General features: G+C 47.2%; 1 protein-coding gene across 1 annotated transcript; it reads right to left on the bottom strand.

Moving 5' to 3' along the window:
- Positions 1-42,658: 42,658 nt before the first annotated feature.
- On the bottom strand, positions 42,659-113,875 carry LOC142492551 (thioredoxin-like). The gene is made up of 5 exons (XM_075595254.1): positions 113,718-113,875; positions 54,713-54,817; positions 49,621-49,680; positions 44,382-44,447; positions 42,659-42,993 (listed from the first exon to the last, which is right to left on the bottom strand). Exons 1-5 carry the CDS (start codon positions 113,826-113,828, stop codon positions 42,931-42,933), a joined length of 405 nt encoding a protein of 134 aa, XP_075451369.1. The 5' UTR covers positions 113,829-113,875; the 3' UTR covers positions 42,659-42,930.
- Between the last annotated feature and the right edge of the window lie 30,304 nt (positions 113,876-144,179).

The raw sequence follows: 144,179 nt of genomic DNA, 5'->3' as shown, positions 1-144,179 counted from the left end.
AAAACTGGAGACCCTACTAAATTGAACTCCACCTCCACCTTGCAACAGCCCTATTTTAGGGATCCAAATCTGTTCCTCGGATTTAAGATGAATTCTTTGCCGAATATTTTTAAATTCCATGTGGCCAAGACCCAACAGCAGATTTTTAAGAATTCAGACGGCTTAACAATGAAAATCCGACAGAAAAGTTCATTCCACAGATCGGATTTGGCCGATAAAGACCGGGAAAATCACTGGAACGAATTCTGAAGGGTTTGCCCATCTCTACAAATATGCACATAAGATTTTAACTGCTTTGTGTAGAAGTACACTTTAGCACAATCTGCAATTAAGGGTGAACGAGTGGCATGGGGTAAAATCAATCATGCAGATTACCTGATTCTGAAGGTCTGGATGTAGGTATTATTAATAGCAATAGTGGTAATATTTAGGGCTCGCAATGTTGCCATGCCTAGTAGGCCTCACAAACCTGGCAACCTTGCAGGCACCTCATGTTTTGTATTTTACCATAAATAGAAACTGTATGTGGTGTAGTAAGATGTAGTCTACTGCTTTTTGACCATTTTTAGATATTGAATGCATGTGGATTATTTTCCAGCAGAGAAGCAACAAGATCATGCAGCCATCTTGTCTGCCTTCCAGACAACGCCCCACTACTCCCTAGTTATGGCTCTGCTCTTTAGCGGCCACTAGTGTTTTAGAGCAGTTGCCACCTGCATTTGATGAGTATAACTATAGTCCTTCACTTTTCCCCGTCTGCCTTCCTCCTAGGCTCAACATATTTTATTTGCTCCTTGAAGTGAAGGTCTAAAAAAATGGCAAGAAAATATTCCTCTTTGGTTTAAATGGATATTGCACGGGGATAATTTATCAGGCAGTCAAACATGACATTCACCAACATCACCAATTCAACATTATCATTAGCTAGACGCTCATGCTGCATGTGAAAACGGTCCTATCTGGTAGGGATATAAGGGGGATGACTTGGCTGGTGCCAATATTGTCATTGCCTACCAGAACTGTAGCCTCAACAAATTATCTCAGGCCCACAGAGCTCCTCTATCAAATGCCACTGGCTAAGAAAGAAGTTTTGAGATTTTCTTGATGTAATCATTCACAATTCTGTGATGCTCATAAAGCCGCTATAGTATGTACAGGGTTGAGTTCCACTAAGTGAGTACCTCTGTTTTGAGCTTCATGCTTGGCAGGTTGTTAAAATTATGCAGATGACAGAGGGTAATACGAGCAGTGTAGGAGTGGCTAAAGTTGACACAGATATTTGGAGATGCTGATAATATTACCTGCACTTCACACTGCTCTATGTGAAATAGGTTGTCCTAGTGCCCTCAAAAAAATAGCACAACCTCCAGTACCCGGTAATCTAAAAAAAAATATCAGATGCTTTGTGGCCTTTCTAAAAAATACCCTATATGCATAGGGTATCATACCTCCAACAGTATAAGTGTTATGGCTGCTGATGGCTTCCTGACCCTGAGCATCAGAACTGCCACCGCTACAACCTCCAACATACATTTCTCTTTACCAAGAAAAAAAGCTCAATGGGTTGTAGCAGTCATATAGTTCCCACTGTCATGTCCATTAATGCACATATCTGTTGATAGTTCACACATTAAAATTGTGTACCTTACAACAGCCCGGCCCATTTCTTCAACAGTCTCTTGGTACAGGTGGGGAACAGCTCCTTGATGACATAGTGTAACCTGACACTATGTCATCAAGGAGTGACTAGCTCATGGCCTGAGCATGCCATGTTTTCAATTCAGGCTGCAAGTGGTATCTGTCCGTTTCTGTCAGTACATACAGTAGTAACGTTTTCCACCATCTGACGGAAGAGCTGCACCAGGAAAGCTGTGGATGTAGTCTGTTGTCGGTTCTTGATCATCTTGGCGGTGATATTTATCCACATATGCTCGTTTTTAACTTTTTTCTGTAAGAGTGCCTTAATCCCTTCTCCTCCTTTCCCCCTTTATTAAATTACTTAATACGCTACAAGCAGCTCTCTAGTTCTTTCCCTACACATCAGTGGTCCCTGTAGAGAATTTTGTTTTGCAGAATAAAATAGAGGCTGCAAAGTATTCAGTATCTTAGCTTAATGTAGACCATGCATTCAGTATATGCATTTTGCCACATACCCAATTCCTAAATCCACCTATAGTAGATTCCTGCTGTCACAATGCCCTATCAATATCTCTTTGATTCACATATGTACCTGTTTCCTATATATTGCCTGTCCAATCCTGATCTTCTTGAGCATCATCAAACTGTTTGGTCACATAAGTTTTTTTATTGAGTTCTTCTAAATGTCATTTAGATCTTCCAACAATCGATTACGGAGGTCACGTTTGGTTTAAACCACATACAATCTGGGACATAAAAATGTCAAGACGTATTTGACTCAGTTAGCTCTACAATTAATTTAGTAAGTGATATTGTACCTCTTAGTACAGTTCCACTTATTAAAATAATTAATCTTAAAAATGTATTTACATGCAGAGCATCTACAACATTCAAAAGTTTCTGGTATCATACAGCCAGAAAGCAAATTAGCCGAATTTGCATATTTTAATCTGAAATGACTGTGAACCAAACGATCTTCCAAAGTGGGTGCCCTTATTCCTGTCATCATAGGTGAATCCTTAAATACTTGTTTTAAATCAATATCTGCAAGTGGGATGTTCCAATATTTCCATAAAATAGCTCTTCATTTGTTCAAATGTGCTGCATAATCCCCTATAAAGCTAGTAACTTTTCCTCTTTTTTCTTTTCTTTTTGAGAAAAGAACTTGCTTACATTGCTTGACTTTGTTTAACCATTTCTGAATCAAAGTATGAGATTGTAATCAGTATTTACTATATGATATGCACATAATATGTTTCTGCTAGAACTAATATTTTGTATGGTATATTAATTTTACATTTTCTACCACTTTGAATAAAGAAATGCTTTTATTTGCCTAATTTGCTTTGTGATAACATCTCTTTTTCATGTTTTGTTTTTTCTATTTATATACACTTAATAATGCCAACTGGAGTGCTACTGGGAAGGTGACCTCAAATATAAAACAGTAATATAATAATAGCATGTTTTTGTATAGCGCTGCTAGTTTTACATAGCGCTTTACAGAGACATTTTGCAGGAACGGTCCCTGCCCTGTGGAGCTTACAATCTATGTTTTTGGTGCATGAGGCACAGGGAGATAAAGTGACTTGCCTAGGGTCACAAGGAGCCAACACCGAGAATTGAACCAGGCTCCCCTGCTTCAAACTCAGTGCCAGTCAGTGTCTTTACTCACTGAGCCGCTCCCAAACAAAGAAGCCCCAATGCACATCCAATGTGATTTGTCGTAACGGATGTGTTTTGGGCTTCTTGGACTTCTTTGTTTACTGTTAATAAAAAAAATACCACTTGCCCCCTCCATTTTGAGGCCCTACAAGGGTTTAAGGGTCGATGACCCCCAGCAACAACCCCAAAATGCAAATGTCCAACTATTAAAAAGCAAAGATAAATCCAATACTGTGTAAAAAATAATCCAGCCTTATTCTTTGCCTCTTTATGGTCAAGATAAAAAAGGAAATAAACTATGGTGCAAAAAAGAAATATCAGATGCCTCGGATAAACACCAATTTTCAACCTTGATTGAAGCCCACAATTCTTAAAGTTCCTTGAAGAACGACCCTTTTTAGAAATTATCTATCATTATCTTCAGTGGTCGACAAATCACCAAAAAATCTACTCGCCGAACAAAAAAATCTACTCGCCACCTAGTACCACACGTGTGCTGCTTGGGCCAATAGGAGCTCGCCACGATGTTAAATCCACTCGCCCGGGGCGTGCAAATGTATAGGTTTGTCGAACACTGATTATCTTCAATCTTCATCATTTACACCCATCCTCCCACGTTCTGAGGTGTTATGCGAGAGCGTGGCCATTATAACAAGTTGTAGGCGCCATGTGGTTAATAAACCAATCAAATTGTTTAATTTACCACGTAGTAATTGCACATCAATGACATCACGTTGATAAAAAAATATCACAGCGACCTCTGACATCATCGTTAACAATTACAGTATTAACCATTTAGTTACTATAGCAGAAATAAAAGCATGTATGCCTGTGATTACCAAGGATTTAATAATATTGTAATTTTACATGTGTATTCATTTGTTCTTTCAACTATTCAAACTATTCCAATTTCTAAATGGGCCAGTTCAATTGGGAGTAATGTCACGTTTAGGTATGATTTATTGTGAATAAAGTAACATTATTCCTCTGTGTTTACCTTAACAGAGCTTAATGTGTTATGCTTATGAAAATGTCTCATTTGCATACAATTTGCATCTTATTTTCACTAATGCTTTTAACGTGACATTAACTGGGGTGAATGTCGCATTACCTTTTTTTTTAACGAATACTACATTACCATTAACGTGATGTTAAATGAGGTTAGCATCCTAATGGAGTTTCATGAATCTGGGTCTTAAATTGGCCGCTAGATGCATAGCATTTCTTAGTAAATATGGCCCTAGGTTTCTTTAGTCTGGAAAAAAAGAAAACTGATGGGAGATATGATAGTTATACAAAATCTTAAATGGTCCAAGGAGAATAAATAGGGGACTATAATTCACAAACTCTCATAATACAAGCTTCAGAGGAGACCTCCTGGAATTATAATATAACATTTTTATAAAAAAAATTTTATAAAACAAATAAAATAAATCACTTTCCAGTCAGCATAGAAATCAGTTTATAGAACTTAGTACTACTGGGTATCGTGAAAGCAAATAGCATTAAATAGCTTTCCATAAAGGTATTGAATTATAGTTTTACTGATACATTCCGTTACAAGGGTAGGTCTGAGCTCACCTGATTCTGTTTTGTTAAATAGCTTTAAAAGTTTTCTTGAAGAGAGTCCATAGATGGTTACTAAAAAACAGCACAAATGTAACTTTGTAGCTAAATACACCTTTTAAATGCTGCAGGTAGGAAATGTGCGGGCCCTGCATTTCCCCAGCTTTTTCAGTACTTGTCACTATTAGAAACAGAATACTGCGCCTGATGTACAATTTGATGTGAACCAGTATCTGGCCCACCTAGATATTTACCAGGGCCTGGGACTCCAGCCATAGTAGTTGTTGAGCAGGGCTTGCATTGGGCCCGATTTGTTTGAGCAGTGGGCAAAGGGCCCGATTGGTTGAGAGGCTGGTTAGGGCGGCGGTGGAGTTTGGCTCATGCCTGTTCAGTTAAGCAGGGGATGGGGTGAGGGTTACATTAGGTAAGCCAATGGGGGTAGGGAGGGTGCAGCCTGCCCTGGAAGTTTAAGAACGTGGAAGGCCAGGCCCCTTTCTACACTGGGCCTGGCTCTCCCTTCTATCAGTACCCTGTCCAATATTAATAGTATTAACTGTATGTTCTAATAATAATTTCATATTGAAATATGTGAATCAGATGATGAGTTAATGTGTGCCTTATATAAGATCTAATTGCATTTTTAGCATAAAACTGATATAATCAATCTCATGTATCACCCGAGAGACATTTGGTGTGGGTATTCCACTGATCTCTTCTGTACTGTACAATACACAGATGGAAAGTACTAATTTGGTCACTGTTATAGTCTTGTCTTTCTTTTTACCCCGAAACATCTACCAGTCTCATTGAATAAATGGTCTGGGGACATTTTCCAAGTAAGAGTGGGGCTACCATTTCCTCTTCTACTTAATGTTTGCAACGGTGAAGGTTTGAAGGGAATCCCGCCACGAAGATCTACTGCACCCCTAAAAATTACATTTATTCTAAAACTGTTCAATAAAGGGAGTGCAAGGCGAGCACATTTTTCCTTGATATTTTTATTATTGCTGCATCAAAAAATATTTAACCATTTTTTTTTTCATTGTTTTTTTTTAAAGAAGTATTCATATTTCTATGATGATTTTTGGAATATTTACAATTTTACTTATTCTTAAACATTGTTCCTATTATTATTATTATTATTTGCATTTGACTTGCCAGTAGAAAGTTGTCTTGTGTTACCCTCAATAAGACGGGCTTTACATTTTTTAAACATGCAGTAATGTTATGCCATGCTGCAGTGGCAACCTGCTTTACTCTATTGGTATAACCTACTGCGAATTGTCTTGAGGAACCTTTGTTGCCAGGTGTCTGGTATTGAACCAAACAGCCTGGTATTTGGTTACTCGGTTCGGCAATAAATTAGAGATAATACCGGACGTATATGTGTCCGGTATTACCTCTCCGGACTCAGTAACCAATCGTGGATTTCCCCTGAGCAGGGAGAGAGCAGGGCTGCTGCTACTAGGGCGCTGAGTAGCTTCCTCCATTCTGAGTGGCTGCTGCTGTGTAATGCAGCCAATCAGGAAGAAGTGGCAGGAGCCTGCAGGTGGGGCCAAAGAGCAGAGGAAAAGCATGGAGCAGAGAGAGAGGTGAGGCTGTGTCCTGTGTGTCTTAAATGAGTTGTGTGTCCTGCTTGTGTCGTGTGTGTGTGTGTGTGTGTGTGTGTGTTTTCTCTGGATGTCCTGTGGGGGTGATAATAACAGGAAGGAGGGGTGAGAGGATGAAGGGAGGGGGTGAGAGGATGAAGGGAGGGGGTTGAGAGAATGAAGGGAGGGTGATGGGAGAGGATGAAGGGAAAGGGGGTGAGATAGGATGAAAGAAAATGGGTGAGAGAGGATGAAGGGAGGAGGGGGTGAGTGAGGATGAAGGGGGGGGGGTGAGAGGATGATGGGGGGGGGGTGAGAGAGTATGAAGGAAGGGGGGTGTGCAAGGATGAAGGGAGGGGTGAGCAAGGATGAAGGGAAGGGGTGATGAGAGAGGATAAAGGGAGAGGGGATGAGACAGGATGAAGGAGAGGGGCAATGAGAGAGGATAAAGGGAGGGGGGATGAGAGAGAGGATAAAGGGAGGGAGGATGAGAGAGGATTAAGGGAGGGAGGATGAGAGGATGAAGGGGAGTGAGAGGATGAAGGGGGTGACAGGATGAAGGGAGGGGGGATGAGAGAGGACGAGGGAGTGGAAGGGTGAGAGGATAAGGGGAGAGAGGAACAAGAGGGGTGCAACAATCTTGGAATGTGTGGGAGGAGCAGTAAGATCAGTATTGCTCGCCATGTACAGTATGACTGCAGGTCAGTTATTTATAAATGATCTGACCATTACGTCATTTGTTCTAAATTTCACTCCAAGCATGCACCAATTTGCACTATTTCCTATTCTATTTTCTAAAAAAATCCTTGGAAGGGCACTCACTCCCAAGACTCCTCCATGGATTTTTTACGAAACAGAATATACATTGGTGCCAATTGGTAAAAATACATAACAGTCAGGTCATTAATAAATAACATTCTCCCTCCCCAATAATTCTCGAGAGCATTGCACCTTTCACCATTTTGTTCAGTATTTTTGGACAAGCCACCTGGCAACCTTGACAGTACAGTATGTACACTCTTGAGTGTCTTGTGTATTTGTTTTAAAAAGGTAAGTGAGGCATACAGGATCATACTGTATGTTTTGTTATCATTTCTTCTTTTCTTTTTAAAAATCTGCTAAAGACATTTATGTAATTGGCCGTGATCCCACCAGCTCTAGCAAAAATAGTCAGAAATAAGAGAAAAAAGCAAATTAGCACCGTAACAGTATAATGAGCAGGGATATTTTACATGCTTACGCAGCAGTCGCTTCCAGCAATGTGTATTGCAGAACAAAGAGAATGATAGATGAGGACTTTTCATTAAAAAATTATTTTCCATGGAGGAATGCTGGTGGCATCATCGTGCCATAACTTTTAACATAACACACAAATATCAATTTCTTCTTGGCTGCCAAGGGAATTTAATCTTACTGAACATCATGTCCAATAAATATGATGGCCTACACAATCTTCACAGTCACTGACAAAAGAACATCACCCTTAACATCAGTGCTACTTTTTATAATTAAGAATGGATATTTGCAGAATGTATTTTTATCATTAATACAAACCCTTACAACTTGTGAGTTTTTTTCACATATAATTGCTCTATCTATACGCTGCATTATTTGATAATGCTGCAGTTGTATATTATATATAATAGTTCCTTAGGGAGGAGGCGTAGACAGATAATAGAAGCGCAATTTTTTAACTGGAAGATCCCAGTTTGAAAACGAGTATTAGCCAGGGTTAAAGGCCTAACTGCACTCAAGGTCTTATTAATAACGAAAAATGTTTACATAAAAGGTTTAATGTTTTAATAACATTTTGGTACAGAATTTGTAATGCCGCATAAGAAACCAGCCCCGGCTTATTATTCCTCACGTGGTCACGACCACCCCCCAGTGTTGTGAAATGAAGATGGCTCCAACTCCATTCTGATCACGTTCAATATTCTGGTAGAAGAGTGAACATGATCTACCCTTTACAAATGAGCAAAAGTGGTGAACCTATAACAGAAAAAGGACACCTAGTGCCATACCGGGTACATCATAAGGACAGCGAAAAGGTTAATAATTTAATTAATTGTGTTTATATGTCTTTTAAATGTCTAAATCAGGCTACCAAGAATGTTTAAATTGTAAACATGTATTTTTTTAACAAAAATTATTTGTGTCATTCAATGAAGAAGGGATCGTAGTGAGGTGTAAATTTAAACAACAGACGACAGAGAAGCCCAATGCTACATCCAATATGACAGAAATACACAGTAAAATACTTATATATTCTCTTGAAAAAGGGTCATTTAGTTTAACCCTTTGGCCAAAGCATTGTAAGCTTGCGAGCCACGTCAAGGCAGACACCTGTTCGCAAGACCTAACACTACCAGATAAAATACTAATATATCTCTATTAGGATTGAATATTAGTATTTTATCTGGTAGTGTTAGGACTTGCGAACAGGTGTCTGCCTTGACGTGGCTCGCAAGCTTACAACGCTTTGGCCAAAGGGTTAAACTAAATGACCCTATTTCAAGAGAATATATAAGTATTTTACTGTGTATTTCTGTCATGTTGGATGTAGCATTGGGCTTCTCTGTCGTCTGTTGTATAAATATGCCACGCTCAATAGCACTCCATTTTGACACATATACATATATATATATTTTGTGGGGGCTGAGGGGTTTCCAAAAAGAGCTTGCTGGGGTTCTGTGTTTTGTTAACCCTTTCTCAGCTGTTCCAGCTGGTGGAGGTTAGTGTCTCCTCCTTCCCAGGTTTTAAGCCCGCCCCTCCCCACTTCCCTAGTTTGCAAGTTCCTCATTCTGCTGGATATAGACCCACTGTGGTCTTTCTCCCTCCTAATAGAGGTAAATGAGAATTTTAATCCTAATAGAGGTATATTAGTATTTTATCTGGTAGTGTTAGGACTTGCGAACAGGGCCTGCCTTGTCATGGCTCGCAAGCTTACAACGCTTTGGCCAAAGGGTTAAGCTAAATGACTCTTTTTCAAGAGAATATATAACTATTTTACTGTGTATTTTTGTCATGTTGGATGTAGCATTGGGCTTCTTTTTCATCTGTTGTATACATATGCCACGCTCAATAGCACTCCATTTTGACACATATACATATATATATATATTTTGTGGGGGCTCTTTAGTAGAGATCTTTGTCTTACATTACATTTGATGCAACAACAATCAGAACATCACAGAACCCCAGCAAGCTCATTTTAGGAACCTGTAAGCCCCCACAAAATATATATGTATATAAAAGTGTCAAAAAGGAGAGCTATTGAGTGTGGCAAACAAGCAACAGAGAAGCCCAATGCTACATTCAATATGACAAAAATACACAGTGAAATACTTATACATTGTAAGCCTGTGAGCCACGACAAGGCAGACCCTGTTCACAGGTCCTAACACTACCAGATAAAATACTAATACAGTACACATCTATTAGGATTAAAATTCTCATTTACCTCTATTATGAGGGAGAAAGACCAATATTGGATCTATATCTAGTAAAATGAAAGGAACCTGCTGACTTGGGAAGTGGGGAGGGGTGGGATTAAAACCCTGGGAAGGAAGGGCCACTAACCTCCAACAGCTGAGACAGCTGAAAATAAGTTAACAAACAACACACAGAACCTGACCAGTGCCGGGGGTTGCGGGTAGTTGGAGGGGCGACCCGGTCGCCGGAGCTCCTCGGTGGGATTAGGATTAGCCACGCATGCGCATTGCTACACCTCGTGCATGCACAGCAGCCCTTGCAAGCGGCAGCCATTACACCCATCGCTCCACAGGGGAACTACAACTCCCATGGGAGTAGAGACACATGTTGCCAGGCAGCCAATATCGTTAGGAGAATCTCGGCAGTAGGAGATTGATACATTTGGCGAGCTCAGACCTCGCGCGTCAGTTGGAAGAGGGACCTCAACGGAGCAGGTAGTGTCCAGGGAGCAGTGCTCCCCTGGACTATGCCAGATCTACCCCTTAGGTCCCAGATAGACCCCGAATCACACCAGATTGTGGCTGCTATAGGGAAAGCCCATAGCTAGGGACATTTCCACAGTAGCTGCTTATAATCAGGGTATAGCACCGGTGAGACACCACGCGGTGATTGAGGCCTGTGGTCTGGGACCAGACCACCTACATACATAGACTCTTAAAGGTGAGACCCTCCTACCAGAGTTCACCCAACGCAGAGGCAGATGCCATCGCGGACGACGACGTCGCTGGATAAGCGGATCCCATTTGTAAATCTGCAGTACCTGGGTGCTGGAGCCCCGGGCAGGTACCTCAACCAGTTCCCCAACATTCCATGGGATAGTGCTATCTCCTACACTTTTGGATGTGCCCTGACATTGGAGGAAAAGGACATCAGTGTATTGGGGTCAAGCACCCTATGTACTTTGAGGGACACTTCACAGGTGTATTGGGGTTGCATGCAAGGGACTATATAATGTGGGGTACATGTTATTACCTTGAGTTCAGTAAAACCAGTTGTCATAAACCCTGTGTGTGGTTATTATTGGTATTATCCTGTGAAAGGCTTATCCCACCATGCTGTGATCCCTTGCAGGTGGAGGTGCTGCACTGACAAATGAGATAACACCCAAGGCTCCCACTGGCAGAGGCTCAGGCCTCCTGGTTGCAAAACAGGTAATAGCAGTACAGATAGTTCCGTTCCAGGTACGAGTGAAAGAGGGCTACATTTGGACGCACAGCTGAGATTGCAGACCTGGGGTGCCCAATCTAAATTTAAGACAGTCAGAACCAAAAAGGGAGCGTGTCCTTACCATCCCGCCACAGTGTTCACAAATGGGCCCACAACGCCAAGCATCCCCCAGCGACGTGGTCGCCATCAGCCAGGTTCCGGTATCCCTACCTATCCTGACCTGCGCGACACTCGGAGACAGAGACCGGGGTTCAGTAAAGCCAACATCATAGATGTAAAATGGGATGCATCCAATCTGTGGAGTACAGTGCTAGTTGACTGCCATGGTGATGTCCCAACGGACAATGCGCCACAATTTGTACCGCTCACTGAAGCTCCCCCCAGGGGGAAGTCCACTCATATACCCCAAATGCAGCGCAGAGACCCTTAGGGTCTTCCCCGGCGGGGCAGGTCAGGTGATGTCAGGTGTTCCCACCTGTCTCTCCACCAGCGAGCCCTAGCCGGAGCCAAGCTGACAAGGCCTGAACCAAGTCACCACAGTAACAGCAGTACAGATAGGACCCAGTTGCTCATAGGAGTCCAGCAGCAACTGACTGAAAATATAGGTCAGCTGGCCCCGGTGCAACCTTACCGCAAGTTGAAGGCCTTCTCTGGGCTATGGCCCACCTCACAGGTGGAAGAGGCTTTGAAGTGCACAGACGCGGTTAAGAAGCAAAGAATTGTGGAATGTCTACGGCCACCAGCCGCCAACCTTTTATAACTGTACCATAATTGCCATGAAGAGGCTGAAGCTAAAGACCTGGTCCAGGCCCTAACCAAGGCCTATGGCCGGAAGTATGACCTAATTGCATGTTGGCCCAGTTCCATGCCCTCAAACAGAAGGAGGGGGAAGACTTATCCGACTTCCTACATCGACTGCAGATGATGCTGTGGACCCTGACCAACAAGAAGGTCATTCGGCAGACCGACCTAGATGATTATAGAACCAGACAATTCTTGCGAGGAGCGTCACTCACACACCCCCTTGTGGCACGATCTCTAACACGAATCCTCCCAACTTTGAAGCAACCACCCGAGGGCCACCAGTTACCCACGGGGAACACCTGGAGGCCCACGGAAACTTGTGGGGACCACCCAAGGGCCCTTGGACAGCCGCAGGGACCACCTGAGACCCCTCAAACCCCCCAGGGCCCACAAACAACCGCAGGGGCCACTTGAGAACCCCCAGACACCAGTGGGGACACCTGCCTGGGGACACCCACCAGCCTGGGGCACCTGGAGACACCCTCCAGCCTGGGGACACCCGCCAACCTCTGGGATCAATCCTATGTTAAAATAAAAAAAATTATGGTTTTATGTGGAGGTACAGGGGTTGGGTGGGTTGTGTATTGTCGGTTATTACATTTTGTAATCTTTTTTGTGGGTAGCGGGGGTGGGTGAAGGAGGTATTTAGCCCTTGGTGAGTATTGGAAGGGTTTAACCCCTTCATTGTTTAGCGATTAGCCGCTAAGGTAATGAAGTTTACTGTAAGTGCATTTTTATTGCATGTGATACATGCCTGGGGTCTCTGATGCTGATATTAATGGGTATCAGCTCTGGAGACCCCCAACATCAATTCAATGTTTTTTTTTTTTTTCAAAGTCCCGTCTCACCGCTTCTAAGCAAGTTTACAATACCTTCACGGGAGGAACATTTTCCTGGCGTGATGATTTTGACAGAGACTCACCATTCTAGATCCACGATAGGTGGCGATAACCTAATCGCTGCTTCTAGAATTGCACAAGTTTATGAACCTGCCGAAAATCGGCAATAAGTGGCTTATCACCGCTCACTCTGCGATTTTTTTTTTTTTTTTTTTTCAACTTTCATTTTTTTTTATTTGTGGATATCAGGTATACAGAAACACACCTCCCATAGGCGTACATTACAGATAGTCCACTTTTAACAACCGTCAACAATGACAGCATCAGACGAACGACATAAAGGGAAGCAGGACAAGACATACTGGACTCACTGGGCTGGTGGGAGGGCACAGAGGGTAGGAGGGGGAGGGGGGGGGAGTGCTCTTGCCGGATTCTGGAGAAGGGTTCCTGCGATCCGATGCGACTGCTTCATGGCACTGCTGACCTTACTGCCTACTGTAACTGCTGGATGGCACTACCTAGTGTAACCCTACGTCAATGTCCTGTCTGTCCCATCCAAGGAGAACGCATTTTTGATTATTAATGCAAAATTGTAGCGGCGTCCACCCCTGGAAAGTTGGGTTGGTCTAGCCACGGGCTCCAGACTTTTAGAAATTTGGTGCCAGAGTCGTTGACCCAACTCGTCAACTGTTCCATCTGGCACACTTGCCACATTCGGTTCCTAATTTTGGGGATAGTTGGAATCTCATTCTGCTTCCACAGTGCTGCAATCTCACACCGGGTGGCGGTCGCGAAGTGCGTGACCAGTTTGTGTGTCATTCTAGACATTTCCTGAGGCCGCCTGCCCACCAGGAACAGCCACGGGTCCAGGGGGATCTCTAATTCGAGAATCCCTTGCAGCCAGTCTCGAATTGCTTCCCAAATCGGGGCCACTCTTGGGCAAGACCACAGCATGTGTTTAATGTCAGCCACTTCCCCGCACTGTTTTGGGCAGAGCGGCGAATAACCTCTGACAAATTTAGCTAATTTCACTGGGGTATGGTACCACCGCATTAGGACCTTATATGCGTTCTCCTTCAACGTGACACATATTGAGCTCTTTGCGGCAGCTTGCAATATGTGGTCCCATTCTTCGTCCTCTAAACTATCCCCTAGATCTGTCTCCCATTGTCGCATGTATCGCAGTCGGGGGCGGTCTATATGAGCCGGACAGACTACCTCCCTGTACATCCGAGATGTCAGTCCCCGTGTGTCCGTTGGTCTGGAACACAGCTGTTCGAAATTAGTTCGTGCAGGACGAACAGGAAATTTGTTATAAAATGCCCTGACCTGGAGGAATCTAAATAATTCTGAATTTGGGAAATTTGATACCTCTTTAAGCCAATCGAACGTCTTGATAGATCCCTTACCCCCCAGGTCCTTTAATCGGTTGTACCCTGCCTGCGTCCACTTTACAAATTTATCGCTCAACAGCCCCGGAGCAAAATCCGGATTGCCCCATAGGGGGGTCATTAATGTGTGGGGGGTGGTTAAGTTAGCTTTAAATTTAGATGTCTCCCAGACCGCTAAGGAGTTCGCCACTGCGCAGAGCGGCGTTCCAATGCCTTTTTTGCATCGTTTTGGTAGCCAGATCAAGTTATGAAGTGCAACTGGCGCACAACATTCTCCCTCCAATTCTGTCCATCTTCTAATTGTGGGGTCCGCATGCCACAAAATGATTTGGGTCAATTGTGCCGCTTTATAGTACGCCATCAAGCAAGGTACCGATAATCCTCCTTTTGTCACTGGTTTTGTCAGTAGACTTTTTGCAATTCGTGGGCGTTTTTTATTCCAAATGAATTGTATGATGTGAGTTTGAAGGGCTTGGATCTCTGATTTAATTACCGGGATTGGTAGGGTTTGAAACAGATTTAATAGCTTGTGCAACAGATTCATCTTTACACTGTTAATCCTGCCGAACCAAGATATCCCGTAACCCGCCCAAACCTTGAGATCCTCCTTTAACTTCTTCATCATCTTGGGGAAATTTGCCTTGTACAAGGTATTGTAATCCCTGGTGATATATACCCCTAAATATTTGATTGCGGAGGTTTGCCATTGAAAATTAAAGTTAAGTTCCAATAGTTTTTCAGTTGGTTTTGGCAAGTTGATATTGAGCGCCTCTGACTTAGCCTGGTTAATTTTGAACCCTGAGACCATGCCAAAGGTGCCCAGGATCTCAAAGACATTGGGCAGGGACGTCAACGATTTAGCGATAGTTAGGATCACGTCGTCTGCATATAACGCAGCCTTGTGATGTTGCTCTCCCACTTGGATTCCTGTTATATTGGGGCTTAGTCTGATGTGGGCTGCGAGGGGTTCAATACAGAGGGCGAAAAGTAATGGGGACAGCGGGCAGCCCTGACGGGTCCCACTGCGTATATTGAATAGTTCTGAAGGGAAACCCTGATGTCTTACCCTAGCAGTGGGTCCTGCGTAGAGTGCCATTATTGCCTCTAGAAGGCGGCCCCCGAACCCAAACACTCCAAGCGTCTCTCGTAGGTAGGACCAATCAATACGATCGAATGCCTTTTCGGCGTCCAGGCTCAACACCATCGACGGTATGCTTTTCTTTTCGCCAAATCTATCAGGTCAATTACCCGCCTGGTGTTATCTGCTGCCTGTCTGCCTGTGATAAAGCCTACTTGATCCGGGTGGATCAAGCCCGGAAGGACACTACCCACCCTGTTTGCTAGCAGTTTGGAGAAGATTTTTAGGTCCGAATTGATCAGGGAGATTGGCCGGTAGCTCTTGCAGTCTGCCGGGTCCTTACCGGGTTTGTGGATCACTGAGATAGACGCCTGGAGCATCTGGGCCGGGAAGGGCTCTCCCTCCAGGATCCCATTAAATAATTTCAATAGGTGTGGGGCTAGCGTTTTACAAAAAATTTTATAGTACAAATTGGAGTAGCCATCAGGGCCTGGAGCCTTAGCTGGTTTGAGGGACTTAATTACCTCCATTATCTCTTCCAGGGTGAAATCACCCTGTAGGGCCGCCCTTTCGACCCTGCCCAGGGTCGGGAGCTGTGCCTCAGCTAGAAACCTCTGTAATGTAGCTGATGTTTTTTGGTTGTGGGTGACCTTATCTCCATCGTATAGTGTAGCATAGTATTGTCGAAAAGCTTCCACTAAGGTCACCCCGCTGTGTTTTAATTGCCGCTATCCTGAAATTTGGAAGCTTGTTTCGGAGCTTATTGGCTAGTAAGGTATCTGGCTTGTTGGCTTTTTCATAAAATCTGCGCTTGGACCAGGCCAACTCCCTCTCGGCCTGGGATGATAACACTAGATTAAGGGCTGCCTTAGTATCCATCAATTCTTGCCACGTGTGCTGGTTTTTATCCGCGGAATGCTGTGCAGTGAGGAGTGTTAGTTTCGCCTGCAGCTCTTTTATTTTAATTGTTTTCTCCCGCTTCCGCTTACCAGCTATATTCATAAGAAATCCTCTGAGAGTAGCCTTATGGGCTTCCCAGAGCGTGGCTTGCGATTGTACGCTTCCTATGTTTTCTCTAAAGAAATATTTTATCCGGTCCCGTATCGCCCTTTCGGTAGCGGGGGCCTTGAGAAGAAGCTCGTTGAGCTTCCAGTTTGCTCCGGGTCTGTCTAGCCCTGTCAGTGTGCACCTCAGCTCAATAGGCGCGTGGTCGGACCACGAGATCTCGTGGATCTCTGTATGTCCCACCACTGGAACCACTCTGTTTGATACTAGGAAGTAGTCTATGCGGCTATATCTGTCGTGGGGGTGCGAGTAAAAAGTGTATTCCCTGGCAGCTGGATGTTGTTCCCTCCACATATCCGTCAACTGGCAAGCCTGGAGGCCGTCACGTATCGTTAGTAAGTCCTGTCTGTGGGCCGAGTTAGGTTGGGTGCATCTGTCCATGTCAGGGTCCAGTGTCTGATTTAGATCTCCCGCGAGGAAGATACTGCCTTTGGCCAATTTATGTAGTTTAGCAAAAAAGTGTTCAAAGAAAGCAGGGTCTTGCTCACAAGGAGCATAGACGGACGTTAATGTGATTTGCTGGCCTTGTATAGTGCCCGTCAAGATCAGGAATCTACCCTGTACGTCAGCATGTTGTTTCTCTATGGTAAAGGCGAGCCTATTATGTATAATAATTGCCACCCCTCTTTTTTTGACATCTGCGGATGCAAGATAATATGTTCTATAACTTTTATCAAGGAACTTTGGGTGGTTTAGACGGGAAAAATGCGTTTCTTGTAGGAAGATAATGTCGGCTTTCCGCCGATTATAGTCCCTGAAAGCAATTCTCCGTTTAGTAGGACTATTAAACCCCTTCACGTTATGGGAAATCATTGTGATATCATTACTCATCTGAGCTGTGTGTTGTGGGTGAGCTGTGTAACGGCCGATGTCCCTGGCGGGTTCTTTGTGCCTGCTGGTTCTGTCTCCGGGCATCTGCTCGCATCTTCCCTTCCAGTGTCGACGGAGCTGTATCGGTGGCTGAGGGGAGAGGGGGACTGACACACAAGGGGGGTGGGGAGGGGAACGTATACACACACAAAAAGACAGATATTAGAACAATGGTCACATGACTTAGGTAGCAGTACCGTAGTCCTGTGATCCTAGCCCTTGGGTAAAAGGCGGGGGAGCTCTTCTGCCCTCCCTCTTGGCATCCCTCCCATGCCGCCTCCCCCTCCCAAGGGGCTTCGTCGGTAACCACTAGCCTAATCCTGGCTAGTCCCGACTTGGAGTACATGCGGAGGTCAAGGCAGGTTTATAACCCCCTGCCCCTCTCCGGTTAGCTGACAGAAGCTATAGACAGAACGTGTAACTTCAACTAGAACTTTAACAGTACCCCTCAGTTGCATCTTGCCCCTAGTCTCGGGCACTGGCCCCTGCTTTTCTCCCCTGTTTCCTTTCCATATCTATTAGGGCTTCTTGCCACTCTTCAGCCACCGCCGCTCCCTCATCTCCTTCTTTCATGACCTTCGCTACAGATTTGCGCTACTCCCCTCCTTTTGACATCGTCCTTGCCTAGGGAAGGTCCCCAATGCCCGCTCCCCTTCGCCACCTACCTCCCTTCTTGTTGCTTCATTTCCCCGGCTACTTTTATCCTCTGCCGTCTGTGGGCTCCTCCTCTCTGTGCTCCTTTGCAACCCCCTTCCTTCCTTAACTTACCACTTCCTTCTACCTACTAAACTTTCTGCAATTTCCTTTCTCTCTTTTCTTATTAGCCCTTCTCGCCTACTACCCCTGCTCCTTCGCTCCCTCTGCATTTCTCCCATCCTCTACCTCGCTCTTGTCTTGCTCTGTGTACACTTCCCCCTTCTTTTCTCGCTACATGCTTTCGCCATTCTTGTCTTTATTCTCCGCTGCTAATCACATCCCCCTTCAATCGTATTACTTCCACCGATCCTGCTCCTACCTTTCCCCCCCCCCCCCATCTGATCCGTCTCCTACGCATCTATCAGCCCTTCTTCTGCCACTTACGCCTGGCCCTCGTAGCCCTCACCCATCTCCCTATATTGGTCGGCGCAGTCTGCAGCTGCTCCTTCCCTCCTTGCTGTCCCCATGTCTCCATGCCAGTCTCGCTCCCTATTCATGGGGCTATAGGCGGGCTGTCTCTCCGCATCTGTGCTGCATTCTCCTGACGTCTGCTGCGTCCGTGCGCCTGTGATCGCCGCTCTCGCGTGGCTGTCTCCTCAGGGGCTGTGATGGCATCCATGCGCCGTCACTCTGCATTGGCCTCGTAATTCCGCCCCTCGCAAGATGGCCGCCTCTGATCCCGCCCCTTCCGGTGACGGTGTTCCTCCTCCGCCATCTTGGATTGGGCTGACCCTCGAGGCAGACGCAGCCGAAGCCGCTCCTCCAGCTCGATCCGATTTCCCGCCTGGTGAGGGATTCCAGCCTTCTCCTCAACCGCCTTCTGCGTTTCACGCTGGGGGACCTTCCATCGCTGTTTTAGGCGCCATGACTGGACCACGAGGTGAGTAACAAGTCTTATTGATTTTTTCCTTTTCAGGGTGCCTTGCAACTTTGCTTTTACCCCGGGGGCGGTCCTTACGAGTTTCTCTAGCGCGGGGGGGCCCTGGCATACAGAGTTTTTCAGTGCCAACACTGGGGCTGATGCAGTTTAAACGGGGTAACAGAAAAAAAAACCCTTTTTTATTATAACTTTGCAACTTCGGGGTTTTGATGTAACCTGGTAGGGTGGTAGTGTCCGCCTCACGCGGTCTCTCCTCTGGGTGGGCTTCCCACTGTGGTCCACGCTGGGCCCATCACTGGGGGGTCTGGTTCTGCAGTTGTGGCATCGGGAGCAGGCCCCAGCCCCAGCTTCTGAAGAAATTAATTCCCCTCCTCAGGGGCTTTTAGATGGATAGGGCGGCCATTGCGGATCACCATGAGACCGAAGGGAAAGGTCCAACGGTATCTGACCGCCCTTTCCCGCAGTACTCTGGTGGTGGGCCACAGGTCTCTTCGGCGAGCCAGCGTGATGGGCGAAATGTCCTGAAACACCGCGATTTTAGCCCCTTCAAACTCCATGACAGGCGTATTTCTAGATTTCTGCAGGATCTCTTCCCGGGTGCGGTAATAGTGTAAACGCACTATGATGTCCCTTGCTAGCTCATTGGGTTGGGGTCTAGAACGCAGCGCCCGATGACACCGGTCCATTAGTAATTTATCCTTAGGGGCCTCCGGGCAAACGTGCGCCAACCACCGCTCCACGAACTCCTCGCAGTCCCCTATATCTTCTGGGATCCCGCGGAGACGCACATTATTCCGGCGATCCCTATTCTCCGCGTCCTCCTGCCGGTCGCGGAGTTCATTTATCTGAGACTGCAGATCTGCCGTTACTTTGGAGCTTTTTTGAATGGCCTTAGAGTTCTTGTCGACCCGCACTTCTAGTTCTTGTGTCCGGGTCCCCAGGCCTCCCACTTCTTTAGCTAAGGCTCTTATTTCGGCTTGTAATACGTCTTTTAGGTCCTGATATAGCCTTTCAATGTCGCATCGCCTGACCGGCAGGAGCCCCTGGTCGTCCGGGTTTCCCTCACCCTCCGACTCAGAGCCTGTTCTTGATGCGGGGGCCATTGCTGTCGCTGCCCTGCGGGTTCTCCCTTCGTTAAAATATTCTGGCAGCCCCCGTTTTCCGGGGGTCTTCGTCGACTTCTTCGACATCCTGGGGTCTCCTTGCAGCCTGTGAGGTATTTTCTTTCGAATTTGGTGCGTTTTTTTTGCGTTCTATCTGTTTATTTCTGTTGGAGAGGGGCACAGAGCTATAGGATTATGCATCCATGCTCTCCAACCTCGCGCATGCGCCACCCTGCGATTTTTTTTAACCAAATTTTTGGGGGCGATTCAGTCTCTTATTGCCCACTTATCGTGGCTTATAGAAATGCTGTAGGACTTTTGGGCAATAAGTGCTTGATAAGTGACTTATGAACGCTTAGTGCATAGGCCCCTTAATGTCTCTTGAGCCACCTCCAAAAAAGCTAAAATGTTTTATTCCGGAGACCATGTCTGCTGTAGTTGCGCTGCAGTGGGTCGTGCTTCTGGATTGGATCCCCTGCAGTGTTAATCTTCCAGCACCATGGTCACAGCTTGCCCCCCTGTCGATAGTCTTATTTTGCTACATCTGTATTTATTGTTCTGCTTCTGTTTACAGAAAACATTACTCTACATACAGTATACTCACTGTGTGTAGTATATAAATATTTACTGCGCACATGTATATTCAATCCATGCTGTATGTATAAATTGTTTATAAATGTATAAATTCAAAATGCAATACTCAACACTTTCATGTAGATCATAATTTCATTTCTGTGAGTTTTTTTTACTCGATCAGCAACTGCACTTGGTGTCCATGTCATAAATGTATTTATTGTTTCAGAAGGGCTGTGCTGCGAATGTGCATAAATATCAATAAACATTTCTGATCCTTGACATTAATTTTATTAATGGGAGAATTATTGCTCCTTTGACTTTGTGCCCTCTTACACAGAGATGCTTTTACATGCACTTTTAATTGGTACTTGGTGATTGTAGTAAGTAGTGTATCAATATGTAATCCCTTCATGTTATTATGTGACCTGACTAATAATAATCTCTCTTCTTTCCACAAAGAATTATAAAAAGTAAATACATTCATTTTGAACAGTATACAGAATGTATTATAAGGGTTTGAAACATGATACTATATATATCTGTAATAATAGATAAACATTAATATAAAACATTTACATGTTTTAAAAATCAGCACTGGTAACAGTAACTTCAAATATAATGTAGAATTATAAGTACAATAACGTACACATTTTCATCTCCAGCCTACAGAGTGCAGTATTCTTAATTCAATGTCACATTCTTTTATTTTGAGACTTTCTAAAAGTGTTTGTACTTTTTCTCTGTGACAGATATTATTTATTTAAATTCAGTGGTAGAGCTCTATATACCCTTGTACCATTGTAGTTAAAATTGTGAATCCAGGTCTTGCACAGCTCATAGAGGACATGTTGCTTGAAAAGAAGCTGGGCAAACTGATGCGCCTCCCCTTGGCTGTGCTACTGCAATCGATTTATTTGGATGTTTGCAAGTATATCCATGGTAAAGTCTTCCAATGCTTGCACCCAGGGACAGGAGGATTCTCACTTCCCGTGTGGTGCTGTATTCATCTCTTGTAACCTACTTGGCCTGTAACCTTGTAACCTGTAGCCTAACTTGGGCTATGGCCCAAGGGTTCCTCAGCAGGGGCAATAGAGGTGCAGTCAATGTTCCCGGTTTCGATGCGGAGGTGTCATGGGGACAAACTCGTCAAATACCAGTGGACTGTGGTCGTGCTGTGTTTACCCTGAGTTGGTGGTTCCTTGCCATGTTAGTGCCTCACTGAGCATAGATTTTAATACTTCGATTTCTGCCACAGGTTACAATCTGTAAATGTAACTTCGTTTTTATATGACTGCAAACATTGCATTTTGGCAATACCTTGTGTGACGGTAGGGGTCGCTGACTGACCTAGTGGGGAGAAATCCCAGCTATTTACCCCTAAATCCATGTAACTTGGCCAGCTATGTAAGGTTTATTTCAGCCAAATGTAATTTAATATCAGAGGGAGAACAGGGAATGTATAATGCACCATGTCTATAAGAATGCATTTCAAAGCATGTATTCTGTCTTCCCAGTAACAATCCTTTCCCCAATCAACATTGCTCTTTGATGGGATTTGGGCTAGCTGTGTGTCATGCCAAGTCCTGTCTTTTACATAATTACCTGATGTCTGCATTTATAAATGTGTTAGCAGTTCCTCCCATATTAGATACAGTAGTTGGTATTGTGTGGTGATGGAATTAACATGCAATAAAGAAAATTAGATATTCTACTGTTATTCTTATTTCTAGGGAGAAAGACTAAGTAATTCACTCAGTTGAAGCTCTCCATAGAAATATATCAGAACAAAGGTAGGGGACTAGTTAAATGAATCAGTTATCATGTCTGAGCCCCAGGCACTGGTTTCTCTTGGCTGGCTGCCTTTGTTCAATGGCCACCAAGGGGTGCTGTATATAAGGGGTGCTGCTGGGCAGTACATTAGGTTATCCCTCAGAGGGAGAGGACCATCTGAGTTACCTTCAGAGGGAGAGAGACTCTGGGAGGGAGTTTGGAGATTCTCTCAGTTATCCATCAGAAAGAAGTCCACCACTGGGAAAGAACGTAATATGGAGATACATTTCAGAGGGGCTGCTGTGTGCAGCACTTTGATATCCTGGAGCAGAGAAGAGGACAGGGAAAACCCATTTGAAGTGGGTCTTTGCACCTAGGAAAGGTAGATTTCATCCCCCAGACCCCTGTAAGTGTGTATATTTTTGTATTTTGTATTCTTGTGTGTTTCCGAGGATTTATTCAAATTAACCTCATTTTATTTCACTTACTGTGTTTTGCCCTGTGACTGATCCCTTGGGGAGAAGGAACGGCTCAGTGAGTAACAGCACAGACTGGCACTGTGTTTGAAGCAGGGGAGCCTGGTTCAATTCCCAGTGCTCCTTGTGGCCTTGGGCAAGTCACTTTATCTCCCTGTGCCTCTGGCACCAAAAACAAAGATTGTAAGCTCCAAGGGGCAGGGACCTGTGTCTGCAAAATGTCTATGTAAAGTGTTACGTAAAACTAGCAGCACTATACAATAACATGCTATTATAAATATAAATGGTGTTAAAAATCCTGGTCTACCGTGACACCTTGAAATCACTCAGTCTACAGCTACCACCTGCACTGAGGCTCCAGATCAAGATTAGGAGATACAAAAAAGCACTGGGCCTAAACAGACAGCTAAATTAACACAATTGACCAGGGAGGAGAGAGAAGAGAGAGAGAGAGAAAGAGAGGAGAGAGAAACATTATCACTGTGAATCCCCTGAGTACACCATTAATAGATACTGTATGCATAGGTTTACATAATATTTTGGGAAATTGAGGCCCTAAACTATTAATACTACATAATGCTCTTCATGTCTGAATCTTTCAGTGCTTCACCCAAAAAGGTGTGCACCATCATTGACAAGGCAAAACTATCCCATAGCAAAAAATACCCCTGTGAAAGTACATAGTTTCTGAAGGTACAGTACACATCACAAGGAATTTACACATGAGTAACATGTTTTCTAAAAGTGTAGCAGAGAATCTTTGTTGAAAACAGTCATCTTGATATTTTTTATAATACATTTAAAAGAACTTCAGATTTGTACATCCTTAGCAAGTAAAAACAACCCCATAGCAAAAAAATACTCCCACAAAACAACATCTTCAAAAAGTACACACAAAATGCAATGCTGACGTGGATAATTTGTCTTTTCCCACAACAATAGCTTTCCAGCTTTTAATTGCCAACCAAAGTTGTTGTCTAAAGAGTCAATGGAATTTTCACACTTTTACAATAACATTTTTAAACCATGAATTACCTGTCACTGTGTCAGTGTGCCAGTGTGTCAGTGTGTCACTGTGTCAGTCGTGTTCTAAAGCAAGCCATGCAATATATCAAAAGTTGAATTTTAAATTGGTGTTGGTCCTACAGTATGTGCATATTTGGTTATCAGACCTAGCCAATCTAATTAGTATTCCAGCAACAAGGAATCATTTTTCAAATTGCAATGAATGAAGTACTGTATATGATTTTTGTTTTCTACTTTTAGTCTGGAGAAGCCATAATACACACTACAAAGACTAAATGTTCTCTACTTTTACAAAATACTGTATAATATTTAATACATTTTCTTTTTGCTTAATGTTTTTCATGAAAAATGGGTGGTGGGTCCCGAAGCAGCAGTAGACAGATTTTGACACGCTGCTATTTCCTCATGTACTGATGTGCCAAGTATTATTACTCCAGTTATCGCACACTATCGCGTTACTGCCAGCTAGAGCTTTCATGTATGATTTGGTATACAAATATTTGGCATGGTTTGTGACCCCATGTGAAAGGTTTGCACATATTTTATTTTATTCTTTCAAATATGGGGGTTACACTGAAAATACAGCAGATACTACTAAAGTTCATCAAGACTGATTCCATATTTGTGAGGTACTGTATGTGAAATAGAAATGTTAAAATACATTGCAAGTGTATATCCCACGTGTTTTCTAGCTCAGGATCTCAGGAACAATTTTACTCCCTGACGCCTTTTTACACCTGTGGCTGACAGTCTGAGGGGGAATACTGATATACTGTAGGGAGACAGACACATGAAGTGTTCTGTCAGGAGAAAGCTCTGAAGTAAGGCAGACAGATCATGATTGATCTAGGCACCCTACCCTGAAGGTTGCCCATGGCTGACTGACAGCCATTTAGACTAATAAGGGATAATATAATAAAAAAAAAGTTTATACAAGTTTGTTTAAAGGACTTATATCATCTATTACAGGAACTCTTTTCCTGCAAGTCATACCTAAAGTTATTTCCCAATGTCAACCTTAATGAGCTAAGTGAAAATAGTATGCTAAGGGAAGGCACTAGTTTTGGTTGTACAAAAATGTCATAACTTAGTTTTGTTTTGGGGTTTTGTAAAATTATGAGAATTGTTTTTTTTTTAATCGTATTTTTATATAATTGTTTCGAACTTTGAATTTTTGGCAAAAACTACCAGATCTTTTGAAAAGTTCAATTATTTTTAAATATATTTTAAAAAAATGAAAACGACAGAAACAAACAAACAAATTGAATCTCAGGGTGAGCCTTTTTGACCCAAATTTGTCTAAAATTAAAAAATGCGTTACAAAGTTTACTAAATCAAATCTTAAATCCTCAAACTGCTTGGTTTGGGATTCGAATCAAATGTTGAATCTGCGAGGTTCAAATTTTGAATGAGCAGATGTGTCTATCCTTATGATATGCATTTCCTTTACACTCAATAGCATGTCATTTTCACTAGCGAAGGTTTTCTTTTTGCTGGGGTATTACCGGATACATACTACATTATTTGTTTAGTGCATACTGCATTGATAAGGTTAACAATACATTAAGTGGCAGCAGGGCCACCGACAGGGGTAAGAGAGCGGGCCTCTCCCTCACTGACTGTCCCACGCTGACTTCTGATGCTGGCGCCGGGCCTCTCTGATGTCGGTGTGCGCCGGAAGCAAGTTTGGCTCAGCTGCCGGCATGAGAGAGAGCCCCGGCGCATGCCGGTGTGAAAAGCTTGGCGTCGGTCATTCAGTGAGGGAGGCCAATAGCTGAGGGAGCGGCAATGAGAGAACTGGCAGCCAGGCCCGGCCAGAGGCCTGAGACCATCCCAAGGTAAGTCAGTATTTTATATGTATTTGGAGGGTTATATATATATATATATATATATATGTAGAGGTATCAGTACCGTGTTAGCCGAGCTTCAATAATCAAAAAATAAATAGATGATACCGTTCTGTGGCTAACGAAATGCTTTTATTTGTGCGAGCTTTCGAGATACACTGATCTCTTCTTCCGGCGATGTTACAATGAATGAAGCAAGCAAAAGCTATACTATAAACAGTGTCTATTGGAATGTTATCTGTGCTGATCCTTCCCCCGGTGTGGATGTGTTTTATGGCTGGAGGTGTCAAAAGGTTCCTGAAAGCAAGTGATGAAAGAGTGTGTATGTGTATCAGTGTGAATTAACATGAATGGAGAGCCCACAGTATATACAGTGCTTTACAAAAGGTGTGTGTGGAGTGGGAGCGGATATAAATGGTGTGGGTGGGTGTGGAAATGTGAGAGTTAGTAGCATAACTAAAAATGTGTGTGGATACTATGTGGTCCCTATTGGTGTATAGGGATGGAAAAACAAGGAGTATAAGTATGTGTGAGAGACAGCTGTGTGTGCATACATATGGCACAGTATGTACAGACATGGCCTATAGTGCTCATGGGAAGAGAGTTCACTTGCGTCAGTAATGACTCATAAAATTTCGATCTCTGTTTAGGCCACTGCTAAGTGTGCCGAACAGTTGCATAAATTTGTATTCATGCAACCGTCTCTCTTTCGGTGTTTTACGATTACCTTTGAGTATGGCAACCCTCAGATCGTTCATCTTATGGCCAGAGTCAGAGAAATGTTCGCCAACAGGACTGTCTCTTGTTCCGCCACAGCATCACACGCGGAACAAGAAGTTAGGGCTAAGTGAGTCTAGCCTAGGGGAGATATACCCTTTTCTGGTTTTGTACATAGGGACAGTGCCCTTATCAGCTAGTGTCCGTAGAAATAGTTCATCCCTGCTCATTTGGCTCACACATGGAAGCAGCCTATGCCCAGATGGGGTTCCCTGAAATATAACCGCAAAGCATAGTTGGGTCCAGCCAACCAGAGAGTCCTTACCTTACTGTAACCCAGAAAGCCATGACGTAGAATTAATTCCTGAGATGGGGTAATAGACTAGTATGAGAGGAGAGAGACTTAAGGCCCAGAAGGAGTCCCCAGGGGATGGAGCACTACACACTATTCAGGAAGAACAATTAAGTAACATGGGATGAGTAAAGGCCCAGCACATCCCTAGTGGGCCGAGATGGGGCCAGCTAGGGAAGAGAAAAGAACTGGTACAAAAAGTGTCGAGAGTTAAGGCTGTAAAGATTGTAAACTGTTTGTTGCGACTGATCACTTATCTACGGCAGTAAATAAAGCCCCTGTTTGTATGAATAAAGTTCCTAGTGCCCTTAATTTCATTGTCAACACGTAGACTGCATAAATCGAGCACCTTCACAAGGCAACAAAGACTGAGCACAGCCATGTAAAATAGATGCTCCTTAGGAGCCAGGCAAGGAGGGTTACAATTGTATTCATTTTATTTAATATTTTCAAAATTCAACATAAATCAAAAAAATCATAGAGTGCACAAATCAGTGAAAAATCATCTGTATGCTTGAATCATTGCCTAAGGCTGAGATTATACAGAAAAACACCCGCGGTGTCGCCCGTAGCAGCACAAAAACACATTTTGAAAACGCATCAACTGTCTCCCGCTTTGCAGTAGCAAGCGGGGAGACAGTTGAATTTGGTGTAGCCACTTATCACGTATGTATGCAACTTGTTTTTTGCGCCGTGCGATGTCACTACGAGCGACACCACAGACGGTTTTCTGTATAATCTCAGCCTAAGTACAGTTAGATAAAGCTGAAGTGATAGTGACATGAGGAATGCAATATAAACATTGGTCATGTAACCTGGCAATTTGTGTTGCTATTTTTTTCTTCAGCTCTGCAAACCTGGAAGAACAGTTCGTGCACAACGTACTCCAAATTTCATAACCGTATAAGTTAGCGTTAAACTCCTATAGCTAAACATTCTGGGATTTGTTGTACTTACTCTTTTGCTACACAAATCCATGAGTTGTCAATAGAAAAGAGATGACACTTTAGTAGCTTTTTAGATTTAGTCAATTAGTGTTTTATAAATTGCATGGTATCTAATATTTCCAAATATTTACTGTTATTTCCAATAATTGTAATTCTCTTTGAATACCAGTAGATGGCCTTGTTGTGCTAGAAATAAGTGTAAATTATTACATTAAATAGAAAGGACATTCACATGTTTGAACTGCCACACTCAGTTCATATAGAAATAACATGTTCTTACATTTTGTTTTAATTTATGATTTTACATGCTTTCACCAATCACTGTTTATGCTCTTTTTGTGTCTAATTGGGTCTATGTATATATTTCTATACTGTTCTATATCCATGTGTGTGGAGTGTTATATTCATGGATTATAGTTATAATTGCCATTATATAATTACTTTTACGATATGATGGTTTCTTAGTTTACAATTGCCATGTATTCTATATTCATCTCCACACACATTGATATTTGTCCTCTTTGAACTACAAGGTTTTTAATTGATTCCCCGATTATGTATACTATGTAGAAAAATTTAGGTTTACACATACTATATGTACCATATTATTATCAACTTATATTCATGCATATATAACATTAACTTAGATTCTTATTATGTGTAACTAATATGTGTTTATTTCATGTTATACCAACTCAGGGTCTTGCTTCTTAAGCAATAAGGTTTTCATTTTTAATTTGTCAATGTCCTTTGTTGTTTGTGACTAATAAAGTTTGTTTAAAGAAATAAACAGTACCAGCTGACCTCCTCGGCCTGTGGGGATGCACATTGCGTCAGCGCGACTATGCTTGTAGACGCGCAATGATGATGTCATCTCTGAGGGCGCGACAGACAGTTCAGGTGAGTATAAAGAAACAGCTAATGTTAAACTTTGTACACCTTGATAAAGTGCTGTTGCATGAAACGCGTAGGTGCATTCATGTAGTCCATTTTTATTGTTTATTAGCCTGCAATAAATCTGATCAATTGATTTACTTTTGGAGATTCTTTCCAAAAAGGACCAGAGGAGCGACTCTTGCAGCCATGAAAATAGAAAACATTACATAGTACAGCAATGTTTAAATAAGGGGTACAGTGATAGTGTAGGGCTCACAAAGGGCTACTCACAGTAAAGCAGCCAAAACTGAGCAGTCATCCAACTTATGGGGTGGATGATCCCTGTGATAGGTGCAGCAACTGTCCGCAGACAATCTCCAAAGAAAGAAAAGACCATATAGTGTAGATTGTAAAATATAATGACAAGGCAAAATGAAAATGGAGGCTTACACTTAGGTAGGAATAATACAGCGTGGTTGGCAACAGATACCAGGTACACAGGGGTCGCGATCTCTCCGTGTATCTTGTGGATCTCCACTGCCTCTATCCACTTCCGCACCTCTACCGGGGTTCGCGTCACTTCCGGCACGTCATGGAACTCCGGCGTTGGCTGGTACGTCACTTCTGGCACGTCGTGGAACTCCGGCACTGGCTGGATGATGCGGTCTCGATCTTTTCATCAGAACACTGGCTGGCAGGACACTCTACGCGATTCGTCGTTAACACATGACCTCAATCGCCGTTTACCATTTTATAAGTGTTATGATTATAATGTGCTATGAGTAGTAGTATTCAGTTAGGAAATTTTGTATTTTTCTTGTATTTTTCTCATTATATTTTTTTCATAAATTAGGAAACCTATTTTTAAATGTAAAATTGTTTTATTTTATTGTATATGTATAACTGTTGAATCTGTCACTGAATGATATACTAGACTTAGAGAAATTATTCAGATGATACTATGTTTTCAAATGTCCTATACCCCTTTAATTAGAGGGAGGTATTTAGTTAAAGAGTTTTAGACTGCCCCTGGTAGTCATTGGCAACGCCGCAAAGAGCCAATCATATGATTATTAAGTGCAGGGGCAGTGGGTACATAAACTCTAGAGATGAAGCCAATCATCACTCCTGATGAAGTCGTGTGTTAACAACGAAACGCGTGGAGTGTCCTGTCAGCCAGTCCTCTGAGGAAAAAATCGAGACCGCATCATCACTAACTAGCGCCGGAGTTCCATGACGCGCCGGAAGTGACGTACCAGCAAACGCCGGAGTTCCATGACGCGCCAGAAGTGACACGAACCCTGGTAGAGGTGCGGAAGTGGATAGAGGCAGCGGAGATCCACAAGATACACGGAGAGATCGCGACCCCTGTGTACCTGGTATCTGTTGCCAACCACGCTGTATTATTCCTACCTAAGTGTAAGCCTCCATTTTTATTTTGCCTTGTCATTATATTTTACAATCTACACTATGTGGTCTTTTCTTTCTTTGGAGATTGTCTACGGGCAGTTGCTGCATCTATCACAGGGATCATCCACCCCATAATTTGGGTGACTGCTCAGTTTTGGCTGCTTTACTGTGAGTAGCCCTTTGTGAGCCCTACACTATCACTGTACCCCTTATTTAAACATTGCTGTACTATGTAATGTTTTCTATTTCATGGCTGCAAGAGTCGCTCCTCTGGTCTTTTTTGGAAAGAATTGAACTTGCAAGACTTCTGAAACGGTCTCTCACCAAGGGTTGAGTGTGCTTGCTAAACCCCTTTATTGATTTGCACCTTATAGATCACTATAGATTGTCACTTACATTGTGTTATTTATGCACTGTCACTCATGTGAGTTTATTTGCACTTAATTATATGTATTAAGCTCTGGGTTTTTGTTAGAGCACTTTTGAGCACTTTTTTCTTTCGTTACTTTTGGAGAATGCCTGGATATTTTTTCCTTCTGAAATTAGAGGTTGGATTCCCTTGGCTGTGCTCTATCGACACCTGCTGCTCTCTGGATCATTCACCTGGATGGACTGCACGCCACAGATATCTGGATTGTCCCTGGGAGTATACAGGTAAAGGGCCACTGTGCCTTATTATATTTCCTGTATACACTGGACATTAATACATGTATTCATACTGGTTGGGTGTTCATTAATGTGTTAATTGGTGTGGTTGTCACGTGGACACCACAAGTCACATATCTCCCCAGTTTCATTGAAGAAATACTTTGTGGACACTCCATTTTTATCTGGAAATTATGCTGCATATATTGTTCAAATGGAACTTTGTCTGATTACTGAGCACCACAACTTACTTCATTCTCTCGTTTGACTGAACCACCTGTGCTGAAGCAGAGATATCCTTAAAACGTGGCCTGTTGGGGGTTCTTCAAGACTAGTATTGGGAACCACTGTTCCAGATTGCCTACTTAAGGTGGTGTGACTATCGCTGCTAAGTGAATCTTCTTCTCATCTCTTCCTTCTCTTATTTTCTGTACTCATAACCACATCTGTCAGCAGTTGCAAGATACTGGAAGGGATCTTGTGGCACCAAAAGACATGATTTGGATCATGTCTTGCAACTTCGTAAATGTCATCTTTTATTTCTTCCACGACTCCCGTTAATCCACACCTTTCTAGAAACACTTATAAAAGTTGATGCTCTGCACTTCCAGGTCTGGTGCCCAGATATTCACCCACAGAAAACGTGCGTCTCTCTCTGCTCCCTGGATACGATCGGACCGTTCGAGAGACCGAGAGGCAGTGAGAGTGGAGCTATCCCAAGATTTTATTCATATAATGTTTTAAAGACCTGACACCATGTGAATGTAATTCTTACTGAGTGTCATTTATATAAAGATTGTTTAATTTGTCTGCACTGTCGTCTATTTCTCTGCTTTTCCTGGTGGGTTCATCTGCTATCAGACTACAAGCACTAAGATTTGCCACAGTATTTTGGATAAGCTTCTGAAATTTGGGAATATGAGTCTTGTACAGTACTTTTTGGTTACTTCATTGTGCTCCCCTGTTTTGGACAAACAAACATACTGTTGGCATGTTGACAGGACTATAGTTCCCTCGGTCACCTTAAGAATATGTTTTGGACTAATATTTTTGATTCCCATGTAGGTCACGAACTCATGCATATTAATGTAATACGCAAATCGCAAATACTTTGTATATACTATAATTGTGAAATCAACAAAATAACCATAATTTTAAAACAGTCTCTATTTCTCAGATAAGGAGAACCACTTACTTTAATTGACAATATGTGCTGCATTTATAGCTCCTTCAATTACTCAGCTAATTAGGCACTGAACTATAATCCCTTCAGTTTCAGCACTGTTTAGTAAGTAGCTGTCTGTACCGCTCTCCACAAGAATTGTGATATTAAATTATTCTTCCATCCTCAATACAAATGCACTACTACAAAAGACTTTTGTATCTTTGGGCAGCATAATATTATATTGCTTGTGAAAGTTGATGAATCTATTTTTGCTATCCACTTTGTACACCCCGTTCACATTTGGTGAGGTTGAAAGTCATTATGTACAACATAATTGGAGTATCTTTAGAGATTCATTTAAAAAGTTATAATGTTACAAGAATTATAAACAAAGTTTACAGTACACAACTTTAGCCCTTCATAGAAAAAATTACAGCACATTAACAATGTCTTCATCAGGCAAATTTGTGTACTAATATTAGGGTGAATATAAGGGGCATTAGATTTCTGCTGCTAAGAATACAAGGTGGGGATTTCAGCCCTAGGGGCCTATGCAGGAAACAGCGCTAATGGCCATTCGCCAGCGGTTCAAACTCGGCATGTTTTGGCGTGTTGACCTTGCAGTTGGCAGGAATGGCAGAATCCCTGTGAGAGCAACACGCCAAATTGCCAGTGGCGAGATAGTCTGCCTGGCGATAACCTAGCGAGATCAGCCTGCAGCAGAGAGAGATCCGCCACTCTCTCTGCACAAATATCGGCAATTTTTTTTATTTTTAATACATTTTTATTCATAGTGTAGATGTGCAGGGGGTCTCCGGAGCTGAACCGCATAACCTCATCAATATGAAGCCCCTTCGCCAGCAAAATCCCTCTGTCCTAAGTTGCCAACTAAATACATAGCCAATACATTGCAAATACATTCTGATATCAATTAACCCCTTAATCACCTTATCGGTTAATAACCGCAAAGGTAATTTAGGGGTCAAGCCACCCTGGCCCGATACCCACCCTTCACCCATTCATTTGTGCAGTGGCTTCATCATGCATTATATATATATATATATATATATATATATATATATATATATATATATATATATATATATATATATATATATATATATATATATATAGTGTTCAACAAATAATAATAACCACACGCCCGTGGCGAGTGGATTTAGGCCGCTGGCGAGCCGTGCTGCGGCTCTATTAATTATTTTTAACAAATAAATACTTCCTCTCCCTGATTGGTCTGACGTGGGGAAGAGGGCCGGCTGGCAGCTCTGGGTCAGCCTCTCTCTCCCCCCTCCCCAATCCCTGCATGCTGCCAGGGGCTCTGACTTCCGTCCCCATGGATGCAGCCGGGGGGTGGAAGGTCGCGCGCGCAAGCAAAGTTGGCTGCTGGATCCAGTGCGTCCCCGTCCGGTCACGTTTCCCATCAGGGAGGTTGGTGTGGCTGTGCGGATGTCCCCCGCATGCCCCCATATACACTGAATTTCCCCCAATGTCCCCCGCATGCCCCCACATACATTGAATTTCCCCCGATGTCCCCCGCATGCCCCCACATACACTGAATTTCCCCCGCAGGCCCCCCGATGTCCCCTGCATGCCCCCACATACGCTGAATTTCCCCCGCAGGCCCCACGATGTCACCCGATGTCCCCCGCAGGCCCCCCAATGTCACCCGCAGACCTCGATGTCGCCCGCAGGCCCCAGATACCCACATACATCTGGTGAGTGGGACTCCTGGCTCCATTTCTTGTAGTGTGTGTGTGTGTGTGTGTGTGTGTGTGTGTGTGTGTGTGTGTGTGTGTGTGTGTGTGTGTGTGTGTGTGTGTGTGTGTGTGTGTGTGTGTGAGAGAGTGTGTGTGAGTAAGAGTGTGTGTGAGTGTGTGTGAGTGTGAATGAGCATGTGAGTGCGAGTGTGTGAGAGTGTGTGAGAGTGTGTTAGTGAGAGTGTGTGTGAGTGAGAGAGTGTGAGAGGGTGTGTGTGAGTGACAGTGTGTGTGAGTGAGAATGTGTGTGAGTGAGAGAGTGTGAGAGGGTGTGTGTGTGAGAGGGTGTGTGTGTGTGTGTGTGTGTGTGTGTGAGAGAGGGTGTGTGTGAGTGAGAGGGTGTGTGTGAGTGAGAGTGTGAGGGTGTGTGTGTGTGTGAGTGAGAGTGTGTGTGTGTGATTGTGTGTGTGTCAGTCAGAGTGTGTCAGTCAGAGTGTGTCACCCTCTCTCCCTCTCCCTGTGTCACCCTCTCCATGTCACCCTCACCCTCTCTGTGTCACCCTTTCCCTGTCGCCCTCTCCCTTTCACCCTCACCCTTTCCCTGTCGCCCTCTCCCTCTCTCTGTCGCCCTCTCCCTGTTGCCCTCTCCCTCTCTCCGTCTCTCTGTCGCCCTCCCCCTCTCTCTGTCGCCCTGACCCTCTCTCTGTCGCCCACTCCCTCTCTCTGTCACTCTCTCTCTGTCTTTGTCTCTCATTCTCTGTGTGTGTTCTCTCTCATTCTCTCTCTTTGTCTGTGTCTCTCTGTGTATGTGTGTCTCTCTCTCCCTCTCACCCTCCCTCCCATCCACACTCTGTCTCCCTCACCCACACTCTGTCTCCCTCACCCACACTCTCTGTCTCCCTCACCCACACTCTCTGTCTCCCTCACCCACACTGTCTCCCTCACCCACGCTCTCTCTGTCTCCCTCACCCACGCTCTCTCTGTCTTTCTCACCCACACTGTCTAACTCACCCACACTCTCTCTGTCTCTCTCACCCACACTCTCTCTGTCTCTCTCATCCACACTCTCTCTGTCTCTCTCACCCACGCTCTCTCTGTCTCTCACCCACGCTCTCTCTGTCTCTCTCACCCACACACTCTCTTTCTCTCTCACCCACACTCTCTATGTCTCTCACCCACACTCTCTCTCTGTCTCTCACCCACACTCTCTCTGTCTCTCACACACACTCTCTCTGTCTCTCACCCACACTCTCTCTGTCTCTCACCCACACTCTTTCTGTCTCACACTCTGGATCTGGATATCTTATTTACCCTATATATTTTAACTGTCCTATACTACACCGAAATAACCTATACTGCCTTTTTCCAGATCTGACTCAAGCTTCACACGGAAGACATAGGAATCCCCCTAACCCAGAAGACAGGTAGGGAACACCTCCCCTCCAATGTATAACATTGCGGGAATGAGGGTACCTGGACATTGAGGGACTGCGGATCAGGTAAGGTCCCAGGCGGGATTGCTGCTTTAGATATTGTGAAGCGGGGACGTCCAGACACTGGTTAAGGGGTTCAGGAAACTAGTCAAGGGTTAACAAAAACATGCACAAATAAAAATACCACTTCTCCAAATCAATACATCACCTTGCATATGAAAATCACAATATTATATAGCCACAATAAAAAAAAAATACTATTTCAAAATAAAATAATTCTCATCTTCCAATCAATATCTAACAAATGCCAATCAAAACATTGAATTTACAGTGTATACATGATGCAAAAAATCTGTGCATTATGTACACTATGCCAATCAATGTGAACAATAAACTATTCCAAAAAATATACACATCCATACAAACATGTATATTATTTAAACCAAACAAGTAAACATAAATAAATTACCATTAATCAATCAAATCCCAAAACAATTAAAATACCATCCAAATCAATTACACAATTAACTATTTAAATCCTTCAACAAAACCATTCACAAAATAGTTTCCATCAGAAAAAATATAACTACCAAAAATAATCCACTATAAAAAAAGCCTCACCCTGACCTAAAGTACAGCAAAGAAAACCAAAAATTACATCTATCTAAATAAAAAATTACATTACACACACATTAAAGCATAGCAAAATACATTTTAAATACTGCAAAACAAGCATTTCCAACAAAATCATTTCTTACCCTGTATGTATATATCGATCTAGACATACATACATACATTTATTTATAAAATATTTTACCAGGAAGTAATACATTGACAGTTACCTCTCGTTTTCAAGTATGTCCTGGGCACAAAGTTAAGACAAATAATACATGGTTACAAATACAGTTACATAAATGAACAGGGTATGCATTATATACAAGACATTGCATGCACAGTTAAAGATAATATATATTTTAGCGTATGAAACAGTTACAGACCAGATTAAAATGTGTGACAGCCTTAGATTTGAAAGAACTTAAACTGGTGGTGGATGTGAGAGTCTCTGGTAGGTTGTTCCAGTTTTGGGGTGCACGGTAAGAAAAGGAGGAACGTCCAGGTACTTTGTTGAGCTTTGGGACCATGAACAGTTTTTTGTTAACCCTTAAACATTTCTTTGTATACCCGTGGGCCTGGGGTATTAACCCTGTATATAAAAGAATAAATCATGTATTTATGGGGGGGCACAGGAGGTGGGTGGGTTATGTATTGTTTATTAATTATTGTTATGTTTATTGTGGGTCTGTGTATTGTTTTGAATGTGGGTATTGGGGGTAGGGGGTATTGTCCCCAAGGGAGGGAGGGTAGGCCTCCCGGTGGGTAGGGTTGAGGGTGGTTAGGCCTCACGGGGGTGGGTAGTGGGGGGGCGGGTGGTTAGGCCTCCCCAGTGGTGGGTGAGGGTGGGTTAACCCCTTAATGACAGTTGTGGTTGCAAATGCAGATACTGAGCAGCTCGCATTTGACTGTCTGGCTATCAGTATCTGCATTTGCCTTTCATTGGTCTGCTGGCCAGAGTAGGCGGTGCTCACACAGTTGTAGTTAATTTCATTGATTGTTTTTCATTTGGTGCAGGTGTGTTTTTAGTCACTGGTGGGGGTATATTAAGGGGTCTGGATTATTCACTGGTTGCACTGCCCTGAGGAAGGTCCCACTCTGAGGACCGAAACGTTGGCTGCCGTGTTGTTAATACACTTTATTTACTTCATTATATTGCGGAATGCTGTCTCTTTGTTACCTGGATTTCCCTGGTTACCCTGTATATATATATATATATATATATATATATATATATATATATATATATAATATATATATTGTGGGTAGCGGGGGTGGGTGCAGTGGGTATTAGCCCCAAAGGTGGGTGTTTAGGTCTTGCGGGTGGGTAGCGGGAAGTGTTAACCCATTCAGTACCGCAGTGGTATTAACTGCTACGCTAATGAAGGGGTTATGTCCAGCCGTAAACCCCCCGCAAGCCCTTAACATCCACCAAGGGCCAAATACACCCTTCACCCACCCCCACTCCCCACAATAGGGCTGATACTGGTGGCTAACCCCTTCATTTCCTTAGCAGTTAGCCGCTAAGGTAATGAAGTGGCCTGTAAATGGCTTTTTCCTGCATCGGATGCATGCCGGGTGCTCCGGTGCTGGTATTAATGTGTATCAGCTCGGGAGACCCTCCGCATCAATCCCAGGCAGGAAAAAGGGACACATTTTTTCGCCGTGCTATATTGGCAGATTCACTCATACCCAGCTTCTTGACAGCTTTTTGTGGCGCGGCTATTTGGAGGTAAATTCACCATTCTAGAGCCCCGATCAGCTGCGAGATGCTGATCGGGGCTCCTAGAAAACCCTGAGTTTGAGAAGCTGGCGATGAGCTGCAAAAAAGTGCTTCTCGCCAAGCGATCGGCGGATTTTTTAATCCGCCCAAAAAAAACGGTGAATTAGCAGGCTATCGCCAGGTTCTCGCTACTTCCTGAATAGCTAGAGGCACTTTTGGCGAAAACCTGGCGAGAACTGACTTATCGGAGCTCTCTGCATAGGCCCCCTAATCTCTTAAATAGTGTGCAATTCTTTTGCACTGGTTTTGTCCCAATTTTGCAGCAAGAAGACTTTAATACATAACACTTTAATTTCAAGTCAATGGCAGTTGAATGGACTATTAAGGCACCCGATTACTGTGGGCTGGAGTAATTTGTGACTGAAAATGACAAAAACCCATGAAATACTAAAGCAATATATTTTATAAAATTATTTGTAGGGTTATCCTCTTTAGTGAAGAACTAGAGTCGTTTGGGTATGTAATGATCTTTTCCTGCTTTAATATACGGATATCATTGTTTTTATCCTCGTTTTGTAGGTTCTCTGCTTGTACACCTTCATATAGTAACCAGTGAAACAGAACATTATTATTGTATCATTAAGGTAACAAATGTCTTTTCTATATGACCGTGTTGTATATTCTGCACAAATGCGCAATAATTAGATTCAGTAGGCATAGAGCAGGTATGCTCAATAATTCAATAGAACGCATACGCAGTCCATTCAATAGGCATAGAGCACGCAAGCACAGCAGAGTTCATACAGAACATCCACAGTCTTTAATTATTGCATCTATTTGTTGATTATCTTATAAGTGAAGGTTCACAAGAGAGACAGCCAGGGCATGTTGGTGGAAGATGGATTTTTTTTTTTCATTTTTGTTATTTATGTTATTGTATAAAGTCATATATATATTGTAATAAAACATTCACCGATGTTTCTGTAATTTACTGTAAAAATGTCAATTTTTAAAGACCATCTGGTGTCTTTAGTTTTCTAGCACTAAAGAATGTATGAGAAGATGTATGGGTGTCTAAAAAAAAAAAAATCAATGGACACTTTTCATAGACGGTACTACACATAACATGAATGACTGTAGCAATAGCCTCAGAGTAGTGTACATTGAATTTAGCTTAAATACACATTAACATTACCTATCATTTATTGAAAACTACAGAAGGCACAAAACACCTCTGGCTGCGGCCAGGACATACAATGAAGTGGCGTTGCATTTCACTTATTTCTCTGTGCTCACGAGAACAGGATGTATTGCTACATATGTACATATCACCCGTGTGTTACAGGTGTCAGCCCTGGGTGGTACTCACTACAAAACATGACACACAATTGGAGTTCTGTTTTTATTTTATATTAAGATTTTGCACACAGCTTGTTTTTCTATCTTTCACCTACAGCACATAATACATACCGTATGATCATACTAAAATAATTTTAAGTCAGAACACAATTTAGCTACTATTAAATGTCTAAGAAGCTCCTTGCATTTCAATAATGTTTCTGATTGTACATTATATACAGTATATGGATTCTTCTACCCAACCCCATTTAATGGAAAAACATGTTAGAAAAGCTCTGTAAACAGCATTCAAAGATGCAATTATAATTAGTGATTAAAAAAAATACATTTGTAACAATATTTTTATTTTTATGAAGATCCTTGAAATTCATGTTTTTTAGATACAGATGTAGCCAGACTTGCCTTTCCCCCAAAGCCATGGCAAAAAAAGCAAAATGCTCTCCCTTTCTCTCTCCTCACCTCTCATGCACCCCGTCTCAATCCTCTCATGCACCCCTCCTCTCAATCATCCCCTCCTCATCAACCGCCCTACCTGTGGAGTGGGGAAAAAAGGCTCAGTGGGTCCATCTGGGCGGCAGAGCCCACCCATGTGCGGCTGACACAGGAAGTTGTGGTGAGGCCTGACTTTTGGGAATGGACAGCTGGGGTGGGCCCCCTTTGCCACTGGCCCTGGACAGATGTCCCCACTCTCTCCTCCCCCCCCCCCCCACGCCCCTCCTGTTGGCTGGCCTGGATACAGTTGGTTTTAAAGCTTATCAAATGACCAAGAATGGTCACAAAAAGGTTCCCACTAATTTGCACACAGCCTAAATTACCAAGGGCAGTATTTAAGGGAACTAATTAGTCTCAGCATACATATAATGCAGAAACCAGGAGGAACAGAAATTCAAAAATAATAAAATTTTATTAATTACTAATAACTCTTCTAAGTGAAAAAAAAATATATATATATATATATATATGTATATATACACTAATAAAATGATTTAAAAACCACTGAAGTATGCCTGTTTTATGGATCATTCATATAAATATATGCATGTATATGTCCTTGTTGTAGTGAACGCATAATCTCGTATTCAAATACCCTATAGTCTGTGAAGGTAAGGTGTCACTGATATCAAAATGATGACATCTACAAATATATATGGATAAGGTAAGTATATGCTTGTTCACAACACATATGAGCAAGAACAAACCAGTATAGAGTCTGTAATTGATGACCCCTCACAGTAGGTTAAATGTGGTCAGATGATCTGTAATATACACACAAATACTCCCTATAAATAAAATAGGATGTAAACATACAAATGGAGGTATCATATACATAGTAGTTTCTTCAAAGTGTGTGTCTACCCAAATGTATCCATGAGTTACAGATCATACAACATTATGTTCCCAAACTGTGACCAATAGTAGCGAAGCAGACGCGATTGTAACCATCACATACCATATTTGCACTTTCATTTGTGCAGGCAGTGATATGTTGTTATATGAATGGTCCATTAAACAGGCATACTTCAGTGGTTTTTAAATCATTTTATTAGTGTATATATACATATATATTTTTTCACTTAGAAGAGTTATTAGTAATTAATAAAATTTTATTATTTTTGAATTTCTATTCCTCCTGGTTTCTGCATTATATGTATGCTGGGACTAATTAGTTCCCTTAAATACTGCCCTTGGTAATTTAGGCTGTGTGCAAATTAGTGGGAACCTTTTTGTGATCATTCTTGGTCATTTGATAAACATATTTGTTATTCCCCATGCACCGCCATCTCTTATATATACTATTGAATATTAAGGTTGAGCTGTGATAACTATTTCCTATTCTATTGGTTTTAAAGCTTAGCAAGAATATGCAATGGATTTTTAATTTTAGACATTGTACTGCAGTATTTTTAGCTACTATAGCATCAACTGTACTGGTACCAATACAAGTGACCAAGAACGTACACCAGAAACAGCACTTATGGCAGTATAACAAAAGAGGGGAAAAAAACATATGTAGCGCTACCTGTGGCTCACAGGAGGCCTGAACCTCCGCTGCTAGGAGTCTGGGGTGTACCTTATCTGTCTGGTGACAGCGCCTCCACCAGTGTGGGATCCAAACTATGTTGGATAACCCCGTCACAGGACCCAATGCAATAATACACATACTGATAAAGATAAAAGTTTACTGCATGCATATGAAAATGGAATAACAATACAACACCCACACCAAATAGGCCACGCACGACCGTAATCCCACAGTGCCCTCCAAGGCAGTGTTCATACCCTGATGGGATATTCCCCAAAGTACTGAGGTGACCCATGGCACCCAACCACCCTGGTGTCCACAGGAGTCAACCTGCCCAAAGTTTGTGTGACTGCGCTGCCCACAACCGCATGTTAACGTTGGTGAACTTGTAGGTGCGATACCTGCTGGGTAATCCAGCATCCGGTAGCGCCAACTGAAGATAAAGGGGCCGTCCTGTCCCATCGTCGTTAGCGATGAGTCTGCCTCCACAAGGGGTGGTATCCAGCTGGATGGTCCCACCATGAAGAGTCTCTTATATGTGGGGTGATCTGGTCCCAGACCACCGCATTGCCAGTTCGCCGCCGTATCCTGGCTGTGTCCCTCACACTTGGCACTACAGTGTCCCTATCTAATGGGCCTGTACCTGCAGCAACCACAAGCTTAGGGGATTCGGGGCCTAACTGGAGCCTAAGGGGTTCTCTGGCCTAGTGCAGGGGCCACAGACATCCTGCACACACCCTACCCTTTCCTTGTCCCACCTCCGAATGGCGTGATCTCCTCAGTACGCCAAATCTATCCACTAAGTTGCAGCGGGATCCGGCCACGCGATTAGCTGCTGCAGCCCATGTGTCTAGCAGCCCCAGGGGCTGCTGAGGATTGTAGTTCCCTTGCAGAGTTAAAATTAACATGGTTGCCGCTGTCTGACTCCACTGCGCATGTGCAAACTGTCTGCGCATGCGCACGCATCAGAAACATGGTGGCGCTTGGCAAAGGGCGCCGTCAGGAGCCTCCCGCAACTCGGTCGCCTACCTAAATGCCGCAATGCCTGCAACTACTCCACGCAGCTACCAGCACCCGCTGGATGCACCCATGCCCCTCCGAAGCAGATCGGGAGGTAAGGGGGGCATGGGGAGCCCAGAGGGGAACCTGGCCACACAAATTAATGATTTGTCTGTGTATACAAAAGTTTAAAAACATTATTGTCTCAAAAGGAGATTAAGTAAAGATAATAAAAACACTCCAAAATACGTGGTTAGTATGAGACATTTAATAAAAAACGTTATTTTATTTTTAAGAGTCCTTTATTTAAACTACTACAGGCATACCCCGGTTTAAGGACACTCACTTTAAGTACACTCGCGAGTAAGTACATCTCGCTCAATAGGCAAACGGCAGCTCACGCATGCGCCAGTCAGCACGTCCTGAACAGCAATACCAGCTCCCAATCTGTACCGAAGCTGTGCGCAAGCGGGGAGACTATAGAGCCTGTTAGAAATGCATTATTTACATCAGTTATGCACATTTATGACAATTGCAGTACAGTACATGCATCGATAAGTGGGGAAAAGGTAGTGCTTCACTTTAAGTACATTTTCGCTTTACATACATGCTCCGGTCCCATTGCGTACGTTCATGTGGGGTATGCCTGTATACAGTATGTGCAAGTGCAATTACTTCACTATACGTAGTCCTAGCAAGTCCCTTTGATTCTTCGCATCTTCCTACTTAAAAGCAGTAGTGACATAGCACTAGAAAGGGTCACCCAAACATAACATACTACAGCAGTATAAAGATTCAGATCAATTAAAATGTGGTTGCTGTAAATCATGTATCACACAGGTAACACACAACCACACTTCAGTGTCACATCTGTACCATGAGACCAGAAGTGTACTCACTTACAAAATCCAGGGTGAGAATCTATTAAAGTTTTACTACATTTGCCAGTTGTAATAGACTAAACTCCAAACTACATCTGACTATAAATGTAGTGTGTGCATGTGCATAATGTGCGATTTAATTTTACACAGGTATGTCTTACATTTCCTGGAGCAACAACATTTACAATGTGTGAAGTAACTCATTGTTGTTTGTTATTTACCAGTAACAAAGTTGAGTAAAAACACAAGTAGACAAATGATGGGTTTTAGTAATCCTTTTATTTAAATATTTCCACTGTGATTCTCCTATACTGCAATTCATTAAATGTTTTTAACATATCAGAGGCCAGCAAACATCAAACAAAAGTTGGAAAGGGTTCAACAACTTCCTATGTCAGTTGAACAGAGCGCCAGGGTCAGAATTACAATATACTGGATTGCTAATTTATACATGGTTATGGTGTATAGAAATGAAATGTATAAAAGCCCACGTGACTTTTACATTCAATGAAATCATCTTCTTTATATCCTTCTAACTCAGCTCCTTAACCTTCTGCTCCAGGCTAGACTGGTTAGCTCCACTAAATTCATGTATCTGTAATAAAATGGACAAATAAATTAATATTAAAAAATAAATACACATACTGCATTTAAATGTGAACATACTTTACTACTACAGTATTTGCAAAATGCTGATGACCATATATCATGGCGTATGTGACGTAGGGGCAGCCTGAATAACACATTAAAGGTTAAGCCTGGCAGTACCCCCTACCCGTCAAGATGGATGCTTGAATTACAGGCTAACAGACCATCTTATTGTAGACAAAATATCTGTCTAGTGTGTTTCTGTGTATCCCCGTCAGACTGTTTATTTCCCCATGCATATGTTATGTAAAGTATTCATATATCACAAAGTAATCTAGACCTGCTATCCACAGGTGGGGTGGGTGACGTGCTCGAGACACTGGTGGACCGCGGAGGGGTGTTTACTCAGGTCTGGGGAACATGGACTTAGAGTCTGGGATGAACAATCACTCCGCTTTCAGAGACATCTCTCTCTGCAGGAGGTATCAGGCTGAAGCTGGAAACTGAGGCCTGGGCCCTAGCCCCAACTGACTCTGTTCCAATTGGTCAGTTTGAATTGCCTACTCTCCTTAAGCCCAACTCTGTGGGAAGTGCTAAAGCACTGTCACCTCCCACGGCCCCGATTGTCCCATCACAGGTGAGCCCTCGATCTGTGATTGGCCGAGGAAGCATCCATGCTCTCATTGGTCGACAACGAGTCCTCCATGGTTTCAGATGGAGGCCACGGAAACTATGTAAACACCTGCCGATATCATTTAGCCAGGTTAGATCCAGACACAGTCTGGGAGACAGTTGCTGTGTTACTCCAAGGTTTTTGCCGGGGACACACAGATCCAGAACGAAGCTCGGCTGTATAGAGTCTCTGCGTGTGGAAGGCATCCTGGGTAAGTCTACCGAATTTAAAAGACCATATTTTCATATAGTCCTACTGCACAAAGGGAATATGTGACAGGATACCTGTAAAAACATGTCACGCTTTACTTTTTTTTCTAATAATTTAACAGCCCAACTGTCAATGTAATGATCACTGTAATTTCCTTCTGCTGTAACCCTTTAAACCTACTGCATGAATAACTGACAATTAGATTTAATATATGATCAATTCAACTAAATGAATGGATTATATTGGCTATAATTTAACCAGGAGTCCTTGTTCCAAGAATTACAGTGTGACATGTGACAAGTTGCTAAGAAAAGTCATCTGCATTTAAAAGGTACTTGGAAACAAGTATATATAAAACATAACATAAAAAAAAATAAAACATAACATAAAAAGTTTTTTAAATGTATTTATCCCCAAAAACTTGGGTGGTGGCACTTCTCCGTTGCGTACTATATGTTTTTTTAAATGGCTATTTGCCCATGCAATCCAAACGCAAAAAAAAAAACCCTTACCTTTTCGCAATTTTTATAGAAATGAAATGTTGGCATGCACTTGATATCACAATGGGTAGCGACATCCTGCAAAAACCACAACATATTTAGTTGAATATATATCTATATCTTTAAATCAGTGCATTGGCATTACACCCACATTTAAAGAATTATATTATATCAGATTACATTTAAGTGACAGAGAAAAAGTAAAAAAGAAAATGATTAATAAGAAAAGCTCTGTAAAAAGGTATAAGATGTATGATTTACAGTTCACAGAGCCATAAAAAGATTAGGTGACTTCTCACCAGCAGACCATTGCACTATTTACATTATCCTTAATGGGTAATTCTATAATTACATGAAGTGGCTGGTGGGACCATTATTGTTGGTAATCCCATTGACGAAAATAGGGCGATTGGTCTGAAAACTACCTGTACGGCGGCTGCAGTGTATAAAATGTGTAGCTAACCCATTCAATTCATCATTGAGCAATTGGCAATGAACAATACATCTGTTGACGTGTAGAAAATGGTAGCAATTCATTTCGCATTTTCGAGGCCTTAAAGTATTTAATTTTGGGGCATTTTCAAGATGACTGTTTTCTGTGGTTGCTAAACATACATCTAGCATAACTAATGTGAGAAGCAACTACTGAAACAAACGACCTGCAGTGAGAAAGAGGAAATGGAACTCTGCATGTAATTATCAGGTTGTTAGATGGGACTAAACAAGATTGCAAAACACCACTTTGTAGTATATTCCTTTCGCTGGTGAGCAATTTATAAAAGCCTCAGTAACGAAGAGGGATAGTGATGGATTGATTAATTTAGACATATCAAGCTTGATGGTATGGACATTTCCATAACAGAAAATTTATCCAACACAAACCTATATAAAAAAAAGAATTGCAAGAAAATTGTGACAATGTATATTACTAACATACTGTAATGGCAAAAGTAAAAAAAAGAGTACCCGCAGCACTCATAAGCAGCTATAACACAAATTAATGTTAAACACAAAGCAGTTTAATGAAACAAGAGAATGCATCTAATTAAGCAGAGCATGGTAAACAGGGTATTGTCAGAACCCAACCACCCAAACAAATACTCCCCCAGAGACAGTATACCCAGGAGTACTGGGAAAAGGGACAAAGGACATTTTTCTTCCTGATTTGAAAATAAGCTCCCTAAGTAGGGTGACCAGATGTCCCAATTAAACCAGGACAGTCCCTTTTTAAAGTGAAACTTCTTTAGTGGCACCTATTCTCATGGGGCAAAACTGGAGCGAAGGAGACGAAAATGAAACGGAAGTAACGGAAGTGACGTGACTCCCCCTCCTCCCCCCTCCCCCCCACATGTCTGCTGTGACATGCGGCGGCGGCGATAGCCGCCGGCGCCGCTCCTAACGGCGGCCGCTCCCTCCACCCCCACCCGCTGTGACATGCGGCGGCGATAGCCGCCGGCGCCGCTCCTAACGGCCGCCGTTACCCCCAGACGTGCGCTGCCATGGGTATACCAAGTTGGCTGGCGCAGAGCTTCCGGTACTGTGGGTGTACCAAGATGGCGGAAGCCCCGCAAGTCCTCCGGCTGTGAGAGGAGCCGCTGCTCAGCCTCTCTCCTCCCTCTTCTATACCTACGCTTCCCCTTCCCCGAGTCCCGCTGACTGAGCGCCGCCGGTGCCGGAGGAGGAGAGGAGCCCTGGGATCATGAAGGGGTTATCGCTAACGGCCGCTGCGCTGTCAGCATGTGCCAGCACATGTGCCAGCATGTGACACACACACACACACACACTGACTGACACACATACACACACACTGACTGACACACATACACACACACTGACTCACACACTGACTTACACACATACACTGACTGACACACATACACACACACACACTGACTGACACACATACACACACACACTGACTGACACACACAAACACACACACACACTGACACACACGCACACTGACACAAATACGCACGCACACTGACTGACACACATACGCACGCACACTGACTGACACACATACACACGCACACTGACTGACACACATACACACACTGACCGACACAGAGAGACATTCACACAACACAGAGAGAGAGAGACATACACTGACACACACACACACATTGACTGACACACACACACACACACACATTGACTGACACACACACACACACACACACATTGACTGACACACACTGACACACACACACATTGACTGACACACTGACACACACACACACTGACTGACACACTGACACACACAAACTGACTGACACACTGACACACACACACACTGACTGACACACTGACACACACACACTGACTGACACACAAACACTGACTGACACACATGCACACACTGACTGACACACATGCACACACTGACTGACACACATGCACACACTGACTGACACATGCACACAGTGTCTGACACACATGCACACAGTGACCGACACACATACACACAGTGACCGACACACAAAAAAACAAACACACATACATACTCTCTGACTGACACACATACACACACTGACTGACACATACACTGACTGACACGTGTGCCGACCACGCACGTTATAAGTCAATTTCTGTGACAAAAGTCAAAGAAGTTTCACTTACTATGCGCGTGCACAGCACACACAGCTTTTTTTTTAAGGTCTGTCCCAGTTGCCCGACATTCTTTAAAATGTCCCGGTTTTTGCTGACTATCCTGGGTTTTGAACTTCAGAGAGGGGGGTGGGCAGCAAAGAGCAGAGGATGCAAGCAGGGAGGAGAGTGGAGGCCGGTCTGCAGCTGCAGAGGAGGGTGGGGGCGGGGTTTATGTCAGCAGAGCCTCAGCAGTAAGACCTGAAAGTGAGTCAGGGATAACTTCCCGTGTCTGATGCCAGGGCTCAAGATGGCTTCCCCCCACCCATGCTCCACAGTGGCAGGTAGGGTCCAGAATGCGGACAGAGAAGCACAGAATAGGTAGAGTGAGACACAGAAACAGAATGGGGGGAGAGAGACACAGATAAGGGAGAGAGACACACACACACACAATAGGGAGAGAGAAAGCATGGGGGGGACAGAGACACAGAATAGGGATGGGGGGAAAGAGACCCAGCATGGTGGAGGGAGAGAGGGAGAGAGACACGTACACGCAGCACAGGAAGAGAGACACAGCACGGGGAGAGAGAGACACAGCACGGGGAGAGAGAGACACAGCACGGGGAGAGAGAGAGACACAGCACAGGGAGAGAGAGACACACAGCACGCGGAGAGAGAGACACACAGCACGGGGAGAGAGAGACAGCACGGGGAAAGAGAGACACACAGCATGGGGAGAGAGAGACACAGAATGCGGACAGAGAAGCACAGAATAGGTAGAGTGAGACACAGAAATAGAATGAGGGGAGAGAAAGACAAAAACACAGAAGAGGGAGGGAGAGACAGCAGGGGGGGGGGGGAGAGACAGCATGGGGGGGAGACAGACACAGAATAGGGAGGGAGAGACAGCAGGGGGGCAGGGGAGAGAGACAGCATGGGGGGAGAGAGACACATAATAGGGAAAGAGACACAGATAAGGTAGAGAGAGAGAAACACAAACACACACAATAGGGAGAGAGAAAGCATGGGGGGACAGAGACACAGAATAGGGATGGGGGGAAAGAGACCCAGCATGGTGGAGGGAGAGAGACACGTACACGCAGCACGGGGAGAGAGAGAGAGACACGTACACGCAGCACGTGGAGAGAGAGAGAGACACGTACACGCAGCACGGGGAGAGAGAGACACACAGCACGGGGAGAGAGAGACACACAGCACGGGGAGAGAGAGACACACAGCACGGGGAGAGAGAGACACACAGCACGGGGAGAGAGAGACACACAGCACGGGGAGAGAGAGAGACACACAGCACGGGGAGAGAGAGAGAGAGACACACACACAGCACGGGGAGAGAGAGAGAGACACACAGCACGGGGAGAGAGAGAGAGACACACAGCACGGGGAGAGATAGAGACACACAGCATGGGGAGAGAGAGACACACAGCACGGGGGGAGAGAGAGAGACAGACAGCACAGGGAGAGAGAGAGAGACACACAGCACGGGGAGAGAGAGACACAGCACGGGGAGAGAGACACACAGCATGGGGAGAGAGAGACACACAGCACAAGGAGAGAGACACACAGCACGGGGAGAGAGAGACACACAGCACGGGGAGAGAGAGACACACAGCACGGGGAGAGAGAGAGACAGCACAGGGAGAGAGAGAGACACACAGCACGGGGAGAGAGAGAGACACACAGCACGGGGAGAGAGAGAGACACAGCACGGGGAGAGAGAGAGACACAGCACGGGGAGAGAGAGAGACGCACAGTACTGGGAGAGAGAGAGACACACAGCACGGGGAGAGACACAGAGAATGGGGAGAGGGAGAGACAGAATGATGGGAGAGACACAGAATGATGGGAGAGACACAGAATGGGAGGAGAGAGACAGAGAATGGGGAGAGAGAGGGAGACAGAGAATGGACAGGGAATTGGGGGAGAGAGAGAGAGATAGAAAATTGAAAGAGAACGGAGGGATGGGGGAGAGAGAATGAAGGGATTGGGGGGAGAGAATGGAGGGATTGGGGGGGGGCGAGAATGGGAGAATGGAGGGATGGGGGACAAAGGGGCTGAGAGACAAAGGGGAGTGCTGCAGTTGGTCGTCATTTGTTTTATAAATATTTTTGGAATGTGTCCCGTTTTTACTTTTGTAAATCTGGTCACCCAAACCCTAAGAACACTTATCGGCTGTTTGTAGATCAAAGTTGTAAATTATGGAACTTCAGTACAGACAAAAAAATATATACATAAGAAGGATGAACATTTGAAAATTGTGCTTACGCTAAATCAGACATGCATCCTATTCTTTAAATAACAAAAATAAAGACATGGTATCATATACGGTGTGCCACATTGAGATCATTTACTCTTGGCTTTAAAGGGACGAGGGATGCCAGACTCCTCATGTGTGATGTCACTTTGCATTTAGCACGTGCTTCTACAGTCAAACTTCCCCCCTCCCCATCTCCTTTTTACTTCTCTAATAAGGAGTGTGGGGGATATGAGTGACGAAAACACTGGATTGACAAACACTTCCCCATCCAGAGGCCTGGCCTAAGAAATTCAACTGTATATGTGCAATTGCACATTGCAAAAGCAAAATGTGGTAGTCCACAGTGATAGGATTAGAAATTAGCTAAATAAATAATACTTTTCTAACCTGCGCATCGTCCACGTCCACTTTTAGGAATACAACCTCTTGGTATTTTTCACTCAGGCCCTATGAAAGACAAATACATCAAATTGATTCGGTCTGGCACTTTAATTCGGCGATCTTAACAAAAAACAGTATGCATACCCTGAATAAGTCACATTTTTGAAGGGCTTAGAATGACGTGGAATGTCAAATGGATGTGCAACAAAAATACGGATTAGAAAGATCCACCTCCCTAAACAATGAGCCCTAAACCCAGGAATGCTGATATAAAACACAAATTCTGGATAGAGATTTATATATATCTAATTTCCCAGAATCCCTTGCTGCAGTGGAAGCACTGTATGCTAGGTAATAATGGTAAAAAGCCATGTTGCAGACCTATCTAAGGCTAAAAGAAGAAAAAAGAAGAGATCAATGCTGCAGCCACTCGAGAGGACAGGGACTCACCAGGTAGGTTTAAAAACAGGAATACTTTATTTAAACTACATGAAGGGAACACTAAAGAAAACGAGAATGAGAAGCCTCCTTCCACGCGTTTCGGGCACGGACTGCCCTTTCTCAAGGAGTATAGAGTTAGCAGTGGGAGGGAGCTATTTAAACCTCCCACAGGCTTGTTAGTAGATGTGTTGCACCCGAATTAATTAATGAATAAAAATAAAAATTGCAATGGAGAAAAACAGATACACATAAAGAACATTGAAATAGATATCAATATCAGGATACAAAAATAATATAAAAACATATAGATAGATATACTTTGAAGAAAAATGTAGTTGTAATAAAATGCAAAATATATCCATGTAAAAGTCTTGTTATATCATGGATCAAACAGATTTCAATAAAGTGTACTAACATCTAAATAGTGTAACCCAGAGAGTATTAGTTCATCAAGGGTATACAATTATATCAAAACCATTTAACATTTATATCCAATATAACATTATTATAGGTCTGAAGAATTATTATAATTGAACAAATCTGTCTTAGTCAATGTAAACTAACCTCTTTATAACTTTATATAATGTACATCTATCATAGAGAACTATATATCATATTTGGAAACTACTAGTGCATATAAATAACATAGCAATATAAAAATATAGTATACAGTAATTAAATGTAATGGAACGAAAAAAAAAGGGGGAGGGAAAAAGGGGGGGGGAGAGGAGGGAAAGAGAAAGGGAAGGGGGGTGAAGGAGAAGGAAAACAGAATATTAAAATATAATTAAAGAAAAACGTTAAGATCCCATTCTCTATTGAGACCCTATGGAATGATTGTACCAATAGTGAAAATCCAAAAAGCTTCTCGTTGATATAAAATTTGAGGTTTGATGCGTTCTAAAGCAATACATTTGAAGTTTTTAAGGCTGCCCTGTTGGCAGTCTTTAAAGTGACTGGAAACTGGATGGGTAATATCCATGTTTTTTTTATATGTCTCATGTGTTCTAGCATCCTTATTTTAAATGCTCGACTGGTAAGTCCCACGTATTTTTTATTGCACCCACATGTGATCATACAGATCACATGATCCGTATTGCAATTGATGAAGGAGAGCATTTTGAACTCTGTTATTTTCACTATTGGTAAAGGTATTAGATTTTTGAACGTATTGGCAGATTTACATCTTCCACGTGGGAAGCAACCTAACAGGTTAGGAAACAAAATGTTTTTATTAGCATCATTTTTATTTGTAGAAACCATACTTGGTGAAACCATGTTGCCTAAAGTATGGGCCTTTTTAAATACAAACGTAGGATCCATGGCAGCTATATCGTTCAAAAGTACATCAGTGTTTAGAATTTTCCAATGTTTTCTAATTATGGACTTAATATTGATTGCCTGTGTACTAAATTGAGTAATAAAAAATGGTGGCTCAGATGTGTCTGATTTGGGATCATAACTATTTTTAATTTGCTTAACATGGGAAAAAGTTGAGAGATCTGTATTAATCAATTGATCTCTAGATATAGCTCTTGCTCGAATATAAGCTTGTTGTAAATTGCCAGAGTCATAAACCCTTGTATAGAGTCTTTCTGTGAGCTCTTGAGAGCTAATGTTATAGTCTTCCAGAGTTGAACAATTCCTACGAAGACGCAGGAATTGTCCATATGGCAAATCTTTAATGAGATTAATGAGATTAGGATTATGGCAACTAGACGCATGTAGAAAGGTATTACGAGAGTGTTGTTGCCTATATAACTTAGTATATACTTGCATGTCCAAACCGACAAAGGCACAAGTCCAAGAAAAAAATGTGGTGTTGTATACTCCTTGATAAAGGTTCCCTACGGTCCGAAACGCGTAGGAGTTTTTGTCTCACCCCCTGGGGTTATGTTACATAGTGTTGCTGAATAAATAGAATTTTATTTTTTCAACCACCTGGCTCCCTGGCAGTGCACTGTTTTTGCTCTCTTCTTCTTTCGCTGGACTATTCTCTACAGATTGCACGCCATTTGGATGGACCATGCAGGATATGTGGGGACAGATGGAGTGGGTAAGATTTATTGTATTATTGATTTTGTGATTTTTCATGGAGGAGTACCGTAATTAGCACTGGCATGTCTCCAATGAGGTTACACTAGGGTGCTTATTGGCATCCTTGTTTGTTACCTTCAGGAGACGGGTGTTTTGGTGACTCACATATCACACTTCATCGCTATACCCACTCCTTTATTTACTCTGTCCTCTAGTCCTGATTAATCATTATGGACATTTATGTTTGAAGTTCCACCAGCTCTGGAGCACCCATTTCTCCATATACACCTGTGCTGAAGCAAGGATATCATGAAAAGCTGGCCTGTTTGTGGCCCTTGAGGACTAAATTTGGAGACCCCTGCTCTAGATCAGCGTTTCTCAACCAATGGTGCTAGCAAACCTAGGTGTGCCACGACCCCCTGCCATGGGTGCTGCAAGCCCAGGGAAAGAACTCTGCTGGTTGCTCAGCAGACACATACTGCACTGTCTGGATATGTACTGTAGAGTCTGCGATCAACCTCCCCTCTCTCAGCCTGGCACAGAGGAAAGAAAAGCCTCTACGTCTTCAGGCAGTACAGGATGCTTCTGCAGAGCAGCGGACATATTCGAGGTGTGTGGGAAGGTGGGAGGAAAGAGGGAAGGAGTGAGAGGTGTGTGGGAGGGGGGAGGAGAATGTGATGGCTTTGTTTGGGGGCGGGGTGTGTAATGGCTTTATTGGGAGAGGGGGAAGGTGGTTAGTGCTTTTTGTAGGGTGAGCAGGAAGGTGTGTGATGTGAATGTGGCATTTATGATTAAGAAAGAGTATAAGTGAGGTGTGTAAAAAGGGGGGATAAGTGTGACGTGTGTTGAGCAATAGGGTGAATATGATGTGTGAGGATGAACGTTGCGTTTGCAAGCAGTGGGTGGGCGAGTGTGTTGCGTGTGTGCATGCGTGTAATCCGGGAGGGTATGAGTGAGATATGAAGAGCAAGGGTGCCTGCAGATTTTTAAAAAACCTTCAAGAGTGCCCCAGCTGCAGACATTATGGTACGCAGACACTCTTTTGGTCTCAATTGTAATAGCTTATCCCTCAGTTTACATTTAGTAAATTTTAAGTCCTTTACACTACAAAAGGTAAAGCCCTGTGGAGAAGGAACCTTCTGCTGGACCCAGAGTGCAACAGGGCCAAGCAACACATTCAAAATCAATCTGGCGAGCACATTTGCCATTTTTACAATTATATTTTCTCCAAGGAGAATGCACCTTATAATAGCTATATGGGTAAAATAATTGTCATTGTCATTCAACACTTCATTGTACAGATGCAGCGGCCGTTATTCGAACATATCACGGAGCCGTTTTCGTGTGCGCTGCTGTACTCCAAGTGGCCAATCACGCTGTTGATTTATTTGAATTTCATGGACCCCGATTTCTTTGGGTGCAAATCTTCGCGTTTCCGTGGCAGAAATGAATGAATTATAATGTGTACAGTACAGTACTGTGTCAATTTGCAGGTGTTTAAAAACCAGAACACTAAAATGCCATTTTCTGCACTCGATAAAAATGAGTCAACACGCGGTAATGACGCGCCAGGACGGGTATTCCGAGGTATACAACGCGTGATATGTTCAAATAACGGCCGCTGTATCTGTATTCTAGTCACTAGTGAGAAATATTGCATGTATTTTAAAAACCACAGGCTAGCAGGAATGTTCATGGGGACATGGGTGTAGGCCAAATAACAATGGTTAAGGTATAATGGTACTTAGAGCAATTCATGCAATTTTTTTAATTATTTTTTAACATAGCATTGAAGCAGGGGGTCTTCAGAGCTGAACCCCCTTCATTTCAGATCCGGGTACCCCGTTTCCTGATATGCAGACCTCCAAAGGGGGTGCCGGAATTTCAGCAAAGTTTGAAGCTCCCATGTTACACGGTCCAATAGGAAGCTGAATCTGATGACGTCACAGCTTTCTATTGGTCTGCAGGGCGTGGGAGCTTTGAAACTCTGCCATTAGATGGACCCTGGTAGCCGAGTGGCTAATGGCACCCCCTACAGAGGTAATTATCTCCGGAAGCAGAGTCCCTAGAGCTAAAATGAATGGGGTTCAGATTCAGAGACCCCCTGCTTCAATACTACAGCAAGTAAAAATTTTTTTACACAAATGGGAAAGCAAATGGCCGCTTGGATTGCTGCTTTGTCATGAGAGCATCCCTTTTCTTTTTATTTTTGACCACATACAGAATCAAAAGTTAGATTCCCATTTATGAGACAGCCTTCAAAGTAAATTAAATTGCTCCTACTAAATTCCAGGAATAAATCACATCTTTATAACCCAAGCCTGTCGCTCCTGGTCACTGTCTACAACAATAAATGTTATACTCTGCGCAGATGAGGGTTGACTGTAAATATCACTAGAAGAAGATAGATCACTTACTCAACAAAAAAGCTAAATTCATGAGATGACCGAGTTTTCTTTTCTTAGTTTCGGTTCTTTGAGCACAAATCCTTGGAGTCCAAAATAGCTTTGAGACCTTGTTTAAAATGGCTATACACCTACAAATGCTGGCACGTGCCCCATATTGTCATGCATCTAATCAGTAGTCAAATATCAATCACCAATCTGTATTGTCTACTTACTTCAAAGAAAGGGGCGATCATTTTGCAAGGTCCACACCATGTAGCTGTAAAGTCAACAACAACAAGTTTGCTCCCAGCATCAGCCAATGATTGCTTGAACTCATCCTGGAGAGAACAAAAATAAAATAATGACAAATATTATATTCTTTCTTTCAGGACTTCCAAGCTGCACTTGTTTCAAAAAATCTTTGGAATAAAAAAAAAATGCAGAAAAGCATTGGGGTTTTTTTTTTCCTGCTTAGAACTTATATTATACACATTAGAGATCACAAGACAACAAAAGCCAGGATTCAGTTTGGTAAGCTTCCCAGAACACATGATAATATTTCTTGCTCGCTACAGGAGTGCTATTGGGGTGTGACCGATATGCACAAGCAATACAATACTGTAACCAACTCCCATTTTCTTTCATATTTATATCTTCATGATTATGTAAAACAAAATGGCGGTGGTGGGCACTTGTTTCAAGTAATGGATGGCTTCAAGTTTCATGGTGCAGGATAAGTGGGAATTCAAAAAACGCCAGCACAGTCAATAACATAACAAACAAAAAGTAGTATGTTGTGTGCTCAAGAAAAAGCATTCAGATGTCCTACGCGGACTAATATATTTCTATCAGTAGGGGCTATCTTATTATTTGGAATTGCTCTGTCAAGCTTGTGTTTGAGATATTCTAAACACAAGGTAATATAATCTCGCCTAGTACATTTACATTATCTACTAATAATAAAACTACAAGATGGTTTCCTGCATTGATAGGATTCTTTACATGTGGTCATTGTAGAGTATGCCCTTATTTAAAAGAAAAAAAAAACCCAGATCTTAGAGAACCAAGACAAAATAACTACATTTAAAATCCATTCATTTATTAAGTCAAACTGATTTTGTAATTTATCTCTTTACTTGTGGCTGTGCAAAACAGTATGTGGCATTAACTAGGGTTAAGACAAGAAACCCAATTACTGCACTCAAAGTATAGTATAAATACCATAGTGGTAGGGGTATACAATAACCCACTGGAGGAGTAGTGTATTCCTCGTAGAATCGACACACCAGGGTGAGTATTGTTCTCACAATTAATCAAAAATAATAACATTTTATTTCAATATAACGCAACAACGTTTAAAAATATATACAAAAGGTTAATTAAAATCCCCGGGTAGGCGGTAGAGAAGGGTGTAGTAGTGCTGGGCTATTAACCCATAGTATGCTGACACTGTATATGATAAGCAGTATTACCAAAGTCTAATGGTTCAAATAACAAATTAGAGTCTTAAATAATGTATGGTAATCTGCTAATATACTTCCCTTACAAACACTTGCTACTTAGGTAAATAGCATAGTTATAAATCAGCCGATGTAGCTAAAGTGTTGGTATAGCTCAGCAGAATAGGAACCTCCTAAATAGATCCACACCTGTAACCTAACACTGCTTAGTACATTAATACCTGCTTCCAAAATTGTAGTAGGAAAGAGAAAGAATACCTAGCAGTATATCAGTGTATCAGTTGTAGCAGCCTTCAGACTGCATGTTACACTTGTGTTAACTTATGTCTCTACTATATGCGTTCACCCCCATTGCACCTTAGTTTATCTTTCTAGTTGTCCTGCTACAGCAGGCCTGCACAACTCGTAAAGCGAGAAGGGCCGAATGGCTCCAAGGAAAAAAAAAATTGGGCTGCACGGGTAAAATCATCATCATCCTCATATCTCCCCCAGCACCCTTCATCATCATCCTCATATCTCCCCCAGAACCCCTCACTATCAACCTATGCGATACTCCCCATCTATCTCTCATACCCCCATCTTTTCCCCTCACCCACACACATAATACTCCCCCCACATCAAACACACAATACGCCCCTGCACACCACACATCCCACCCCCCTGCACCTTACATCACTTTCCCCCATTGCACCTCACATCACTTTCCCCTCTTGTACCTCACATCACTCTCCCCCCTTGCACCTCACATCACTTTCCCCCCTTGCACCTCACATCACTCTCCCCTCTTGCACCTCACATCACTCTCCCCTCTTGCACCTCACATCACTCTCCCCTCTTGCACCTCACATCACTCTCCCCCCTTGCACCTCACATCACTCTCCCCCCTTGCACCTCACATCACTCTGGGTGGGTGGGAGTGAGTGGGTGAGTGGGTGGGTGAGTGGGTGACAGTGACTGGGTGGGTGACAGTGAGTGGGTGGGTGGGAGTGAGTGGGTGGGTGACAGTGACTGGGTGACAGTGGGTGGGTTACAGTGACTGGGTGGGAGTGAGTGGGTGACAGTGACTGGGTGGGTGGGAGTGAGTGGGTGGGTGACTGGGTGGGTGGGAGTGTGACAGTGACTGGGTGGGTGACAGTGACTGGGTGGGAGTGAGTGGGTGGGTGGGTGACAGTGACTGGGTGGGTGACAGTGACTGGGTGACAGTGACTGGGTGGGTGGGTGACAGTGACTGGGTGACAGTGAGTAAGTGGGTGGATGAGTGGGTGACAGTGACTGGGTGGGAGTGAGTGGGTGGGTGGGAGTGACTGGGTGGGTGGGAGTGAATGGGTGGGTGGGAGTGACTGGGTGGGTGGGTGACAGTGACTGGGTGGGTGGGTGACAGTGACTGGGTGGGTGGGTGACAGTGACTGGGTGACAGTGACTGGGTGGGTGACAGTGACTGGGTGGGTGACAGTGGGTGGGTGATGGTGACAGTGGGTGGGTGACAGTGACTGGGTGGGTGACAGTGACTGGGTGGGTGACAGTGACTGGGTGGGTGGGTAACAGTGACTGGGTGGGTGACAGTGACAGTGGGTGGGTGACAGTGACTGGGTGTGTGAGTGACTGGGTGGGTGAGAGTGACTGGGTGGGTGGGTGACGGTGACTGGGTGGGTGACAGTGACTGGGTGACAGTGAGTAAGTGGGTGGATGAGTGGGTGGGTGAGTGGGTGACAGTGACTGGGTGGGAGTGGGTGGGTGACTGGGTGGGAGTGAGTGGGTGGGTGGGTGGAGGTGGGTGGGAGTGACTGGGTGGGTGGGTGACAGTGACTGGGTGGGTGGGTGACAGTGACTGGGTGGGAGTGGGTGGGAGTGAGTGATGGGTGGGTGACAGTGACTGGGTGGGTGACAGTGACTGGGTGACAGTGACTGGGTGGGTGACAGTGACTGGGTGGGTGACAGTGACTGGGTGGGTGACAGTGACTGGGTGGGTGACAGTGACTGGGTGTGTGACAGTGACTGGGTGGGTGACAGTGACTGGGTGGGTGACAGTGACTGGGTGGGTGGGTGACAGTGACTGGGTGGGTGGGTGACAGTGACTGGGTGGGTGGGTGACAGTGACTGGGTGGGTGACAGTGACTGGGTGGGAGTGAGTGGGTGGAGGTGGGTGGGAGTGAATGGGTGGGTGGGAGTGACTGGGTGGGTGGGTGACAGTGACTGGGTGACAGTGACTGGGTGGGTGGGTGACAGTGACTGGGTGGGTGACAGTGACTGAGTGGGTGGGTGACAGTGACTGGGTGGGTGACAGTGACTGGGTGGGTGACAGTGACTGGGTGGGTGACAGTGACTGGGTGGGTGACAGTGACTGGGTGGGTGGGTGACAGTGACTGGGTGGGTGACAGTGGGTGGGTGGGTGACGGTGACAGTGGGTGCGTGACAGTGACTGGGTGGGTGACAGTGACTGGGTGGGTGACAGTGACTGGGTGGGTGGGTGACAGTGACTGGGTGGGTGACAGTGACAGTGGGTGGGTGACAGTGGGTGGGTGACAGTGACTGGGTGGGTGACAGTGACTGGGTGGGTGGGTGACAGTGACTGGGTGGGTGACAGTGACTGGGTGGTTGACAGTGACAGGGTGGGTGACAGTGACTGGGTGGGTGACAGTGACTGGGTGACAGTGACTGGGTGGGTGGGTGACAGTGACTGGGTGGGTGACAGTGACTGGGTGGGTGACAGTGACAGGGTGGGTGACAGTGACAGGGTGGGTGACAGTGACTGGGTGACAGTGACTGGGTGGGTGACAGTGACTGGGTGGGTGGGTGACGGTGACTGGGTGGGTGACGGTGACTGGTTGGGTGGGTGACGGTGACTGGGTGGGTGGGTGACGGTGACTGGGTGTGTGAGTGACTGGGTGGGTGAGAGTGACTGGGTGACGGTGACTGGGTGGGTGGGTGACGGTGACTGGGTGGGTGACAGTGACTGGGTGACAGTGAGTAAATGGGTGGATGAGTGGGTGGGTGAGTGGGTGACAGTGACTGGGTGGGAGTGGGTGGGTGACTGGGTGGGAGTGAGTGGGTGGGTGGGTGGAGGTGGGTGGGAGTGACTGGGTGGGTGGGTGACAGTGACTGGGTGGGTGGGTGACAGTGACTGGGTGGGTGGGTGACAGTGACTGGGTGGGAGTGGGTGGGAGTGAGTGACTGGGTGGGTGACAGTGACTGGGTGGGTGACAGTGACTGGGTGACAGTGACTGGGCGGGTGACAGTGACTGGGTGGGTGACAGTGACTGGGTGGGTGACAGTGACTGTGACTGGGTGGGTGACAGTGACTGGGTGGGTGACAGTGACTGGGTGGGTGGGTGACAGTGACTGGGTGGGTGACAGTGACTGGGTGGGTGACAGTGACTGGGTGGGTGGGTGACAGTGACTGGGTGGGTGACAGTGAGTGGGTGGGTGGGTGACAGTGAGTGGGTGGGTGGGTGACAGTGACTGGGTGGGTGACAGTGGGTGGGTGGGTGACGGTGACAGTGGGTGGGTGACAGTGACTGGGTGGGTGACAGTGACTGGGTGGGTGGGTGACAGTGACTGGGTGGGTGACAGTGACAGTGGGTGGGTGACAGTGGGTGGGTGACAGTGACTGGGTGGGTGGGTGACAGTGACTGGGTGGTTGACAGTGACAGGGTGGGTGACAGTGACTGGGTGGGTGACAGTGACTGGGTGACAGTGACTGGGTGGGTGGGTGACAGTGACTGGGTGGGTGACAGTGACTGGGTGGGTGACAGTGACAGGGTGGGTGACAGTGACAGGGTGGGTGACAGTGACTGGGTGACAGTGACTGGGTGGGTGACAGTGACTGGGTGGGTGGGTGACGGTGACTGGGTGGGTGACGGTGACTGGTTGGGTGGGTGACGGTGACTGGGTGGGTGGGTGACGGTGACTGGGTGTGTGAGTGACTGGGTGGGTGAGAGTGACTGGGTGACGGTGACTGGGTGGGTGGGTGACGGTGACTGGGTGGGTGACAGTGACTGGGTGACAGTGAGTAAATGGGTGGATGAGTGGGTGGGTGAGTGGGTGACAGTGACTGGGTGGGAGTGGGTGGGTGACTGGGTGGGAGTGAGTGGGTGGGTGGGTGGAGGTGGGTGGGAGTGACTGGGTGGGTGGGTGACAGTGACTGGGTGGGTGGGTGACAGTGACTGGGTGGGTGGGTGACAGTGACTGGGTGGGTGACAGTGACTGGGTGGGAGTGGGTGGGAGTGAGTGACTGGGTGGGTGACAGTGACTGGGTGGGTGACAGTGACTGGGTGACAGTGACTGGGCGGGTGACAGTGACTGGGTGGGTGACAGTGACTGGGTGGGTGACAGTGACTGTGACTGTGTGGGTGACAGTGACTGGGTGGGTGACAGTGACTGGGTGGGTGGGTGACAGTGACTGGGTGGGTGACAGTGACTGGGTGGGTGACAGTGACTGGGTGGGTGACAGTGAGTGGGTGGGTGGGTGACAGTGAGTGGGTGGGTGGGTGACAGTGACTGGGTGGGTGACAGTGACTGGGTGGGTGGGAGTGGGTGGGTAGAGGTGGGTGGGAGTGACTGGGTTGGTGGGAGTGAATGGGTGGGTGGGGGTGACTGGGTGGGTGGGTGACAGTGACTGGGTGGGTGACAGTGACTGGGTGACAGTGACTGGGTGGGTGGGTGACAGTGACTGGGTGACAGTGACTGGATGGGTGGGTGACAGTGTCTGGGTGGGTGACAGTGACTGAGTGGGTGGGTGACAGTGACTGGGTGGGTGGGTGACAGTGACTGGGTGGGTGACAGTGACTGGGTGGATGACAGTGACTGGGTGGGTGACAGTGACTGGGTGGGTGACAGTGACTGGGTGGGTGGGTGACAGTGACTGGGTGGGTGACAGTGGGTGTGTGACAGTGACTGGGTGGGTGACAGTGACTGGGTGGGTGGGTGACAGTGACTGGGTGGGTGACAGTGACTGGGTGGGTGACAGTGACTGGGTGGGTGAAAGTGACTGGGTGGGTGACAGTGACTGGGTGGGTGACAGTGACTGGGTGGGTGACAGTAACTGTGACTGGGTGGGTGACAGTGACTGGGTGGGTGACAGTAACTGGGTGGGTGGGTGACAGTGACTGGGTGGGTGGGTGACAGTGACTGGGTGGGTGGGTGACAGTGACTGGGTGGGTGACAGTGAGTGGGTGGGTGGGTGACAGTGACTGGGTGGGTGACAGTGACTGGGTGGGTGGGAGTGGGTGGGTAGAGGTGGGTGGGAGTGACTGGGTTGGTGGGAGTGAATGGGTGGGTGGGGGTGACTGGGTGGGTGGGTGACAGTGACTGGGTGACAGTGACTGGGTGGGTGGGTGACAGTGACTGGGTGACAGTGACTGGGTGGGTGGGTGACAGTGACTGGGTGACAGTGAATGGATGGGTGGGTGACAGTGTCTGGGTGGGTGACAGTGACTGAGTGGGTGGGTGACAGTGACTGGGTGGGTGGGTGACAGTGACTGGGTGGGTGACAGTGACTGGGTGGGTGACAGTGACTGGGTGGGTGACAGTGGGTGGGTGACGGTGACAGTGGGTGGGTGACAGTGACTGGGTGGGTGGGTGACAGTGACTGGGTGGATGACAGTGACTGGGTGGGTGACAGTGACTGGGTGGGTGACAGTGACTGGGTGGGTGGCAGTGACTGGGTGGGTGACAGTGGGTGTGTGACAGTGACTGGGTGGGTGACAGTGACTGGGTGGGTGGGTGACAGTGACTGGGTGGGTGACAGTGACTGGGTGGGTGACAGTGACTGGGTGGGTGACAGTGACTGGGTGGGTGACAGTGACTGGGTGACAGTGACTGGGTGACAGTGACTGGGTGGGTGACAGTAACTGGGTGGGTGACGGTGACTGGGTGGGTGACGGTGACTGGTTGGGTGGGTGACGGTGACTGGTTGGGTGGGTGACGGTGACTGGGTGGGTGACAGTGACTGGGTGGGTGGTGACAGTGACTGGGTGGGTGGTGACAGTGACTGGGTGGGTGACAGTGGGTGGGTGACAGTGGGTGGGTGACAGTGACTGGGTGGGTGACAGTGACTGGGTGGGTGACAGTGACTGGGTCGGTGACAGTGACTGGGTGGGTGACAGTGACTGGGTGGGTGGGTGACAGTGACTGGGTGGGAGTGAGTGGGTGGGAGTGAGTGGGTGGGAGTGACTGGGTGGGAGTGGGAGTGAGTGGGTGGGAGTGAGTGGGTGGGTGACAGGGTGGGTGGGAGTGAGTGGGTGGATGACAGTGAGTGGGTGGGTGACAGTGACTGGGTGGGTGACAGTGACTGTATGACAGTGACTGGGTAACAGTGACTGGGTGGGTGGGTGACAGTGACTGGGTGACAGTGACTGGGTGGGTGACAGTGACTGGGTGGGTGGGTGACAGTGACTGGGTGGGTGACAGTGACTGGGTGGGTGGGTGACAGTGGGTGGGTGGGTGACAGTGGGTGGGTGACGGTGACAGTGGGTGGGTGACAGTGACTGGGTGGGTGACAGTGACTGGGTGGGTGACAGTGACTGGGTGGGTGGGTGACAGTGACTGGGTGGGTGACAGTGACTGGGTGGGTGACAGTGACTGGGTGGGTGACTGGTTGGGTGGGTGACTGTGACTGGGTGGGTGATGGTGACTGGGTGTGTGTGTGACTGGGTGGGTGACAGTGACTGGGTGACGGTGACTGGGTGGGTGGGTGACGGTGACTGGGTGGGTGACGGTGACTGGGTGACAGAGAGTGGGTGGGTGACAGTGAGTGGGTGGGTGACAGTGAGTGGGTGGGTGGGAGTGAGTGCGTGGGTGGGAGTGAGTGCGTGGGTGACAGTGACTGGGTGGGTGGGAGTGAATGGGTAGGTAGGTGGGTGACAGTGACTTAGTGAGTGGGTGGGTGGGTGACAGTGACTGGGTGGGTGGGTGACAGTGACTGGGTGGGTGGGCGACAGTGACTGGGTGGGTGGGCGACAGTTACTGGGTGACAGTGACTGGGTGACAGTGACTGGGTGACAGTGACTGGGTGGGTGACAGTGACAGTGGGTGGGTGACGGTGACTGGGTCGGTGGGTGACAGTGACTTTTACTGTGACTGGGTGACAGTGTCTGGGTGGGTGGGTGACAGTGACTGGGTGGGTGACAGTGACAGTGGGTGGGTGACAGTGGGTGGGTGACAGTGGGTGGGTGACAGTGGGTGGGTGACAGTGGGTGGGTGACAGTGACAGTGGGTGGGTGACAGACAGTGACAGTGGGTGGGTGACAGTGGGTGGGTGACAGTGGGTGGGTGACAGTGACTGGGTGACAGTGAATGGGTGACAGTGAATGGGTGACAGTGACTGGGTGACAGTGAATGGGTGACAGTGAATGGGTGACAGTGAAAGGGTGACAGTGAATGGGTGACGGTGACTGGGTGGGTGGGTGATGGTGACTGGGTGGGTGAGTGACTGGGTGGGTGACAGTGACTGGGTGAGTGGGTGACGGTGACTGGGTGGGTGACGGTGACTGGGTGGGTGTCAGTGACTGGGTGGGTGGGTGACGGTGACTGGGTGGGTGACGGTGACTGGGTGGGTGGGTGACAGTGACTGGGTGGGTGAAAGTGACAGTGACTGGGTGGGTGAAAGTGACAGTGACTGGGTGAAAGTGACAGTGACTGGGTGTGTGACAGTGACTGGGTGGGTGACAGTGACTGGGTGGGTGACAGTGACTGGGTGGGTGGGTGACAGTGACTGGGTGGGTGGGTGACAGTGACTGGGTGGGTGGGTGACAGTGACTGGGTGGGTGACAGTGAGTGGGTGGGTGGGTGACAGTGAGTGGGTGGGTGGGTGACAGTGACTGGGTGGGTGACAGTGACTGGGTGGGTGGGAGTGGGTGGGTAGAGGTGGGTGGGAGTGACTGGGTTGGTGGGAGTGAATGGGTGGGTGGGGGTGACTGGGTGGGTGGGTGACAGTGACTGGGTGACAGTGACTGGGTGGGTGGGTGACAGTGACTGGGTGACAGTGACTGGGTGGGTGGGTGACAGTGACTGGGTGACAGTGACTGGATGGGTGGGTGACAGTGTCTGGGTGGGTGACAGTGACTGAGTGGGTGGGTGACAGTGACTGGGTGGGTGGGTGACAGTGACTGGGTGGGTGACAGTGACTGGGTGGGTGACAGTGACTGGGTGGGTGACAGTGGGTGGGTGACGGTGACAGTGGGTGGGTGACAGTGACTGGGTGGGTGACAGTGACTGGGTGGATGACAGTGACTGGGTGGGTGACAGTGACTGGGTGGGTGGCAGTGACTGGGTGGGTGACAGTGGGTGTGTGACAGTGACTGGGTGGGTGACAGTGACTGGGTGGGTGACAGTGACTGGGTGGGTGACAGTGACTGGGTGGGTGACAGTGACTGGGTGACAGTGACTGGGTGACAGTGACTGGGTGGGTGACAGTAACTGGGTGGGTGACGGTGACTGGGTGGGTGACGGTGACTGGTTGGGTGGGTGACGGTGACTGGTTGGGTGGGTGACAGTGACTGGGTGGGTGACAGTGACTGGGTGGGTGGTGACAGTGACTGGGTGGGTGGTGACAGTGACTGGGTGGGTGACAGTGGGTGGGTGACAGTGGGTGGGTGACAGTGGGTGGGTGACAGTGACTGGGTGGGTGACAGTGACTGGGTGGGTGACAGTGACTGGGTCGGTGACAGTGACTGGGTGGGTGGGTGACAGTGACTGGGTGGGAGTGAGTGGGTGGGAGTGACTGGGTGGGAGTGGGAGTGAGTGGGTGGGAGTGAGTGGGTGGGTGACAGGGTGGGTGGGAGTGAGTGGGTGGATGACAGTGAGTGGGTGGGTGACAGTGACTGGGTGGGTGACAGTGACTGTATGACAGTGACTGGGTAACAGTGACTGGGTGGGTGGGTGACAGTGACTGGGTGACAGTGACTGGGTGGGTGACAGTGACTGGGTGGGTGACAGTGACTGAGTGGGTGGGTGACAGTGACTGGGTGGGTGGGTGACAGTGACTGGGTGGGTGACAGTGACTGGGTGGGTGGGTGACAGTGGGTGGGTGGGTGACAGTGGGTGGGTGGGTGACGGTGACAGTGGGTGGGTGACAGTGACTGGGTGGGTGACAGTGACTGGGTGGGTGACAGTGACTGGGTGGGTGGGTGACAGTGACTGGGTGGGTGACAGTGACTGGGTGGGTGACTGGTTGGGTGGGTGACGGTGACTGGGTGGGTGATGGTGACTGGGTGTGTGTGTGACTGGGTGGGTGACAGTGACTGGGTGACGGTGACTGGGTGGGTGGGTGACGGTGACTGGGTGGGTGACGGTGACTGGGTGACAGAGAGTGGGTGGGTGACAGTGAGTGGGTGGGTGACAGTGAGTGGGTGGGTGGGAGTGAGTGCGTGGGTGGGAGTGAGTGCGTGGGTGACAGTGACTGGGTGGGTGGGAGTGAATGGGTAGGTAGGTGGGTGACAGTGACTTAGTGAGTGGGTGGGTGGGTGACAGTGACTGGGTGGGTGGGTGACAGTGACTGGGTGGGTGGGCGACAGTGACTGGGTGGGTGGGCGACAGTTACTGGGTGACAGTGACTGGGTGACAGTGACTGGGTGACAGTGACTGGGTGGGTGACAGTGACAGTGGGTGGGTGACAGTGACAGTGGGTGGGTGACGGTGACTGGGTCGGTGGGTGACAGTGACTTTTACTGTGACTGGGTGACAGTGTCTGGGTGGGTGGGTGACAGTGACTGGGTGGGTGACAGTGACAGTGGGTGGGTGACAGTGGGTGGGTGACAGTGGGTGGGTGACGGTGGGTGACAGTGGGTGGGTGACAGTGACAGTGGGTGGGTGACAGACAGTGACAGTGGGTGGGTGACAGTGACAGTGGGTGGGTGACAGTGGGTGGGTGACAGTGAATGGGTGACAGTGAATGGGTGACAGTGACTGGGTGACAGTGACTGGGTGACAGTGAATGGGTGACAGTGAAAGGGTGACAGTGAATGGGTGACGGTGACTGGGTGGGTGGGTGATGGTGACTGGGTGGGTGAGTGACTGGGTGGGTGACAGTGACTGGGTGAGTGGGTGACGGTGACTGGGTGGGTGACGGTGACTGGGTGGGTGTCAGTGACTGGGTGGGTGGGTGACGGTGACTGGGTGGGTGACGGTGACTGGGTGGGTGGGTGACAGTGACTGGGTGGGTGAAAGTGACAGTGACTGGGTGGGTGAAAGTGACAGTGACTGGGTGTGTGACAGTGACTGGGTGGGTGACAGTGACTGGGTGGGTGACAGTGACTGGGTGGGTGGGTGACAGTGACTGGGTGGATGGGTGACAATGACTGGGTGGGTGGGTGACAATGACTGGGTGGGTGGGTGACAGTGAGTGGGTGTGTGGGAGTGAGTGACTGGGTGGGTGACTGGGTGGGAGTGACTTTGTGATTTTGGGTGGGAGTGACTGGGTGGGTGGGTGTGACTGGGTGGGTGGGTGGGAGTGAGAGACTGGGTGGGAGGGGGTGACTGGGTGGGTGACAGTGACTGGGTGGGTAGGTGACAGTGAATGGGTGGGAGTGAGTGGGTGGGTGACAATGACTGGGTGGGAGTGAGTGGGTAGGTGGGTGGGTGGGTGACAGTGACTTAGTGAGTGGGTGTGAGTGACTGGGTGGGTGGGTGACAGTGACTGGGTGACAGTGACTGGGTGGGTGGGTGACAGTTACTAGGTGGGTGGGTGACAGTGTCTGGGTGGGAGTGAGTGGGTGGGAGTGAGTGGGTGGTAGTGGGAGTGACTGGGTGGAAGTGAGTGGGTGGGTGACAGGGTGGGTGGGAGTGAGTGGGTGGGTGACAGTAACTGGGTGAGTGACTGGGTGGGTGACAGTGACTGTATGACAGTGACTGGGTGACAGTGACTGGGTGGGTGGGTGACAGTGACTGGGTGGGTGGGTGACAGTGACTGGGTGGGTGACAGTGGGTGGGTGACGGTGACAGTGGGTGGGTGACAGTGACTGGGTGGGTGGGTGACAGTGACTGGGTGGGTGACAGTGGGTGGGTGGGTGACGGTGACAGTGGGTGCGTGACAGTGACTGGGTGGGTGACAGTGACTGGGTGGGTGACAGTGACTGGGTGGGTGGGTGACAGTGACTGGGTGGGTGACAGTGACAGTGGGTGGGTGACAGTGGGTGGGTGACAGTGACTGGGTGGGTGACAGTGACTGGGTGGGTGGGTGACAGTGACTGGGTGGGTGACAGTGACTGGGTGGTTGACAGTGACAGGGTGGGTGACAGTGACTGGGTGGGTGACAGTGACTGGGTGACAGTGACTGGGTGGGTGGGTGACAGTGACTGGGTGGGTGACAGTGACTGGGTGGGTGACAGTGACAGGGTGGGTGACAGTGACAGGGTGGGTGACAGTGACTGGGTGACAGTGACTGGGTGGGTGACAGTGACTGGGTGGGTGGGTGACGGTGACTGGGTGGGTGACGGTGACTGGTTGGGTGGGTGACGGTGACTGGGTGGGTGGGTGACGGTGACTGGGTGTGTGAGTGACTGGGTGGGTGAGAGTGACTGGGTGACGGTGACTGGGTGGGTGGGTGACGGTGACTGGGTGGGTGACAGTGACTGGGTGACAGTGAGTAAATGGGTGGATGAGTGGGTGGGTGAGTGGGTGACAGTGACTGGGTGGGAGTGGGTGGGTGACTGGGTGGGAGTGAGTGGGTGGGTGGGTGGAGGTGGGTGGGAGTGACTGGGTGGGTGGGTGACAGTGACTGGGTGGGTGGGTGACAGTGACTGGGTGGGTGGGTGACAGTGACTGGGTGGGAGTGGGTGGGAGTGAGTGACTGGGTGGGTGACAGTGACTGGGTGGGTGACAGTGACTGGGTGACAGTGACTGGGCGGGTGACAGTGACTGGGTGGGTGACAGTGACTGGGTGGGTGACAGTGACTGTGACTGGGTGGGTGACAGTGACTGGGTGGGTGACAGTGACTGGGTGGGTGGGTGACAGTGACTGGGTGGGTGACAGTGACTGGGTGGGTGACAGTGACTGGGTGGGTGGGTGACAGTGACTGGGTGGGTGACAGTGAGTGGGTGGGTGGGTGACAGTGAGTGGGTGGGTGGGTGACAGTGACTGGGTGGGTGACAGTGGGTGGGTGGGTGACGGTGACAGTGGGTGGGTGACAGTGACTGGGTGGGTGACAGTGACTGGGTGGGTGGGTGACAGTGACTGGGTGGGTGACAGTGACAGTGGGTGGGTGACAGTGGGTGGGTGACAGTGACTGGGTGGGTGGGTGACAGTGACTGGGTGGTTGACAGTGACAGGGTGGGTGACAGTGACTGGGTGGGTGACAGTGACTGGGTGACAGTGACTGGGTGGGTGGGTGACAGTGACTGGGTGGGTGACAGTGACTGGGTGGGTGACAGTGACAGGGTGGGTGACAGTGACAGGGTGGGTGACAGTGACTGGGTGACAGTGACTGGGTGGGTGACAGTGACTGGGTGGGTGGGTGACGGTGACTGGGTGGGTGACGGTGACTGGTTGGGTGGGTGACGGTGACTGGGTGGGTGGGTGACGGTGACTGGGTGTGTGAGTGACTGGGTGGGTGAGAGTGACTGGGTGACGGTGACTGGGTGGGTGGGTGACGGTGACTGGGTGGGTGACAGTGACTGGGTGACAGTGAGTAAATGGGTGGATGAGTGGGTGGGTGAGTGGGTGACAGTGACTGGGTGGGAGTGGGTGGGTGACTGGGTGGGAGTGAGTGGGTGGGTGGGTGGAGGTGGGTGGGAGTGACTGGGTGGGTGGGTGACAGTGACTGGGTGGGTGGGTGACAGTGACTGGGTGGGTGGGTGACAGTGACTGGGTGGGTGACAGTGACTGGGTGGGAGTGGGTGGGAGTGAGTGACTGGGTGGGTGACAGTGACTGGGTGGGTGACAGTGACTGGGTGACAGTGACTGGGCGGGTGACAGTGACTGGGTGGGTGACAGTGACTGGGTGGGTGACAGTGACTGTGACTGTGTGGGTGACAGTGACTGGGTGGGTGACAGTGACTGGGTGGGTGGGTGACAGTAACTGGGTGGGTGACAGTGACTGGGTGGGTGACAGTGACTGGGTGGGTGACAGTGAGTGGGTGGGTGGGTGACAGTGAGTGGGTGGGTGGGTGACAGTGACTGGGTGGGTGACAGTGACTGGGTGGGTGGGAGTGGGTGGGTAGAGGTGGGTGGGAGTGACTGGGTTGGTGGGAGTGAATGGGTGGGTGGGGGTGACTGGGTGGGTGGGTGACAGTGACTGGGTGGGTGACAGTGACTGGGTGACAGTGACTGGGTGGGTGGGTGACAGTGACTGGGTGACAGTGACTGGATGGGTGGGTGACAGTGTCTGGGTGGGTGACAGTGACTGAGTGGGTGGGTGACAGTGACTGGGTGGGTGGGTGACAGTGACTGGGTGGGTGACAGTGACTGGGTGGATGACAGTGACTGGGTGGGTGACAGTGACTGGGTGGGTGACAGTGACTGGGTGGGTGGGTGACAGTGACTGGGTGGGTGACAGTGGGTGTGTGACAGTGACTGGGTGGGTGACAGTGACTGGGTGGGTGGGTGACAGTGACTGGGTGGGTGACAGTGACTGGGTGGGTGACAGTGACTGGGTGGGTGAAAGTGACTGGGTGGGTGACAGTGACTGGGTGGGTGACAGTGACTGGGTGGGTGACAGTAACTGTGACTGGGTGGGTGACAGTGACTGGGTGGGTGACAGTAACTGGGTGGGTGGGTGACAGTGACTGGGTGGGTGGGTGACAGTGACTGGGTGGGTGGGTGACAGTGACTGGGTGGGTGACAGTGAGTGGGTGGGTGGGTGACAGTGACTGGGTGGGTGACAGTGACTGGGTGGGTGGGAGTGGGTGGGTAGAGGTGGGTGGGAGTGACTGGGTTGGTGGGAGTGAATGGGTGGGTGGGGGTGACTGGGTGGGTGGGTGACAGTGACTGGGTGACAGTGACTGGGTGGGTGGGTGACAGTGACTGGGTGACAGTGACTGGGTGGGTGGGTGACAGTGACTGGGTGACAGTGAATGGATGGGTGGGTGACAGTGTCTGGGTGGGTGACAGTGACTGAGTGGGTGGGTGACAGTGACTGGGTGGGTGGGTGACAGTGACTGGGTGGGTGACAGTGACTGGGTGGGTGACAGTGACTGGGTGGGTGACAGTGGGTGGGTGACGGTGACAGTGGGTGGGTGACAGTGACTGGGTGGGTGGGTGACAGTGACTGGGTGGATGACAGTGACTGGGTGGGTGACAGTGACTGGGTGGGTGACAGTGACTGGGTGGGTGGCAGTGACTGGGTGGGTGACAGTGGGTGTGTGACAGTGACTGGGTGGGTGACAGTGACTGGGTGGGTGGGTGACAGTGACTGGGTGGGTGACAGTGACTGGGTGGGTGACAGTGACTGGGTGGGTGACAGTGACTGGGTGGGTGACAGTGACTGGGTGACAGTGACTGGGTGACAGTGACTGGGTGGGTGACAGTAACTGGGTGGGTGACGGTGACTGGGTGGGTGACGGTGACTGGTTGGGTGGGTGACGGTGACTGGTTGGGTGGGTGACGGTGACTGGGTGGGTGACAGTGACTGGGTGGGTGGTGACAGTGACTGGGTGGGTGGTGACAGTGACTGGGTGGGTGACAGTGGGTGGGTGACAGTGGGTGGGTGACAGTGACTGGGTGGGTGACAGTGACTGGGTGGGTGACAGTGACTGGGTCGGTGACAGTGACTGGGTGGGTGACAGTGACTGGGTGGGTGGGTGACAGTGACTGGGTGGGAGTGAGTGGGTGGGAGTGAGTGGGTGGGAGTGACTGGGTGGGAGTGGGAGTGAGTGGGTGGGAGTGAGTGGGTGGGTGACAGGGTGGGTGGGAGTGAGTGGGTGGATGACAGTGAGTGGGTGGGTGACAGTGACTGGGTGGGTGACAGTGACTGTATGACAGTGACTGGGTAACAGTGACTGGGTGGGTGGGTGACAGTGACTGGGTGACAGTGACTGGGTGGGTGACAGTGACTGGGTGGGTGGGTGACAGTGACTGGGTGGGTGACAGTGACTGGGTGGGTGGGTGACAGTGGGTGGGTGGGTGACAGTGGGTGGGTGACGGTGACAGTGGGTGGGTGACAGTGACTGGGTGGGTGACAGTGACTGGGTGGGTGACAGTGACTGGGTGGGTGGGTGACAGTGACTGGGTGGGTGACAGTGACTGGGTGGGTGACAGTGACTGGGTGGGTGACTGGTTGGGTGGGTGACTGTGACTGGGTGGGTGATGGTGACTGGGTGTGTGTGTGACTGGGTGGGTGACAGTGACTGGGTGACGGTGACTGGGTGGGTGGGTGACGGTGACTGGGTGGGTGACGGTGACTGGGTGACAGAGAGTGGGTGGGTGACAGTGAGTGGGTGGGTGACAGTGAGTGGGTGGGTGGGAGTGAGTGCGTGGGTGGGAGTGAGTGCGTGGGTGACAGTGACTGGGTGGGTGGGAGTGAATGGGTAGGTAGGTGGGTGACAGTGACTTAGTGAGTGGGTGGGTGGGTGACAGTGACTGGGTGGGTGGGTGACAGTGACTGGGTGGGTGGGCGACAGTGACTGGGTGGGTGGGCGACAGTTACTGGGTGACAGTGACTGGGTGACAGTGACTGGGTGACAGTGACTGGGTGGGTGACAGTGACAGTGGGTGGGTGACGGTGACTGGGTCGGTGGGTGACAGTGACTTTTACTGTGACTGGGTGACAGTGTCTGGGTGGGTGGGTGACAGTGACTGGGTGGGTGACAGTGACAGTGGGTGGGTGACAGTGGGTGGGTGACAGTGGGTGGGTGACAGTGGGTGGGTGACAGTGGGTGGGTGACAGTGACAGTGGGTGGGTGACAGACAGTGACAGTGGGTGGGTGACAGTGACAGTGGGTGGGTGACAGTGGGTGGGTGACAGTGACTGGGTGACAGTGAATGGGTGACAGTGAATGGGTGACAGTGACTGGGTGACAGTGAATGGGTGACAGTGAATGGGTGACAGTGAAAGGGTGACAGTGAATGGGTGACGGTGACTGGGTGGGTGGGTGATGGTGACTGGGTGGGTGAGTGACTGGGTGGGTGACAGTGACTGGGTGAGTGGGTGACGGTGACTGGGTGGGTGACGGTGACTGGGTGGGTGTCAGTGACTGGGTGGGTGGGTGACGGTGACTGGGTGGGTGACGGTGACTGGGTGGGTGGGTGACAGTGACTGGGTGGGTGAAAGTGACAGTGACTGGGTGGGTGAAAGTGACAGTGACTGGGTGAAAGTGACAGTGACTGGGTGTGTGACAGTGACTGGGTGGGTGACAGTGACTGGGTGGGTGACAGTGACTGGGTGGGTGGGTGACAGTGACTGGGTGGGTGGGTGACAGTGACTGGGTGGGTGGGTGACAGTGACTGGGTGGGTGACAGTGAGTGGGTGGGTGGGTGACAGTGAGTGGGTGGGTGGGTGACAGTGACTGGGTGGGTGACAGTGACTGGGTGGGTGGGAGTGGGTGGGTAGAGGTGGGTGGGAGTGACTGGGTTGGTGGGAGTGAATGGGTGGGTGGGGGTGACTGGGTGGGTGGGTGACAGTGACTGGGTGACAGTGACTGGGTGGGTGGGTGACAGTGACTGGGTGACAGTGACTGGGTGGGTGGGTGACAGTGACTGGGTGACAGTGACTGGATGGGTGGGTGACAGTGTCTGGGTGGGTGACAGTGACTGAGTGGGTGGGTGACAGTGACTGGGTGGGTGGGTGACAGTGACTGGGTGGGTGACAGTGACTGGGTGGGTGACAGTGACTGGGTGGGTGACAGTGGGTGGGTGACGGTGACAGTGGGTGGGTGACAGTGACTGGGTGGGTGACAGTGACTGGGTGGATGACAGTGACTGGGTGGGTGACAGTGACTGGGTGGGTGGCAGTGACTGGGTGGGTGACAGTGGGTGTGTGACAGTGACTGGGTGGGTGACAGTGACTGGGTGGGTGACAGTGACTGGGTGGGTGACAGTGACTGGGTGGGTGACAGTGACTGGGTGACAGTGACTGGGTGGGTGACAGTAACTGGGTGGGTGACGGTGACTGGGTGGGTGACGGTGACTGGTTGGGTGGGTGACGGTGACTGGTTGGGTGGGTGACAGTGACTGGGTGGGTGACAGTGACTGGGTGGGTGGTGACAGTGACTGGGTGGGTGGTGACAGTGACTGGGTGGGTGACAGTGGGTGGGTGGGTGACAGTGGGTGGGTGACAGTGGGTGGGTGACAGTGACTGGGTGGGTGACAGTGACTGGGTGGGTGACAGTGACTGGGTCGGTGACAGTGACTGGGTGGGTGGGTGACAGTGACTGGGTGGGAGTGAGTGGGTGGGAGTGACTGGGTGGGAGTGGGAGTGAGTGGGTGGGAGTGAGTGGGTGGGTGACAGGGTGGGTGGGAGTGAGTGGGTGGATGACAGTGAGTGGGTGGGTGACAGTGACTGGGTGGGTGACAGTGACTGTATGACAGTGACTGGGTAACAGTGACTGGGTGGGTGGGTGACAGTGACTGGGTGACAGTGACTGGGTGGGTGACAGTGACTGGGTGGGTGACAGTGACTGAGTGGGTGGGTGACAGTGACTGGGTGGGTGGGTGACAGTGACTGGGTGGGTGACAGTGACTGGGTGGGTGGGTGACAGTGGGTGGGTGGGTGACAGTGGGTGGGTGGGTGACGGTGACAGTGGGTGGGTGACAGTGACTGGGTGGGTGACAGTGACTGGGTGGGTGACAGTGACTGGGTGGGTGGGTGACAGTGACTGGGTGGGTGACAGTGACTGGGTGGGTGACTGGTTGGGTGGGTGACGGTGACTGGGTGGGTGATGGTGACTGGGTGTGTGTGTGACTGGGTGGGTGACAGTGACTGGGTGACGGTGACTGGGTGGGTGGGTGACGGTGACTGGGTGGGTGACGGTGACTGGGTGACAGAGAGTGGGTGGGTGACAGTGAGTGGGTGGGTGACAGTGAGTGGGTGGGTGGGAGTGAGTGCGTGGGTGGGAGTGAGTGCGTGGGTGACAGTGACTGGGTGGGTGGGAGTGAATGGGTAGGTAGGTGGGTGACAGTGACTTAGTGAGTGGGTGGGTGGGTGACAGTGACTGGGTGGGTGGGTGACAGTGACTGGGTGGGTGGGCGACAGTGACTGGGTGGGTGGGCGACAGTTACTGGGTGACAGTGACTGGGTGACAGTGACTGGGTGACAGTGACTGGGTGGGTGACAGTGACAGTGGGTGGGTGACAGTGACAGTGGGTGGGTGACGGTGACTGGGTCGGTGGGTGACAGTGACTTTTACTGTGACTGGGTGACAGTGTCTGGGTGGGTGGGTGACAGTGACTGGGTGGGTGACAGTGACAGTGGGTGGGTGACAGTGGGTGGGTGACAGTGGGTGGGTGACGGTGGGTGACAGTGGGTGGGTGACAGTGACAGTGGGTGGGTGACAGACAGTGACAGTGGGTGGGTGACAGTGACAGTGGGTGGGTGACAGTGGGTGGGTGACAGTGAATGGGTGACAGTGAATGGGTGACAGTGACTGGGTGACAGTGAATGGGTGACAGTGAATGGGTGACAGTGAAAGGGTGACAGTGAATGGGTGACGGTGACTGGGTGGGTGGGTGATGGTGACTGGGTGGGTGAGTGACTGGGTGGGTGACAGTGACTGGGTGAGTGGGTGACGGTGACTGGGTGGGTGACGGTGACTGGGTGGGTGTCAGTGACTGGGTGGGTGGGTGACGGTGACTGGGTGGGTGACGGTGACTGGGTGGGTGGGTGACAGTGACTGGGTGGGTGAAAGTGACAGTGACTGGGTGGGTGAAAGTGACAGTGACTGGGTGTGTGACAGTGACTGGGTGGGTGACAGTGACTGGGTGGGTGACAGTGACTGGGTGGGTGGGTGACAGTGACTGGGTGGATGGGTGACAATGACTGGGTGGGTGGGTGACAATGACTGGGTGGGTGGGTGACAGTGAGTGGGTGTGTGGGAGTGAGTGACTGGGTGGGTGACTGGGTGGGAGTGACTTTGTGATTTTGGGTGGGAGTGACTGGGTGGGTGGGTGTGACTGGGTGGGTGGGTGGGAGTGAGAGACTGGGTGGGAGGGGGTGACTGGGTGGGTGACAGTGACTGGGTGGGTAGGTGACAGTGAATGGGTGGGAGTGAGTGGGTGGGTGACAATGACTGGGTGGGAGTGAGTGGGTAGGTGGGTGGGTGGGTGACAGTGACTTAGTGAGTGGGTGTGAGTGACTGGGTGGGTGGGTGACAGTGACTGGGTGACAGTGACTGGGTGGGTGGGTGACAGTTACTAGGTGGGTGGGTGACAGTGTCTGGGTGGGAGTGAGTGGGTGGGAGTGAGTGGGTGGTAGTGGGAGTGACTGGGTGGAAGTGAGTGGGTGGGTGACAGGGTGGGTGGGAGTGAGTGGGTGGGTGACAGTAACTGGGTGAGTGACTGGGTGGGTGACAGTGACTGTATGACAGTGACTGGGTGACAGTGACTGGGTGGGTGGGTGACAGTGACTGGGTGGGTGGGTGACAGTGACTGGGTGGGTGACAGTGGGTGGGTGACGGTGACAGTGGGTGGGTGACAGTGACTGGGTGGGTGGGTGACAGTGGGTGGGTGACAGTGACTGGGTGGGTGGGTGACAGTGACTGGGTGACAGTGACTGGGTGGGTGGGTGACAGTGACTTGGTGGGTGACAGTGACAGTGGGTGGGTGACAGTGACTGGGTGACAGTGACTGGGTGACAGTGACTGGGTGGGTGACAGTGACTGGGTGGGTGGGTGACGGTGACTGGGTGGGTGGGTGACGGTGACTGGTTGGGTGGGTGACGGTGACTGGCTGGGTGGGTGATGGTGACTGGGTGGGTGAGTGACTGGGTGGGTGACAGTGACTGGGTGGGTGACAGTGACTGTGAGTGTGGGCGACAGTGACTGGGTGGGTGGGTGACAGTGATTGGGTGGGTGACAGTGACTTAGTGGGTGGGCGACAGTGACTGGGTGGGTGGGTGACAGTGACTGGGTGACAGTGACTGGGTGGGTGACGGTGACAGTGGGTGGCTGACAGTGACTGGGTCGGTGGGTGACAGTGACTGGGTGGGTGACGGTGACAGTGGGTGGCTGACAGTGACTGGGTCGGTGGGTGACAGTGACTGGGTAACAGTGTCTGGTTGGGTGGGTGACAGTGACTGGGTGGGTGACGGTGACAGTGGGTGGGTGACAGTGGGTGGGTGGGTGACAGTGGGTGGGTGACAGTGACAGTGGGTGGGTGACAGTGACAGTGGGTGGGTGACAGTGACTGGGTGGGTGACAGTGACTGGGTGGGTGACAGTGACAGTGGGTGGGTGACAGTGACTGGGTGGGTGACAGTGACTGGGTGGGTGAAAGTGACTGGGTGGGTGACAGTGACTGGGTGGGTGACAGTGACTGGGTGACAGTGACTGGGTGGGTGACAGTGACTGGGTGAGTGGGTGACGGTGACTGGGTGGGTGGGCGACGGTGACAGGTTGGGTGGGTGACGGTGACTGGCTGGGTGATGGTGACTGGGTGGGTGAGTGACTGGGTGGGTGACAGTGACTGGGTGACGGTGACTGGGTGGGTGACAGTGACTGGGTGGGTGACAGTGACTGGGTGGGTGACAGTGGGTGGGTGACAGTGGGTGGGTGACAGTGGGTGGGTGACAGTGACTGGGTGGGTGACAGTGACTGGGTGGGTGACAGTGACTGGGTCGGTGACAGTGACTGGGTGGGTGGGTGACAGTGACTGGGTGGGAGTGAGTGGGTGGGAGTGACTGGGTGGGAGTGGGAGTGAGTGGGTGGGAGTGAGTGGGTGGGTGACAGGGTGGGTGGGAGTGAGTGGGTGGATGACAGTGAGTGGGTGGGTGACAGTGACTGGGTGGGTGACAGTGACTGTATGACAGTGACTGGGTAACAGTGACTGGGTGGGTGGGTGACAGTGACTGGGTGACAGTGACTGGGTGGGTGACAGTGACTGGGTGGGTGACAGTGACTGAGTGGGTGGGTGACAGTGACTGGGTGGGTGGGTGACAGTGACTGGGTGGGTGACAGTGACTGGGTGGGTGGGTGACAGTGGGTGGGTGGGTGACAGTGGGTGGGTGGGTGACGGTGACAGTGGGTGGGTGACAGTGACTGGGTGGGTGACAGTGACTGGGTGGGTGACAGTGACTGGGTGGGTGGGTGACAGTGACTGGGTGGGTGACAGTGACTGGGTGGGTGACTGGTTGGGTGGGTGACGGTGACTGGGTGGGTGATGGTGACTGGGTGTGTGTGTGACTGGGTGGGTGACAGTGACTGGGTGACGGTGACTGGGTGGGTGGGTGACGGTGACTGGGTGGGTGACGGTGACTGGGTGACAGAGAGTGGGTGGGTGACAGTGAGTGGGTGGGTGACAGTGAGTGGGTGGGTGGGAGTGAGTGCGTGGGTGGGAGTGAGTGCGTGGGTGACAGTGACTGGGTGGGTGGGAGTGAATGGGTAGGTAGGTGGGTGACAGTGACTTAGTGAGTGGGTGGGTGGGTGACAGTGACTGGGTGGGTGGGTGACAGTGACTGGGTGGGTGGGCGACAGTGACTGGGTGGGTGGGCGACAGTTACTGGGTGACAGTGACTGGGTGACAGTGACTGGGTGACAGTGACTGGGTGGGTGACAGTGACAGTGGGTGGGTGACAGTGACAGTGGGTGGGTGACGGTGACTGGGTCGGTGGGTGACAGTGACTTTTACTGTGACTGGGTGACAGTGTCTGGGTGGGTGGGTGACAGTGACTGGGTGGGTGACAGTGACAGTGGGTGGGTGACAGTGGGTGGGTGACAGTGGGTGGGTGACGGTGGGTGACAGTGGGTGGGTGACAGTGACAGTGGGTGGGTGACAGACAGTGACAGTGGGTGGGTGACAGTGACAGTGGGTGGGTGACAGTGGGTGGGTGACAGTGAATGGGTGACAGTGAATGGGTGACAGTGACTGGGTGACAGTGAATGGGTGACAGTGAATGGGTGACAGTGAAAGGGTGACAGTGAATGGGTGACGGTGACTGGGTGGGTGGGTGATGGTGACTGGGTGGGTGAGTGACTGGGTGGGTGACAGTGACTGGGTGAGTGGGTGACGGTGACTGGGTGGGTGACGGTGACTGGGTGGGTGTCAGTGACTGGGTGGGTGGGTGACGGTGACTGGGTGGGTGACGGTGACTGGGTGGGTGGGTGACAGTGACTGGGTGGGTGAAAGTGACAGTGACTGGGTGGGTGAAAGTGACAGTGACTGGGTGTGTGACAGTGACTGGGTGGGTGACAGTGACTGGGTGGGTGACAGTGACTGGGTGGGTGGGTGACAGTGACTGGGTGGGTGGGTGACAATGACTGGGTGGGTGGGTGACAATGACTGGGTGGGTGGGTGACAGTGAGTGGGTGTGTGGGAGTGAGTGACTGGGTGGGTGACTGGGTGGGAGTGACTTTGTGATTTTGGGTGGGAGTGACTGGGTGGGTGGGTGTGACTGGGTGGGTGGGTGGGAGTGAGAGACTGGGTGGGAGGGGGTGACTGGGTGGGTGACAGTGACTGGGTGGGTAGGTGACAGTGAATGGGTGGGAGTGAGTGGGTGGGTGACAATGACTGGGTGGGAGTGAGTGGGTAGGTGGGTGGGTGGGTGACAGTGACTTAGTGAGTGGGTGTGAGTGACTGGGTGGGTGGGTGACAGTGACTGGGTGACAGTGACTGGGTGGGTGGGTGACAGTTACTAGGTGGGTGGGTGACAGTGTCTGGGTGGGAGTGAGTGGGTGGGAGTGAGTGGGTGGTAGTGGGAGTGACTGGGTGGAAGTGAGTGGGTGGGTGACAGGGTGGGTGGGAGTGAGTGGGTGGGTGACAGTAACTGGGTGAGTGACTGGGTGGGTGACAGTGACTGTATGACAGTGACTGGGTGACAGTGACTGGGTGGGTGGGTGACAGTGACTGGGTGGGTGGGTGACAGTGACTGGGTGGGTGACAGTGACTGGGTGGGTGACGGTGACAGTGGGTGGGTGACAGTGACTGGGTGGGTGGGTGACAGTGGGTGGGTGACAGTGACTGGGTGGGTGGGTGACAGTGACTGGGTGACAGTGACTGGGTGGGTGGGTGACAGTGACTTGGTGGGTGACAGTGACAGTGGGTGGGTGACAGTGACTGGGTGACAGTGACTGGGTGACAGTGACTGGGTGGGTGACAGTGACTGGGTGGGTGGGTGACGGTGACTGGGTGGGTGGGTGACGGTGACTGGTTGGGTGGGTGACGGTGACTGGCTGGGTGGGTGATGGTGACTGGGTGGGTGAGTGACTGGGTGGGTGACAGTGACTGGGTGGGTGACAGTGACTGTGAGTGTGGGCGACAGTGACTGGGTGGGTGGGTGACAGTGATTGGGTGGGTGACAGTGACTTAGTGGGTGGGCGACAGTGACTGGGTGGGTGGGTGACAGTGACTGGGTGACAGTGACTGGGTGGGTGACGGTGACAGTGGGTGGCTGACAGTGACTGGGTCGGTGGGTGACAGTGACTGGGTGGGTGACGGTGACAGTGGGTGGCTGACAGTGACTGGGTCGGTGGGTGACAGTGACTGGGTAACAGTGTCTGGTTGGGTGGGTGACAGTGACTGGGTGGGTGACGGTGACAGTGGGTGGGTGACAGTGGGTGGGTGGGTGACAGTGGGTGGGTGACAGTGACAGTGGGTGGGTGACAGTGACAGTGGGTGGGTGACAGTGACTGGGTGGGTGACAGTGACTGGGTGGGTGACAGTGACAGTGGGTGGGTGACAGTGACTGGGTGGGTGACAGTGACTGGGTGGGTGAAAGTGACTGGGTGGGTGACAGTGACTGGGTGGGTGACAGTGACTGGGTGACAGTGACTGGGTGGGTGACAGTGACTGGGTGAGTGGGTGACGGTGACTGGGTGGGTGGGCGACGGTGACAGGTTGGGTGGGTGACGGTGACTGGCTGGGTGATGGTGACTGGGTGGGTGAGTGACTGGGTGGGTGACAGTGACTGGGTGACGGTGACTGGGTGGGTGACAGTGACTGGGTGGGTGACAGTGACTGGGTGGGTGGTAGTGGGTGGGTGACAGTGACTGGGTGAGTAACTGGGTGGGTGGGTGGTTGACAGTGACTGGGTGACAGTGACTGGGTGGGTGGCTGACAGTGACTGGGTGGGTGGGCGACAGTGACTGGGTGGGTGGGTGACAGTGATTGGGTGGGTGACAGTGACTTAGTGGGTGGGCGACAGTGACTGGGTGGGTGGGTGACAGTGACTGGGTGACAGTGACTGGGTGACAGTGACTGGGTGGGTGACGGTGACAGTGGGTGGGTGACAGTGGGTGGGTGGGAGACAGTGGGTGGGTGACAGTGACAGTGGGTGGGTGACAGTGAGTGGGTGGGTGATGGTGACTGGGTGGGTGAGTGACTGGGTGGGTGACAGTGACTAGGTGAGTGGGTGACGGTGACTGGGTGGGTGACGGTGACTGGGTGGGTGACGGTGAGTGGGTGACGGTGACAGGGTGGGTGATGGTGACTGGGTGGGTGACGGTGACTGGGTGGGTGACGGTGACTGGGTGGGTGACAGTGACAGGGTGGGTGACAGTGACAGGGTGGGTGACAGTGACAGGGTGGGTGACAGTGACAGGGTGGGTGACAGTGACAGGGTGGGTGACTGGGTGGGTGACAATGACAGTGGGTGGGTGACAGTGACTGGGTGGGTGACAGTGACAGTGGGTGGGTGACTGGGTGGGTGACAGTGACTGGGTGGGTGACAGTGACTGGGTGACAGTGACTGGGTGGGTGACAGTGACTGGGTGGGTGACAGTGACTGGGTGACCGTGACTGGGTGACGGTGACTGGGTGGGTAGGTGATGGTGACTGGGTGGGTGACGGTGACTGGTTGGGTGGGTGACGGTGACTGGGTGGGTGGGTGGGTGACAGTGACTGGGTGGGTGACAGTGACTGGGTGGGTGACAGTGACTGGGTGGGTGACGGTGACTGGGTGGGTGACAGTGACTGGGTGAGTGACAGTGACTGGGTGGGTGACAGTGACTGGGTGGGTGACAGTGACTTGGTGGGTGGGTGGTAGTGGGTGGGTGACAGGGTGGGTGGGAGTGAGTGGGTGGGTGACAGTGACTGGGTGAGTAACTGGGTGGGTGGGTGACAGTGTGGGTGGGTGACAGTGACTGGGTGACAGTGACTGGGTGGGTGGGTGACAGTGACTGGGTGGGTGACAGTGACTGGGTGGGTGGGCGACAGTGACTGGGTGGGTGGGTGACAGTGATTGGGTGGGTGACAGTGACTGGGTGGGTGGGCGACAGTGACTGGGTGACAGTGACTGGGTGGGTGGGTGACAGTGACTTGGTGGGTGACAGTGACAGTGGGTGGGTGACAGTGACTGGGTGACAGTGACTGGGTGACAGTGACTGGGTGGGTGACAGTGACTGGGTGGGTGGGTGACGGTGACTGGGTGGGTGGGTGACGGTGACTGGTTGGGTGGGTGACGGTGACTGGCTGGGTGGGTGATGGTGACTGGGTGGGTGAGTGACTGGGTGGGTGACAGTGACTGGGTGGGTGACAGTGACTGTGAGTGTGGGCGACAGTGACTGGGTGGGTGGGTGACAGTGATTGGGTGGGTGACAGTGACTTAGTGGGTGGGCGACAGTGACTGGGTGGGTGGGTGACAGTGACTGGGTGACAGTGACTGGGTGGGTGACGGTGACAGTGGGTGGCTGACAGTGACTGGGTCGGTGGGTGACAGTGACTGGGTGGGTGACGGTGACAGTGGGTGGCTGACAGTGACTGGGTCGGTGGGTGACAGTGACTGGGTAACAGTGTCTGGTTGGGTGGGTGACAGTGACTGGGTGGGTGACGGTGACAGTGGGTGGGTGACAGTGGGTGGGTGGGTGACAGTGGGTGGGTGACAGTGACAGTGGGTGGGTGACAGTGACAGTGGGTGGGTGACAGTGACTGGGTGGGTGACAGTGACTGGGTGGGTGACAGTGACAGTGGGTGGGTGACAGTGACTGGGTGGGTGACAGTGACTGGGTGGGTGAAAGTGACTGGGTGGGTGACAGTGACTGGGTGGGTGACAGTGACTGGGTGACAGTGACTGGGTGGGTGACAGTGACTGGGTGAGTGGGTGACGGTGACTGGGTGGGTGGGCGACGGTGACAGGTTGGGTGGGTGACGGTGACTGGCTGGGTGATGGTGACTGGGTGGGTGAGTGACTGGGTGGGTGACAGTGACTGGGTGACGGTGACTGGGTGGGTGACAGTGACTGGGTGGGTGACAGTGACTGGGTGGGTGGTAGTGGGTGGGTGACAGTGACTGGGTGAGTAACTGGGTGGGTGGGTGGTTGACAGTGACTGGGTGACAGTGACTGGGTGGGTGGCTGACAGTGACTGGGTGGGTGGGCGACAGTGACTGGGTGGGTGGGTGACAGTGATTGGGTGGGTGACAGTGACTTAGTGGGTGGGCGACAGTGACTGGGTGGGTGGGTGACAGTGACTGGGTGACAGTGACTGGGTGACAGTGACTGGGTGGGTGACGGTGACAGTGGGTGGGTGACAGTGGGTGGGTGACAGTGACAGTAGGTGGGTGACAGTGAGTGGGTGGGTGATGGTGACTGGGTGGGTGAGTGACTGGGTGGGTGACAGTGACTAGGTGAGTGGGTGACGGTGACTGGGTGGGTGACGGTGACTGGGTGGGTGACGGTGAGTGGGTGACGGTGACTGGGTGGGTGATGGTGACTGGGTGGGTGACGGTGACTGGGTGGGTGACGGTGACTGGGTGGGTGACAGTGACAGGGTGGGTGACAGTGACAGGGTGGGTGACAGTGACAGGGTGGGTGACAGTGACAGGGTGGGTGACAGTGACAGGGTGGGTGACAGTGACAGGGTGGGTGACTGGGTGGGTGACAATGACAGTGGGTGGGTGACAGTGACTGGGTGGGTGACAGTGACAGTGGGTGGGTGACTGGGTGGGTGACAGTGACTGGGTGGGTGACAGTGACTGGGTGACAGTGACTGGGTGGGTGACAGTGACTGGGTGACAGTGACTGGGTGACGGTGACTGGGTGACGGTGACTGGGTGGGTAGGTGATGGTGACTGGGTGGGTGACGGTGACTGGTTGGGTGGGTGACGGTGACTGGGTGGGTGGGTGGGTGACAGTGACTGGGTGGGTGACAGTGACTGGGTGGGTGACGGTGACTGGGTGGGTGACAGTGACTGGGTGAGTGACAGTGACTGGGTGGGTGACAGTGACTGGGTGGGTGACAGTGACTTGGTGGGTGGGTGGTAGTGGGTGGGTGACAGGGTGGGTGGGAGTGAGTGGGTGGGTGACAGTGACTGGGTGAGTAACTGGGTGGGTGGGTGACAGTGTGGGTGGGTGACAGTGACTGGGTGACAGTGACTGGGTGGGTGGGTGACAGTGACTGGGTGGGTGACAGTGACTGGGTGGGTGGGCGACAGTGACTGGGTGGGTGGGTGACAGTGACTGGGTGGGTGGGCGACAGTGACTGGGTGGGTGGGCGACAGTGACTGGGTGACAGTGACTGGGTGACAGTGACTGGGTGGGTGACAGTGACTGGGTGGGTGACGGTGACAGTGGGTGGGTGACAGTGACTGGGTCGGTGGGTGACAGTGACTTTTACAGTGACTGGGTGACAGTGTCTGGGTGGGTGGGTGACAGTGACTGGGTGGGTGACGGTGACAGTGGGTGGGTGACAGTGACTGGCTGAGTGGGTGACGGTGACTGGGTGGGTGACGGTGACTGGGTGGGTGACGGTGACTGGGTGGGTGGGTGACAGTGACTGGGTGGGTGACAGTGACTGGGTGGGTGACAGTGACTGGGTGGGTGACAGTGACTGGGTGGGTGACAGTGACTGGGTGGGTGACAGTGTGGGTGACAGTGACTGGGTGGGTGACAGTGACTGGGTGACAGTGACTGGGTGGGTGACAGTGACTGGGTGGGTGACAGTGAATAGGTGGGTGACAGTGACTGGGTGGGTGACAGTGACTGGGTGAGTGACAGTGACTGGGTGGGTGACAGTGACTGGGTGGGTGGGTGACAGTGACTGGGTGGGTGACAGTGACTGGGTGACAGTGACTGGGTGGGTGACAGTGACTGGGTGGGTGACAGTGACTGGGTGGGTGACAGTGACTGGGTGGGTGGGTGACAGTGACTGGGTGGGTGACAGTGACTGGGTGGGTGGGTGACAGTGACTGGGTGGGTGACAGTGACTGGGTGGGTGACAGTGACTGGGTGGGTGACAGTGACTGGGTGGGTGACAGTGACTGGGTGGGTGACAGTGACTGGGTGGGTGGGTGACAGTGACTGGGTGACAGTGAGTGAATGAGTGGGTGAGTGAGTGGGTGACAGTGACTGGGTGGGTGGGAGTGGGTGGGTGACAGTGACTGGGTGGGAGTGACTGGGTGGATGGGTGACAGTGACTGGGTGGGTGACAGTGACTGGGTGGGTGACAGTGACTGGGTGGGTGGGTGGTAGTGGGTGGGTGACAGGGTGGGTGGGAGTGACTGGGTGGGTGACAGTGACTGGTTGAGTGACTGGGTGAGTGACAGAGACTGGGTGGGTGACAGTGACTGGGTGGGTGACAGTGACTGGGTGGGTGACAGTGACTGGGTGGGTGACAGTGACTGGGTGGGTGACAGTGACTGGGTGGGTGACAGTGACAGTGGGTGGGTGACAGTGACTGGGTGGGTGACAGTGACTGGGTGGTTGACAGTTAGTGACAGTGACAGTGGGTGGGTGATAGTGGGTGGGTGACAGTGACAGTGGGTGGGTGACCGTGACAGTGGGTGGGTGACCGTGACAGTGGGTGGGTGACAGTGACTGGGTGGGTGACAGTGACTGGGTGAGTGGGTGACGATGACTGGGTGGGTGATGGTGACTGGGTGGGTGAGTGACTGGGTGGGTGACAGTGACTGAGTGGGTGATGGTGACTGGGTGGGTGACGGTGACTGGGTGGGTGGATGACTGGGTGGGTGACAGTGACTTGGTGAGTGGGTGACGGTGACTGGGTGGGTGACAGTGACTGGGTGGGTGACAGTGACTGGGTGGGTGACAGTGACTGGGTGACAGTGACTGGGTGGGTGACAGTGACTGGATGGGTGACAGTGACTAGGTGGGTGACAGTGACTGGGTGGGTGACAGTGATTGGGTGGGTGACAGTGACTGGGTGGGTGACAGTGACTGGGTGGGTTTCAGTGACTGGGTGGGTGACAGTGACTGGGTGGGTGACAGTGACTGGATGGGTGGGTGACAGTGACTGGATGGGTGGGTGACAGTGACTGGATGGGTGGGTGACAGTGACTGGATGGGTGGGTGACAGTGAGTTGGTGAGTGGGTGACAGTGACTGGGTGGGAGTGGGTGAGTGAGAGTGACTTGTGGGTGGGTGACAGTGACTGGGTGGTGACAATGACTGGGTGGGTGACAGTGACTGGGTGGGTGACAGTGACTGGGTGGGTGACAGTGACTGGGTGGGTGGGAGTGAGTGGGGTGGGTGACAGTGACTGGGTGGGTGACAGTGACTGGGTGGATGACAGTGACTGGGTGGGTGAGTGACTGGGTGGGTGACAGTGACTGGGTGGGTGACAGTGACTGGGTGGGTGACAGTGACTGGGTGGGTGACAGTGACTGGGTGACAGTGAGTGAATGAGTGGGTGAGTGAGTGGGTGACAGTGACTGGGTGGGTGGGAGTGAGTGGGTGGGTGGGAGTGGGTGGGAGTGACTGGGTGGGTGGGTGACAGTGACTGGGTGGGTGGGTGACAGTGACTGGGTGGGTGACAGTGACTGGGTGGGTGACAGTGACAGTGACTGGGTGGGTGGGTGACAGTGATTGGGTGGGAGTGAGTGACTGGGTGGGTGACAGTGACTGGGTGGGTGACAGTGACTGGGTCGGTGACGGTGACTGGGTGGGTGACAGTGACTGGGTGGGTGGGAGTGGGTGGGTGACAGTGACTGGGTGGGTGACAGTGACTGGGTGGGTGACAGTGACTGGGTGGGTGGGTGACAGTGACTAGGTGGGTGGGTGACAGTGACTGGGTGGGTGGGAGTGGGTGGGAGTGAGTGACTGGGTGGGAGTGACTGGGTGGGTGGGAGTGACTGGGTGGGAGTGACTGGGTGGGTGGTTGACAGTGACTGGGTGGGTGGGTGACATTGACTGGGTGGGAGTGAGTGGGTGGGCGACAGTGACTGGGTGGGTGGGAGTGGGTAGGTGGGTGGGTGACAGTGACTTAGTGAGTGGGTGGGTGGGAGTGACTGGGTGGGTGGGTGACAGTGACTGGGTGGGAGTGAGTGGGTGGGTGACAGTGACTGGGTGACAGTGACTGGGTGGGAGTGAGTGAGTGGGTGACAGTGGGTGGGTGGGAGTGAGTGGGTGGGTGACAGTGGGTTGACAGTGACTGGGTGGGTGACAGTCACTGGGTGGGTGGGTGACAGTGACTGGGTGGGTGACAGTGACTGGGTGGGTGGGTGACAGTGACTGGGTGGGTGGGTGACAGTGACTGGGTGGGTGGGTAACAGTGACTGGGTGACAGTGACTGGGTGGGTGACAGTGACTGGGTGGGTGACCGTGACTGGGTGGGTGACAGTGACTGGGTGACAGTGACTGGGTGGGTGGGTGACAGTGACTGGGTGACAGTGACTGGGTGGGTGACAGTGACTGGGTGACAGTGACTGGGTGGGTGGGTGACAGTGACTCGGTGAGTGGGTGACAGTGACTGGGTGGGTGACAGTGACTGGGTGGGTGACAGTGACTGGGTGGGTGGGTGACAGTGACTGGGTGGGTGACAGTGACTGGGTGGGTGACAGTGACTGGGTGACTGGGTGGGTGGGTGACAGTGACTGGGTGCTTGACAGTGAGTGGGTGACAGTGACTAGATGCGTGACAGTGACTGGGTGCGTGACAGTGACTGGGTGCGTGACAGTGACTGTGTGGGTGACAGTGAGTGCTCGACAGTGACTGGGTGGGTGACCGTGACTGAGTGAGTGACAGTGAATTACCTTGACCGGGTGGGTGCAGCTTGCCGCCGGATGCTTTCCCGTCCTGCCCCCGATATGGGACGTGGGCTTGGGGAGAGGGCTCGGGGCTTGGTGGGGGGGCACGGGAGGTGAGCTCGGGGGAACGCAGGAAGCTGGCCGCGGGGGGAGCTGGATGTTACTTCCCTCTCCGTCCCACGTTGGGAGCGGGCCCTGTTTGCCCTGCGCATGCGTGCCGGGACCACATGGATTCGCCATTTTTTAAACTTTTTTTAAAAATGTATTTAATTAACTGTCGCCCGGCCGGAGTCATTGCAGGCCGCACAGAGAGGTCAGACGGGCCGCATGTTGTGCAGGCCTGTGCTACAGTGTAACATGCAGTCTGAAGGCTGCTACAACTGATACACAGCTAGGTTTTCTTTCTCTTTCCTACTACAATTTTGGAAGCAGGTATTAATGTACTAAGCAGCGTTAGGCCACGTCCATAGAAGGACAAGCCGCGCTGAGCCGTGCGGACGCTCCGCGCTGAGCCCCGGCATCCTCAATGAGGATGTCTTTAGAGGGGGCTCACGCGAGCGTCCGCAGGCGTGCTGAGGCGCTGGATTTTTCAGCGACAGCCAAGCTGTTTTTCAGTGCGCTGTCGGCTGAAAACATCCAATCAGCGCGAAGCAGCGTCAACGTCACGGCACCGTGACGCTGGCGCCGTGACGTCAGTACATCACGGGTGATTGGCCCAGCGACGTCACTGCCCCGCCTCCCCCCACCTCCCGATCGCGCCCGCTGGCGTCAGCGCGCCCCCACACCTCCCGATCTCGCCCGCTGGCATCAGCACGCCTCAGCACTGCTCCCCCCCTCTATGGGGGAGAGATGGGGGTATGAGAGATAGATGGGGAGTATCGCATAGGTTGATAGTGAGGGGTTCTGGGGGAGATATGAGGATGATGATGAAGGGTGCTGGGGGAGATATGAGGATGATGATGATGATTTTACCCGTGGAGCCCAATTTTTTTTTCCTTGGAGCCGTTCGGCCCTTCTCGCTTTACGAGTTGTGCAGGCCTGCTGTAGCAGGACAACTAGAAAGATAAACTAAGGTGCAATGCAGGTGAACGTATATAGTAGAGACATAAGTTAACACAAGTGTAACATGCAGTCTGAAGGCTGCTACAACTGATACACTGATATACTGCTAGGTATTCTTTCTCTTTCCTACTACAATTTTGGAAGCAGGTATTAATGTACTAAGCAGTGTTAGGTTACAGGTGTGGATCTACTTAGGAGGTTCCTATTCTGCTGAGCTATACCAACACTTTAGCTACATCGGCTGATTTATAACTATGCTATTTACCTAAGTAGCAAGTGTTTGTAAGGGAAGTATATTAGCAGATTACCATACATTATTTAAGACTCTAATTTGTTATTTGAACCATTAGACTTTGGTAATACTGCTTATCATATACAGTCAGCATACTATGGGTTAATAGCCCAGCACTGCTACACCCTTCTCTACCACCTACCCGGGGATTTTAATTAACCTTTTGTATATATTTTTAATTGTTATTGTGTTATATTGAAATAAAATTTTATTACTTTTGATTAATTGTGAGAACAATACTCACCCTGGTGTCGATTCTACGAGGAATACACTACTCCTCCAGTGGGTTATTGTATACCCCTACCACTATGGTATTTATACTATACTTTGAGTGCAGTAATTGGGGTTCTTGTGTTAACTTTGGTTTACTTATGTCTCTACTATATGCGTTCACCCAACTGCACCTTAATTTATCTTTCTAGTTAATTGGAGAGCATTGATTCCATTTCTATAGGTTGTGGCATTACCCACCAGACCTTCGAAGCTACACATTGTAGAACATATGAGGTTAATTAGGGCAAGAGATTTGATACATCCAGTTTAAAAAGACTTCTCTTTGCTACTCAGTGACTTGAAATAATTTTAAATGCATTGCAATAGAACATGTTCAATTAACCCTATCGCCCACACGCTGGGTTAACAGTTTGTATCACTGAGAAGCTTTTTGGATACTCACATTAAATACACTAGTCCCCAAGGGGTTAAAAGTCAAGTGGGATTTGAAATACTTTAGACATATACGGTATCATTCATGGTTATTTTTAAATAATTTGGTATTTTTAGACCATTAGGAGGAAATTAGATTATATATACAGCACTATCCAATGCATGGTGTTATGAAGTGTTACTTAGATAGTGTCTTTCATGGTTAAGTTTATCCATGTTAATAAAAATCTTATGTAGTAAATTGACTAAATGTTGATACTATGAACTCTAGTGTATCATTTATAGTGGTGTCTTTAGTAGCAAAAACTATATACATCTAATGATGATAATAAATTGTATGCGAGGACAAAGGTTTATATCAATCCAGGGTTGCAGACTATATATGCACAAATTATTTTGATACGTGATCATTGTCAAGTCTTTGATTAGATTCAGCTGTTTTTAAGAATGACATCATGCTAAGGAGATACTTATACATAGTCTCCAATTTGGATTTGTTAATCCTTGAAAAAGATCAATTACGACATGAAACGCGTAGGAGGATTTTTCTACTCTTTGCCAATGACTTCAATAAAGTAATTTTTTTTTTTATATTCTTCTAAATTCGGGCCCCTGTGCATCTGCTTGCTGTTGCTCCATTTGTTCGTTTCTTCTTTTCCACCAGTATTATAGCAAAACCTGTCGCACACAAAAGGAACTAAACGGCAGGTCACCAAGACATTTGAATGATGATTTAATTTGTCGACTGATGTATAACAAAGCACAACGTTTAAGAAAGAATCCTTTGTGTGGTGAGATTTAATATTCCCCTTAACATTTCTCTGATACTAAAGCTGACTGCAGAACTGTAGAAATTACAGATTTTGTTAGGCTGGAAAAGGGAAAAAAAAAATATATTATTTTCTTTTTTCTTTTTTCCCGTTCCTGTAAGACCCATATCAACAAAGCTTCATTACGTCACATAACATTATGTTTACCTAACTTAATGTCAAAAAGACTAACTGTATCTTCAAGGGTCATTAACAAAATGTTAAGCCATGTTTTCTCCCATAAAGAGAATAGCATCAACAAGGGTTGAGTGATATACCGATATTCAGTGATATCACAATAAGCCTCCGGTGTGCCGATATGGGAGATTACCTTTTATCGCAATATCACTAGATGCCAGTGTTCAGAGGTACAGCTTTGAAGCTGCCGCTGTGTATACGGTCTTTCTGCCCGAGACCCCCTCCATTCCTTCTTCCAAATGATGACTCGGCGGTGGGGGGTTGGGGGGGGAGAAGCAGCAGATAAAAGGTAGGAACTCCTCTCCTCACTTTATTTGTTAAAGCTGCAGTTCAGTCTTTTTTTTTTTTTTTTTTTTTTACTTCAATAGTTTTATGTGTGCAATCTCTAATTACCTAAAGAACTATATAGCTGCAGGTCAATTCGTTCTCCATGTATTGATAGGTCGAAATTTGGTGACATATTAAAAGCTGGGATTTGTTTATAATCTGCTTGTCTGTCAGTGGAAGCTCATGAATATTCATGAGCATTCCTGCACTGACATGTGCTAGAGGGAGGGCAGGGCTGACAAAGGGGTGTGCCAGGGCTTGTGATAGGACATGAAGGGGCAGTGCCTTAGCAAATGGCTGTTAAAATAGAATAAAAGAAAATTGGTCTTTCAAAGTTGTTTTTTTAAAAACAGAAAATGCTAAAAGTATTTTTTCTAACTACAGAACTGATTTATTAAAAAAAACACATGCAGGATATTGACTGAACTGCAGCTTTAAGCCCTTAATCACCCCACCCTCTCCCTGGAACATTTAACACCTTCCATACCCTCCCTCTGGGACTCTTAACCCCTTCTCGACTCACCGCTTGGTACACTTAGCCCCTTCTCTACCCCCCCTTCTCCCAGGGCACTTAACCCCCTACACTTTAGCATGCTCAGATTCTTTAAAGCCCTAGTTATATACTCCTCACGCTTTAATAATTCAGTTTGACAGAATCAGATTCAGTTTGTAACTTCACATTCCAAAACCATCACACAGATTTTTAGGAATAGGAGAAAAAAAATATATATATAAAAGCTTTGTGAGATTGATCGATGGACATCCGCAGCTCAAAGGATCTAGCCAATCCGCGTCAGATTTGGATTTAGGTGGAAAATTCACCCAGCACTAGTTATGAGCCCTGATTTAGCAGAGCTTTGTGATTCCGGGCCTAAGATTAAATAAATGTGCACTGAAGTCTGGATGGAAATAAGGTAAAAGAGCAAAGACCATACCAGAAACAAGTATGTATGTATATCTTTATTTATATAGCACTATCCATGTATATAGTGCTTTACAGCAGTAACACATGGGACATAATAGGAATAAGCGCTTCATACATAAAAGTAGACATTAGAAAAAGGAGTCCCTGTCCCAAAGAGCTGACAATCTAAGTGGTACAATTAGAATAGACCAAGATTTTCATCACAAGGAACCACTTTGCCCTAAATAATTAAAAAAAAAAAAAAAAAAATTGTAGGAGACTGCTTATCACTATTTTGTGATCGAATACGGCTATACCTTTTGATGCATTATTGTTTCCTTCATGTCCACCCACCTCCAATAAAAGGACTTGTTGATTATGAAGAATGTTCTGTATGTTCATACCTTCCATGGCTTTAGAATCAACTATCAGATTCGCCAAGTCAATAATAATTATATCAATAATACAAGCATTTTGTTTGCTAGGGCTATTAAAACATAGGCAACAGGCTTATTTATGTGAAATGTTCTGCGGAAAATGTACAATGGTTCAAGATAAATATTTTCCCTAGGAATTCCAATGCTGCTCTCCAGCAGTTTTGCCCCTTTTCTGGGTCTACACAACAGGTATAACAGTGCAAGAGTATGAATAGTGAAATGTGATGCACGCATGTGTACTGCAGTATGGCAACATCTTGGCTCTATACAAAACTGAAAAGACAGTGCAAAGGTCTATTTTGTAGCAGAAAACTAAATGCTATTTTTAATTAAAAAAAAGAGGTTGACTTTTCAGCATGTTTATAGTTCTGGTCATTTCCCAGCATACAAAACAGTAAAACTATAATCATTTCTCAGGCACTAATCAACTGCCAGAAAAAAGATAACAACAAGCACCATGACTGGTTTTAATTTCCTGTTTTGCAATAACCGTTCTAATGGGAATAGTTGCCGTTCTAGATAATGTTGGATTGCACATTTGCTCTTTTGGATGAGACATTAAGGCTCCCCGTTTCATTGTACCATCGCAACGCACAACGTACAGGGCATTTTTATTAACCTGATAAATGTTGCTTTATTGCTTTGTGAGCTTGTTACAGAAAACAGATGAACATAGTTCAACTGCACATGAATGGAACATTTGTTATCACTTATGTGGTCCGCTGCCCATATTTATTATGTTTCCATGATCAAATACTTTTTTTTTTGTACTATTTTTGGGTTGCGCAGTCATGAATTGCTTGTTTTCCTGAGCGCCAGGGTTCATTCTGCTGCTGGCGTAGAGGCCGAGTAACCAGTGTGCTCCGATAGCTTTGCCGGAGATACCTAGAATTCAAACCTGCTTGTTCCTTGGGACTTGCTGCTTGCCAGAGACGTGGAGAGCGATGCGGAGCCGATGTTAGCTGTAAATTCAAAGTGGTTTTTTTATTTTTATTTTTTTATTTTTTTACGCTCACTGGGGTCACCCTATTCAGGATGTAGGGTTCCCAGATGGCTTCTCCAAAAATACTGGACACAATAGTGAAGTGTGTGATACGCTCGATAACACTCCATGCAGTTACCTCTTCTCCTTGGCCTCACCTTCAGGCTCTTGCCACCTCCTCCTGATTGGCAGCTGCTGCTGGGTAATGCAGCCAGCTAAACCAGGGCGGAGGAAGCTGTCCAGCCCCTAGCAACAGCCCTGCTCTCTCCCCGGTTAGATAAATCCTGTGGCCCCCCAAGCCGGTCAGGTCACGAAGTCCAGAACGTTAATACCTGCATACACATACATGTCCAGTATAACCTTTAATTTTTTACTGGGCAGAGAGTCCAAATACAGGACAGTCTGGTTCAATACTGGTCACCTGGCAACCCTAGCAGGTACACTCTCACAGGGGTTATAAAACTATTATTTAAAAGGAGGTTGGGGGTAGTATTATAAAAAAAAAATTCTGTGCGCAGACATTGTTTGTCTTCTTTACATTCCTGTGTGGAACATTTTGTTAGGATATTGCTTGACCTGCAGCTTTAATCCGTCCTATGTGTTTTTTTTTTTTTTTTTTTTTTTTAAATAAATCAGTTCTGTACCATGAGAAAATACTTGTAGCATTTAAAAAAAAATAAAAAACATTTTTTCCTATAGCAACCATATACAAAGTCACATCCCCTTCCTCTTCTGAAACCGCATCACCTTTTTGAGCCCTGCCCTCTAGCAGTGAACCAATAGAATCTAGTGTACCTGCCTGGTCACATGATCTTCCCCACAGAACTTTGATTGTCAGTGCAGCAGAAGATTACCCAAGATTCATTTAGTGAACCCCCAGCCGAATTTCAGCAATTGATTACAGGAGAACGGATCGATCAGCAACCTAGCTAATCACTTGTCAGTGTGTAGATTGTATTGATGCACATATTGAATGGGGGGGGGGGGGGGGGGGGGAAGCTTGAACTGCACCTTTAAGAACCACCAAATTTACTCAAATAGCAGGATAATAAGTGTACGTACTTCTTAACAGTGGAGAATAAAATGATGAAAGTGGCAATTTTTTAATGTGTTCTATTGAAGACACACACACTAATGCTGAGATTCAAGTATTTAAGTGAAATGATTATTCCATTTAAGTGCTGAAGAACATAGGCCCAGTTAGGGAATTGGCATAATAATAATAATAATAATAATAATAATAATAATAATAATAATATATTTACATTTTACAGAACACAATTTGCAGACTATTCCAGCCTTGCCAAAAACTATGTGCCCTGCCACATGGTGTGCCCAAGTAGTGGCCAGGTTATCATTGCAATGAAATGGTGCCAGCAGTGTGAAAAAGGACAGGATGTTGCCAATGTCCTCCCATGTCCACAACTCCGCTGTGTGCCTTGTTGTAGTGCCACAGTAAGAAGTGCGTGTTCCTGTAGCACGGGTAGAGGGAAAAAGTACGTCAAGAACCACGCAGAAATGCAGAGATTGGGGTCACCACTATGCAGAACTGGAAAAAAAAAAAAAGACCAGGGGGTCCCTGGAGCCGAGAGCAGCTAGTAACCTGCTGAGCCTAGATTACAAATATAGAAAACAGGAGAGATAGACAGCACTACAAATAATGTTAGAAACTAAATACATGGTGCCAAAGGAACAAGGAGGACCCCAATTCCACCAAAATAATAACAAAAACATAATAGGGTATTTGTCAAGGTTCTGCTCGCCACAAACCAGGGTCGGACCGCGAGGCTGAGGTGGGGTTGTAAAAGCACCGACCTGAGACCGCGCAGGCTGATCCGGATTGCGCAGTTCGTAGTCATATGTCGCAGGATCAGGATTGGAGAAGACAGCGTCGTCGTTGTACAAGCCAGGGTCAGAACAGGAGACGTCAGGATAAACATTGTTCATGCAAGAGTTCGGCAATAAGGAGATAGGAGAAACCCGCTTCAGCTTAGGAGCGCGGGGTTGGCCTTTGCGCGAGCGACGACCATGGCCCATGGTGCTGGTCACAGGAGATGGTAGGCAGACCAGAATAGCACACCGTCTTGCTGCACGGGTGCACCAGTGCTACAGCGCAAAAGTCCTGAGCGGGCAAGGGAATCCACTGTTCAGCGCAGGAACCAGGACACGGCCTCTCTATATTAGGGAAAGAGTAGGCCCCAGGAACCAGGAAGCTGTAGATACAGGGAAACCTGCGCTACAGTGCAGGAATCCAGGAGACTGCAGAACGCAGGGACGAAACCACTACTTAGTGCAGGAATCCAGGAGGCTGAAGGACGCAGGAACGGATCTCTGCTTCAGCACAGGGGAACAAGCGGCTTGAAGGGAGCTGAAGGATGCAGGACGTAACCTGGAATCAGCATTGGAGAACAAACGGCTTGAAGGAAGCTGAAGGACGCAGGGCGTGACCTGGTATCAGCAAAGGGGAACAAGCGAGAGCTTGTGGCAAAACAGTTGACATCCAGTAAGGACTATGCTCGGCCAGGAGCATTATGGGCAAGCAATACTTAAAGGCCAGCGGGCCAATCCCCGGCGGGGGTGTGAAGGTCCTGCCCCTAATGAGTGAATGCAAGTATAGTTTGCAATGAAAGGCTGCACAGCTGCAGTAGATACCAGAGGGAGTGTGTATTGCTTTGAGTGAATCCAGGCTGCAGCAAACCTCAGGAAAGCTGTTCCAGAACTGCACCGGTCTGCAAGGTAAGGTAACCAGTAAACCGTGGAGCGGATTCCTTACAGTACCCCCCCCTTCACGCGAGACCTCCGGGCGAACATGAGCACTCAGAGTTGGAGGCCCGGGAATTGTTGCTGAACCGTCTAGGATTGGGGCTAGAGTCGTACTCCAGAGACTCATGATTAGTCCTTAGTGTACCCCCACCCCCCGGTGAGAACTGTGGCCAGACAGGACCATCCATGGGCCTTGGGGACATTGAGTTGTTCCTAAAATTCTTTAGGTAGAAAGGGCCTCCGTAAACGAGCAGTTCTTTGGTGAGTACTAGGATATAAGATTGATGGAGGAAACATCCTTGGTACATGGCTTGCCTTGCAAAATGTCTTGGAAATCCAGGGCTGTGAAGAACCAGAGAGTTCCAGAGCAAAAACGGTAGAAGAACCCCCACTGAAAGCCCAGTCCTTAATAAAGAAACCTGAATCTAGGATCAGCGGCCCTGATAGTTGATCGAATACACTAGGAGAAACTTTGTAACAGAAAAAGTCTTGGCTGACCACTGCATGTTGGAATTTGCGAGGAATTTTTTCTCTAGAAGGCTCCCAAGTAATGGTTAGTAAAGGTATAGGCTGGTTAGAAGCATCTCCCGGTATTGGTATGGAAGGTGACAAGGCAAGCAGTAAACCTGGCATAGGGACCGAAATCTTGGGATACGTACAGAGTATTTCCAACTGAGAGGAAATAACAGGGGCAACCGAAAATTCCGAGGGACAAAACCATGGTTTAGCAGGAGCAGAGAAGCAAACAACAGTAGAGCTCTCTAATACTGGGAAATCTTCATTGGGAGATAATATTGTCAGTGAATCAGGGATAGTCCTTGGGATCTTCAAATCAGTAGCTTGAGAAAAAGGCAGAGCCAGGGTAGTGGTGGGAGGGAAGCTAACATCAGAAGCTGAAGTCTGTACCTCAATGACAGGGCCCTGAGAATCAACAAGCAGCAAGTATGAACTATGAAAACTCTTAATGACATGCACCTTAGGAGTACAAAGAGTCTTCTCTAAAACTGCAATGGCCCTAACCACAGGGGTACCTAACCTGACAAAAACATGAATTGGTGTGTTTTCTAGTGCAAAATCTCTGATCACAGGACTCCTAACCGATAGTGAAGGTATCTGGGTTTGATTAGAGAAAAAATCAGATGTATTGATAAGTGACATAGAAACACTTACTGAGATTCTAAATTTGCTGGACATGTGAGAAAAAATACCCTTTAAGACAGGAGCTTTAATTTCTTCCCAGAGTAACCCCATGTTTGCTGGGGCATATTTAGACACAGTACTGAGGGACTGGGTTTCAGCAAAGGCAGGACAGCTAAACAGCTCAGAGTTAAACCCCAGGACTTGTAATATATGCATGGTGACCTCAGACAGTACTAAGGGAGTGACCACAGATATGCTGATCCCTGGAGAATTAGCCTGGAGAGAGAAATCAGGGGGACCCCCAGACAGGATACTCCTTGTAGGAAGAGCTTCAGAATCCGAAGGAGAATCATTACCTCTCAGAGTCTCAAAACTAGAAAGACACAATTCAGCGAAAAGAGAAAGAGTGTGCAAGCTTTTTACTAATCTATATGGAAAAGCGTCACTTTTGGGAGAAAACCGTGCGTCAGCAAACATTCCTGGGAACATAATATGAACCCCAGGAGAGACATACAGACTACAGTATGCCTTTAACCCTAAGCTTAAAGAGGAGGAGAACTCAGACAGTACACGGGGGTTAATCATAACTGTACTGGTCTCTGAAGTAGGTATTTGGTAAGGGATGTCTGGGAAACCAGAACTTACTGCAGACTCCATAATGTGGGAACTATGCGCTGAAGCAGGGATCACCGCTATGTGGGCGACAGGCTGGTTCAGTGAAATATCCGGGAGAAGGAACTCTGCAACTAAGCTTAGGGAAAAACCTGACTCCTGAATACATTTAACAGGAACCAGAACTTTAGCCGAAGTCTCCGGAGACGAAACTGCGGAAACTTGAGCTGAAGCAGGGGATTTATAGCAAAGAATATCTAGAGACTCCGTACGGTTATGGGAATCCCTCAATGCAACCTCTGCTGTCTGACTTGTGGACTCACTCTCTGAGGCTAAAACGAAGGCATTAACTTGGAGGCAGCAAGAATTTACAGGGGTTAATTCAGACCATACCTGAGAGTAGAACATAGGGAGACTTCTCTCTGAATTGGGGAAGACAACGGATTTCTCCTCTGGAGCTAGAGCCGTGACCATGGCTGACAGAGAACAGGGATTTACCAAAGGAAACTCAGAGAGCTGCCCCACAGGGGTTAATACAGAAATGACCCTGGGAACAGAACTTAGGGATTCTTTCTCTGACGGGGAAGCCTCACAGGCCTGATTGGCTGGGGTTACAGTAGACATATCATTGGAATCAGGGAATCCGGGCAAACAATCAGGGCTAGGGACCGTGGTAGTTACTACGTTGGGGAGCAATGCTAGTGGGACAGTTTTGTCATTTCCTGGAGAGGGAGGTATGTCCCCAGGTTTAGCGACAGGACTGGCAGCAGAGCGGGACCGCCAAGCGTCAGCGCAGCTGGCGAGGAGGGAATCCTGTTCTCTTATGCAAATGTCCAATGTTATGGAAAGTATACAGAGTATGTTTTGTACGTGAGCCAACATGAGGAGAGGGTCCTCTGGTACTACGTGAATGTCCAATGATAAGGCCAGGGCATCGAGTGTACTACAGGCGTTGACCAGTTCCACAGGACACAGCTCCTCCCCAGTTAAAGGGGAATCAGGGGAGCAAGCAATGTTAGCAATGGCCAAAAGACGGGCCAGGTACTGTTTTAAGTCTCTGAGGCAGTAAGCCTTATAAACCAGATTATTACGGCATGTCTTTTGCAAGGGAGTCAAGCCCTCCAACATAAACGGATCTTCCATCAGAGGTATTATATCGCACAAATAATTATCCTCAAACTGGGACTGGTCTACAGGCTGGGACAGGTTTTTAGGAAAAAACTTACCAACCCACACCTCAGCGGGGTCCGAGTTTGTAGGGCCGAGCATACTGTCAAGGTTCTGCTCGCCACAAACCAGGGTCGGACCGCGAGGCTGAGGTGGGGTTGTAAAAGCACCGACCTGAGACCGCGCAGGCTGATCCGGATTGCGCAGTTCGTAGTCATATGTCGCAGGATCAGGATTGGAGAAGACAGCGTCGTCGTTGTACAAGCCAGGGTCAGAACAGGAGACGTCAGGATAAACATTGTTCATGCAAGAGTTCGGCAATAAGGAGATAGGAGAAACCCGCTTCAGCTTAGGAGCGCGGGGTTGGCCTTTGCGCGAGCGACGACCATGGCCCATGGTGCTGGTCACAGGAGATGGTAGGCAGACCAGAATAGCACACCGTCTTGCTGCACGGGTGCACCAGTGCTACAGCGCAAAAGTCCTGAGCGGGCAAGGGAATCCACTGTTCAGCGCAGGAACCAGGACACGGCCTCTCTATATTAGGGAAAGAGTAGGCCCCAGGAACCAGGAAGCTGTAGATACAGGGAAACCTCCGCTACAGTGCAGGAATCCAGGAGACTGCAGAACGCAGGGACGAAACCACTACTTAGTGCAGGAATCCAGGAGGCTGAAGGACGCAGGAACGGATCTCTGCTTCAGCACAGGGGAACAAGCGGCTTGAAGGGAGCTGAAGGATGCAGGACGTAACCTGGAATCAGCATTGGAGAACAAACGGCTTGAAGGAAGCTGAAGGACGCAGGGCGTGACCTGGTATCAGCAAAGGGGAACAAGCGAGAGCTTGTGGCAAAACAGTTGACATCCAGTAAGGACTATGCTCGGCCAGGAGCATTATGGGCAAGCAATACTTAAAGGCCAGCGGGCCAATCCCCGGCGGGGGTGTGAAGGTCCTGCCCCTAATGAGTGAATGCAAGTATAGTTTGCAATGAAAGGCTGCACAGCTGCAGTAGATACCAGAGGGAGTGTGTATTGCTTTGAGTGAATCCAGGCTGCAGCAAACCTCAGGAAAGCTGTTCCAGAACTGCACCGGTCTGCAAGGTAAGGTAACCAGTAAACCGTGGAGCGGATTCCTTACAGTATTCCAGCACTCACTGACTAATAGATTGATATAAAAAGTAGGAATATGCCAAATGAAAAATGTAATCATTAAAACCACAAGATATAGCAAAACATAGGACAATGTTATACATGTGAGTAATACAAAAAATGACCCTAAATAAAGTAGTGCTGGGGAACAACACAGGGGAAGGAGAAAAGACAGAAAAAACCACAAGGGCAACGTGGGGGGTGGGTGGTGTTGGAAATAGAGAAGAGGGGAATTAGGGGGGCAACATTTTGGGGTAAAGACCCCTTCCTCAGGCCCAATTGGACCAAAGGTACTTTCCTAAACCTCGTGTCACCAACAAACTATGCATCCATACTCGTGGACGTGTGCGATGTTTACTCACACAGATGTAATCGAGTCACCGGCATGCTCAGCGGGAAGGATCCGGACTAGTCAGCACTTATCCCCTCTTTCTGGACTGAGATGCACTTGTATGATCACATGACCTCAGTGTTCGGCTTTGGGGACGGCCGCTTCGTCTCATGCCTACAAATGACGTCATCAGTGTGTGCCTATATCTACCCGGGTAATGCGTGGACATATTCAGCAACCCCGAGCAGCAGGAGAGAGAGTTAGAAGTGGTGATTCACATCAAATACTGAGGACTTTGACGGTTGGATTCTCTTACTTGCTAGTGCAGTATACATCCTCTTGTTGGATTTGGACTGTGCTTATTTAGCCTGCATTTATAATCATTATTATCAATCTTTATTTTTGGGTTTGTGTAGTTTGTTGGGGACGCAGGGTTTAGGAAAGGACCTTTGGTCCAATTGGACCTGAGGGAACGGGCCTGAGGAAGGGGTCTTTACCCCAAAATGTTGCCCCCCTAATATCGCCCTTCTCCATTTCCACAACCACCCCCCGCGTTTCCCTTGCGGTTTTCCCTGTCTTTTCCCCTTTCCCTGTGTTTTTCCCCAGCATCACATTATTTGGGGTCATTTTTTGTATTAATCACATGTATGACATTGTTCCATGTTTTGCTATATCTTGTGCTTTAATTATTACATTTTTCATTTGGCATATTCCTACATTTGATATCATTCTATTAGTCGGTGAGTGCTGGAACACCCTATTGTGTTTAGATTGCAAATATATATATATCCCCCAATAAAATGAACCACACAGATTATGCCAGTTTAAGTGTCAACAATTAAACACTTGGACTGTATAAAAAAACACTGTTTACCATGGCAACCCGGTCAATTTATGTTGGACAAACAGTTATCATGAAACAAAAATAACTGAGAAAGTCAATTCTAAATCCTAAATAACAGGGACGGTGTAACCTTAATCTGGCGGTTCATGGGTTTCCAAGAAAACAGCTAAGCGAGAGGGCGGGGAAAAAAAAATGGAACCCCCCCCAAAAAATGAATGTATTAAACAAAAACATTTAATACATTTAATTTTGTTTCCCTTGTTGAATTGATCATTTATGGAGGTGGCGAGTGCCGATTTTTGGGTTTAGTTCCTTTTTTTTTTTTGGAGATACAGTATGTATCACAATGTTCAAGAGACAGGGGGACATTTTGCATCTTATTGTTATACCTACAGTATTTCTACCCCCCTGTGCACCAGTCGACCATTTAAAGAGAGTCAGCCTGTCATTCTCTTCTGATTCAGTGTCTCTCAGGTTAAGTATCCTAATAGGCGGTGTCTATGTTGCCAAAGACCGTGCGCAGCACGATCACAATGCCTTAAGGCAATGATTGCGCCCATAGACCACGCGTGCGCGACAGCAGGAGGGGGCGCGAGGTATCAGTTCAATCTGATTCCTCGTCTCGACAGTCAGGTCACGTGAGAGGTCCTCCCAAATGAAGGCAAACCAGCTCTGTGACGCACCTAGACCCCCCCACGCAGTGCATCTAGCATTGCCAAAAAGCGCTCCTGTTAAACGCAGGTGACATCACACGCCTCTGCGTGGTCGTCGACAGCATGGATGCAGCCTTACTTTCTCCAGCTAAAAAAACTTCAAGAAGAACCTTGCTTAATAGTATTTTTTTTCCGTTACATAATCCTGACAATGTATGCAGCACTATAGAGGTGCAGTGCTCCCGCGAGTGAAATTCTGTGTTGGCAGTGTCCCTCCCGCATGCAGCCAATTTAAAAGTAGGCCGCTTCTCCCGTTGGTGCGTTGTGCATGTTCTGCTGCAACGAGCCAGCAGGAGTAATATCGCCGGCTACATCTGTAAATGGAATTTTGCAGGTACCTCGATTCCCTTCTCCTTGCAAACTAATTGTTGCTCCTAAGTAACATGAAGATAAAGTAACATGAAGATAAAGTAACATGAAGATAAAGTCACATGAAGATAAAGTCACATGAAGATAAAGTCACATGGAGACCACACACTGGGATTGAAATCAAGTTCCCCCACTTCAAAGGCAATGTTCTTACCACTAAGCTACTCCTTCACCTATCTCTATTTTGACAAGCTCTGTACGTATTCATTACATCCTTGCCATGACACAGACACCGCAAAGTCTCCGGTCTACATGTAATGTTGGCCTCTGATATATAGTGGGCGTCGTGCATGCCTGTCGCCCAAGCGATCTGTGAACTGAGATTGCTCACACCGGGGAGGCGTGGCCGTGATAACACGAAGCTAGTTCGCCCTCAGTTGAACTACTCACTTGACCCGGCCGTCGCGCGCAAAATCACATTTTTCTATCGGCTCAAAACTCTGGCGCGGTTGCTTTTCTTCGCGTGCTCACTATGGCCGGCCTTAAACAGCTCCTGCACTACGTTTGCACCGCAAGCACCGTCGCTCGCGCGATGGAAGCAGCCTAAGAAATTAAGCTGTATGCAAAGACAAAAAGTGCAGCAAACAGCCAAGAAGAAACTGCCGACAGCTAGCATGAAGCCACCATCCTGTAAGGAAAGGGTGAGAAAAGGGACAATGTAATAAAGTCCCAAGTCCCACTAAACAGGTACAACTAGTATCCTGTTTCAAGAGTATTACGCAACCTAAGCAAACAGAACTCTGCTTACACGAAACATGGAACACAGCCTTGTTAATATTTTATAGAGGGGGGGGGGGGAAACCTATGGCAGGTTCTCAGTGTGGTGGTGTTTACATTGCTTCAATGTTGTGGGCGGAAAATATTTATTTACCTATAAACAGGGGAAATGTAAATGGTGTGTTGCTTGATTTTGAAAGAAATGGAGGGTGTACACCTTGTAGTTTTTCAGCTGTATTGGATAGCTCCATGGTATAACATCTTTCCGGGTACTCACACTAGACAGCAACTGCACACTGCTAACTGTCCAAAGCAGAAACACAAAACTTGGCACTACCAGTTTTGAAAATAAAATATTGTCGTCAAAGTTTCTTGGTACAGTTACACCCCCATCAGGACAGCAAGAGCCCACCCACAAAGGGAGATACACACACACACACACACACACACACACACACACACACACGTTTGCAGAAGTATTCACCCACTACCGATAATGTCACAGTTGTTAAATTACAAATAATGTATTTTCATTTGTTTTAAACAAACAATTTTTATTCAAAGCTAAAAAGCTGTAGTAGCTAAACTGAACACTGTTATATGAGAAAGAGGAGGAGGAGGTTAAATGTTGGCAGAGGAAAAATAAACCAGTGAAATGTACTGTTTGCATAAGTATTCACAGCCCCTTAAGTCAGTATTTGCTAGAAGCACCTTTTGCAGCAATTACTGCTATTAGTCTTTTTGGATCAGTCTCTACTAGCTTTGTACAGTAGGATGGTGACATTTTTGCCCATCTTCACTGGAAAATTGATCCAGTTCTGATCATTTTGTTGGGCACATTTTTAATTCAATGGCCTAATCATTTTGTCTGCATATATTTTGATATAAGAGCCCTAAAGAATGTAAACACGTGAGCCAGACTCCCTGCACTCCATAAAGCCATATAACCTCTGTTAACGTAACATTAATACTTTCTTCAATAAAGAAAGAAACTTATTTTAATGTCACCTAAAGCCTAGCACTATGAAAAATGGACGTTAAGGAAGATGATTTACAAATTAAACGTAATTTTTTTAAATTTTATGCAACGGTGTTTCCCTTACCCTAAGGGAGATTTGGCCATTACTTTACATGTGGTGTACATGTGGTACCTGCTGGTAACAGGAGGGCTGAGTCGTCTGCCGATGGTAGTTGGGACACAGAACAAGGCTTCTGGGGTTCATACCCTACATATCACCTTAGCAGTACAGCACCTCTTTCTGCCGTAGGCTCCAGGGAACTGAAGATCTCCCACGGTAGAACCGATAACCTTTCCCCCCCAGTAAGTTTACACATCAGGCCGGAGGTATATGTAAACAGGAACAGTTTATTGTCTCTATGTGCAGCACAGTACACGACAGGGATCTGCCCAAACAGTCTCTCACAGCTACCCACGGAAGGATGGTCCCTGAACCTTCACTACAGGCCAAGGGCACCCGCAGCAGTCCCAGCTCTTTCCTGCCCCCTAGCAGAGGCAAGGTATGGTCCACACTCACTCTCCCCGAAGGGAAGAGGACAAGAGAAAGCCCAATATGAAGGCTCTTGGTGGTGTGACAGGCCCCTCAAGCGGGTAGAGGCAATACTGAATTTGGGGTGGCACTGCCCTTAAGTATAGCCAGGAGGAGGGCACCAGGTCTGTTCCATGATTGGACATGCTAAGGTCTGATGTCACCGCCTCTTGCTGTCACTGAAGTGCAGCTCCTTGGAGGGGGAAAACCCAATGTCAACTACTGGCAAGACCTGCTTATACCAGGGCATACTGCCAGTACAAGGGCAGAATAGTAGCCACAGGTGGCCTGGCTACACTTATGTATTTATCAAATGTTTCACCAGAAAGTAACATATTGAGAGTTACCTCGTTTTCAAGCATGTCCTGTATGACTTAAATAACGTGGTGTTATTTCTCTTCACTATTACCTTCTACTCGCCTCCAAAAGTCCCATTTCATTGTGTGGGTAACATCAAGACTTCAATAACGTCACATTATTGGAAGATAATGTAGTGCTATCCTGAAATGACTACCATGCCACCATGGATGTTATTTTTGCTTATAATTAGCTACATAGATAGGGTGGTTAATGCAGGGTAAATAACGCCCATACAGCCATTACTTAATGTCACATTATCTACCCTGATTTTACAGAGTTTAATGCATCTAGTGTTCTTCAAATTCCAGTCAGCTCACCACCTCTGATCCTTCTGCGACGCCGATATTGGGACCTTCTCCCCAGCTGTGGGAGTCTCTGCCGTTAGCTCCATGAGCTCGGTCACGTCACTTCCGGTTTTCAGCTTGTTGGCTAGCCAACAAGACGAAAACTGGAAGTGACATCCGATTGAAACGGACAGGACGGAGCTCATGGAGATACCGGTAGAGACTCCCACAGCTGGGGAGAAGGTCCCAACATCGGCGTCTCAGAGGATCAGAGGCAGTGAGCCGATTGATCACTCACGATGTCCTTATATTGTCAACTGCTTTAATTGATTGTAAAAATATAAGAGCCATACTCACAATCTATACAAACATAAAAATTCATTTTCTACGGATTTGTGCCGTTTTGCTGTTTTTTCTACCCTGAGGTGCATCTCTCAGTGTATACAACCCACAACATTTGCCACAGATTTGGATTTGCGTATATAACATCGTCTACACTAAGTAGGCACAACATATGAGCCAAGATAACAGCTTATTACCCCTTTGATGAAAACACCTGCACTTAGATGTTTTATGTTTTCCTCTTGCCGATTATATCCCATGCTCCCCATGGAATTTGAAGAACATTGCAGCCTTTCTGGGACCAACTGAGACAGTCCCTACCAGAGGGTCTGAGCAGTGGAGTGTGTGTATGTATATGTGTGTGTGATCACTTTCTTGCATCACTTTAATGCATCTAGGCCAGTGTGGGGGCACCACTGTAATAGTGCTTAATCCTGAAATTGCCAGGATAGCAGTGATTGAAGGATTTGCCTGTCATTTGTGAATTACAAGTAACAAAGTTCCTATGTGTAGTCATGGACAATCTATAGCTTTAAAGGGCTGTATGAGTTACAAACCATTAATCTTATATGCATTTAAAACAGAGCTGCACGACAAGCAGTCATTTTACGAGTTCAATAGAAATTAAACATTTATGCTTGGGGTCCTTGATCATCCAGCAAAAGTTGTAGAAAATGGTGGAAGGAGGAACGCACAACTTTGTGATGCAGGGGAAAAAAAAAAAAAAAAAGGATCTGGTCACATCACGTTACTTGAAAAAAAGCTGCAAGTAAATTCCACTATAAGCAGCTTGTCTCAATCATACATGATGCAGAGTGATGGTTACAATGACAGAAGCAGTGTTTTGGGAAAACCCTTCATCAGATCCCAATAGCAATAGGGGTGATTCAAACCCCATTAAAAACACCCAAACATGCCCATCACCTGCTAAGATATCACTATGGGTGGTATGGTACCCTATCCAGTCCTGTTTTATCTTTTAAGAATACAACCCAATTTTTATATTAACAGGACTTAAGGCTTTTTCCTGATCAGTGCATTCAAATCGGATGTTGTTCTAATGTTCCTACCCGTAGCACAACATGTATAGGTGGGTAACATGTCCCATTGTGTCTTCAAGTGCAACTCATTTTCACTATGAACAGGACCGTTTAAGCCGGTTCCCTCATTGGGTCATTAAATCAGAAATAGTACCTACCTGTGGTACAGCAAATGATGCACAATAGTCTATGAATGCTAGTTATTGGTATCTACTGTAGGTACCAACCTAATTTTGAGAGTTGGATCAGAAGGTACAGTATTTTTTTAACAGGACTGTTTAAAACGGTCCTGTTATTTTTATTTTTAGTTAGAGGCGCCTCAGATACTGTACTGGGAGCAATGTGGTCGAGTGCCCGTACAGAAGTAACGTAATATATAATTATAAACATGTACAGCATAACATTTTCATATGAAAGAATGCGTCATGTCTGTCAGTGTCCCAGTGTACGGCTAGCGGCCGTAATATAGTGTGTGAACAAACACAGTCATTCAGTGCCAATATATGATAATAGAAGCAGGACTTCTGTACATACATTAAATCATGGTGAATTACAAAGGCACCGTAGGCCGAGAAAGTAAAAAGATGATCTGCGTTATTGTTAATATGGACTTAGCAGGATCGTTGTTGTAGGCTTAAGACAGAACGCAAGTATGTAATAACCCTAAGATGGGAACATTTCAAAATGTCAGTTGGCATTAGTGAAAACAGGTTGCACTTAAGGACACAATGGAACTTTGATGAAATCACACAAATTCTACATGTTGGACTACGGGTAGGAACACTATCCCATTTGAATGCATTGATGAGGGAAAAGGCTTAAACACACATATGTTCATAGAGAAAACAGGTTGCACTCTTGAAAGTCAAAACAGGACATAGAAAGGATACGATACCACGCATATCGATATTATGTACTACATACTGCCATGTGTATCCTTATTGATAATCTGTATAAGTGATGGTTAACAATCTGAAAACCCTGGAGGTAGGTGTATTGTTTTAACTTAAATGAACCTCGCATTGCAACACACACACACTTTTGTTTTAACTACGTGCTGCTCACATTGTACTTTCAGCCTCCTGATCGACTACTTAGTATCACGTACATACAAAAAAGGATAATTGAACGTTGCTACTAAATGTTATTGGTTTACCTGGGAAGTATACTGCTATATGGTGTCTCACACACATTAATGACCAAGTGTGTACCATGAAAATATGGTACATATTGGCACCCATCTTAGAAGGGGAGAGGTTTCACCGATTTATTCTCTCATATTGCAGCTGTTTTTTCCCCCAAAACGTTGTGCGTCTGTTACTGTAACCATCACTCAGCTTCAAATAAATCTATGTATGACTGAGCCAATCTGCGTGTAGTGGAATTCAAGCAAAGGGCGACAGGACTTGCTGCTTTTCTTCAAATCCAGAAAAGGTTGGCATCTCTAACTGAAGACATTAAGAATTCTTTAAACCAGTAGTGTCAGTCAGGTCAACCTGTTTAACATCCTTTAGTGCCAAGAAATCACAGATGCCGTGTCTGCATCTTCTCCTCATAGGCGGCCAGAACCAACTGTACCCTGGAATGCGTTAGACTCATACCTGCAAAGAAAATATGCAGGGCACTTACAAAGAGTTATTCCTTAAACTGCAATAGCCTCAACCGGGGCACAATCACACAGAAACTCCTATTGAAGTCAATGGGAGGATCCCTGCAACAGTGCCCCCATCAGCACAATCAAAATGTTATGAATAAACCCCCTAAGATAAAAGCACACATCCAAGACATTTATGAAAGCAAGGAGAAAGGTATGGCATCCAACACATGATATTAAGTGCAATCCCACGTAGCCAGCAAAAATACATTAGGATTGGCTCACATCAACTAAGCTAAAACTGCCAATAGCAAAGATCTGGATTATTTAGTTTCTCTAGAAATAAAAGTATCAATCTCCCCTACTCAAATTGTTACTTTCTCCCGGGTGAGAAAAGTGCTACTTAGACACCCCCCCAGCCCCCTCTCCCCTCAGATGTTTAGATACTGTATTTACCTTTTTATGTTCCAGTGCTTCTGGTCCCTTTTAGGAAATCAATATGGCAGCCATCTAAGACTCACTCCCAGCAGTTAATAGGAAGCCACAATGTTAAGAGCAGGACTTCGCAGCTTTCTATTGGACAACCCTGGTTGCTGCCATTCATTTTACGACTGCACAAAAAGGTAAATTATATTGAAGGCTCTGATTGGGATTCCCGTTACAATTACTCAGGAGATGGGGGGGGGGGGAGGTTATGTCTGTGCAAACTCTTGTTGAACACAGTGCCATCAGACAAAAGGGGGCATCCTGAGGGAATCATGCCCTTCCTAAATATCAGATTACCATGTTTACCAGCAAAAAGGGAGACGTGGCTCTCTCCAAAGAGGAGGGAAAATGGAAAACCCAGTTACATGCACTCACTAGATGCCTCTATAGTAGAGTTTATGAGATGACTAGCACTCAGTGTTCGGTAAAGATGGGTAGGAGTAGTTACCCTGAACAGGTAGAAATTAGAAATCTAATGAGTAATACAAAGTAAACTTTATTTATACAAACAATAGAAAATTATAGGGGTATGTAGGGTAACCTAAAGATTGGTGAAAGCTAAAACCACGAGATAGTATTATGTAGGTACTTTCATAGGCAGGTACTGTTAATGATTGATCTACCTATAAGGCTACAGCCCAAGTCCTCCCTGCTGCACGTACGCCTGGCGGCATGGCAGCACGCAGAGACTACAGCCACGATTGGCGGTCTGTAGGGGAGATCTAGGGAGAGCGAGGGGGCATATCTGCCCCGCCATTGGCTTCGAGCAGCCACGTGACGACAAAATTCTTGTCTTCCCTGCCAGCGTACGCGTCAGCACTTTGGGCGCACACAGCCACTGGGGCCTGCCCCATAGAGGGCTGTGCTGTGGGGCACACACGCCGTAGCAAATGCTGTCATGACCACCGTGGACTCAGCCTAGAGTTGCATAGGTGATCTAAAATGCCTACAATTTGGGGGATGAGAATAGTTAGTTACTTGCCAAAATAGATGTCAGACCTGTTGGTCGATACAAACTCAGGAGGTCCTCAAAGTTCATATCCACCAACAGGTCTGGCATCTATTTTATTAATCTCCGATTCTTACAGCTACCATGTGTTCCATAGCAAGCCATTAGTAACACTAATGGAGACAATCACAAATAGAATGAACAATGTCATGCTAAGGGGAAGGCTCTAACCATCACGTGTGCACTTGTGAGGCGGATGGGAGGAGGGGCTACGCGCCGACGTCACTGCACCGACATTGGCTTTTGGCAGTCACGTGACCGGCCCTGCGCTTCCCTCAGCGGGAAAACTTAAATGTGTCTGTCGGCTGCAATTCCACATGCCTAGGCACGCCTGCGGAAGCGCCGTCTAAAGCCGTGCTAATAGGGATAATGTTTCCCCTCAGCGCGGCTCAGAACGTTTTTTTTGACCATGGCCCTGGCCTAACTGGATGAATTGATTATAATGTGTTAATTGCACCAAGGTTCCTACCCCCTAACCGGACCCCATACCTATTTCTTTAACACCATTTGAGAAAAATGTGTAAAATACAAAGTATTAAAAAATAATAATCAACCAACTAACTATAACCCCATACATGTCAACTGCCATTAGTACGCTACTGTCAAATAAAAACATTATATTTGTAGGAAATCTAAAATATAATAGATTTGTCAATGGAAAATGGCCCCCTTCGAAAAACAAACACATGTAAAGCTTTCACACAGTCAGATTTGACCTCTTCCAGTGACTACAACGATAACACGAGAATAACCAAACAAAATGTAAAAATAAATAAATAAATAATGGTGACCGTTCTGTGGTGTGTTGCAATATATTAATAAATATAGTTATAGATATGCAATATATTAATAAATATAGTTATAGATACACACAACATACTCGTGTATTAGTCCTGGTTTCACATCCCCATGGCCAAAAATATTCCATATATGGAAATACTAGTCCACACATAGCGATTACGGACTTTAAGGCATTTCCTTACAAATCAAAAGGACAACAGAGCTGGGATAGTCAATCAAATAAAGGGCTTGCAACCTTTATCCAAACCTTGATTTCAATTAAGTGCTGGAGTAGCATGCAAATACACTACAGTACAATGCTTTACAAACTGACTTCACAGATGCAGTTTCTGCATCTATCCTAGGACACCGCCCTGCACTGTTTGACGTACACCTACAACAAAAAATACCCAGAGGAAAAAAAGAAATGCACACAAATATTCTCAAATTAGATTACATTACACCCAAATAACATTTATGAAGGGAAAGTCGAAAATATTGTATACAGGTTATTAGGGGGGAATAAATGCAAAATCGGTGTGTAGAAATATATGCACAAGGAAACTAAGCTGCAAATGACCTGAAAAAGTATTAAATAAGCAATACAAGCAACACGTGAAAAAATAATAATATTAGATATAGAGAGAGACCGTGTCAGTCGAGCTTCATAATCAAAAACGAATGTACGATACCTTTCTGTGGCTAACTAAATGCTTTTATTTGTGCGAGCTTTCGAGATATATTGATCTCTTCTTCCGGCGGTGTTACAATAGATAAAGCAAGAAATGGTTTTACATAAAAACAGTGCATCCTGGAATGTATCTGTGACTGAAGCCTATCCCTCCACCCCCGTTCAGTACGGTGTGTGGTGTGTGGGTGGTGTGTCTGTGTGTGGTGTGTCTGTGTGTGGTGTGTCTGTGTGTGGTGTGTCTGTGTGTGATGTGTCTGTGTGTGTCGGTGTGTGTCGGTGTGTGTCTGTGTGTGTCTGTGTGTGTCTGTGTGTGTCTGTGTGTGTCTGTGTGTGTCGGTGTGTGTGTGTGTGTGTGTGTGTGTGTGTGTGTGTGTGTGTGTGTGTGTGTGTGTGTGATGTGCCTGTATATAGTGATGTGCCTGTATATAGTGATGTGCCTGTATATAGTGATGTGCCTGTATATAGTGATGTGCCTGTATATAGTGATGTGCCTGTATATAGTGATGTGTGAGTGTATATATATGTATAGTGATGTGTGTGTGTATATATGTATATATGTATATATATGTATATATATATATATATATATATATATATATACAGTGTTCGACAAACCTATACATTTGCTCGCCCCGGGCGAGTGGATTTAACATCGTGGCGAGCTCCTATTGGCCCAAGCAGCAAACGTTTGTTACTAGGTGGCGAGTAGATTTTTTTGTGTTGCGAGTAGATTTTTTGGTGATTTGTCGACCACTGTATATATATATATATATATATATATATAGTGGTGTGTGTGTATATAGGGGTGTGTGTGTATGTATGTATATATATATATATATATATATATATATATATATATATATATATATATATATATATATATATAGTGATGTGTGTGTATATAGTGGTGTGTGTGTATATATATATATATATAGTGGTGTGTGTGTGTGTATATATATATAGTGATGTGTGTGTGTGTATATAGTGGTGTGTGTGTGTGTATATATATATAGTGATGTGTATGTGTGTGTGTATATAGTGGTGTGTGTGTGTGTATATATATATATATCCCCTCTCACTCCACACACACCTTGTGTAGAGCACAGTTTATACTGTGGGCTCTCCATTCATTTTTATTCACACTGATACACATACACACTCTTTCTTCACTTGCTTTCAGTTACCCTTTGACACCTCCAGCCATAAATCTCATCCACACCGGGGTAAGGACCAGCACAGATAACATTCCAAGAGACACTGTTTTTAAGTAATCCTTGCTTCATTCATTGTAACATCGCCGGAAGAAGAGATCAGTGTATCTCGAAAGCTCGCACAAATAAAAGCATTTCGTTAGCCACAGAACGGTATCATCTATTTATTTTTTGATTATTGAAGCTCGGCTAACACGGTACTGATACCTCTACACATATATATATATATATATATATATATATATATATATATATATATATATACATACACATACGTGTATGTGTACGTATAAAGTGTCCACAGTGTATACACTCCCACCTATTGTAAAGCGCTGTACACACTGTGGGCCCTTTATAAATTTATATTTACATACACACACATCCATCACTAACATTCAGGGACCATTTAACACCTTAAGTCATAAATCACATACTGTAAAGGGGGGAGGGATAGGTTTTAGTCACAGGTAACATTCCAAGATGCACTGTTTTTAAGTAAAAACTTTTCTTGCTTTATCCATTGTACCACCACCTTACTGCAATACCCCCCCCCCCCCTCCTCCGGGGGCAGCGCAACCCTCCATCTCCCGCACGGGCAGGGAGGCAGCCACAGGGAGCGGGGCAGAAGGGGGACACATCACCCGCTCCCCCCTTCCCCCCCCCCTCCGGGGGCAGCGCAACCCCCCTCCATCTCCCGCACGGGCAGGGAGGCAGCCACAGGGATTGGGGCAGAAGGGGGACACATCACCCGCTCCCCCCTCCCCCCCTCCGGGGGCAGCGCAAACCACCCTGCATCTCCCGCACGGGAGGGAGGCAGGCACAGGGATCGGGGCAGACCACACAGCGGCAGATCGGGAGTGAGCACAAGTCACTGGGAGACTCATGAAAAATCATGAGCTTCCACTGACAGACAGAAGCAGAAAAAAAACAGATCCCTTCACTAATTATGTCACCAAATTTCGCCAATCAATACATGGAGAACGAATTGATCTGCAGCTATACAGTTCTTTAGGTAATTAGAGATTGCACACATGAAACTATTGAAGTAAAAAAATAAATTAAAAAAAAAAGACTGAACTGCAGCTTTAAGTTTCAATCAATCCTTCAGTTAGTGTGACTCAGCAGCTACAATGTATATTACTAAGGTAACATAATCTATTGTTACAGTTAAAACCTGCTATTCAAATCAAAGGATGCTCAATACATTAAAACGCATTAAAAATGGCATTAAGAGTTCATGGATATTGCTTGGATTGCCACTTTAAAATAAATATGCCTTTTACCGACATATCTGAAAAAGATGAACATTTAAAAAAAATTAAAAAAAAAACAGGAAAAGGTGGTGGTGATTTTAAGTGCTAGGCTCCTTACTTGATATTTTTATTTCACTAAAAGTGTATGATTTATAAATACCGGAGGTCAGTTTTTATGTTTCTATGCAGGCCACCCAAGGGATCCAGAACAGTGACTTTGCCAAGTGAAGGTAACCTGCAGTATGATGAGAAGTTGGCTAATGAGGCTTCAAGTCACTGGCAGTGACAGCGGAGACGGGACGTGGGAAAGACGGGGCGCTGTGCGAGCCCCCCGGGGGCCAGCAGCTCTGAGCCCGATGCATCCTGCTCCCTGTATCCTCCTGCCTACAGCATGCAGGGGCAGCACCTTGCAACAACGGTATGTGGGCACCTGCCTCACCCACACTCTCTGGCGGTCCCGTGCTGGGAATGAGAGCTAGGAAACGTGCAATACTGCAGACACCGCTCACAGCTGTGTTTGTGATCCCAAGGATAGAGAAATATAGAGATATACACACTTATTTTCAAACTCATTCATCCACCTTAAACCATGGTAATATATCAAACACATTGTGATACATAATAACACTACTTCTACTAATAATAACATTCGTGCCCCCATGCAGTGAGTATAGAATTAGTGGAAGTGTCTGTGCATTGCCCCTCCCTCTTACCAGATTACCGATGTGTCGGACCATGTTCAATGGCGGGGAGGGGGGCAGTGCCAGGAGCTTCGTGTGGCAGCACAAGCAGGCGAGGAGTGACTGACGAAGAGAACAGGGCATCGGGGCAGGCCAGGGCAGGGGGGCTGGGTCTGGGGAGGAGGGGGCTGGTTCTGGGGAGGAGGGGGCGGGTTCTGGGGATGAGGGGGCGGGGTTTGGTGAGAAGACAGGGGTCTGGAAAGGAGGGGGCGGGTCTGGAAGCGGAGGGGGCGGGGTCTGGAGAGGGGAGTCAGAGACACGGACTAGGGAAGGCGGGGCGGAACCTAGAGGAGGCGGCGTGGCCATAGCGAGGAGAGACTGCTACAAAGCCAAGAGGCAGGAAGAGCGCGTAATAAGAGATTACGGGCGGAGTCATGAGAGGAAAGGGCGTGGCCCGCGTTGCTTGGCTAGAAAGTCGCTCTGGAGAAGTTGCAGCGGGCCGGGGACTCACGGGCTAGAAAGAGGGGGCGTGGCTAACGGTCGCAAGGAAGGTCATGTCGGGGGATGTGGGCGGGACTAATGAAATGTTGCTCCGCACAGCCAATGAGAATGCGCAGCGGTACCTAAGCCCCGCCCTTTGCACGTGGTGCTGATGGGTAGCTTGATGAGCTTGGACGGCTGATTCGCACTGTCAGGGAGTATAATGTAATCAATGTTTAGTTGTTGCTGGGTAAGCTCCCATGCTGGAAATGCGATGATTTTAAGGAGCCTAAATTCTATTTTTTTTTTCACACAACTGAAAAATAATGATTACTGATGGAAGGGGAAGGGAATTCCTAATTGCTGTTAAAGATTGTATTACATAATAAATACAGCAAATAAAAGTATCACTTGTGAGCCATTCACACGTCTCAGACAGGTCTGCATCTCTGCTTTTCCCCATTCTCTCCTAGAATACAATGTTTCCACTGCAGCAAGGGATTCTGGGAAATGATAGGCAAATGATTACAGTGTCATCTTTGGCTGCAAATCCATTTTAACACGGCCCCCATATAAATGTATGCCTGCAGTATTACACAGAATTTCAGCACAGCCTGGGTTAAAGAAGTGCATAGCCAGTAAACCTACTCACAGACAGCTATTTCAACCTTTTGGGTCTCATCAGTGTGAGGCTGGTTATACTGGCTTTGCAATTTGAAGCTCTGATAGGCATGGTCGGATTTAAAAAAATGATGCCCTTAGGTACGTACCTGGTGCCTCTCTCCTCCAGCACACCGCGCCGTCCCTATGCCTTGGTAACGTGATGTTGTGTGACGTCACGTTGCCGGCTGCGTATACGCGATTGGCGCTTGCCGACCACACATGTATGGCCGGCAAGCGCCAATCACATATGTGAACGAGCGGCTGCCAAGCACCGGTCGCAAAAGCGTGGGAGGCAAGCGTCAATTGCGCATGCTGTCCCCACCCCAACCTACTACCACAATGACATCTTAACAATGACTATAATCAAATCTATATGTAACTACACCTTTGTTTTACTAACTAATGTACAGCACCCTGTATAAGGGTGCTATAGTGATGTAATAAATAAGAGCAATCACATTAATTAGTTATATAATATATGCAGAACAAAATGTGTTGGCTTCGTCCAACTCTTTTAGGAGGTTTAGGTCGTGATTATACCAAAAGCCGCTGGCGCCGCTTGGCTCAAAAACAAATTGCAGCAATCCAATGAAAGTGCACATACCGTGGGCGACGCCTGGAACTGCAGGGCAGCAGACTGGAGAGCAGACTTGTTATTTAGTATAGGAAATGGTGCTCAAAAAATCACATGGGGCTCTATAGAAGGAAATTCTTCTTTTTATTCCGTCCATATATAATTTCTTAAGTATCCGGATGCTTTTTGAATGTCCAATATAATATATATATATATATATACACATACAGTGCTCGACAAACCCGGTCGCCAACTCGCCAGCTGCGATCGGATATTGGCTCGTGGCCAGTAGCTTTTCTCCTGCTCTGCAAAAACAAAATCCCCTGCTCGAAAAAAAAAAAAAATCCCTCTGGCTGTGACGCGGCTTGGAGTTGCCAGGACTTCCTTCTCTGCACGGGTAAGTAATGGGGGGGGGGGGTTGGGGGTGCGCGCGAGTGTGTCTGCTGCTGCTCCTCCTCCTCTTCCTATATATCCTCCTGTATAATTGTGTCACCTCCTGCTTACAAGACCTGCACTGATCCGGTCATGGAGAGGATGTGGTCAGTGCTTGAGGTGGGGGGGAATTTAATGCACTGTAATAAATATTTATATATACTGTACTGTACTGGTGTTTCTCCCCCCTTCCTCCGGCGCTCCCGCTGCCCGCGTGGGTCGGGTGCTTCACCCCCCTCCCTCCGGTGCTCCCGCTTGCCCACGCGGCTTGTGTCACTCCCCCCTCCCTCCGGTGCTAGCGCGGCTTGTGCGGCTCTCCCCCCCCTCCCTCCGGTGCCCGTGCGGCTTGTGTGTCACTCCCCCCCTCCCTCCGGTGCCCGTGCGGCTTGTGTGTCACTCCCCCCCTCCCTCCGGTGCCTGCGCGGCTTGTGTGTCACTCCCCCCCTCCCTCCGGTGCCCGCGCGGCTTGTGTGTCACTCCCCCCCTCCCTCCGGTGCCCGCGCGGCTTGTGTGTCACTCCCCCCTCCCTCCGGTGCCCGCGCGGCTTGTGTGTCACTCCCCCCCTCCCTCCGGTGCCCGCGCGGCTTGTGTGTCACTCCCCCCTCCCTCCGGTGCCCGCGCGGCTTGTGTGTCACTCCCCCCTCCCTCCGGTGCTAGCGCGGCTTGTGCGGCTCTCCCCCCCCTCCCTCCGGTGCCCGCGCGGCTTGTGTGTCTCCCCCCCCTCCCTCCGCTGCCCACGCAGCTCGGGTGTCTCTCCCCCCTCCCTCCGGTGCCTGCGCGGCTCGTGCGGCTCTCCCCCCCCTCCCTCCGGTGCCCGCGCGGCTTGTGTGTCACTCCCCCCCACCCTCCGGTGCCCGCGCGGCTTGTGTGTCACTCCCCCCCTCCCCCCGGTGCCTGCGCGGCTCGTGTGTCTCTCCCCCCCTCCCTCCGGTGCCCGGATGGCTCGTGTGTCTCTCCCCCCCCTCCCTCCGCTGCCCGCGCGGCTCGGGTGTCTCTCCCCCCTCCCTCCGGTGCTCCTGCTGCCCACGCAGGGCGGGAGGTAGTAGCGGGGTGTTTCTCTGTCACATTGTGTGTGTGTGTATGGGAGAGAGAGAGAGGTATGGGAGAGAGAGAGAGGGGTATATGAGAGAGAGAGAGAGAGAGAGAGAGAGAGAGAGAGAGAGAGAGAGAGAGAGAGAGTGTGTGTGTGTGTATGAGAGAGAGAGAGAATGTGTAGGACACCAGAGGTACCCCCCCCACCCAGTCAGTCACCCCCCCCCCCCACCCAGTCAGTCACCCCCCCCACCCAGTCAGTCACCCCCCCCCCCCACCCAGTCAGTCACCCCCCCCCACCCAGTCAGTCACCCCCCCATCCAGTCAGTCATAGTCAGTCATAGTCAGTAATCCCCACCCAGTCAGACACCCCATCACCCCACCCCCCCAGTCACCCCACACCCCCAATCACCCCACCCAGTCACCCCACACCCCCAATCACCCCACCCAGTCACCCCACCCAGTCACGCACCCCCCAAATCACCCCACCAGTCACCCCACACCCCCATCACCCCACCCAGTCACCCCACACCCCCAATCACCCCACCCAGTCACCCCACCCAGTCACCCCACACCCCCAATCACCCCACCCAGTCACCCCACACCCCCATCACCCCACCCAGTCACCCCACACCCCCAATCACCCCACCCAGTCACCCCACACCCCCAATCACCCCACCCAGTCACCCCACACCCCCAATCACCCCACCCAGTCACCCCACACCCCCAATCACCCCACCCAGTCACCCCATCCCCCCACAGTCACCCTCTCTCTCTCTCACCCTCTCTCTCGCCCTCCCTCTGTCTCTCTCGCCCTCCCTCCGTCTCTCTCGCCCTCTCTCTCCGTCTCTCTCACCCTCTCTCTCCATCTCACCCTTTCTCTCCGTCTCTCTCACCCTCTCTCTCCGTCTCTCTCACCCTCTCTCTCCGTCTCACAATCTGGATCTGGATATCTTATTTACCCTGTATATCTTAACTGCCCTATACTACACCGAAATAACCTATACTGCTTTCTTCCAGATCTGACTCAAGCTTCACATAGGAGACATCGGAATACCCCATAACCCAGAAGACAGGTAGGGAACACATCCACTTCAATGTATAACATTGCGGGAATGAGGGTACCTGGACATTGATGGACTGCGGATCAGGTAAGATTCCAGGCGGGATTGCTGCTTTAAATATTGTGAAGCGGGGGCGTCCAGACACTGGTTAAGGAGTGCAGGGAACTAGTCATTCACATCTGGCTTTTTTTCTTGATTTTACATTTTTACACACACGCACGCACGCACACACACATACACACATACACACATACAGACACACACACCAAGGACTAATTGTAGTATAATGTAATACAATAAATAAACTTATGTCAAAAACGAATGTTCTTACTAGGAATTTATTCAATTTATTTCATTTATGTTTTTTTTAAATGCGGGGCTGCGGGCGGGATTAGAGGCGGGGTTGGGGGCGGGACTAGGGGCAGGACTAGAGGCGGGGTTGGGGCGGGACTAGGTGGCGAGTAGATTTTTTGGTTCGGCGAGTAGATTTGTGGGCGATTTGTCAAGCACTGTATATATATATATATATATATATATATATATATATATATATATATATATATATATATATATATATATATATATATATATAAAATATAGCACAAAGATGGGTCTGTGTCCAGTGGTGTCCACTTGACAATCCACAAAATGGGACACAATCATTTCTTCCCAATCTAGTGTAGCAATATAAAGTTCATGTAGTAGCACGGTAATGCAGAAGATTCAATCCATTACCTGTCAGCTTGTCAGATCATTCCAAGGCATCCAAGGCATGCAGTCTGTAGTTGAAAGAATCCAGAAGCTGTAGAGAGATGCAGAGCACAGCAAAAGATAATACAAAATAATAAATGATGCAAAATCCAGGGCAACTCTATTATAAAGATCAATTTATTGCAAGCACAAACAAGATGGGAAAACGGGATGAAATGAACTCACGCGTTTCGTGCCTAAGCACTTTATCAAGGTGTAAGATACAATATAGATCACACAAGTTTATATACATACCGATTCTAACCATTTTAGTGATGAGTGACATCATCAGCAAGCGTGACTCAACCCTGAGTCGCGCTGACGCGACGTCCATCATCATTGGCTGAATGGATCATGTAATAACATAATTAAACACAATAAACTTTAATCAGGTTTACAAAACGAACAAATGAGCAAACATTGGAAAAAAAGATTTAAAAAAAATGTAAAAACATGCAAAAGTGTAAAATTAATGCAAGTGCCTGTCATATGACATATAAGCTGATAATGATGTTGAATATATCCTTTTAATTATTGGGTTTCCAAGATGTGATATATAAATTTAAATCATTCCTCAAATAATATATAAGAGGAAATACAAAGCCTATATAAATGCTCTATAAAGGAACAAATATTAATAATGCAGAATACTCCATATTGGAATCTGATGTATGGACAGGAGCATGCATAAAATCTTAATGTCATCTTTCGTTCAAAAACAGTATAAAGGACAAAAATGCCCTATAAGAACTTCTAAATTGTAACATAATACATATTATCAATTCAGATACTTGATACCTAATTCTGTTTTTAAAAATTGTAATATATACAGTTGTGTGAAAAAGAAAGTACACCCTCTTTGAATTCTGTGGTTGTACATATCAGGACATAATAACAATCATCTGTTCCTTAGCAGGTCTTAAAATTAGGTAAATACAACCTCAGATGAACAACAACACATGACATATTACACTGTGTCATGATTTAGTTAACAAAAATAAAGCCAAAATAGAGAAGCCATACAGTATGTGAAAGAGTAAGTATACCTTATGATTCAATAGCTTGTAGAACCACCTTCAGGAGCAATAACTTGAAGTAATCGTTTTCTGTATGACTTTATCAGTCTCTCACAACGTTGTGGAGGAATTTTGGCCCACTCTTCTTTACAACATTGCTTCAGTTCATTGAGGTTTGTGGGCATTTGTTTAGGCACAGCTCTCTTAAGGTCCAGCCACAGCATTTCAATCGGGTTGATGTCTGGACTTTGACTGGGCCATTGCAACACCTTGATTCTTTTCTTTTTCAGCCATTATGTTGTAGATTTGCTGGTGTGCTTGGGATCATTGTCCAGTTGCATGACCCAATTTTGGCCAAGCTTTAACTGTCGGACAGATAGCCTCACATTTGACTCTAGAATACTGTGGTATACAGTGGAGTTCATGGTCGACTCAATGACTGCAATGTTCCCAGGTCCCGTGGCTGCAAAACAAACCCAAATCATCACCCCTCCACCACCGTGCTTGACAGTTGGTATGAGGTGTTTGTGCTTATATGCTGTGTTTGGTTTTTGCCAAACGTGGCGCTGTCCATTATGGCCAAACATCTCCACTTTGGTCTCGTCTGTTCAAAGGACATTGTTTCAGAAGTCTTGTGGTTTGTTCAGATGCAACTTTGCAAACCTAAGCCGTGCTGCCATGTTCTTTTTAGAGAGAATAGGCTTTCTCCTGGCAACCCTTCCAAACAAACCATACTTGTTCAGTCTTTTTCTAATTGTACTGTCATGAACTTTAACATTTAACATGCTAACTGAGGCCTGTAGAGTCTGAGATGTAACTCTTGGGTATTTTGCAATTTCTCTGAGCATTGCACGGTCTGGCCTTGGGGTGAATTTGCTGGGACGTCCACTCCTGGGAAGATTGGCAACTGTCTTGAATGTTTTCCACTTTTGAATAATCTTTCTCACTGTAGAATGATGGACTTTAAATTGTTTGGAAATGGTCTTATAACCCTTCGCAGATTGATGGGCAGCAACAATTGCTTCTCTAAGATCATTGCTGATGTCTTTCCTCCTTGACATTGTGTCACACACACCTGAATGCTCAAGACCAGCAAACTGCTAAAACTTCCCCCATTCCACTTACTTCTCTTCGCTCTCCCCTCCCTACTCTTCCACTTCTCTCCGCTCCCCCCCTTCCACTTCTCTCCGCTCCCCCTCTGCTAAATTCTATGTTATGTTAGCTTTGAAAGTGACAGCACATTAAAACACGTCCTCTCTCTTCCCATTGGTCAGAGCAGGGTCATGTGACCTTTCTCTGCGCTCAAAACTCAAACGGGGTGTCTCCCCAAGCACCAACCTTGGGAGAGCATATGTGCCCGTGCATGAGCGGGGACGTCAAAATTTAAATTGCGAGAAGTAACCTTGGCAAGCACCACACGGTCAGCGCGGTCAGTGGCAGCGTGGCCGCAGCCTTAGACAGAGTGTATAATGACCAGTCGTAGTTGGTTCCTAAAAGATTAATTTGATAAGTAGTTAATATTTAGCTTCTGTTTCTTTGTGACTGAGACCACATGTATAAGTCATCCGGCTGTTGCTTTGTTCTTCACCTGTATATAATGCAGTGGTATAGCGGTAAAAAAATAGGTGTATGCCTGTATCAGGTATTCAGGTACTAATGCCTGATATTCCTCTGTTTAACGGCACACTAAAACGTTTGTTCACGCCTTGAGGCGCCGTTCAAAATACCGCACCCAGTTATAGCCTCACACAAATTTTCTTAATAAGCAATAGTTTGTATTTGTATCTCTTGGCTAAATGTCAGCTTTCACTTGTAGCAATATTCTCATGTCTGCTACATTCCGACCGTGTTGTGTTAAGTCAGCTCGGGGGTGTATTTAGCAGTCAGCATGTTTAGAATACTTGCGGATACAAATGTAGCTACTTACATGTAACAGTTTTTCAGAGCATGTGTTTGTAGCTATAGAAGTGAATCGGCTTTTGCTTTCAGCCGAGATGTGTGGGATTACATCTAACGCCAAACACATTCGTCCACTGCCTCCAGGTACTTCCGCACCATGACGTCACAACGCCAAATCACCTGACACACATTTCGCGCTTGTCAGAGCTTTTCCAAAGGTGAGGCTGCGGTCCTAGTGCGCGCGCGCCCGGCGGGGGGGGCAGAGCGTGCACAGCGCTGCACCCGCACACGCGGTCCTAGGAGGGAGAGGTTGCGACAGGAGGGGGCATGGCCATGATCTCACATGGCTGGTTCACCCTCATTGGCTTAACCGCCGGTGGGGGCGTGGCCACGGCTCCGTCGCAAGTTCCACACACAATTTTTTTGTGTGTGTGGAATCTTGCAGTACAGAGCGGCTGCTGAATGTGCACTGACGCATGTACTCGACCCTGAGTGACTGGGGGGCCGGTGCTTGTGTGCACTGCGCACGCCTCGGCGTGCGCTGTGGCAGTCACTGGGACCGCAGCCTGAGGTTCACCTTTGAGAAAGTGCTGACAAGCGCGAAACGTGCGTCAGATGATTTGGCGTGGTGACGTCATGGTTAGAGATAATCCCACACATCTCGTCTGAAAGCAAAAGCCGATTACTTCTATAGCTACAAACACATGCATCTGAAAAACTGTTACATGTTCGTAGCTACATTTGTATCCGCAAGTATTCTAAACATGCTGACTGCTAAATACACCCCCCAGCTGACTTAACACAACACGGTCGGAATGTAGCAGACATGAGAATATTGCTACAAGTGAAAGCTGACATTTAGCCAAGAGATACAAATACAAACTATTGCTTATTAAGAAAATTTGTGTGAGGCTATAACTGGGTGCGGTCTTTTGAACGGCGCCTTAAGGCGTGAACACACGTTTTAGTGTGCCGTTAGAGGAATATCATATTTTTTACCGCTATACCACTGCATTACTGTATATACAGGTGAAGAACAAAGCAACAGCCGGATGACTTATTCAAGTGGTGTCAGTCACAAAGAAACAGAAGCTAAATATGAACTACTTATCAAATGAATATTTTAGGAACCACCTACGACTGGTCATTATACACTCTGTCTAAGAGACATTCTTTTCATATAGAAGGAACAGAGGACAAACAAATACTGACAAAGAGAACTGTTTATGTACTGTATTGCATTTAAGATTAAGTAATCACTCAAGTAATATTAAGCAGCAGTGAATCTGGACAGTTATTGTTGGAAATAGAGCCTCTCTATGCAAATTTTTTATTTATTTATAAAAATGTTTTACCAGGAAGTAATACATTGAGAGATACCTCTTGTTTTCAAGTATGTCCTATAAAAAATACATGGTTACAATAAAAGAACAGGGTTATACAGTCACTTCACAGACATTCATGGACAGATAAAGTTGGAAAATTGGGTACAGGGAATAAAGGGCTTGTGATTTCAGATAGAAATAGAGCAGCTTTAACATCAATGCACATCAGCAAACGGCTCACGCTCAGATAGTAAATGTTTGAATATCCTACACTGTAATATCTGTATGGTTGTTACCAAAGGAACTAAACTTACTTATTGTGTAACATTAATATTCATATGATACATATTGAATGAGAACCAGATGGTTAATATATTCTAATATTCGTAGTAATAGGGCTTAGATGTGTGTATGAGGCTGTAACTTGATGCGGACACTGAACCGCTCCTCAAAGGCATAAATACACTTTTTGAGTGTGCCTATAACTAGAGGGTTATCAAGTACGAATATCTCCGGAACGTTGGTAATATCATATCTATCACTTGTTGTAATGATGCTAGAAAAATATCTTGAATTGCTCAGGATTAAAGTGGTGTAAGATGCATATTAAATCGCGAATGCCAGTGAAATTTCAGCTACTTCAAAAGCACATGGCCCCACAACTAAAAAGTTAAGTTGTGGCATGTTCTTTAAAGCATGCCCTAATTAACATGCTTTGTTATACTTTGTTTTATGTAACTTATATGGTCCAAATATGGCTTTTCTCACTATTTTAGTGATTCTGTGCACGGAGATAGCATCAATCTTCTCTGTGTTTAAGTAAATAAATATAAACATCATAAATCTGGTGTAATTTAAGACATCAATAATAAGCCAATACCTATTTCCCAATAAAACTATGCTATTGAGTAAATATTAATAGGGGACTGAGCATATCGATTAAATAATACATAAAAGAAAGAGGTGTCCAATAAGCATTACAATATATGCTATACTCTCAAATATGTATGTGGTCTAAGGGATTGGTCATTGATATTAATACCATACCCCTCTGTACAAAACCTTTTTTGATTATTTAAAAGGGTTTTAATTTGTTCAATCAACATTCAAACACTTCCGTGAGTGCATTCATTAGGGAACTTTTGTTTGTTTATTTACTAATATATTTATCCCTATTTGCACCACAGCTAATTACTATTGACTTTTACATTATTAGGCTGATGTGGGTGTTCTTTTCCCTTCTCCCCTAACCCCAATAGACTTTAAATATCCTAGTCATGCAAGCAAATAGGAAGCAAAACTGGATGACACCACGACTTCCTATTGGCCCACTTGAAACTGGACACTTAAACTGCCAGTACGAGAATCCAAACTAGCCCAGCCAGAGATGCTACCGGCATCCCCTACAGAGGTAAGTATTTCGGGAACCACAGGGTCCCTGGAGCTGACAATAACGCATTTCAGCTCCAGAGACCCACTGCTTCAATCCTGTTTTATTTTTTTTAAATATATCGTTTGGACTGCTGCTTTAATGCCTCTTAAACCAGTTGAAAGCATTCATCTATATTCTGGAGATCCACCGCTGTAACAGCTTTGCAAACGCACTGAGTGAGCACTGCAACAGTGCACTGGAAGGAGAAACCGGTGACGTTTTGAAAGTTCTCTACAATGTAAGTTAATATATTAGGAACACTAATGTTCATCCGCTAAATATATTACAATATGACATCAAATCTATAACTTATGTAACAGGTATTCCCCTGGGAGATTTCACTACTACCTGGTGTTCTTGTTGTTCTGTACCCGTGAGGCTTACAGGAATGCTGAGTGTCCGCCGATGGTAGAGGGGAAGACAGGACAGGCTTTATGGATCTTCCCAGTTCTTCATGGGTGCAGCGCCTCCATTTCCAGCAAGCCCCAGCAGGGCTGTTTGCAGTTCCTGCAAGGGAAACCCTCTTAGATTTAACCCTGACACTGCCTGCGCTGGTACCAGGGCTTAAGTGTTAGGTAGGGCAAATTAGTAGCCAAGAGGATACATGGCTACACTTAGTTGCAGCATTTTTAGGTGTGACAAGCTGGTGTTTCGTGCAAGTTCTGCACACTTGCCGCAAATGATGCAGTGACTAATTGGTCTGCGTCTCTGTAAGAGATGTGTGCAGAGATATATGTAATGGAGGCCGATTAGGGTGAAATGAAATCCTGGCTTTATTGAGCCTGTCCTTTAACAAGGCAAAATATACAAAATAAACAAAATAATATAATATAATAATATTTCTCCACTTTGGAGAAATAATTAAACCACAACTCCAGCCTTTGCCTAGTGGTCTTTGTTCCCCATGTGGGATGGGCACGGAGGTCTGGGTTGAACATGCTAGACATGTTCCCTTCGTGTCATTCCATATGGGGATGTGATTTTTTATTAACACTAGACACAATATATTATGTAGTCTTTATTTATGTCACTTCACATATACTGTTCACATAGTATAAAGTATAGGTCACTTTTCTGATACCTACACAGGGTGGTAATGACAAATTATTACAAATTAGTATACATCACGTATTTTATTATAATTACTATACATTCAGATTTAGGTTATTCATATCACTATTTCAATTTACATTATGAGAAGTGAGGTGTCAGTGACTGTATTGCACGGTCTGGTCAGGTCAGAGATTCTTGTTGATCTTGGATACTGTACATGTGTTATCTGCTCATCTATCTTTCTTTGGGGTATTTTATGAGACAATCAGTCTCATTATATACACATATATTGTTTTTTTCCTCGATGGTTCTCTGAGTGTATTCTTACACTCACATGGAGTACATACATGCACATTTAAGGTTTCCCCCTCTTTCTGTGTTCATTTCATATTTGATTGAATATATTATTTTTCATGAACTAATAGAGATATCTAATACATGTTGTGTTTATTCTATATTGTATTAACATTTCTATGATTCATATTGGTATACCTATATATTTTCTTCTTTTTAACTTTTTATTTTATTTGGATTAATTGTTGATTTTGTTTATTTTAGGTTATATTTATATTCATTTTTCCTTTAATTTTATATTTTTTTTTATAATTTTCTTTTTATTTTTATATAGATTATAGATCTAGTATTATTATCAAGTCCATTCTCCTCAAGCTAATTATTGCTAACATTACAATGTTTTTTTTCACTGTTCACTCAGTTAATTTCAGATATTTATTATATATAGATATTTTAAACTTATTCTGTGTAAGATTAAGATTGTTATGGTTTAAATCTATAGCTGCATATGTTTTTCTTATGTGGGGGTATCAGATTCATTCTCATTATGCTAATTGTTTACACCTGATTTTTTAATCTGTCTGTGCATAGCTAATTGGATGTGTGGGTGTATATATATGTGTCTAGCACACCCATAGTCCATCCCCTGATGAAAACAGTTTAGCTGTTGAAACGCGTAGGGTCAGGTGTGCTGTGGATTCCTTCAGCGTTGATTTATGAGTTCTGCCTGACATTCTCTTGCTTGCCATCTCCGTGCACCGCGTGACGTCATCTGTTCGTTCCGCCGCAAACATTGTCCCCGGTGGGAACCTAAACTATCTGGAGGTGTGTTCCCGGGGAAAGAATACTGTGAGGAGCCTGATGACTTGAGTTCCTGCTGGCAGAGATACACGAGGGCTGTACTGGATGCAGTGGTGTCATGGAGCAGAGTAGCAGAGCAGCAGCGCTTACAGATCCTTTGGAGCATGAGTATTACTCATACAATGCTTTTTTATCTTTTATGTTTGTGAGTTCATTTTATGAGCCTTTTATTGGGAATTAAACCATTTTTTGCACAGTAATGCACTAGGATTGGGCGCTTTTTTCTTCTATTTTCTAGTATATATATATATATATATATATATATACAACAGTCCTACAAGAAAGTCTCGTAACAGTTTCTGTTGTTGTAGCTGTAGGGGAAGCCTCTCTGTTCTCTTGCCCGTTTTTTGTTGGGCCTCTATTTGCCACCTGGAATCTCTCCAGGTGCTGGGCTGCCTCCTGCACAGTCACACGCCGGGTCTCTGATGCCTACGCGCACCGGAAGTGCGCGTCACAACTTCAGGCACACGATGACGTCAGAGCGGTGTGGGACAATGGGGAGACAGCAAACCCTGCCACCGGCAGCACCAGTGCCTGCCCCCCTCTCCCAGCCACCGGCAGCACATTGAGGGAAAGAAGCATCAACCCAGGACTGTGCTGAGTCTCTTTCCATAGAAATGATACTTATAGTCACATAATATAATTTACACTTTGCATTGCTGACCCTCCCAAATACATTGCAGTACTTATACATTGATTACAAATCACTTACTTTATATGGCTGGCTCTCTAGACTGGGGGGTTGCATTGACAGGGACTAAAGTGCTTGAAATACCTTCTTACATACACAAGTTACATTTATATATTCCCTGTACATCCCCAGATATTAAATACATTTGGCTGAAATAAATATTACTGAGACCGCCAGTTTACACAGTTTTATGGGTAGCGATTTGGGCTTCACCTTTATTTTGTGATGCCAGATACCCCTACTATCACAACACGTACTATAAACGTAGGCCCTTCACTATGTCTGGTAAAACGTTTAGCTCCATTTAAAGAATGTAACTTAAAGACTTACAGTAGGGGCTTATTCAATAAGCTGTGATAGTGCCGATCTTGTGCTGCTGCACGAAAAGCTATCACAGTTTTCTGAATAAGCACTTAAAGGCCTTGTTCAATATTGTTCAAAGTGGCAATTTTCAGCCCAAAATCACCATGGATGTCAATCGAGATGTTCATCTGAAAATGGCCTGAACTGCTATTTCAGACTATATAGAATTACCCCCTTAGAGGGGTTTATTTTCTCTGATATGTTGCTGTACTTTTCATGAGTTTTGCACCAGTATTGCAGACTTTAGTAATTACTGCACCGACACACTTTATTCGAGCAAATACCCAGTATGTACCTGGCAGATACCTGGAATGCGCCGCTCCTCACCTCTGACAAGCCCCGTTGCGTTTGCCTTCCCAGCCTGGGTTCATGCCTGGCTGACGGGCGGCTGATCTGTTAAATGATAATGATTAGGATTTAATAGGCTGCAATGCTTCACATGTCTACCAGATGGCATAAATTCATGAATTGTAATGCAGTATATATATATATATATATACTGTGCAGTATTGCAGCCAGCGGGAATAAAATGCTTCAATCCCTGCCTGGAAAATACCTAAATGCACTCGGGCAGAAAACAGTCACAAACCTCAATACACCCGGGTATACCCGAATTCGTGGGACTAGCCGAGCTCGAATAAAGTGTGTCGCCAGTGTATACCCCATTGTATTTCTCCTCACTCCTATTTCATATTGGTAAATAGTACAAATACTAAGTGTTGCTACACCATAAGACACCTTGTGCCCCTGAAAGACACTTTACAGAATTGTACATCCCATTACAGTACTGTACATCCCATTACAGTACTGTACATTCCATTGGTTTAATTGGTAAATTTGGCTCTTTGAATCTCGGAAACTACAGTACAGTACAAATGTTCTAATTCTCTGACTCAATCCTGAAAAATGTTAATGGTTTTTAAGAAATGATAATATTTTGCCATAGTTGTACTAAATGAAATGAGGATGGACCAGCTGATTGATTATCAGATATACCTCTGTGGTTGCATATTTTTCCACTGGACAATAACGTGAGATTGATAATAAGCAGGCACCTCAGTAAAGGATTATGGCTTATCGTTACAGATTGCACAGACAAAAGGCAATTTCCAAAAATGCAAATTTTCCTGGAACCAGGGTCACGAATGATGTATGAATAGTTCCAGTAAGCTTAACTCATGCCTTCCCTCTTTCAAAGCACAACAAGTCATTTTGTCTTTCTTAGTTTTATTGAGGAGAAATCACAGGAAGAAAGGTACTTGCAGATGTAGTGTAGGTAGAGAGTGCTTCTCTGTCTGAAGTGCAGTGTATCAAGGATAACGCAGTGTAAAACAGAAAGGCCTTGCTGGGGTAAATAGCAGGCAGTTACTCAGAGTCCAGGATGAAAAGGAAGTGAGGAGCAAGGGTCACACTAGAAGGGAAGTGAGACTATTCTAACTGTCAGCAAGGACAGGGGGGTAGGAATAGCCCACTCTCAGCTAGGAGAATATGAGATGCAGGCAACCAACACAGGCTGTGTAAACAACATGTAACAATAATGTTGCCTTTTCACATCCAGCTAGCTGCTGGGACAGGGAAAATAGCAGGAAGCTGAACTAGGGAGAAATTAATCCCATGAGCTGCAAAGGGAGACAGAGAATATGGAATCTGGTTCCAGGACACTCCCCGTCTGGTATCTGGTGATACCACTATATTCCTGGAATATGTGGAACATATGTGCAGTACAACAAACATAACAATGCATAGTTCGTGTCCACATAGCGATGTGAAACCGGCCGGTATCACTGGTTTCAAAGTCCCTTGGCCAAGGTTCTTTGGCAAAGGATGCCAAGCGGATGCACCGGTCCAGGTTAGCTGGGTGCACCTCAATGTCTTTTGCAAAAGTCTCTGGTCCTGTTTCTTTTCTTACTTATGGAAGAACAGTCATTTTGTCTCTGTAGTTTCACCTGCAGAGTGCATCCCCTTGTAGGTATGCCAGTCGTGGTAGCTTGTCGGTCTCCCGAGACAGACTCCCAAAAGGCTTCCACAAATGTGGCAAATGTGCATACTGTAGATATGCAACACCATTAAGTTCAGTTACTAATAAATACACGTGTCAGAAATACAAACTAAAACAATTTATGACATGTTCTACTAATTATGTTATATACAAACTCAATTGTGCCTGTGGTATGACCTATATTGGGAGGACAATCAGACCTCTAAAAGTGAGAATTTCAGAGCACTTAAGATCAATAAAAAAAGAAGATCCTAACCTACCAGTGTCTAAACACTTCTCAAATTGTCCAAAGGGCTCCAGTGAAACTTTCTCATTCAGTGCATTAGAACATATTCCTAGACACATAAGAGGAGGTAATAGGGAAACTGTACTGAACCAGAGAGAAATGTTCTGGATTTATACCCTCGGGTCTTTGGCACCCGGGGGTATAAATACTGACTGGGAACTCAAGCACTTCTTGTGAAATGTATGTTCATTATTTTTCCAACAACCAATTATTTTATATTGAAAGAAGAACAAACCTGTTACATTTAATGTTATGCATATCAAAAACAATGTATATATTCACAACATATCACAAGATTACTTAAAACATCATGGTATGTATACATTGTTCTTCTCATAATGCCTTTATATCTTCAAAAATAATAGAATGTAATTATAACTAGATGTATAACATATACTTTATCCATTGTTTAGATATAGCCATCAGTTTTTCACTAATCACCTCGAGTAAATCTGTGCAACTGTTCCAAATGTATACTTTCATGCAAAGAATTGGCACAATATATTTTTTATTGATATATCAACCCATTATGTATGACTGCAATATAGCCTATACAACCTGAATGAAAGATTCAGAGTTTGTCATTATAAACAATTTACATAAGTCACCAGGCACTTAAAAACGTTTAAACATACGATTGCAACCATACATTATGGATAATATCAAACTGTTTACTAAAGAGTCCTTCAGTTTATGCATAGTCTATATGCTTTAGATGTTGTTTTTAAAAACCACCACCTTTGATTATGCATGTTTTTTGTATGGTGGGGTGATAATGCTGGGTCCCGTTTGTAAACAAGATTTCCCCATTGCTACGGAGTGATGACGCTGCGATCTCCATGACTACAAGCCTAGCTTGTAAACAACCATCCACAGCATGGAGCCCGTCGCGTCACATCCGGTTCCTGACTTCCGGTATCATCACTTCCGGCCAATCGAGCCGCGGCTGTGATCAATTTGAAACGCAATGAGAGGCACTATATCAAGGGGGTCCCAGCATTACTTTTTCACTCTCTGACGAAGCGCCAACGAGGCGTGAAACGCGTAAGAGCTCCCTCCATTTTCCCTGACTGCATCATGATGTCTGAATAAAGAATATCTTTTAACCACAAGCTGCTTTCCTGATCATTTATGGCTGTGCTCTGACACACTGCCTCCAGCAGAATACCCACCTAGCTTGTCGGTCTATCACCTGGCATTTGGGAGAAGAAGATGGCTTTTGGCTCCTTGCGGAAGCGGATCAACACTCCTGGAAGACTGGTTGTCAAGTCTGGTCCAGTGCAGAGGGCGTCATTCAGGGAGACTCCCTGGTGCTGAGCGCTGGAGCTGAACACTACCCGGATTTGATCGGGTTCCTGAGAGTGGTAGACCCCAGATGATTGGAGGTACCAGCATTCTTCACCTTCCTTCAGTGGAGGTGCTGGCTTTGCGTGGCCACTAAGGAATGTCTTCTGGATGAAGGCCACAAAATTATGTTTGGTCTCCGGTTTCCTTTGTAGGTCGCAGCGGAGCGAAGTGAACCTAGAGGTGGCATGTTCTTTGTTGTTTGGAAGGCGTCTTCTTGGTGAATGGAATGGTAGCAGGGTCACCCAACTGCCCGATCTGTCCTTGAAGAGCTCCTTATCCATTAACTTCCGGAATTCTCCATCTTCCATCGACGGTACTTGTTTATTACCATCCCTTGTTGTCTGGAATGCTGTGCACCCTAAGTCATCGGTGCATTCCTCTTGCACGAGAACGTCTCCATGTATTTTGGTGATACGCCTTTGTGTCTTTTTGTTAACTGCCGTCAGGAGGCTGTTTTCTCCCTGGACATGAAGAGGAACAGTCTCTTTTGTCCTTGTAAATCCCTTTGTGAAATGTCTCTGCGACTATCTCTTTTTTGACGTGTGAGAAGACAGTATTTTTGCCATTGTGGCTTCACCTGCAGGGCGCAATCTTTTGCGGCTATGCCAGCCGTGGCAGCTGGCTGCATTTGCCACTTGGTATTCTGTGGAGAGGAACAGCTGTACGTCTTAGCCGTACCATTATTCGCTGGAGGACCGTCCGATCGTTTATTGTCTTTTGGACGATCCCTTTGTCGGTCACCTTTGGGAGGTTACTTTCTTCCTTCAGTGGAGTTGACTCGTCATCCTTGGTTGTCTGAACCACTAAGCATCCTAGGCCATTGTCACATCCCCCTGATGTGAGGATATTTTTGTTGACCTTGTCTCTTCTCTTTGCTTGGCCCTACTGTCTCTTGGACATGGCCAAGACATGGTTCAGAGAGGGATGTGTGTCCATATTCTGTTATCACCGTTCTGCGGGCGTCAACATAGTCTGGTCCGTGCCCTTTGTCGGTGCACATGTTGCCCACTATCACCCATCCTAGGTCAAGTCTTTGGGCGAATGGTGCGTTGTGGGGTCCGTTATGCTGTTTACGGACTTTGTGCACCCTTCAGATGTCCCTACCGAGCAGCAGCAAGATCTTGGTGCCTTGTTCTAGCAGCAGGATGTAGTTTGCTATTCCTCTGAGGTGTGGGTGATGACGTGCCACGTCTGGTGTGGGAATCTTGTCCCTGTTTGCAGCCATGTAGTTGCACTCGATGAGGGTGGGGAGAGCTATCTTCACTCTGTTATCCACTGAACGTATGACGTAGCAGCTTGCTCTTCTCCCTGTTGTCTCAGTTGACCCTGCACAGGTTCTGAGGGTGTAGGGTGAGGCATTGTCTTGTGAGTTGAATAAGTTGAAGAATTCCGTCTTCGCCAATAATCTGTTACTTTGATCGTCGAGGATTGCATACATCCGGATAGCCTTCTCAGGTTGTCCCTGGATGTGCACTGCAACAAGGCATATTTTGGAGCAGGATATTTTTTCACTTCCTTTTCCGCAAACCTCGGTGCACTGAGAAGTGACAGATGTTTGCTCTCCTTCTCCTTCCTCCCTGCCATGCTCCGCTATGGAGGATGGGTTGTTGAGTTGGTGGAGTGTCAGCGCCTCTGGATGTAGCGATGTTACGTGCTTGTCGCTTTTGCATACTACACATTTGATGTCTTCTTTACAGTCTCTGGCTAGGTGAGTCGTGGAACCGCAGCACCTGAAGCAAACTCCGAATTCTCAGAGTAACTTCTTGTGTTCCTCTAGGGACTTCATCCTGACCCCAAAGCACCTGTTAAGTGGGTGTGGCTTCTTGTGTATGGGACATTCCCTGTTTGGGTCCCTTGGTTCCTCGTCTCCAGCGACCGACTGATCGGGAGTAGTTTGGGTTTTGGGGGACACGTCCGTCCTGTGGACCGAGATGGGTGTTTGAGTGTTACCGTATCTCGCCACTGGTCTCTCATTCCTCAGGCTGCTTGCACTGTGTGTGCTTTGCGCACGCAAGATGAAGCTGGGATCGTTCCTTGTCCTTGCCGCTTCGCGGATGAAGCTCAAGAAGAATGAGAATGGGGGGAAGGCGACTTGCTTCTCCCTTTTGTATTTGGAGCCTTGTGAAATCCATCTTTCTTGGAGGTTGTAAGGTAGCTTCTCCAAGATGGGTCTCACTCCGCGAGCCGAGTCTAGGACGTTGAGACCTGTCAAGGAATGGTCTGTTCTCGCAGACTGCAGCTCCTGTAGCAGGTCCCCGAGTTCTAGTAACTTTGAGTAGTCTTTAGCTGTGATCTTGGGAAAGCTGTCGACTCTTTTGAAGAGTGCATCTTCGATTGCTTTGGGGCTGCCGTAACACTCTTCTAGCCTTTCCCATACTAGGTCAAGACCTACTTGGGGGTGGTTCGCATTTGCTGCCCCGAGTCTCTTTGCGTGTTCCATGGATTCCTTTCCGAGCCATTTGGCTAACAGTCTGAGTTCTTCCCTAGCTGAGACGCCCAGGCTCTTGATTGCGTCCTTGAACGCGAACTTCCACATACGGTAGTTCTTGGGACGGTCGTCAAAGTTGGTAAGTCCTGTTTGCACCAGGTCCAGCCGGATCATGTACTTGGCCATGTCTGTCAGGCCTGAGACATCGGCGTGTTGGTCACGTTCCGAGGTAGTTGCTGGGAGGGTCCATGTGGTCGCCTCTTTCTTGGCGTGGTTACGTGTTGACTGCTGGTCAGTGTGAGGGGCCGTGTTTTCCCATGTAGGTGTACCTGGATTGCAAGCCTGTTGTAGTGCATCTGTATGCGCGCTGGTATGTGGATCAATGTTGTGGCTGCGGCGGTCCCAGGTGGCGTGTACCCTTGAAGGAATAGCGTCTTTTCCTCGTGGACCTAGCAAGTCTTCGGTGTGTGAAGTTGCTCCCGTCATGTAGAGATGGTGCGCTGGTGTTTATACTGAAGAGGCTCCTTACGTAGTCTTCGGTGCGTTGGACTGGATCCTCTGAGGCTATCCATCTGTACGGTTGCTCCTTGCCGTCCTGTCGCACGGCTGCTTCTAGGAATTCAGCTTGGGCTATGGCGGCGGCGGCCCCCTTCTCTTGATTAAGTGCCTCTAGTTCCGCATCGAATTCAGCTTTCCTGCGTGTATTGGCTGCGGTAGTAGCGGCGGCATCGGCGGCGGTAGTGGCGGCAGTAGTGGTGTTAGCGGCGGCGGCATTAGCGGTGGCTGTCTGTTCCTCCTCTTCTATGCGCGCTCTTTCTGCCCTTACGGCTGCCTCTCTCCGACCATATTTGGCCCTGGCACGTGCGGCCTCTGCAGTGGCCCGCGCCTTGGTAGCGCTTGCGCTGGATGCGTTAGATTGCGTTGATCTTGCTGACCTTGACGAGTGCCTGGTTGCGCTGGAGCGCTGTGATGCAGTTTCCAGGAGGAGCTCTTTTCTCTCGCTTTGGGCGTCCGCTATGGAGCTGTACAGAGAGTGAACTCAAACAGAAAAAAGGCAATCAAAGGTCTGTGTAAGATGTACTGTCTGACTGCAGCGCTGCTGCCTTGTGTGAAGTTGCAGGCCCTGTGAGCAGTGTAAATCTGCTTGCTTGTTTGTAGGGCTGCAGGCTGTGTGCAGTTTGTTGTATAAAGCCAGCTGCCCTGTCTGGCAGTGTAAAGCTGCTTACTTGTCCTGGGGTGCAGAGACTATTCTGTATTAGCATAAAGTCTTTGATTAGCAGCTCCTGTGTGATTCCCCAACACACAGTCTCTGTTTTACTTTCCTGGAACCAGGGTCACGAATGATGTATGAATAGTTCTAGTAAGCTTAACTCATGCCTTCCCTCTTTCAAAGCACATCAATTCACTTTGTCTTTCTTAGTTTTATTGAGGAGAAATCACAGGAAGAAAGGTACTTGCAGATGTAGTGTAGGTAGAGAGTGCTTCTCTCTCTGAAGTGCAGAGTATCACGGATAACGCAGTGTAAAACAGAAAGGCCTTGCTGGGGTAAATAGTAGGCAGTTACTCACTCAGAGTCCAGGGTGAAAAGGAAGTGAGGAGCAAGGGTCACACTAGAAGGAAAGTGAGACTATACTAACTGTCAGCAAGGACAGGGGGGTAGGAATAGCCCACTCTCAGCTAGGAGAATATGAGATGCAGGCAACCAACACAGGCTGTGTAAACAACATGTAACCATAATGTTGCCTTTTCACATGCAGCTAGCTGCTGGAAAAGGGAAAATAGCAGGCAGCTGAACTAGGGAGAAACGAATCCCATGAGCTGCAAAGGGAGACAGAGAATATGGAATCTGGTTCCAGGACACAAATCTATTTTCAAAGTTGAGGTTACAATTGTACATAACAAAGTCTTCTAATTTCTGGGAAGCTTGGAAATGAGTTTCCTTACTGCATTGCTTTTTCTTAATGTAGAAAGTGTGTAATATTGTGAGTATGATTCATCTTCTTAATGCTGTTAATATAGAATACTGTATGATTCATCAGAGGTACCTGTAATATCCTATCGATTGTAACAGTAAGTACAGACTTTAATTGCATTATTCCTAGTGCCTGCCAAGTTTTTGACCAGGGTAATGATTGACTCTCTGCGCTTTGGAGCTTTACCAAGAACATTTTACATTACAGCATTAGGTAGAGGAGAAAATGTACTTTAAGGATGAAAAGTGCTTTCCATTTTGTGGTGCGTACATTATTTAAAGCAGCTGTCACCCTCCCACCCTGAAACCTAGATGAGTTTAACTAATATACTGTATGTTTGCTATCTTGCTTGCCTATAGGTGTCTTGTTTTTTTATGTAATGTTCTTTTAGTGTTAAAATGATGATTTTCTTAAATCCAGTGTCTGGGATTACTGTGGTAACATTTAGACTGCACTGGTCTCTGGGGAGAGCTCCAACATTTCAAACGCTTATATCTGGTGAACTCAGAATCAGATATTTGAAATAAAAACAGAATTGGAAAGGGCAATAAAAGATCTCCTACAATAAGTAAAACATGACAATCCATGCGGACGGCTGATATAAAACATGTCACCAACGCTTTGATGATAGAAGGTTACGGCTCCTTTACATTCAAAATACGTAAATGCTAGCAGTGCACTTTTAGTTGCCTTACAAACTTAAGTGCTTGTATCTACAAAGAGACATGATGGATGAGGCACACGATGTACAAAAACAGTGAATCAAATATTTCTAATAAATTACATAGTTACATAGTAGATGAGGTTGAAAAAAGACATACGTCCATCAAGTTCAAGCTATGCTAAATTTAGACATCAGATTACTGTATCCTACTGTATATTTACTTATTTTTTGATCCAGAGGAAGGCAAACAAAAAACCCCAGAGTCATATCATCCAATGATATCTCATAAGGGGAAAAATAAATTCCTTCCTGACTCCAATAATTGACAATCGGATTAATCCCTGGATCAACATCCTTCCCATGTATACTTATTTGGTATATCCCTGTATACCTTTCCCATCTAAAAAGATGTCCAACCTTTTTTTTGAACAAATCTATTGTATCTGCCATCACAGTCTCCATGGGTAATGAATTCCACATTATAACTGCCCTTACTGTAAAGAACCTTTTCCTTTGTTGCTGGTGAAATTTCCTTTCCTCCAACCTTAAGGGATGCCCCCGAGTCCTTTGTACTCCCCGTGGGATGAATAGTTCTTTTGAAAGTTCCTTGTATTGTCCCCGAATATATTTGTATATAGTTATCATATCCCCTCGTAAACGCCTCTTTTCTAATGTAAACAAATCTAATTTAGCTAGCCTCTCCTCATAAGTTAGATTGTCCATCCCCTTTATTAATTTGGTGGCTATTCTCTCTAGTTCCATAATGTCTTTTCTTAGGATTGGTGCCCAAAATTGTACTCCATATTCAAGGTGGGGTCTTACTAATGCTTTGTAAAGGGGCATAATTATGTTTACTTCCCTTCCATCCATTGCCCGTTTGATGCAAGATAAGATCTTGTTTGCCTTTGCAGCTACTGCATGACTTTGGGCACTATTGCTAAGCCTGCTGTCTACAAGCACTCCTAAATCCTTCTCCATCAAGGATTCCCCCAATTTATCCCCATTTCATTTGTAAGTCGCCTTTTTATTCTTGCATCCCAAATGCATAATCTTACAGTTATCTGTATTAAACCTCATCTGCCATTTACCTGCCCACATTTCCAGTCTCTCCAAGTCCTTCTGAATAGAAATTACATTCTGCTCTGATTCTATTACCTTACACAATTTAGTATCTTCAGCAAAGATGGAGACTTTGCTCTCGATTCCAACCTCAAGATCATTAAGAAACAAGTTAAAAAGCAGGAGTCCCAATACCGATCCCTGAGGTACTCCACTCACAACTTTAGCCCAACCTGAAAATGTTCCATTTGTGACAACCCTATGTTGTCTGTCCTTTAACTGCACCAGTTTTCAAACCAGGTGCATATATTATTACTGAGTCCAGTTTTCTTTATTTTGTACACCAACCTCTTGTGTGAAACCGTATCAAAAGCCTTTGCAAAATCTAAGTAGACCACATCAACTGCATTACCTTGGTCTAAATTCTTACTGACCTCCTCAAAGAAAGAAATAAGGTTAGTTTGGCATAATATATCCTTCATAAATCCATGCTGACTAGTACTAATATTTTTGTTTTCATTAGGTATTCCTGAATATTATCCTGTATTTAACCTTTAAGTAGTTTCCCCACTATTGAAGTCAGGCTTACAAGTCTGTAATTTCCCGGTTGTGCTCTAGCTCCCTTTTTAAATATAGGCACCACATCTGCTTTACGCCAATCTTGTGGTACTGAGCCTGTACTTGAATATTAAATATAATGGTTTGGCTATTACTGAGCTTAACTCCTTGAGAACTCTTGGATGTATGCCATCGGGGCCAGGTGCCTTATTTACTTTAATTTTTTCAAGTCGTTTATGAACTTTTTCCTTTAAATTAAAAGATATTAGATTACTATATAAACGATAATATAAACCTGGAGTGATAAGCATATATTTCTAAAGGCTTTATTTCAGAGAAGTTAAAGCAGCAATACTACACACACACCCTTTTTTCTTTTTATATATATATATATATATATATTATTGTGACAAACGCCCCTCTTTTGTAGCGCTGACGTCTGTCTGGGTTCTTCCCGACACAGTCTTCTAGGGTTATTTATACAAAAAACAGGATCATGCAAAGTATTATGCTGCTTAACTCAGGCTTCTGCCTGCTTTATTTTCATCCAAGTAAGGTACTGCAACTTTAACAAGTGTAGATTAGAGGTACTCAGATACTTTCATTCAGCAGTTCACTCATTTCAGTGTTACAGTATTTCCCACACTGTTATTTTTAAGAAATAAAACCAAAATCATATAAACAAAATCCTATCCCTTTCAGGGATCTAACTACACATCAGAATCAGTCTCTCTAACAGCTGCTGGCCAACTAACCTGGTTCCCCAGCTTAAAACAATTCTCTCTTATTTAGGGTCACTAGATACAGCACAGTCTTTTAGCAACAGCAATAAACATTTGTTTTGTCTTATCTGTTCGTGGTAGGAACTCGGTCCCAAGTGTCCAGGCAAATCCTCTGGTACTGTGATACTTGGAGGGGCCGTCCACCCCTAACTGGATTCCGGGGAGCAGCGATACCCCCAGCCTCCAGGCTCTAAGGAGAGAGAGTTAAATGCAAAACCTCTGCTCTAAATACCTGTGCATGTGATTAGAAGAGCAGGTGAGGGAGAACTAGAGCCATTGTAATCTGTGGTCTGGATTTTCCATCCAGCTGCCTGAGTTAATGGGAAGCTGTGGAACGGATCATTTTTAACTATTCCTGCACTTTCTGACCTAAAATGGGGCAGAAAGCTGCCTAACATCTTTGGACTATATCACAATATATATATATATATACACTGGCGACACGTTTTATTGAAGCACGGCTAGCACCGCAAGCCGGGGGATGCCCCGGCGTGCTAGCCGCACTCCCTCACCGTGCCGCGCATCACCGATGCGTGGTCACGCGTCATCGGGTGCCTGCGCCCCCTGCACGCGCGTCCAGGGCTCCCCGAGGGAGCCCTGGTGTCCCGCGTTGTGGGGGACGGCGGCAGGGGGTTCCCGGCAGACCCGGCGGACCCGGCGGACCTGGCAGCGGGAGGGAGAGCGCCCCGATCGGAGGGCGCTCCTCCGCTGCTTCGGCGTGCGCCCGGCACCCTCCGGCACGCGCCAGGTTACTGCTGCGGCCGAGAACGGGCAAATGCTCGAATAAACTCGGCCGCAGCAGTATATATATATATATATATATATATATATATATATGTATATATATATATATATATATATATATATATATATATCCACAGCGCTTCTCCGTGTAGGGAGCATGCAGCTAGTGAAAACATTGGCCTTACATTTGTTTAAAACAGACAGTGAATCCCAGTGCTTCTCAGCTGGAATTCACTGTCTGTTACACACACACACACACACACACACACACACACACACACACACACACACACACACACACACACACACACACACACACACACACACACACACACACACACACACACACACACACACACACACACACACCATGTAACAATGTATAATCCTATATTCTTACTTAAACTGGCAATCATTTGGTGCTCCTGTAATAAATCTGTAACAATCCTGATTGTGTGCCGAAATTACCACCTTCTAACTCTGTGCGGCAGTCTGTGAAATGATGCAGCTGATATGTAACATTTTTATTTCTATGTGTGATACATTATTGTTACTAGAGATAAAACAAGAAACAAAGAAGTCCAGAGCAACATCCAATGTGACAAAAATACACAGTGAAATATCTATATATCGCTTGATAAAAGGGTCATTTAGTTAACCCTTTGGCCAAAGCGTACAGTATAAGCCTGCGAGCCACTTCAAGGCATGACCATAATATCGGAATTCCTAACACTAACTGATTAAAATCCTTATTGACCTCTATAATTAGGGGAAGAATAGTCCTAGCATTGAACCTGTCACAACCAGCTTCATGAAAAGAAAAACCTGCTTACTTGGAAATTGGGGAGGGGTGAGCTTAAACCCTGGGAGGGAGGAGCCACTGACCTCCAAAAGAGCTAAGACCAGCTGGACAAAGTAAACAAACACACAGCTACCCAGCAAGCTCTCAGAAACCCCCACAAATTACCACAATATATATATATATATATATATATATATATATATATATATATAAGTGTCAAAAGGAGTGCTACTGGGTGGGCTAATTGTATAAAACAAGAAACAAAGAAGACCAGAGCAACATCCAATTTGACAAAAATACACAGTGAAATACCTATATATCTCTTGAAAAAAGGGTCATTTAGTTAACCCTTTGGCCAAAGCGTATAAGACTGCGCGTCACTTTCAAGGCATGACCATAATATCGACTATATATCGAATAACTGATTCAAATCCTTATTTACCTCTATAATTAGGGGAAGGATGGTCCTGGCATTGAACCTGTCGCAAACAGCTGCACGAAAACAAAACCTGCTTCTAAAAATATTGAAATTTGATGTATACCATATTTTCACACAAGTTCGGTATTATTTTGTCGGTGCAACATTGATGTATTGCACGATAAAAATAAGTAACTTTTTTTGTCGATAATTGCACATTATTAGGTTATCTAAATTTGATGTATTTGGCCCTTAGTGCCTAATTGTATTTAATCTGAAGTGGCCTGTTTGGTCCATTTGTAGCAGAAAATCCACATTGAAGTCTATATTAGTTTTCAGATGAAAATAGTCCAAATGGCCTCTTTGGCGTACTGTATATTGAATTGGCCCCTTATTCCAAGATTCACTAAAGATCAATAAATAAAAACATTGGCGTTATCAGTATTTGACAGACATTTTATTTATCAACATATACACTGACGCCCTATTGCCAAAAGTGATAAGAGATGGAGAGTTGCAATATATAGGAAATATTTTAAATGTTGCGTATGCAAATGAGCATGAAATGGAGTAATTAATGCCAAATTGCTTATTCCTGTGTGTGACGATAATAGGATTAATCAGCGCATTAATAAAGGCAGTATGCTCGGCTGGTTAATCCTAAATCGTATTGGGGGTGAAGGGGTTCATTTTATATGCTGTTCCCATGTACCATTGTCCCTTCTATGCATTGTTATCCCCTTTTTGCAGGCTAGTCTCTACCTGCAGTGCTGAATAACAGGAGCCGTTCCATTAAGACTGCTAAGTCAGGAACTGAGTGAGCCAGCACCCTGATTTTTGGTGTGCAGCATCAGTATAACCCCCCAAACACACACATATTAAAAATATAACTTTGTCATAAGTGAAACATATATTTTTGATAAAGTGCCTTTCTGTTGCAGTTTTAATTGTACAGGCAGGATGCTATTTTTTCTGCCTGCCTTTGTAATGCATGTAATGAACAAATGTTTTACATACATGAGCTGGGGGGTACTTTCTTCTCCACCTGCAGAGACCCCCTGTGGCAGTGCCTATGGGTTTCGTGCAGTGTTGCAGATGAAAGCCCCCAGAGTCTTAAAGTGTGACTTAACCGGGATGTTTCTGAGTAGCAGATCCTCTTACTCATCCTGGATATTTCACACCTTGGGACGAAACTCCAGACGTTGCGTCCCCAGAAATGAGAGGCCCCTTTTTACTCAGTAGTGCTGCCAAGCTGCTCACTGAGCATGCTCAGAGCTGCCCGGGCTGGCCAAGTAGGACAAGGGGAGGGGTGTATTAATGAGGGGCTGGGTAAACCCTGCTTCTCGTGTTACCTGGCAACCTGTGATTGGGACAAGGTAATTGTTCACCAATAACTGAACTGCCATGTTAGGAATGGGGACCTGCATCTATGTAGTTGCTTGCACCACTTATTCCTGTGCTGGTCGTGACTGTAACAACTACATGAGCTGCTATTCGGCTGAATATCTCATTATCGAACCCCAGTAAGTGTAAATATTTATGTAATGTTATTTGCTTGATGTATTGTCTGTTCTGCTCATAGGAAATAAACTCATTCAGTTTACTATATCCTAATCTTGTTCAATCTGGCCCGGTTATTATATATAAGTGCTGTTCTCTCATGACAGGCTTATATATTAATTGGTGGCAGCGTGGTTGGATACAGATTAATGCAGTGTTTGCAGTTTAATGCGAGACTCTGCAACACAGTGGTAGCCGCGTTGAGTGCGAGCTCCTAAGACTAGTGATATCAGACAAATACGTTTTGCAAGATATAACAAGAAATATTACACTGTTTCCCTGTACTCACCCATGAGCCCTTCCTCCCATCATGTGTGATCGGGCTGAGCAGTACCATGCCTGGACCAGAATCCAGGTAGTGGAGCGATGTGACGCTTATGGACTGCCGGCGGGACACAAGAGCAAAGCACAGTTGGAGCTGGACATATTGGCTCACGAAGCCTGGATGACCCCACCGTTAATGAAGGGGGACCACCTGAATATTGGTGGCTTGACATCAGTGGAGGCAGAGAGACTGGCTGTTACAATTGCCGGACTTGCCATCCCTGAGCTCCTAGCTTGTTGATAAGTTCTGTCCATCGTGACAGGCTTTATTTACTGGTGGCAGCGGTGGGATGCAGATCAATATATACACACAATATGGTTAACCCTTTCCCTCCCGACATGATTTATACACATAAAGGAATATAACACAGAGCTGCAGGGATTTGCAGCCTTATTCTGGGGACAAAACAGATGTGGTAGGGGAATGCAAGTTATTACCCAACACACATTAACCCCTTGTGTCCCACGCATGATTGTAATGGCTGCCAGCTGGGAGGGGGTGACCCCTTTATTCAGGCCTGGCATAGCCTCCCATCATAACACTGTGTTATTCACTAAACAGAGATACCTGGTGATACTTGGCTTCCACCCAAAAACATTGCTGATTTTTATCACCTACTCCAGGAGGACGTTAGGTCTATATCATCTATGTATATAATGGCCACTATTTACATAGGCATGATAAGATAAGCGAACTTAGAACAAGTGATAAAAATATATAGTATTAACAATGTTATTAACATATTGTATATTAACCCACGTGGCCAGCTGTTCATGGTAAGCCCATGGACTACCAAGAGATAAATACTTGCACATATGGATGTTATGCTTTATGTTTTTATTTGTAGGGTGTTTGTATAGTGTCGATATTTGCAAAATCGCACAATGTTGTTATCGGCGACTTCATTTGTTTCAAGATGCAGTAAATTGTGAGATCAACATTGCGGCAGTGGTAACGCAATAATGTACATTAACATCTGATAAATCTGTACTGTATGTTAACCAGTTGGATGTCTGAAGGCATTCCTTTGCAAAGTACTGGTAGCATGGGTTTTGATATCTCCTACTCCTCCACAACTGTATTGCTTGCTGTTTAACATGGATTTAATGCATTTTTTACATACTGTATGTTAGTACAACGGTCATTCTAAACAATATTTTTGTGATCCTATTCTTTAATAATGCCACATTTTAAAGCAGTTTTATCAACCTTTAGTGAATATATCCATAAGGGGGTTATTTATTTTAATTGCAGTAGTGCCTATTGGGAAGTATTATACGTAAACTTCCATTGAAGTACATAGGGCACATGGTACAGTTTTACTTTGGTTTGGACCTCAAAGTGTCTATGGGCTAGATCCACAAAGCACCAATTACCCTTTTAATACCGGAGAGGTCTTCGCACCAGAGTACCACAGCCCCTCCAGCACTCGGGATCAAGTGACCGCTGATCGGAAAGGAACAGAACTGCGCAACAAAATATACAAAAAGTTCACCCAAAAACATATACAATTGGATAGATAAATACGTCTAACTCTCCCTGCAGCTGGCCCAAACTCTCACCCAGAGAGAAAGTCGATAGTGTACAAGAAAAAAAGGACCTAGAGCGCATGGGAGAGATA

This window comes from Ascaphus truei, chromosome 1, assembly GCF_040206685.1.
Source record: "Ascaphus truei isolate aAscTru1 chromosome 1, aAscTru1.hap1, whole genome shotgun sequence".
Lineage (NCBI taxonomy): Eukaryota > Metazoa > Chordata > Amphibia > Anura > Ascaphidae > Ascaphus > Ascaphus truei.
Note: the sequence above shows the minus strand (reverse complement) of the source record. Positions and strands in the feature narration are given on the sequence as shown.

Coding starts and splice junctions, on each gene's coding strand:
- LOC142492551 (XM_075595254.1), bottom strand. CDS start 113,828: ATGCCCTGTTCTCTTCGTCAGTCACTCCTCGCCTGCTTGTGCTGCCAC. Junction 54,818..113,717: donor TCCGACACATCGGTAATCTG/GTAAGAGGGAGG, acceptor TGTTCTCTCCAG/GATGAGTTCAAGCAATCATT. Junction 49,681..54,712: donor TGATCGCCCCTTTCTTTGAA/GTAAGTAGACAA, acceptor TGTCTTTCATAG/GGCCTGAGTGAAAAATACCA.